This window comes from Pleurodeles waltl, chromosome 10 (genome assembly GCF_031143425.1).
Source record: "Pleurodeles waltl isolate 20211129_DDA chromosome 10, aPleWal1.hap1.20221129, whole genome shotgun sequence".
Classification (NCBI taxonomy): domain Eukaryota; kingdom Metazoa; phylum Chordata; class Amphibia; order Caudata; family Salamandridae; genus Pleurodeles; species Pleurodeles waltl.
In genome coordinates this window covers 229,839,456-229,983,634 of record NC_090449.1, presented here as the reverse complement: position 1 = coordinate 229,983,634, position 144,179 = coordinate 229,839,456, and the positions used below count along the sequence as shown (strand labels likewise).

At 47.0% G+C, this 144,179-nt stretch overlaps 1 protein-coding gene across 1 annotated transcript; it reads left to right on the top strand.

Moving 5' to 3' along the window:
• The first annotated feature begins 62,847 nt into the window (after positions 1 to 62,847).
• NOTUM (notum, palmitoleoyl-protein carboxylesterase) lies at positions 62,848 to 125,676 on the top strand. Its single transcript, XM_069210230.1, has 13 exons — positions 62,848 to 63,018; positions 64,096 to 64,388; positions 65,026 to 65,340; positions 65,431 to 65,483; positions 66,098 to 66,193; positions 66,297 to 66,357; positions 67,205 to 67,263; positions 67,346 to 67,448; positions 71,882 to 72,073; positions 99,941 to 100,041; positions 100,834 to 100,981; positions 119,580 to 119,627; positions 123,450 to 125,676. The coding sequence occupies exons 3-13, from the start codon at positions 65,051 to 65,053 to the stop codon at positions 123,727 to 123,729; spliced, it is 1,431 nt and encodes a 476-aa protein (XP_069066331.1). The 5' UTR covers positions 62,848 to 63,018; positions 64,096 to 64,388; positions 65,026 to 65,050; the 3' UTR covers positions 123,730 to 125,676.
• Positions 125,677 to 144,179: the final 18,503 nt, after the last annotated feature.

The window sequence follows — 144,179 nt, the reverse complement described above, 5'->3', positions numbered from 1 at the left end:
AGTACAGTGTGCCCTCCCTACCATTGTGACTTGTGATACAGGTGTCCGTGTGTCTTCACTGGGGGTGAGATGATAGTTCCATGCACAGTTAAAATTGACAGTGTTGTTAACATGTTCATATCAATGTACCCTGGACATCCCATACCTTTAGACTTAGGCAATGGATTAATGTAAAGGTCATTGGGACACTTACATTTTGCAAGGTGACATTTGGGCAACCCACTCCACACGTTGTGATCTTTGACTTCTTAACATTAGACTGTACAGTAATTTCCGATGTGTGACAGGTTCAATGGTGACCTAAGAAACATGGCTAGCGATGTCACGACCTCAGTGTGTTCCTGTTCACATGTTGCTGTTGTGGTGTATGTGTTGTGTGTCTTAGAGGGTTGCTGTGCAGTGTGTATATAAGTAGGTTTTTGTACTTACCAACAAGTAGTCCATTGCCATACCATCCATCCTGGAAGTGCTCATTGATGGTGCAGTGACAGAAGATGTATGAGTCATGTACACTCCCAGGATATTTAGCCACGATGTTGGTGATCAATCCCTGGTGATCGACTATGGCCTGCACGTTGATGGAATGTGTGTGCTTCCTGTTGCGGTAGAGGTGTTCAGTTGCAGCAGGTGGCACAAGGCGTACATGTGTGCAGTCGATTGCACCAAGGACGTGTGGGAAGCCACTGATGAGGTAGAACCCCTGTTTTGTTTCCTGCTGCTTCTGCAGTGTGTTAGGGAAGCAGATGTGGCGGGTGTCAGTCGAATTATGGCATCCAGGACTTTGGGCAAAAAGGCAGAGAATGATGGTTGTGATATTCCGCTAACCAGGGCACCAGTTGTTTGGAAAGAGCCACTTGCCAGCATATGAAGTACGGCAAGCAGCTTTGTTTCTGTTGGGATGGTGCGAGGTGTCACCAAAATGGGGGCCAACTGCTGTTCAGTTTGCGCAGCAGCTGCTGAGTGGCCTGCCAGTTCAACCGGTACCTCTGGATGATGTCCTGTTCCCTGAGGCCCTGAAGGGTGGTTCTTGGGTGGAATATCCTCTCCTGCCTTCTGCGCTGCCTTTGGGGTTCCTGCTGGTGTTGTGGTAGCTGCTGTTGTTGCTGCTGGGCTCTACATCTGCGTGCACGCTGGATTAGGATCACCTCCATGGCTCCCTGTTGCTGCTCTGCTGCTCTGCTATGTGTGTTCTGATTAAATACAGGTGTGTTTGCCCCATTTTAACGCCTGCCCTGACCCAGGCGTTAAATTTTGACGCAAATTGGGCTGTGCGTCATTTTCTGGCTCCGCCTCCCGGCTGTCCGTCATTTTTGCCTGAAAGCATAAATACGACGCACGGCCCTTTAAGCCATTTTTTGGACGGGAACGCCTACCTTGCATATGATTAACGCAAGGAGGGTTGCCGCATCCACAAAATGACGCACACGGCGGAATTTTGTCGTCCGCGGGCTCGGGCGTCAAAGTTTAAATACGGGGCAACGTTTGCGCTGATTGACGCACAATCGGCGCAGACGGAGAATAAATATGCCCCAAAATGTTTTAACCATTGTTGGAATAACTTCCCTAAGCTATAGATGGTAACTACCCCGAATGTTGAGACTGTCGGGCTCTGGTATGCTTGCTTGAAAACCCATGGAGGAGTTTAAAAAACATACATGACAACCATTAGTGTTGACTGGCCGCACTAACCAACCCTCTGGACCTGAAATTATATGTACCATTCTCAATCATGTTGTTTAGTTGTTATTCTATAAAATTTGCAAAACGTTCCCAATTGTCAAGATATGCAACAGAGAGAATGCTAGGTGTGTTCATGTCTTTAATTTTTGTTGACCCATGCAAGTTGATTGTTGCACTGTTTTGTTTAGAAAAATAATTTGCCTAAGGATGAGACAGGCTCTAAATAAGGCATCAATGCCCTGGACTTGCCAGTGTCATGTTCCCCCAAATGGATTTCAAATCAATGTTTTATTTCCAATATTCAGAACCCTGTAGGGACAATTGGGAAACTAATGAGAATAAAGCAATTTCACTGGGGTCAGTATGTTTTTCTTCGCTGGGAAGGTAATATTATGCTGGGTATTTTTTTGGTACTAGAGCGCCACTGCACAAATCAGTGATGGCAGCCATAATGTTATCATCTACGTTCATCCACCCTCATATGAGAAAGAGTATTCACAGTCACTACAGTAGTCTGGATCACTGCTTTTGGGAGTTATTTCATCTAGTGAATTCCCTGCAACGTGTATTCCAACACGTTGGTGACTCAATGTATGAATTACATGAATCCGTGGAAAGTAATCCATAAGATGCGCCACTTTTCCCCAAAGCACTTCAAGCTTGATAGCGTGTCCGTTAGAGTCTGAATCCATTTAGACACCAATAATGTAGATTTTTCTTGTACGACGTGAGAGAGTAATATGGATCACACTCTATCAGTGTGGGGAATTCAGGATCTCTATTTTCCAGAGCCAAAATCAAGGCTTTCAATTCAGCCAGCTGAGCTGTACAATCCCCTAAGGGTTGCATAAATGTTTTCTTTGGCTGGAATTCACAATTTTTCATGACAATGCGGACTCCTGTGCAAGCAGATGAGTATTGTTGCTTGGTTGCCTACCGCAGACTTAGCTGAACCTTCAGTATGGATTATGTAATCAAGAGGCAAACTGTCACTGGGCGTAGAGTATTCTTTTTCACAGTGAAAAAACTTTTGTGTTTGCAAAGTGGGGTCAAATGTATAATCAATATCAATAGTTGTTAAGGAGGTGGCCTTCCGTACCCATCTTGAATGTAAGGCTTTCATGTTAGGAACAGTTGCCTTTGCGACAGCCTCTAAGGCTGGAATGGGGGTTACAACAATTATATGTTTCCTCTGAGCCTACAGTCTTTCCTTTATAACAGCTGTCTGGACTGCAGTTAAGACTTTTTCAGTCGATGCAAAACGAATTTCAGCATTGAAATATAAATGCGATTTATAAATCATCTTCACTGTATCAGCCTCATTGAAATTGATATATGCATAGCCAATGGAACCTGATTTTATTTGGATCATTAAATTAGTAAGTAAGTGTCTAAATGCAAGCATGTTCATTTCCAGTGATCTAAGAATTTGTTTGTGTTCTGTTGTCCAATGTGTACTGGAGAATTCAGGATTAATTTAATCGTGCAATGGTTCAACCCGTTGTGCATAATCTGGGATGTATGTTATACGAAAGTTCAGAAAACCTAAGGGTGATTGTAACTTTTTTATGGTAGAACAAGGCTTTTGCCTTCATTAGACAACTCGTATACCAAACATAGGACACTGAGAAAAGCTATTTTTGAAATTTAAATTTGTAGCCATATTCAACAAGTCCCAAAACAATGCGCTTTAGTCTGGCTAAGTGTGTATTAATGTCATTGTCCGTGAGCTATATGTCATCAACGTAAGACAATGCTTTTGAGTCAATTTCTTGTAAACTTGACATTACTCAGTGTTATGAAGAAGAAAGCTCATGATGAATTTGTTGAGAGGAAGATTTATTAGTCTTAATCACACAACCTCTGATTCCACTCTGAAGTGACAGTTGATCTTCACATTCTCTCTCTCTCTCAACATTCTAACCAACCACTACCATAATGGGAAACAGGGTAAACAGGGAGAAGGGCAAAACCATTCACCCGACATTCTATGATTACATGTTTATACATATAGTTGTGTGACTGATAATAGCATAACTACTGTGTCACTAAATGTAACATTACAACACTCAGTAACAATCCTTGAGGAAGACAACAGAACCGTCTCTGGGACCCTAAAGCAGTGAACGCCACAGATCTCTCCTTTTAGCTGCTACGTTTTGACAGAAGAGACCATTGAAACCGACCAATGTTGCTTTGTATTTTTACGGACAATGTTATTCATTAAAGCTGCACTATGTGAATTTTGAATTGCAAAAGTGTGTATATGACTATTTAAATGTCTATAGTCTAAGACTATACGATAGGAATGATGTGGTTTCATTATAGGAAAAATAGGATTATTCATGGGCGATATTCAGGCTCAATCATGCCTTGGTACTCTAATTGGACACAATTTCTGTTCACAGCAGCTTAGGCTTCATGTTTAATTGGGTATGTGGGTGCACTTTTGGGCTAGTGCGTACAGGTATTATATGGTGGGGGAACTCCTGTTCAAACCTAAACAGTTTCAGTATAATGTCGGGAGTTCAAGAGCCCATTCTTCAGCATGCACTTGTTAAACTGTTTCAGGTAAAAAAAATTGAGAAGAAAGGTATTTTTACATCTTCTCCTTGTGGGACTTTCCTAACAAAAGCAGCTGACAAATCTACCTCAGCCAGCAAACTTTCATAAGTAGCTGTTAAATTTCCCCCCAAAATTACTTTAATAGTGTGCTACATGTTGCGCGCAATTTGAATGTTCAAATCATAAAGTCTGTTTGGAGGACTAACCCTCTGATCCGGTGTTTTACTAGTTGCTCTCGAAACCAGAAGCTCTTGAAGATTCTGGTGAACTATTGCAACCTCTGCTGCTCTGTCTAGCAGTGTCAATGCCCTCCTCTTGTTTTGAAGGAGTGTTCTGAATATGTGTGACATATTTAGCTAAAATACCTTCAACCTTTTTCTTTTTAAACTGGGGTTTTTGTGGTGAAAGTTTCTCTTCCTTTTTTATGATGCTGTTAGATGAGAGTTGTGAATCTGTTTTCGATTTCACATACTCTTTGTGCCTGCATTTCGGACTCCCCTCTCTCTAAGCGTTTGTTGGGTAAGTCCTGAAAGGAACGAGAAGGATTTGTATCAGTGTACTGATACCTATTAGGCTGCTTTAACGTTTCACGGTTACATAATAATACAATCTGTCAGTGGGCTCTGTTTGCGAAAATCCAGCCTGTGTTTTTGCTTTATCCTTATTTATTTGTTTGTCCCAGCATTGTTTAGAAGACTCAGGTGCCTGCTTGGTTTTATCTGGTTGTGGCTTATTAGGCCTGGCTCCCAAATTATCTCGACCTATAGATGTACAGGTGTTTGCAATAATTTTTGGTAATTCACGCCCCTGATCCACAACAGGAACCTGCACAAGGCATTGCCATACTGCCAGTGTTGCTGCCTCCCCTTTAATATTACTTAGTATAACTGAGGGTACTGTGGCAATGTTGGCAATGAATTTCATCCCTAAATCCAGGGCAGGGGCCGCTCCATATTAATTCTGAATCTGCTTTAGCACTTCAGGCAAAACAGCAGTAGGCAGTGTATTGCATGTTATGGTATGTATGGCAGCAAAGACGGTACACCAGGTGGCACAATCTTCTATTGGGGAAACCTACCAAGTGGAAGACACATTGTGAGAATTCTTTGTTTGTTTTAGGTTCATGTATCAGGAAACACTGCTTCAAGCTAGTTAGTTTTTCATGCAATCCAAAATGGAATATCCCCCGCCTTGCCTGAACCTTACCCATAATTGCATTATTAGTCACAGGACTAATTGCAGGCACAGCTAACCGTGGCTGCACAGCTGGAACAGCCCTTGCTGGGGCAGTTGTAATTGTACGCATCACAAACTGTGTTAAACATTTATAAAGTCTAACCAGACCTGTGTACAGGGTACGGAGTTCACCAACAGGTTAGAACTGGCCAGGTTTCCCCATCAGTGCCGAGGGGACCTAGTCGTACATTTTGAAGTGGATGTAAGATGGCACCATGTACCCAGTTTTGATGTTCCTGAAAAGGTAATGCCACTCCTAATTGATAAGGCCTGTATTGATTGGGTATTGCAGTCTCAGTGTATGTATGAAATGCTTGTGTTGTGCTGTTTGTTGCCGGAAAGGGGACCCAACAGTAAAAGACTTCGCATTTATATGCTTTGTGTGCCTCTACCATGAAGGTAACATCTCCCCCATAAGAGGGAGTTCCTCGGACACAAAATGTGCTATAACAACATGTCTGCAATTAACAGGAAAATTAATTGCATTCACAGTGGTGCAACAAATGCCCCTGCAGCCCTCGCGGTGCAGGGTAGCCAGTGCTCCAGGGGGCTCCTTCAGCACAGTACATTGTGCACAGGCAGCAGGCCCCTGACTGGGTCCAGGGGGAAGGGGGCCCCTTCAAGGAACTAAGCAGGGGGGGCCCTCAAAATTCACTACACCACTGTGCATTTGCCATTGTAGATCATGGAATTCAGAGAGAAAAAACACTATGATGGGTTGTTTTCTATTTAGACGTGCAAGCTTGAACAACCGACAGACATAAATAGGTTCTTCCTATTAAGCTGAGGAGGATAGATTCATTTTGCCATGGACGTCTTCTTGTAAAGGTGAAACAGAAAACCTTGGGCACATGGAAGAACTACTCAATAGACCATATAAATAAGTACCTGACCTAGAACCTTAGTGACGCCATGTTATACGGTTCTGACTAATTAAGTAGGACTATCTATATGGTCAATAGAAACTTTAGGATGTAGGGACTCTGTCCATCTATATCATCAGGAAATGTTGACACAATTCCTAGCTAGCTCACAGTGCCCCATCTGAATCCCTACCCTTACCAGAATTCCAGCTGGTATTGGCAACCTTGAACATGACAACTCTGACTCCCAAGGAAGTTGTGGAAACAGATCTACCTTTTCGTTAGTACTTTGCATGCCAAAGTAAGATGCAAAAGAAATATGAGAATGTATTTTTAAACATTTATTGAAACAATCATATTCTTGTACAGAAAGCGTGAGTTGTAATTATTAGGCAGATGAGGCAGAGCATGGTTACCATGATTGTGAGAATGGTAAAAAAGATACAAATTCAACCATGATAATGTTACTGTGTTGTTACACTCATTATTGTTACTTCCTACCCATTGAGAGCATAGAGGCAATACCCTCTGCCAGATTGGTTGGGATAGCCTAACTCCCAATATCGGGGTAAGATCGGTCTGATATAGTGCAGGCTAACATCCCTTGCAGGATGGAAGAGTCAGAGTCAGCAAGGCTGCATCTCAGTCACAGTGCACAGAGTTCTAGGATGATCCCAGCAGAAGTGCTCCTCTGTCAATTGTACAAATAGGCAGTTTATGTATTGAAAGCAATGGTCATATCATACCTTTTCAGAGGTGCAGAGCTCATGTAATGATATGTCTATAATCTAGGAGCTGTTTCCAATTACCAATCATGATACCAGGACATTGCATTCTGTGTACCTAGCCTTAGACAGAGAGTACAGATTACATGGCAACTGTGTATACTAGGAATTAGCTGCACATACAGGAAATATATTTATACTTTTTTAGTGCCGCATTTGTGTAATTTTTAAACACAAAAGCGGCACAAACTTGCAAAATACAATTGTATTTTGTAAGTTTGCACTGTTTTTGTGTCATAAAGCAGCGCTAATGCGGCACTAAAAAAGTATAAATGTGGGCCACAGTGTTTTCCTAGCACATTGTTGTGAAAGTGTGAAAGCATGTAAAAGGTTACCATTAAGACAGATGCCGAGCTACAATGTGCAATCTAAAATGGAGATGCTGCACACGCCCTATCGTTCTTCACCATAGAGCTTCACTGTTTGGACAATGTTACCAGACCAATCTCATACTGAAACAATCAGGATGTTTTTTTCTGAAGTATAACATGTGACAAAGAAGATCACTGGGCAGGCATTGTCTAGAATTTTCACTTTACTCCATTAAGTACTTGTGTCTTGAAGGTATTGGGTTGTGGTAAATGAAACTGCTTTGTGTGTGGAAAATTGGACTCAGTTATAGTATTTGGACAAGAGAGTATGCCAAAAAGAAGAGGAACAGAGTATAATTTATGTCTACCAAATCTTGAAATAACATGCATGCTGAAAAGGGGTTAAAAGTGGAATACCACCTTACCTCTAATTTCATCACTTTATAAATGTCAGCATCTCCTCCTAATAATTATTCATTTTGAGGGCCAATGATATTGCTCACCTCACAGGTGTAAAAATTGAAACTGACTTGAAAGCAACGTTTACATCTTTAATAAGTTTATTTCATGACACCCATTTTCTGTATTTGAATATTTGTCAAAGGATACAATGGAAGCACTCTGTACAATATGCTGCAAAGTATGGAAAACCCTGCAGACATTTCAACAAAATGGTGTCTGCATTCTTAAAAGATCACAACATGTCCTCCATGTATTACTTCAACATTTTGTTTTCAGAAACTTCCCTTTCTCGTGATAATGGTGTCCATTTCACTACAGCTGGCAATAACATCTTCATTAACAACATGTGTCAATCCCTACTACATCATGTATAAATTCCCAATCATTTGTTATAGTAAAAGGCTCTTTTAAGAGCCAACCTAACAGGAGCATTCATATATTTCAATAAGTATGTTTAAAAAAAATAAAAACTAATCAGTGATGTAGTACTCGCTATAGTCCCACATGGCCATATTGTGGTACTCCATAAATGTAAAATGATGATGAAAGTGACTAGTATTGTACACAGCTACTCCAGGGAGCGACCTGGTGCTTATAACATTACTACATCTCCAACCTTTTAAATGTACATAAGGCAACTATAGCAACTTCAGTCTCATCAAAATTAAAAAGTAAAAGAATTTTAACCCTATATTTTACTATGTATTGTGCTGGACCCGTCATCTCTTGGAATGGTTTCCCCTATCTTTTTGCTTATGACCTCCTGGTTTTGATTCTGAGCTGAATTTTGGTTTTGCTGGCCTTAGGACTCTGGGCACTTCATTACTGCTGACCAGTGCTAAAGTGCAAGTGCTCTCAGTCTAAATTGTATTGTGTTTGGATTCTCAATGATTGGCATATTTGATTTTCTAAGTAAATATCTAGTATAGTGCACCAGGTGTGCCCAGGGCATGTAATCCAAATGCTACTAGTGGGCCTTCAGCACTGATTGTGCCACCCACATGAGTAGCCCTGCAAATAAGTCTCAGCGCTGCCATTGCAGTGCCTGTGTGTGCAGTTTTAAACTGCCATTTCGATCTAGCAAGTGCACCCACTTGCCAAACCCAAACCTTCCCTTTTTTGTACCTGAAAGTCACTCCTCAGGTAGGTCCAAGACAGCCCTGTGGGCAGGGTGTAGTATATTTAAAAGGTAGGACGTGTACTGGTGTGTTTTACATGTCATGATAATGAACTACTGCTAAATTTGTTTTTCATTATTACAAGGACTATCTCTCCCATAGGGTAACATGAGGATTGCCTTGAAATATCTTTTAAGTGCAATTTCCCATTGTAGATAGAGATACCGAGTTTGGGGTCTCTGAACTCACAATTTAAAAATACATCTTTTGGTGAAGTTGGTTTTTGAATTGTAATTTTGAAAATGCCACTTGTGGAAAGTAGGCATTTTCTTGCTTAACCAATTTGTGCCTCTTCCTGTCTGCTAAATGCATGTCTGAGTCAGGATGACAATTGAGCTGTTTGTGCATTCACTCTAAACAGTTACACAAAGGGAGCTGAGGTATGCCTTGCATATCCTGATGGCCCATCACTAGGCTGATGGGTCTTCCTGAGCTAGAGTGGTCCGAGAAGCTGACACTTGCACCTGAATAGGGCGGTGTTTGTCCTTCTACAAACAGTCTCCAACCCCTGGAGTGTGTCTGGGGCCAAGGCAAAGAAAGGCAGAATATTGTGAGCATGGGTTATCTAAGCTGTGTGACTTCCTTATCCTGACAAGAGTTAAATTTCCCTACTTGGACAGGGTGCAAAACACTGCCAACTAGAGACCTAATTTCAATGATATTGTAAAATACACCACTAAAAGTGATGTATAAAACAACATGGCTGCCATATGTTTTTCGAGAACTCCTTGTTAGCAAATCAGACTATCCCTTATCATCTCTATGTACCGAGGTTGTACCACAGTCCTACCATGTCCTCAGATGTAGCTAAAACAGTATCCAAAGGAATCATCTACACCACCTAATATGCAATACTGACAAATGCCAGATGGTTTTTGCTCTATGGGAAATGCAAAAGTCTATGAAAAATGCTTTGGATTTGAATCCCATTTTGCCCCCTCTTCTTCTTTGAACTCCATGGACCAAACGCTGAAAAACTTTCAGTCTTCCAAAAATGACACAGGCTCAGCAGATCTGCAGTTTCATGGACATTCGGCAAAAGAGTACAAAGTTATTAAGGGACAAAAATCAAAGAAATCCCTATCTCTATTCAACCTAACTATAATTGCAGAGTGGCTACCTCGACTCTGTACTATATCTTTACCTCTATCTATCTATTTATCTATCTATCTATCTATCTATCTATCTATCTATCTATCTATCTATCTATCTATCTATCTATCTATCTATCACCTCTATCTATCTATCTATCTATCTATAAAATATAAATATATCTAAACACATTTAAGATGCAAAAGAAAAATATAAAATGTACATGTCAATAGTTCAAAAACACTTGAAATCTATATTACTGTACAATGATATTTAAGGTTTAGCTATTTAAATCTTCAATATTATTGAATACAATAAAAAAAGTATTACCAATGCTCTCACTTATCTCAATATGAGGATACTATCAATACTCTGTCTTCGATATTTAGTACCATTAATATTGTGACTTAAATATTTATGGGGAGCACCATTTACGGTCCTTTTTAACATAGTGTTGGGCTAAGTCCACAGGGAATATAACATTAAGGCCCTCATTACAACTCTGGCGGTCGGTGATAAAGCAGCGGTGATACCGCCAACAGGCCGGCGGTACAAAAAAAGGAATTATGACCACAGCAGAAACTGCTCAGACAGACAGCCACTTTGACACACCGACCGTCACGGCGGTAGCAACAAGCACCACAGCGGTAACCGCAAACAGCCAGGCGGAAGACAGTGTACTGCCCACTGTATTATGACAAGCCTATCCGCCACCTTTTCTGGGGCGGTATCAACGACATCAAAAGCATGGCAGAAACAGAACATAGAAGTCAAAGGACTCACCTCTGGAGACTCAGGGAACATCCACGATGCCATGGAGCCCGAGTTGCACATCTTCCTGATGCTCGTCTACCTTTTCCTGCATCATGAGCAGCAAAGCCGGCGAAGACGACCACGGTGAGTACTGCCGCCTGGCACACATGGGAGGGGGGAGGATAAAGATAGTGGCACACACACGCAAAACCCCTAACACCAAACACATAAACAGAAGCACAAACATTACATATTTACCCCGTACCCCTAAAGAATAATGCAAGGACAAAATGATTGGAAGAAAGTGAGTGAAATACAATAAAATAACATGAATAAGTGCATTAAATTACAAACGTATATACATATTTACAAGTGGAGGGACACTGCCCAGTCTTCAATGTCCGTGGGCCACAGGGCAACATCACATAGGCCAAGGCCCCACCTCACTCCTGCAACAACACAGAGGGAACACTGCAGTGGCATCAGGTCGAAAATACACTGGCACCTCAGGGGGACGGGGAATGGGAGGGCACCTCAGCCAGAAGATGGTACAACACCACTGGTCCTGGAGGGGGCTACATGCCCTGTGAAATGTCCTGGGGAGTGCAAGGCCACAATCTCTCAAGTGAGTGGCTTACCCACTGCTTGGTCCTGGGGAGTGCAAGGCCACAGTCTCTCAAGTGGGTGGTTTGCCTACTGCTTGGTCCTAGGGAGTGCAAGGGCACAGTAGCTCAAGTGGATAGTTTCCCCACTGCTTGGTCCTGGGGAGTGCAAGGCCACAGTCTCTCTTAGTTGGTGGTGGTTCACATCATACCCTGCCCAACATGGGACCTACCCTGCAATGTCTGGCCTGGCCTAGGGGCACCAACAGGTCGACATGCCCTACCCGGAGACCACCCCACCACGCGCATGTAGTATATTGGGAAACTGTACTAATCCTCTTGTGCTGCTGTTATGCCCTCAAGCCCCCATCCAGCTCTGGATAGGCCACTGCAAGTATGCGGGCCATCAGGGGGGTCAGGGTTTGACAGGCACCCCTTCCTCTTTGGGAGGCCATCCCCAGCTGGGCCTCCGCCGTCTTCCTTGCCCAGCATCTCAGGTCCTGCCACCGTTTGCGACAGTGGGTGCTCCGCCTGCCATAGACCCCCAGGGTCCACACATCCTTGGCGATGGCACGCCATATCCCTTTTTCTGATGAGTGCTGACCTGCAGAAATATACACATAGCAAAATGTATCAGTCAGACCGTCCAGCCTGTTACACGCATGTCCCACCATAGCCCTCCCATCCCCTTATGCACAGAGATTGCCCACCATACATGCAGCACGCAGCCCAGGGCTCTTCCTCAACCCCCCACCCTACACGAGGACCTCACACAGAGTACTCCATGCATTCAGGCCCCATGCATTGTGCTCACAGTGTACTCACCTGTTGGTCTGGTGGCCCATACAGCATTCGGTACTGGGGTAGGACCCCATCCACCAGTCTCTCCAACTCCGCAGCAGTGAAGGCAGGGCCGTTTCCCCAGTCACACGAGCCATGGTTGGTTCCAGACACAGGTTATAGCAGCACTTGCAGTGTAGGTCCTCTCCTGTTGAAGGTCAGGTAGCAAGTGGGTAAACAGATAGAAAATGATGGTCCCATCCAATGATCCCTGTAAGGCGCACGCTCGAGCGCGCGCGCACCTTTCCTTCCCCCATCGCGCAGGCCCCTTCGGCAAGCGCGCACGTTAATAAATAAGCGTTTTAGAGCGATATACGTGCTCCCCTAAGTCAGATAATGCTCATATTTTAATCTGGATTGAAGTGAATGAAAACAGCGTTTAAATGCCGCGGGGAGTGTTTTAAACATCATTTGGCGTACTTTAGCATACAAGCGAGCAAGTGATATTTATGTTGAAAATTAATGGTTAATGAGCTAGGAAATGCTTTAGAACAGTAGGAAATGTGCTGTTATCAACTTTTCCATCATTGTCATACTTCATAGTTGTTTATATGCATTATCACTTTCTCAGCTCAAATAAGCCTTTTAGAGCGATAGTCGTGCTCTCCTATTGCAGAAAATGCTCATATTTGAATCTGGATTGAAGTCAATGAAAACAGCGTTTAAAGGCCGCGGGCAATGTTCCTCTGTTTTCTCTAACTGGGGTGTAGGTGGCACTTAACAGGTCATGTCCTTGGGGTGTGCAACCAGGTCACAAAACTGCCTTGATGCCCTATTGCATGGAGCAATGATATCCCTTTTTTGCTTTAGTGGTATGGAGAGGCTAATGCCAAAGATCTTGGCTAGTTATGCGCTGCGCGCGCGTGAATGGTCAATTTCTTGGCGCACGTATCCTTGGCTGCAGCGCACAGAGACCGCACACTGCTGCACACAGTGGAAAAAAATTAGAGGGAACATTGGTCCCATCTGCGGCGGTGCGTACCGTCACCGCTGGCGTACATCACTATTGGCCATTGTACTCCAAAAGGCCCAATGCTAACCAATTAGGAGTTGCACCGCAGTTTTCAAACGCCTCCGCAACGGTGCACAACGTCAGCGGAATTACTTCATTTCCACCTGTCCCTCCATACAGGACAGGTGGATGCCATTTCAGAGTGGGGGCAGGCCATCGCACCTAACTGAGTCACAGTACACATAGGCACCATTTGGGCCTATACATCAATATTGTGTTACAGTCACAACATGCAATGCAGTGTAGTGTTTGGAAATATGGAATACTGACCAGCTAGTCACTGTTTGCCCCCTAGATTGCAACCGCTGAGGATGAATAGGAGATGGAGACATCCCCCATGTACAGGCCCCTGGTGGACTTGGCAACAATGGAGGACAGACACATTATCCTCATCTATGGCCTTGACAGGGCCACAATCACAGAGCTGTGTGCCCAATTGGGGCCTAACCTGATATCTGCTATGCGTCAGCCCACTGGGACCCCCCCCCCTCTTGTGCTATTCCTATCTGTTCTCCATTTCCTGGCAACTGACTCCTTCCAAGTGACAGTGGGCTTGGCAGCAGGAATGTCTCAGCCAATGTTCTCAATAGTGCTGACCAGAGTATTGTTGGCCCTGATTAAACACATGCACAGCTACATCGTTTTCCCCCAGGTGGAGGATTTGGCCACAGTGAAAGCTGATTTCCATGCTATGGGACATATCCCCAACATAAATGGAGTGATTGATAGTACACATATTGCATTTGTTCCCCCCCCGGAGAAATGAACAGGTGTTCAGAAATCGAAAGAGCTTTCACTCCATGAATGTGCAGATAGTGTGCCTGACGGACCAGTACACTCCCACGTCAATGCATAGTATCCTGGGTCTGTGCATGATGCCTTTATCCTGAGGAATAGCAGCATCCCATTCGTGATGGCTCAACTCCAGAGGCACCGGGTGTGGCTTATAGGTGAGCCCTGGTTCCCACCCATTAGATGTTGGTGTATGGGTATGGTGTGGGCCCTAAGGGTTAGTGTGTGTCTAATGAAATGTTCAGGTGACTGTGGTTACCCCAACCTCTCATGGCTATGACCCCTGTGAGGAATCCCATGATAAAGGCAGAGGAATGTTACAATGAGGCACATGGGCAAACACAAAGAATAATAGAAAGGACATTCGGCCTCCTGAAGGCCAGGTTTCATTGCCTCTATCTAACAGGTGGATCCCTGTCCTACTCACCCAAGAAGGTGTTCCAGATCATTGTGCATGCTGTATGTTGCACAACCTTGCCTAACAATGCCAGGTGCCTTTTCTGCAGGAGGATGAGGCTGGAGATGGGCATGTGGCAGCAGTGGACCCTGTGGACAGTGAAGATGAGGAGGCAGAGGATGAGGACAACAGAAGTGCTATTATAAGTCAGTACTTCCAATGACACACAGGTAAGACACTGTAATTACTCTTTACATAGACAGTTTTGTATTTGACATTGTCACTGGCAGGCTGATTTTCCCACTTTTATGGCCACTTACTGTACCCTTTGGCATCTCAATTTTCAGATATTTGTGTCCCATTATCGCTCCTGGTGAGTTGACTGCAGCCAACTACAGGTCATTCCTATGTATACAATACTGTACAGTTATATTGAAGTGTTTAAAGCTTGCTAAACGAATACATGGTTAAATGATTTGACAGACTCCAAACTTTTATTTATTTAAATGGTGTTTATTTACATGCTAATGATTAGAGGGGGACGTACAATGGGCTGGGTGATGATGAAGGAAAGTCCAGGAAAGAGTCCAGTCTATTTGTATCACAGGTGCATTGTCTAAGGGGGCATAGGTTGTGGAGCAATGGCAGTCCAAGGTGAGCAGGGTGAGAGAGTGGGACACAAGGGTGACATTCAGGAGAGTCTTATTTCCTGGCAGGGTGTTGGCAACGTTCTCTGGCTTCTGCCTGGATCGCAGGACCGTTTGCTTGGTGGTTCTCCTTCTGCAGGGGGTGGGGTGCTGGTGGCCTGTTGTTCGTGTGGCGGGGCCTCCTGTCCACTAGTGGCAGCGGAGATGGAAGGCTGTTCATCGTTTTTGCTTGTGTCAGGGGCCCGGTGGTGTGCCACTGCCTCCCTCATGGTGTTGACCATGTCTGCCAGCACCCCTGCAATGGTGACCAGGGTGGTGTGGATGTCCTTCAAGTCCTCCCTCATCCCCAGGTACTGTCCCTCCTGCAGCCGCTGGGTCTCCTGCAACTTGTCCAGTATCTGGCCCATCATCTCCTGGGAATAGTGATATGCTCCTAGGATGTTGGTGAGTGCCTCCTGGAGAGATGGTTCCCTGGGCCTGTCCTCCCCCTGACACACAGCAGTCCTCCCAGCTTCCCTGTTGTCCTGTGCCTCTGTCCGCTGAACTGTGTGCCCACCACCACTGACCCCAGGTCCCTGATTGTCCTGTGATTGTGGGGTTGCCTGGGGTCCCTGTAGTGGTGGACACACTGCTGATTGACGTGTCCTGGGGACAGAGGTATGGGCCTGCTGGGTAGGTACTGTGGTGGTGTTTCCTGAGAGGGAAGGCTCTGTGGTGGTATGGGACTGTGCCTAGGTAATCGACTGTCCGGACATCCCTGATGGGCCAGGTTGGTCATCCAGATCCAGGCGTCCGGAGCTGCTGTCATCAATGTGGGCCTCTTCTGGGGGTGGACTGGAAGTTGCTGGCTCCTCCTCTCCATTGACGTTGGGTGGGGGACCTGTGGGGATGTAAATGCAGTGTTATTGTTTCTGTGTGTGCCATCTTGTGCATGGATGTGTTGCCCTGTATGGTTGTTATTGCCCTGGTAGCTTTGCCTTGTGTGAGTATTGATTTTGTGGGCTAGGTGGTTTTCTTTAATGTGCATGCTTTAGAGATGGGTGTCCATGCAGGTCTGTGATGGGGGTCCGTGCAGGACTTTGTATTGGGAGGGGTGGGTTGTGATGGTGCGGTGTGTGTGAGGTGGTGAAGTGACGGAAGTGAGGGTAAGGGTAGGGGTATGTGATGGCATGCAGGTAGGTGGGGTGATAGTCATAGAGATTTTACTTACCAGAGTCCAATCCTCCTCCTACTCCTGCCAGGCCCTCAGGATGCATGATTGCCAAGACTTGCTCCTCCCATGTTGTTAGTTGTGGGGGAGCAGGTGGGGGTCCACCGCCAGTCCTCTGTAAGCTATTTGATGTCTTGCTGCTGTGGAACGCACCTTCCCCCATAGGTCGTTCCACCTGTTCCTGATGTCATCCCTTGTTCTGAGGTGCTGTCCCACGGCGTTGACTCTGTCCACGATTCTCTGCCATAGCTCCATCTTCCTTGCAATGGACGTCTGCTGCACCTGTGATCTGAATAGCTGTGGCTCTACCCTGATGATTTCCTCCACCATCACCCTTAGCTCCTCCTCAGAGAACCTGGGGTGTCGTTGCGGTGCCATGGGTGCATTGTGGGTGGTGGGGTGAGGGTATGTGGGGTGCTGTGTTGGGGTGTGTGATGTAAAGTGTGTGGTTGGTGTATAGGTGATGGTGGTGTGTGTCTGTGGTCTTGTCTGTGGTTTTGCTATCTCTCTTGTCGCACTTGTTTGTATTGATAAAGGGTTGTGGGTATTTTGTGTGTGTGTGTTTTATAGTGGTGTGTGGGTGTGGTTGTGGTGTGTGTATGTGTGTCAGGTGTGTGTGTATTCAAATTGTCCAATGTGGTGTTGTTTTGTATGGGTGCGTGTATTTTGAGCGCAGCAGTATGTACCGCCAATAGCTTAGCGTCATTGATTGTCCGCCGCAGTGATTCGTGAGTCATAATGCTGTGGGCGTAGTTCTGTTGGGGTAACGGGGTGGGTTTTGGTACTGCCAGTTTATCACTGACCTTTGGGCTGGCGGACTTGTGTGTGGCTGTATAGTGACGGATAGCTATGTGTGGGCCATATTATGGGTGGCGGTAATCCGTTGCGGCGGCGGTATGTTGACGGCAGTCAGCATGGTGGTAAGTGGGATTTACCGCCAATGTCATACTGACGGCCTATATCTACTTCAAGAGGAATTGCTTTAATATCTGAATGGTAAAAGAGTGAAGGGATAGAATATTGAGCCTTAAAGGTCATACTGATTGAGCTTGTCCAAAATCTAATGAGAATCATAAGAGGTCTAAAAAAAGATAATCAAGATACAAAAAAAAGATGATATAATAGTTTTGTGAAACACACAAAAGGTGTTGGGAGGTATGCTTGCCACTAGCAATCGCATGGGGTAGCATTCTAACCCATCATTCTTTTGCCCACCATCCCACCTCAGTTTGGATCCAGCCGTTAGTAAGTCAATCTTAACCCTGCTCCAATGGGAACAGTCCAGCCTGAAAATGCCAGGCTAGTGCCCCCCAACCCGGAACACAAGCAACCAGGACTGGTTTGAACCTGATTGGGGCTTCACAGTCGGATGCCTCATGATTCCAGTGGCACAGTAAGCACAGCACACGTCTGAGCATACTCTTGCCACATGGGGTGGTACCTCAAACAAACAAAGAGAAACCGTTTCCCACACAAGCGTTACCACGCCTGCTTGAACGACTGCCTTTTTCTTTGCCTTAACCATGCATGTGCCAGACTGCGCAGAAGTGTGGTTAAGTTACAGAAAAAGGCAGAGTGGATCGGGAAAGGTCGCGGTGAGGTAAGTGGGGCTCGGGCATGGTTTGGGGTAGTTTTTAGGTTCGAGCCTGCGTTGCATGCGCTCGCGCATGCGAATTGCAGCAAGAAGCTTTAGTTATTAGAAAAGGGCTCGGAGCCCTGTCGACGTCACGTCAGTGTGTTTCATTGGTTCGTGGGCTTGCCTAGTAAAATCTACTTGCTTTCATTAGTGGAAGGCATGCACACGTCATGCCTTTTCCGGGGGTTAGCCCTCCTCGAGCGCAGCGACCAAGTACAGAAAACAAGCGAGGCTCGCTGTTTTCTGTTGGATCGTTGACTACTTTTTCTCCATTTTCCTAGCGCGATTTCGCTTTGCAGAAGTCGAGCGCTTTACACAGTTAATTTCACTGTTCGGGTTACGTACATAAAAGCACTTTTGCCGATAGATGAAAAGTCGGGTTAGGAGTTTACAACGCAATCAGCTCTATCATGGGCAAACGCGAGACCCGTTGCATTGCAAATGCTTGTTATAGATGGGGTCGATTAAGGACTTGGGGTGGGTGGGGTGTTAAGGGGTCTGGCTTTTTTTTTAGGGGTGGGGTGGGAGGTTTAGGTATTTCTTTTTTCAGGGTTTAGGGTGGGGAGTCGTGCTATTTTCTTTTTAGGGGTGGGGTAGGGGTTTTTGGGCATTTATTTATTTTTAGGACTTAGGGTGGGGGCAGGGTACTATATTTTTTAGGGGTCGGGGAAAGTTTAAGGAAGGGCGAGAGCAGAGAAGAAAGAAGAGGTGAAATGATCAGGGGAGGATGTTGTCGGATAAGTGGGGTTGGGGCAGGGCTGGTGGGTAGAGTTTAGCAGTAGGGGTAGATTTAGGGTTTATGGTGGGTGGGGGTGTCGGGCTACTTTAATTTTTAGGAGCAGGGGTGGGGGGTTGGGGTAGTTTTTTAGGGCTCAGAGCACGTGGGGGTCAGGGTAATTTTATTTTAGGGGTGGGGGTCGGGATAGTTTTTTTTAGGATTTAGTGTGGGTGGGGGCAGGGTAGTTTACTTATTAGGGGGAAGGTTTTAGGGCTCAGGGTCGGTAGGGGGTGTCGGGGTAGTTTAGTTTGCAGGGTTGTGGGGGTCAGGGTCATTTTTTTCAGGGCTCAGGGTGGGTGAGGGGCTCAGGATAGTTTACTTATTAGTGGGGGAAGGTTTTAGGGCTCATGGTGGGTGGAGGATGTCGGGAAATTTAGTTTTTAGGGGCAGGGGTGGTGGTCAGGGTAGTTTTTTTTAGAGCTCAGGGCGGGTCTGGGTAATTTTCTTTTTAGGGGCAGGGCTGAGGGGGTCAGGATAGGTTTTTTAGAATTTAGTGTAGGTGGGGGGGTCGGTGTAGTTTACTTATTAGGGGGAAGATTTTAGGTCTCAGGGTGGGGGGTGCCAGGATACTATGGCCCTCATTCTGACCCTGGCGGTCGGCGGAGAGACGGCGGTCGGACCGCGAACAGACCGGCGGTATTAAAAATGGCATTCTGACCGCGGCGGTCCCCGCCGCGACCGACCGCCACTTCTCCACTCCGACCGCCATGGCGGTCATGACCGCGGGGCTGGAGTTTGCGCACTCCGGCCCGGCGGTCGTCCCAAGACCGCCAAGGGTATTATGACCCTGCCTACCGCCGCGGTTTCTTGCGGGCGGGAACCGCCGTGCGAACCATGGCGGTAAGCACTATCGGGGCCAGGGAATTCCTTCCCTGGCACTGATAGGGGTCTCCCCCACCCCCCACTACCCACCCGAATCCTCCCCCACACCCTCCACCCCCCTGCCACCCCCCAGAGGTGGTACGAACCCCCTCCCCACCCCCACCCCGACATGCACATACATGCACCCCGACATGCACACACCCCCAACATGCACATATACACACCCCCTACACACACATACACAACGGGGACACATACCCGCACACATACATGCAGACATGCGCACCTGCCGAACAGCACACATTACCCATAGACACAACAGCACCCCCCTGCCTGCATACACGCACTCACACACCCCCTCTACACACTCACACGCACACCCCCATGCACGCCCACATCACACAACACCCCCCCACCCCCTCCCCTCACGGACGGTCAACTTACCTTGTGCGTTGGTCCTCCGGGAGGCGACGGGAGCCATGGGGAGGTGACCGCCAACAGAAGACCGCCAACAGAAGACCGCCACACAGAAATGTGGGTCGTAATTCTGTGGGCGGTGTTCTGCTGGCGTGGCGGTGGAGGTTGACCAGTCTCCACTTTCCCGCCGACCGCCAGTGTGGCTGCTGGCGGTTTTCCGGCGGAACGCTCCCAGCGGTCAGAATGCGCACAGCGGCATACCGCCGTGGTCGGCGGTCTTCACCGCGGCGGTAACTCGGCGGTCTTGCGAAAAGACCGCCAAGGTCAGAATGAGGGCCTATATTTTTATGGGGTGGGGTGGGGTGGGAGGGTTGGGTTGTCGGGTAGTTTTTTTAGGATTCAGGGCAGGTGGTGGGTATGGGTACGTTAGTTTTTAGAGACGGGTGAGGTATTGGGATTGTTATTTTTTTTTTAGGGCTCATAAGGGTAGTTTAGGTATTAGAGGTGAGGGTAGTTTTAGGGCTCAGGGTGGGTGAGGGGGTGCATGAAAGAACCATGCATGCCATTTCGATACATGCCTTTACTAGGCATGCTTTTACAACAAAATTTGTTGTAAAGGCGTGCGTGGTAAAGGCATGCGTGGAAACAATGCAGTCGTGGTTCCGACTGCATTGCTAAGGCATGCACTGTTCCGGCATGCATGGTTCCATTATACAACCACTCACAAAAGATGAAGGGGGGAATGTTTGTATTAAGTCTAATCAGTGGCAGTTGCTCTGTGTTAGACTTGGCATTCTTAGTGTGGCTTCCGCCTGACTTTTTGCCTTCAGGCCTCCTGTTTCTGCTGACTTTGTTTCACTTGCCTTAGGATTCTGCACACTTTACCACTGCTGACATGCTAAAGTACCTGTGCTTTTTCATTAAAATGTGGTAAAATTGGCTAATCCCCAATTGACATATTTAATTTACTTATAATTCCCTTGTGGAGTGCACTACATGTGTCCAGGGCCTGGGCTTGAAGCACTGATTGTGCCACCCACATAAGTATCCCTTTAAACATGTCTCGGGCCTGCCACTGCAGAGCCTGTGTGTGCAGTTTTAAACAGGCATGCCGACCTGGCAAAGTAAACCATTTGCCAGGCCCAAACCTTTCTTTTTAAAACATTAATTCACCCCTAAAGTAGGCCCTTGACAGCCCAAGGATAGGGTGCAGTATATTTAAAAAGTTGGACATGTACTTCTAGATTTTACATGTCCTAGTAGTGAAAAACTCTTAAATTTGTTTTTCAGTACTTCAAGGCCTATCTCTCCCATAGGATAACATTGGAGTTACATTATGACACCTTATAAGCGTAATTTTCAAATGGGATGGGATGGCCCCCAAGTTTGGTGTCCCTGGAATAACAATTTAAAATCCTGACTTATGGTGAAGCCGGAATGTAAATTGCAAACCTGAAAATGACACTTTTAGAAAGTTGCCATTTTCTTACTTTAGCCATTTGGTTCCTACTGTCTGCCTGTGACCACCTATCTGGTGTAGGAGGACAGATGAGCTTTGCGTATTTCTCCGAGACAGCCACAGACAATGGGAGCTTAGGTGTGACCTGATGGGCCTTGATGGGCCATCCTGGGCAGGATGGGAAGGAGGAGCTGGTAACAGCCTCACTTGCACCTGAATAGGCTGTGTATTGTCCACACACAAAGGGCTGCATAACCCCCTGTAGTGGGTCTGGAGCTAGGGCAGGAAGAGCAGGGACTTGGTGCATTTCACAGGCTTCTCTTTGAAGTCTCCCCACTTCAAAGGCACAGCTGGGTGTGAGTACTGACCTCTGACACCACCACTTCAGTACACTTCTGGACCTGTGGACATTTTGCCAGGAAGAAGGACTACTGTGCTGCTGAAGGACTGCCACTCTGCTGGACTGCTGTTTGCTGTACTCATTCTTTGCTGTGCTGACCTGCTGCCTACTGCCCTCCTTCCTGGGAGTGAGAAGGACTTGATTTGCATCTCTCCACACCCAGAACACATAGTAACTCACAAGGGCTACCTGGCAGGCCTCCACATCTGAAAGGATTTAAGAAACTTCCAACCACCCTGCTCCTGCACATGAACTCTGACATCTATGAATCTGCCCTGTCAAGTGGTGCCACCCCAGTCCTGGATGCTTGGAAGGGGGCCTCAGATGTTTGCTCCAGGGGACTATATGCATCCCTTGCTGCAGGAGCAGAACTTACGCAACACCACTGTTGTGAGGAACAGAACTGATGCATCACAGCTACTGTGTGGATCGGAACCAACGCAACAAGACTTGCATCTCTGCTGCACCCTGCATTCTGGGACCAAAGCATCAACTTCGGAACCACCATTGCTCAGTGCTTTCCCTTGTGCAAAGCTCCTTGCATCTTTCATCGACAGCAGCCTCAACTACGACTCCAAACCTCCACATCGCCGCTACTGCATGGATCGGAATGAACATATCACCTGGACTGCACCATGTATCACAAGCCCTTTCTACAGGATCCTCAATGTCGATGCATCAGGATCTCGCACTGCAGCCTTGCCGCATTTTGGAACTGACTCATTGCCCTGGCTGTTTGACACATCTTTGCTTCGGAACCACACAATGCTCCACAACCAAGTTTTAGAGTACTTTGGTTCAGCAGGCCTAACTGGGTCCCTGTAGCCAGCCTGTACTCCATTGCGGTCTGCCTGAACTTTTCACTTTGTGCCCATCTACTGCGACCAGATATCCCAGATTGGCCCTCTCTTCTGTGAGCTATTTTATATTTTTTTTCCTAAAAAAATCATAACTCAAGTTCTCCTTATTAAATTTTTGTCATTTTCATCTTCTTTCATTTATTAAATATTGTTCTATTTTTATAACCTGATGTGGATCCTTTTTGTGTGGTGTTTTCATTGTTTTATTATTTGAAGTGTTGCACAAATTCTCTATCCACTGCCTCTAAGTTAAGCCTGGCTGCTCTGCGCCAAGCTACCAAAGGGCAAGCAAAGATTAATTTAGGGTTTTCCTGACCCTTACCCAGACTAGGATTGTGGTTGCTGTTTGATCAAGGCTCAGAACCCAGCCAACAAACAGCCCAATTTCTCACACTCAGGTTAGGTTTCCAGCCCAACATTTTTTTGCCCATCATGCCACCTAAGTTTGGACCCAGCCATATGCAAATCAGTTTCAATCTTGCTCCAATGATAACAGTTCATCTCAAGCTGCCAGACGAGGACCTTCTGAACCAGAGCACAATCAACCCAAGACCGGTTTCTCCTTTATTGTGGATCAGGCTTGTGTAGCTTGGTTCCAGTGGTACCGTGAGCATGGGACCTATGCCCTGGCATACCCTTGCTACCTATGGGGGTACATCCAACACACAAAAGGTAATGGGAGGAATGCTAGCAGTAGCTCTAACCAATGGCAGTCACTTGGATAGCATTCCAACCCATTGTTTATTTGCCCACCATGCCACCCAAGTATGGACCCAGCCATAAGCAAATCCATCTCAATCCTGTTCTAATGTGGACAGTCTAGCATCAACCACCTGGCCATGTCTTCTGTAAACCAGAACACAAGCAATCAAAAAGCAGTTTCACCCTAATTGAGGTTCATCAGTCAAATGCAGCTTGGTTTCAGTGGCACAGTGAACATGGGACCCACATCTGGGCATACCTTTACCACCCCAGGCAACTTAGGAGATAATAAATTGAATACAAATAAATATCATATCTAAGAAATTGCTATGTTTAGGTTTTCTTGGGAAAGGACTTACAGAAATAATACCAAACTATAATGTGTCGATCTTTTTAAATATGAAGAAGTTTGAAATAGTATTATAATTAATGTCCCATTACATTGTACCATCTTTTTTTATCACAAGCTTTTTATTTATCTCATTTTATTGGCATTTGTACATACTTATTTTTACCTGTAAAAATATAAACTTGCAACTAGTACAAATGTGTCTAATGTACAGTCATACTTGGATGTTTGAATAGTTTCTGTCTGGCAAGTATCCAAGTGGCAGTATACAACTCAAAACTACAAACTGAAAAGCACTGAAAACATTAACATTCAAGTACTAACACATGTGAAGGTTTGCAACTATATATGCTTTAATGGGATACCTGCTTTTTGCTCCTTTCATTGCCAATATGTCAATATGCAAGGGTATTAACCTAGCAGTAATGGTAGGAGGGCTTGAATGTTCATGGATGGTGACTCTTTCAGGGCAGTGCGAACATAAGACATGAGTGAATGAAGAGTATACCATGGCATGCTGCTGCAGCCACGGCATTGTCCTGCACGGTGACATTTTAACTCTACTTAATGGAAAAAGCCTGACCTATGGATGTGCGTGGGACTGCAGCTGCAGGGTGTAGTGTCTTAGGATTATGTGCACTAGGACCACATGGCCCATCCAGACTCAATGAAAGTATTAACTAATCTTCTGGAAAGTATTCATTGTGCATGCTCCTGAGCTGGGGTTATGTGAGAACTGGTGATGAGTAGGGGATCTGTGCCCTGAAGAAACAAGACTGCCATCCCTGCAAGGAAGCTGCAAACTGTTTGTGCCTGCCACGTGTGCCCCAGGCTGGTGCAAAAAAGCCTGCAGTTGGCGTATGTGGAGTGGAAGCTCCACTCCAGCCCATACGAGACCTTGCGGAAAAGTTGAAGGCCTAACAGAGGAGCGCAGTTGGAAAAACACACCAGGACTTGCTGGCCAGACTGAGAAAATATAGTGCAGCATTACAACATTGAGCCATCCTTCATACAAAGAGAACCCTAAAGGCAGTAACAACCAGGTACAACATAAAAGGCAGCGACAACCAGATATAACGATAGAAGACAGCGACAGCCAGGTATGAGTAGTGAACTTTACTTACCAGCCTCACAACCTCAAAATCAGGCAAGTTGACTCGAGAGCGAGCACAGGAGTTGCACTTGCAAGGTTGTTGGTTGCCATAGAAACCACTGAAACCACTGAAGCCACCTTCAGAACTGTGAATTTTTTCAGTTGGCTGTCACAGAAGCGTGGAGCATGGTGCTTCTGCATTCTTGAAACCTCTGCTGCCTTTCGACATAGCCAATAGGCTAAATATTGTACGTTTAGTGAATTTTATGATGAAGAAGCCATGCACCTCAGAGTCATTGATGGTTGTTTGTCGAACTTGTTCAGAAGACGCATGTTGACAGAGACACTCTCATAAGACGGATGGCTGCCAGAGCCAAGGGACAAGTAGATCACAAGCAGCCAAAATGGAAACGGGAACAACAAAAAGTGAATTGGCGCTGGTCATAAAGAGTAAATACAAGCACTGAGTAGATGCCCATAAGTCGACATCTTCAAAGAAAGAAAGACTGTATTTCCGATGTGGATTTCCATTTTCACATGAATGCAAATGTCCAGCCATCAGACAGATAGGCAAAGGTTGTGGAAAGGAGAACCACTTCATAACGGCTTGCAAAGAAAAAGAGAAACCAAGTGTATCACAGCGAGATGAAGAGATGGCACCAGAAGGTTGCAGAAGCACTCTTGCCACACCAACATAGATAAAACGCAACTTCAACTGTGACAGGTGGAAACTAAATGAATTTTATTGTCATCAAGTTCTTTCTACAAGAGTTACTCAATGTCATCATTAAGTCACAGTGAAGAGGATGAATGTGCAATGATCATGTCTAAAAAAGAGCGACATGCACAGGAGGCCTTGACACATGTACAAAGGACAAATGAATGACGAAAACAAGTGAGTTAACAAAACAAAAGAAACTTATAGACATTGCCGAAAAATCAAACTAAAGGTTAACGACTATCCCATAAACTTTGTAACTGACATCAGTGCTTCGATCAACATCATACCAGTTGAACAATTTAACAGTCTGTCACCTGTACCACCATTCAAAGCATCTAATAAAACGGTGAACACATGGTCTACCTCCGGAATCAAGGATCATTCACAGCAACCTTGCGGTATAAAAAGATAGCAGTGCAGGTCCCAATCTACGTTCTTAAAGGTACCCTATCCAGTGCATGCCTACTTAGTTTTGTAGCTGCTGCTGATATGGGTCTGACATATGTCAATTACAACCTACATGAGCATTCCAAAATTGTGAGTCATTTCCCATCACTATTTCATGGCCTAGGAAGGCTCAAGACAACTAAGGTGCAACTTCACATTAAAGAGGACATCTTTCCTGTTGCACAGCGACACAGCAGAATAGCATTTCATCTATAAGCAGCGGTTCAGAAGGAACTAGAAGCTCTGCAAAAATACATTAATGAGTGCTCTACTGGTCGCACACAGTGGTTTTCAACCATAGTGCTAGTGCTGAAAAAGGACAGTTGAAATGTAGTGCGCATCCGTGTGGATCTGTGCTAAGCCAACAAAGCAGTATAGAGAGAAAGACGTTCTGGCTCCGCACATTACGGATCTGATCGTGCAGCTGAATGAAGCTAAAATCTTCTCCTGTCTTGACCTGAACAAGGGATATCAACTCGAACTGGAAGGTACAAACCAGTTTTTCGACTCATGTTGGCTTGTTCAGATACAAAAGATTGAACTTTGGAGTGTCATCTGCTGCAGAAATATTCCAAGATGTTGTACGTAGAATTATTCAACATGTTACACATGCTTTCAATTACAGTGACAATATTCTGGTGTTTGGAACAACACTGAAGGAGCATGATAAGGCTCTAAAACAAGCATGTCAGTTACTTTCAGATATCAGTCTCAAATTAAATGCCAAAAAGTGTGAATTTCACAAACCAAACTCAAGTTCTTTGGACACCTATTTTTCAATGGAGGAATAACTCCTGATCCTGCTAAAGTGAGAGCACTGTCAGTCACCAGTCCCCCATAAGAGTTACTGTGTTACGGTCCTTCTTGGGCATAGCCAGTTATTGTCCAAGGTACATTTGTGACTTTGTTTTCCGCATAGAGAGTGCCCCACTATGAGACCTGACAAAAAAGAAATACCCAGTTCTGATGGTCCTCTGAATGTGACCACAAAAGAATAAAGCATGCAATTGAAAATACGACTGAGGTGGCTTACTTTGATCCTGTACTTCACACTGAGATTACTGTAGATGCGAGCCCAGTGGGGCTGGGAGCAATCCTTGCTCAGCACAATAGAAATCCAAAGGCTCAGAGACACATTGTGGCAAACGTCAGCCAAAGCTTGTCTGACACAGAACATGCTTATTCATACCTGGAATTACGAGAGACTGGCTGTGGTGTGGGCCTGTGAACATTTTCATGTATCCCTATATGGAAAGCATTTCACGATTGTCACTGACTACCAAGCGCTGCTCACCATATTCTGAAATCCGAAGGTCGAGATGCTTCTTTGCATTGAAAGGTGGGTATTGCACTTACAAGAGTATGACTATACAAGTGTGCATAAGCCAGGCAAGAACTCGAGCCCTGCAGATTCTTTATCACAAGTACCCCTACTGCGGCACAGCTCAACGTCGAAAACCGATGAGAAATACATTACCTTCATTGTAAAGTCTAGCATGCCACAGCTCTGTCCATTGAACAGATTGTTGGTGCTACAAATGCCAATAGGGACATGCTTGCCATTAAAAACATTATTTCAGCACAATCATGGAGACATTGTGTTTGACATCTAAGTGATGATGTTGAAGTTAAAAATTATCAAAATGTACAAGATGAACTGTCTGTCACTAAAAAAGGCATCATACTAAGAGGGTCCAGGAGTGTCGTACCAGAGCGTCTGAAACAGCAAATTATTGACCTCATTCATGAAGGACATCACAGCATTGTAGCCACCAAAAGGGCCTTGAGAGATTGAATGTGGTTCTGTCACTTGGATGAGAGAGTTGAGATGGAAGTAAAGGATTATCATTTATGCAACTGCCTGTCTCCTGAAGTGACCCAGCATCCACTATCCCTGTCTGATCTTCCTGCACATGCATGGGATAGAGTAGCCATAGACTTTTTTTAGGCCTCTGGCCAACAGACATCATCTCATGGTGGTCATTGACGAGCATTCCCGTTTTCCTCTGGTGGAAGACATGTCATCAACAACCCACAACAAAGGGATTGAGTGGCTTGACGACATATTTGCAGTGTGGGGCAGAACAGACACTCTCAAGTCTGACAATGGTCCATGTTCAACAGCAAGGAATTTAATGAGTTTCTAACAGGACGGAATTTCAAGCATCAGAAAAGTACACTCTTGCGGCCTCAGGCCAACAGTGTTGTGGAAACTTTTATGGGACCCTGAAATGAGTGATCCACTGTGCATCAATAGAGGGAATTGAGTTAACTCTGGCATTATTTCAAGCCCTCTGTGCTTATCGGTCGACCCCAAACTCGACCATTAGTGAGAGTTTTGCCACCCTGAAGTTTGGGATAGGTACACGAACCAAATTACCACAGTGGACCATTGAAAGAACCCAGTATTATGAAGAAGTGTGTGCTACTGACACTGCTCGGAAACGTCAGATGAAGATGTATGCTAATCAACGTCATTGAATTCTAGAGATTGTCTTTGACAAGGGTGACTGAGTTCTAGCCAAACAAAACCAAAAGCGTAAGACAGATTCTCCGTTTGATGTTGAACCTTTGAAAGATGTGAAGCAAAAGGGACACATGATAATGGCGCAACTTCCCACTTCCCGGGAAATCCATCACAAGCGACTCATCACATTTCAGACACCTGTCCTGCCGATCATTGGTCCCTGTAGCCCGAGATGAGGCTGCTCCACCTGAAAGCCCAGATCATACATTAGACCCTGTACCCTCAGGGTCCACCCCAGTGCAACTAAACTGCCTTATATCACACAGTTTGGCTGACTTGTGCAAGAACCTTGACAGCTGATGTAAATGAGGATAAGAAATGTAATGCTGCTATGGCTGAGCAGAGAACACTGGAGGTGTGCATAGAAAACATTAGAAGCATAGCAGGTTATAACACTATTGTTTATGTCTTTTTATTTAACAAAGGGGGGATGTAGGGGGAGATTTATGAAAAGTACCACTGCACCTAGTGGAATTCTAAGAAATACTTGGTCCTGTGCTCTAATCTCTTTGGTAATTAAGTACTGCTTTGACCAAATGTGAACAAACCCAGATAAGTTGAGTTATGTTTCTAGAAACTTGCTACTAGTGGCTCAAGAATTTAGGGGCAGATTTATGAAAGGTGGTGCTGCACTTAGTGCAGCGCCACTTTTCTTGCGCCCCTGAGCGCCCCCCTAATGCCACCATGTGTGCGCTGTATTTAATATACGGTGCACCATGGCGATAGCTAGGGAGCTAGCATCAAAACTTTTGATGCTAATTCGGAGCTTTGCAGGCTAGCTTAAAAAATGTTGACGCTACTCCTGCAAAGCACCAAGAGGCCCATTGAAAACCAAAGGGAGCCTCCTTTTAATGCCTGCTCTGACCAGATGTTATAAGTGCCAAAAAAATGACGCAAATAAATCTTTTAAAAATTTCTTTGCGCCATTTTTTCACCCCCCCCAAACGAGCGAACGACCCCTATGCATACATTATGCCTGCCATGCATAATGCATGCATTGCACCACTTTGTAAATGCAGCAGGGCTATTTTGGCCTCGTTGGGCCACATTAGCATTAAATAATTATGCTAATGTGGCACAAGGAGGTGCTAGGTTTTTTTTAATCTGCCCCATAGTGTCTAATGACTGTGCAAACTCGGACCCCACAGCCCTGGGCAGACTCAATGAAAGTATTACTGTTAGACTTGGCATCGTTGGTGTGTTGTCCCCTAACTTTTTGCCTCTGCTTCCCAGGTTGTTTCCGTGTGCTGGACTTTGTTTTTGCTGTTTTGTTTACTCTGAACACTTTACGACTGCTGACTAGTGCTAAAGTGTAAGTGTTCCTGGTATAAATTATATGTGTAAATAAATTGTCTTATCCATAATTGCCATATTTGATTTACTAGTAGGTCCCTAGTAAAGTGCACTAGAGGTGCCCAGGGCCTGTAAATCAAATGCTACTAGTGGGCCTGCAGCACTGGCTGTGCCACCCACACTAGTAGCTCTGTAAACAAGACTCAGACCTGCCACTGCATTGTCTGTGTGTGCAGTTTTAAACTGCCAATTTGACTTGGCAAGTGTACCCACTTGCCAGACCTAAATCTTCCCTTTTTCTACTTGTAAGGCACCCCTAAAGTAGGCCCTAGGTAGCCCCATGGAGAGGGTGCAGTGTATGTTAAAGGTGGGACATGTACTGATGTAGGTTAACATGGAGGCTGCCTTTAAATAACTTTGAAGTGCAGTTTCCCTTTGAGAACAGATAGAAAGGTGGAGTTTAGGGTCCCTGAACTCACAATTTAAAAATACATATTTTAGTGAAGTTGGCTTTTAGATTCTTAGTTGGAAAATGCCACTTTTAGAAAGTATGCATTTTCTTGCTTAAACCATTCTGTGACTCTGCCTGTTTGTGGATTGCCTGTCTGGGTCAGTTTGACAGTTGGGCTGTTTGTAAATCTCCTGTAGACAGTGACACAAAGAAAGCTGGGGTGTAGCCTGCATATCCTGATGAGCCATCTGTGCTAGGAGGGGAGGGAGAAGTGGTCACTCACAACTGAAAGGGCTGTGTCTGCCCTCACACAATGCAGTATCCGACGCCCTGGTGTGTGTCTGGGACTTGGCCTGGGCAAGGCAGGATCTTCTGAACAAGAGAGACTTCCCTTTGGAGTAGGTCTACTTCAAATGCAGAAAGGGGTATAAGCATTGGACCCAAACCCCCTGAAAATTAGATTAATTCTGGGACCAAGAGGAACCTTTGCCAAGGAGAAGAGTTGGAGAGCTGGGGGAGAAGAACTGCCCCTTTGCTTGTGACTGTGCTTAGGTGGATTGGCCTGCAGTAGCTGCTTCTGCCTGAAAGAGGACAAAGACTGACTTTTGTGTGACTTCCCGCTGGTGAAGAATCTGGTAGGGTTTGAACTGGGCTTGCCTCCTGTTGTTGAAGTCTCAGGGACATCAAAGACTTCTCTCTGCCAGCATCTAGACTCTCTGCTGAGACTCCTGCCTTGCCAAGTGGTCCCTAACCTGTCTCTGGGCCCTTCAGAGGTGAAGCTGGTGGAAAAGTACAGAAATCAATGCACAGACCGTCGTGCGAGGAAACTTTTGATGACTAATAAACGACATGCCGCGGGTCTCGCGGCTAAAATCGATGCTTCTCCTGTTTCCCAGCTGGGAGATCAACGCATCGTGGCTGGACAAACAAAGTGCAACACCCGCTAGCGGCTGTTGATAATGACACAAGCCTCTCACAGCACGGTTTCCTGGACCGTGCAACCAGATTTCGAACGCATCATCGCTGGGTGTGAAAGATCAACGCAAAGCCAGCCCGGAACCGAGGTGCCCATCTGGGATTCGAAGCATCGCTCTCTTGCGGAAGTGAGAAAATGACACACGCCGACCCGACCGAAGAAGTAACGACGCACGGTTTAGGTTGTGAGTGAGAAATCGACGCATCGCTGGCCTTTTTTGAGGCACGCTCACCCGTGCGGCTTTATTTTTAACACTAACCAGGTACTTTGTGTAACAACAGCATTTTCACTGTTTTCTAAGGATCAGGGGCCAGATGTAGCAAGGTACGATTTTGCAAATCGGAAATTGCGAGTCAGTGTGATTCGCAATTTCCGATTCGCAAAATCGTATGCAGAATGGTGTCTCAGACACCTTCTGCGAATGGCAAGGGGGTCATAAAGACCCACCTCATTAATATTAATGAGGTGGGTGGCAATTTGCGACCCCCTTGCGATTCCCTGCACTCACAGGGATGGTGGCCTGCTGGAGACAGCAGACCTCCATGTCTGTGACTGCTTTTTTAATAAAGCAGTTTTTTTTTTGTATTGCAGCCCGTTTTCCTTAAAGGAAAACGAGTTGCAATACAAAAGAAAAAATGAAACCATTTGGTTTTGTTTTTTCAGCTCTGAAAAAATATTTATGGTGACATTCACCAAGGGGTCCCCTGGGAACCCCTTCCCTTTTGCGAATGAGTTAGCACCCACTTGACATGGGTGCTAACTGCGAATTGCTTTGCGACCGCGTTCGCGGTCACAAAGCAATTCTGCATTTCGATGCGACTCGCAAATAGGAAGGGAACACCCCTTCCTATTTGCGAGTCGCGTTCCCATTTTGCGAGTCCGTACCGACTCGCAAAATGGGAATGTGCATCGCGATGCGTGTTTTGCATGGCGCAAACTGCAAATTTCGCAGTTTGTGCCATGCAAAACACTTTCTACATCTGGCCCTAAGAGTCTTAGGCCCTCATTACAACCCTGGCGGTCGGTGATAAAGCAGCGGTAACACCGCCAACAAGATGGCGGTATAAAAAAATGGAATTATGAACACGGCGGTAACCGCTCACACAGACAGCCACTTTAACACACTGACTGCCACGGTGGTAGCAACAAGCACCGCGGCGGTAACCGCCAACAGCCTGGCGGAAGACAATGCACCGCCGACTCTATTATGACAAGCCTATCTGCCGCCTTTCCTGGGGCGTTACCAACGACATCAAAAGCATGGTGGAAACAGAACACAGAAGGGAAATGACTCACCTCTGGACACTCAGGGAAGAACCACACCGTCATGGAGCCCGAATTGCAGGTGTTCCCCATGCTGGTCTACCTCCTCCTACACCATGAATACCAATGCCGGCGAAGACAACCACGGTGAGTACTGCCACCTAGCCCATAAGGGAGGGGGGTGGAAAAAGAGAGTGACACACACACATGCAACACGCAACACCCCCACCCCCACCCCCAACACCATACACACAACCAGATGCAGTGACATTACATATTTACCCCCTACCCCTCAGGAATAATGCAAGGACAAAAGGAAGTGATTAAAGTGAATGTAATAAGATAAAATACTAGAAATGCGTCCTCAAAAATCAAAACAGTATATACATATATACAAATGGAGGGCCACAGGGCCATATCACATAGGCCAAGGCCCCACTTGACTCCTGCATCAACACGGAGAGAACACTGCATGGGCATCAGTTCGAAAATACACAGGCACCTCAGGGGGAAGGGAAATGGGAGCGGCATCTCAGCCGGAAGATGGTACAACACCACTGGTCCTGGAGGGGGCAACATGCCCTGTGCGATGTCCTGGGGAGTGCAAAGCCACAGTCTCTCAAGTGGGTGGTTTGCCCACTGCTTGGTCCTGGGGAATGCAAAGCCACAGTCTATCAAGTGGGTGGTTTGCCCACTGCTTGGTCCTGGGAAGTACAATGCCACAGTCTCTCAAATAGGTGGTTTGCCCACTGCTTGGTCCTGGGGAGTGCAAGGCCACAGTCTCTCAAGTGGATGCCTTCTTCCACTGGTTCTGGAGGGGTTTTGTGCCCAGTGTGCTTCATCCTGGCAAGGAGGTGGTGAGTGGATGCCTTCTTCCACTGGTTCTGGAGGGGCCTTTGTGCCCAGTGTGCTTCATCCTGGCAAGTAGGGGGTAAGTGGATGCCTTCTCCCACTGGTTCTGGGGGGGGGGGGGAGGTTGTGCCCTGTGATGCAGATCTTGGGGAGTGCAAAGTCACACTCTCTCACCTGGGTGTCACACCCACATGATTTGCAGGGTACAGGAAGCATTACAATCCATGGAGTCAGGAATATACACTGCCCATCAGCGGCGATGGCTGCTCAATGGTGGAAGTGGCGGTGCTGTTGTTGGGGCTGGCAGTGGTGGGGGGAGGCTCCAGCCCTTCCCCTGCAGCCTTGGACGGCTACCCACTGGGGCTGCTGCTTCCGGCAGCGGTGCTAGTGGCGGTGCAGGTGGCGGTGTAGGTGGCGGTGCTTGTGGTGGTGCTGGCACTGCTGGGGTGAGGCTCCAGCCCTTGCCCTGCAGCCTCAGACGGCTGCCCACTGGGGTTGCTGCTGCTGGTGGCAGTGCTGGTGGCAGTGCTGGCAGTGGTGGGGAGCGGCTCCAGCCCTTCCTCTGCAGCCTCGGACGGCTGCCCATTGGGGCTGCTGCTGCTGGCAGTGGTGCTGGTGGCGGTGCAGGTGGTGATGCAGGCGGAGGTGCTGGCAGTGGTGGAGGGAGGCTCCAGGCCTTCCCCTGCAGCCTCGGATGGCTGAACCGCCATGGTTGGTGGTGGGGGCTCAGAATCAGTCCCAGCACCAGGCCTCCTGTCCTTCCTGCCTGCAGGTGCAGGCCCATTGCCCCTGCCCTTGTAAGCTGGTGGTGCCTCCTTGCCCTTACCCTTGCCATCTGGTGGTGCTTCCTTGCCCTTGCCATCTGGTGGTGCCTTTTCCTTGCCAGGTGGTGGTGCCTCCTTGCCTTTTCCCTTGCCAGCTGGTGGTGCATCCTTGCCTTTCCCCTTGGCAGCTGGTGCAGGCACACTGCCAGTGCTGATGGGTGATTTCTTGGAGCCTCTCACACCTGTAGCTGCCGACATTACTGTGGCGGTGGACTGGGAGGCTGAGGTGCTAGCCTGGGTTCTGACCACCCTGGCCTGATGTAACGGACGGCGGGGTAGGGGTAGAAAAGAGGTCAACGGCGGAGAGGAAAAGCTTCTTAGGGACACTAGGGCAGGAGGAGTGTGAAGATTCGGGGGTGGAGGAAGAGGGAGTGGTTATTGGAGGTGTCTGTCTGCTGTGTTTAGGTGCAGGTGCATGGGCTGGATGCTGTTGTGAGGTGGATGGCTGTTGGGTGTCTGAGTGCTTGTGTTTGAGTACTTTGGGAGGAGGGGGCACACACACAGTGGGAGGAGACACAGGGGACATGTGCATGGATGTGGGGGTGGTGATTGCCAGTGAGTGGGTGTGTAGTGATAGGCGTGATGCTGATGGAGGAAGTTGATGAGGAGGTAGTGCATGCAGGTATGAGTAGAGACGCTATTGGGAGGGAGGTGGATGAGGAGGGGGACACAGTGGAGGCAGTGGATGTTGGTGAGTCTGCATCTGGATGGTGTTTATGTGAGTGCCTGGTGGATGATGTGTGGTGCTTGTGTTTACCTGAGCCACTCCTGTGTGTTGTCTTGGGTGCATGCTGGTCTGAATGTGTGCTTGGGATAGGTTGGGGTTCATGGGAAGGGGACTGGGACTGGGCCGAGGAAGTTGGAGGGGGGAGGCTAGAGACAGGAACAATGGCTGCCATCAGGGAGGAGGCCAGAGCATGGATTGATCTCTGTTGGGCCACGTGGCCAGAGTAAATGCCCTCCAGGAATGCATTTGTTTGTTGCAAATGGCCTGCCAGCCCCTATATGGCATTCACTATGGTTGACTGCCCAACAGAGATGGAACACAGGAGGTCAATAGCCTCCTCTCTCAGGGCAGCAGGGCTAACTGGGGCAGGGCCTGAGTGCCTGGGGCGAAGGAGATGCCCACCCTCTTGGGTGAGCGGGCACTGGAAACTTGCTGAGGGGCTGCTGGGAGGGTGGTGCTGGTACAGGGGTGGTGGCTGTAGCTGTAGTTGGGGTGGGCACAGATGTGTCTGCCACCACTAGGGAGCTTCCATCGGAGGAGGTATCATTGTCAGAACTGTCCCCTCCTGTCTCCCCTCGCCCTCCGTCCTACTGGTGCCCTCACGGTCGGTGAATTTGGCCTCATGGGCCCTGTGGGATGCAGCTCCTTTAGTCGCCATTGCCTCTGCTCCTCCGCCAGATGATGCTAATGCACAGAAGGACAGGGTGACAAGACAAAAAAGTGGGAAGAGACAGAGGATACACTTGGTCAATGGCAGCAACAACACCACCATTGGCGTACATGACACACACACACACAGGGAACCTCCCTACGCACTAGGCAATGCACTCCCAGTCACAATGCTAGTCACCAGGCCATGGACAGGAATCCCTAACGCCAATTGCAGCATACCTGAGACCCACAGACCCCTGCCCAGTAGTGGATGCATACTAGCTTGGTTGGAGGTATTTTACATCAGGACCCTGTCCAACATGAAACTACTGTGCAATGTCAGGCCCACATCCCCCACCTGAAGACCACGCACAAGTAGTAAAATGTGAAACAGTACTCACCCCCTTGTGACTGCTGTGATGCCCTCAAGCACCCATCCAGCTCCGGATAGGCCACTGCAAGTATGCGGAACATCAGGGGGGGTCAGGGATCGACAAGCACCCCTTCCACGTTGGGAGGCCATCCCCAGCTGGGCCTCCGCCGACTTCCTTGACCAGCGTCTCAGGTCCTCCCACCGTTTGCGACAGTGGGTGCTCCGCCTGCCATAGACCCCCAGGGTCCGCACATCCTTGGCGATGGCACGCCATATACCCTTTTTCTGATGTGAGCTGACCTGCAGGAAAAGAAACATAGTAAAAAGGTATCAGTCATACCGTCCGACCTGTTACCTTCATGGCCCACAATATCCTTCCCATCCCCTTATGCACAGACATTGCACACCATACATGCAGCCCACTGCCAAGGACCCTTCAAACACCCCCTTACATGAGGCCCTCACATACAGCACTCAATGCATTCATGCCCCATGCATCATGTTCACAGTGTACTCACCTGTTGGTCTGGAGGCCCATACAGCATTCAGTACTGGGATAGGACCCCATCTACCAGTCTCTCCAACTCCGCAGCAGTGAAGACAGGGGCCCTTTCCCCAGTGACACGAGCCATGGTCGGCTCCGGACACAGGTCACAGCAGCACTTGCAGTGTAGGTCCTCTCCTGTTGAAGGTCAGGTAGCAAGTGAGTGAACAGATAGAAAATGGCAGTCACATCCGCTGCGGTGCGTACCGTCACCATCGGCGTACATCACCATTGGCCACTGTAACCCATAGGGCCCAATGACAACCAATGAGGAGTTACACTGCGGTACGCGACAGCCTCCCGCAACGGCGCATAACATCAGCGGCATTTCCTCATTTCCACCTGTCCATCCACACAGAACAGGCAGACGCCATTTCAGGAGGGCAGGCCCTGGCACCTAACTGCGTCACAGCACACAAATTCACTATTTGAATATATCCCACCAAAATAATGTTACAATCACATTATGCATTGAAATGTAGTGGTTCAGTCAAAACTTGCAATGCACTGTACATTTTGGAAATGCTGATTACTGACAAGATGCTCATCATTTTGTCCCCTAGATTGCAACCGCTGCAGATGAATAAGAGATGGAGACATCCCCCCGTGTACAGGGCACTGGTGGACTTGGCAACAATGGAGGACAGGCACATTATCCTCACCCACAGACTTGACAGGACCACAATCCAAGAGCTGTGTGCCCAATTAGAGCCAGACCTAATCTCTGCTATCCGCCACCCCACTGGGATCCCCCTCTTGTGCAAGTGCTATCTGTGCTCCATTTCTTGGCAACTGGTTCTTTCCAAGTGACAGTGGGATTGGCAGCAGGAATGTCACAGCCAATGTTCTCAATAGTGCTAACAAGAGTGTTGTTGGCCCTGATGAAACACATGCACAGCTACATTGTTTTCCCCCAGTGGAGGATTTGGCCACAGTGAAAGCTGACTTCTATGCAATGGGACATATCCCTGACATCATTGGAGCAAATGATGGTACACATATTGCCTTTGTCACCCCCCCCGGAGAAATTAACAGGTGTTCAAAAATAGAAAGAGCTTTCACTTGATGAAAGTGCAGAAAGTGTGCCTGGCGGACCAGTACATCACCCATGTCAATGCAAAGTATCCCAGCTCTGTGCATGATACCTTTATCCTGAGGAATAGCAGTATCCCATATGTGATGGCTCAAGTCCAGAGGCACCGGGTGTGGCTTACAGGTGAGCCCATGGTTCCCACCCAATATATATATTTATGTATGGGTATGGGGTTGGCCCTAAGGGTTAGTGTTTGGCTAACAGGTATACCTTGATATTTGCAGGTGACTCTGGTTACCCTGACCTCTCATGGCTACTGACCCCAGTGAGGAATCCCAGGACAAGGGCAGAGGAACGTTACAATGAGGCACATGGGCGAACAAGAAGAATTATAGAGCGAACATTCGGCCTCCTGAAGGCCAGGTTTGGTGCCTCCATCTAACAGGTGGTTCCCTGTGCTACTCATCCAATAAGGTGTGCCAGATCATCGTGGCATGTTGCATGTTGCACAACCTTGCCTTACATCGCCAGGTGCCTTTTCTGCAGGAGGATGAGGCTGGAGATGGGCGTGTGGCAAAGGTGGAGCCTGTGGACACAGACAAAGAGGAGGCAGAGAATGAGGACGTGGACAATTGAACATCAATCAAACGACATACTTCCAGTGACACACAGGTAAGACACTGTAACTTCACCTTCCATTGACAGTTTTGTATTGGATATTGTCATTGGCTGGCTGATATTCCCACTACTATGGCCACTTACTGTACCCTTTGGCTTGTCTATTTACACATATATGTGCCCCACTCAGGCTCCTGGTGTGTTGACTGCAGCAAACTACCGGTTACACCTATGTATACATTACTGTACAGTTGAATTGCAATATTTACAGATTGTTAAACAAATACATATTTCAATCAATTGACAGACTCAATACTTGTATTTTTTACAAGGGTGTTTATTTATGTGCTAGTAAGTGGATGGGGTATTGCTGTAGGCTAGGGTGGTGGTGGAGGAGTATCCAGGGGAAATTTCCATTCTATTTGTATCAGAGGTGCACTGTCCCAGGGGGCATAGGAAGTGGAGCAATGGCAGTTCAAGGTGGACAGGGTGATATAGTGGGACACAAGGGTGACATTCAGGAGAGTCTTATTTCCTCGTGGGGGTCTTAGCAATTTTCTCTGGCTTCTGCCTGGATCGCAGGGACCGTTTGCGTGGTGGTTCTCCTTCTGCAGGGGGAGGGGTGCTGATGGCCTGTTGTGTCCTGTGGCCGGGCCTCCTGTCCACTAGCATCAGTGGAGGTGGAGGGCTGTTCATTGGTGTGGCTAGTGTCAGGGGCCCGGTGGTGTGCTACTCCCTCCCTCATGGGGTTGGCCATTTCTGCCAGCACCCCTGCAAAGGTGACCAGGGTGGTGTGGATGTACCTCAGGTCCTCCCTGATCCCCAGGTACTGTCCCTCCTGCAGCCGCTGGGTCTCCTGCAACTTGTCCAGTATCTGGCCCATCGTCCCCTGGGAATGGTGGTATGCTCCCAAAATGTTGGTGAGTGCCTCGTCGAGAGTCGGTTCCCTGGGCCTGTCCTCCCCCTGTCGCACAGCAGTCCTCCCAGCTTCCCTGTTGTCCTGTGCCTCTGTCCCCTGAACCGTGTGGCCACTGCCACTGACCCCAGGTCCCTGATCGTCCTGTGTTTGTGGGTTTGCCTGGGGTCCCTGTAGTGGTGGACACACTGCTGATTGATGTGTCCTAGGGACAGAGGTATGGGCCAGCTGGGTGGGTGCTGTGGTGGTGTTTCCTGAGGGGGCAGGCTCTGTGGTGGTATGGGACTGTGCCTGGGTAACCAACTGTCCCGGGTCCCTGATGGGCCAGGTTGGTTATCCTGATACAGGTGTGCAGAGCTGCTGTCATCACTGTGAGCCTCTTCTGGGGGTGTACTGGATGTTCCTGGCACCTCCTCTCCGGTGACATTGTGTGGGGGACCTGTGGGGATGTAAATGCAGTGTTATTGTTTCTGCATGTGACATCTTGTGCATGGGTGTGTTTCCCTGTATGGTTGTGATTGCCCTGGCAGCTTAGGCTTGTGAGAGTGGTGATTTGGTTGGATAGGTGATTGTCTCAGTGTGCATGCTTTGGTGATGTGTGTCCATGCAGGTCTGTGATGGGTGTCCAGGCATTGGTGTTGCATGCAGAGCTTGGTAGTGGGACGGGTGGGTTGTGATGGTGGGGTGTATGTGAGGTGGTGGAGTGATGGGGTTGAGGGTAGGGGTGGGGGATTGTGATGGCATGCAGGTGGGGGGGTGATAGTAAAAGAGATTTGACTTACCAGAGTCCAGTCCTCCTGCTACTCCTGCCAGGCCCTCAGGATGCAGTAGTGCCAAAACTTGTTGCTCCAATGTTGTTAGTTGGTGAGGAGGAGGTGGGGGTCCACTGACAGTCCTCTGTACTGCTATCTGGTGTCTTGCTACCACGGAACGTACCTTCCCCGTAGGTCGTTCCACCTCTTCATGATGTCATCCCTTGTTCTGGGGTGCTGTCCCATGGCGTTGACCCTGTCCACTATCCTCTGCCATAGTTCCATCTTCCTAGCAATGGATGTCTGCTGCACCTGTGATCCAAGTAGCTGTACCTCTACCCGGATGATCACTCCACCATGACCCTTAGCTCCTCCTTTGAGAACCTGGGGTGTCTTTGTGGTCCCATGGGTGTAGTGTGAGTGGTGTGTGTGAGGGTGTCTGGGGTGATGTGTTGGGGTGTGTGCTGTGAGGTGCGTGGATGGTGTATGGTTGATGGTGTTCTGTGGCTCTGGTTCTGTGGGTGCTCTTGAAGTGTCTCTCCCTCAGTTATCAATTTTCTGTAGTTGTAAAGGGTTGTGGGTAATGTGTGTGTGTGTTTTATAGTGGTGTGGGTTTGTGGGTGTGGTGTGTGTATGTGTGTCAGGTGTGTCCAGTGTAGTGTTGTTTTGTTAGGTTGTGTGTATTTTGAGCACGGCGGTATGTACCACCAATGGTTTAGCACCACTGAATGTCCGCCGCTGTGATTCGTGGGTCATAATGCTGTGGGCGTAGTTCTGTTAGGGTAACGGTGCGGGTTTTTCTACCGCCGTTTTATCACTGACCTTTGGGCTGCCGGACTTGTGTGTGTGTGTCTGTAGAGTGACGGATTGCTATGTGTGTCTCATAATATGGGTAGCTGTAAACCGCTGCGGCGGCGGTATGTTGGCGGCTGTCGGAATGGCGGTAAGCGGGACTTACCACCAATGTCATAATGAGGGCCTTATTCTTTTTAAGATTCACATCTTTACTTGTGTATGTTGGATTTTTGTTGTTCTGGTCTTTTACCTATTTTTCTAAACTGATGTGGTGTCCATTTTGTAGTGTTCTCACTTTATTACTGTGTGTGTTGGTAGAAATACTTTACACATTGCTTCTGAAGTTAAGCCTGCCTGCTCGAGCCAAACTGCCAAGGGTGTGAGCGGGGGTTAACTGAGGATGATTCTCCTTTACCCTGACTAGAGTGAGGGTCCTTGCTTGGACAGGGGGCAACCTGACTGTCAACCAAAGACCCAATTTTTTACAATTATGTAATTATTCGGGGAGGATAAGGTATGGCTATTAACATAATGAGAAGTTAGTTGATTGTTGTATGCTAAAAATAAAAACGTTAGCTACCAGCTCCATGTGAGGAGTGTTCCTGTGCATGCTTCCGGCTGAGGAGGGCGTAACACAAGGCATGGAGGAATTCCATTCTTCAGTCACACTGGTGCCTCGCTGCTTACCTACGATCAGGGCAGGCAGAGAACAAAAATCATTATCTTCTGTATCGAAGAGAGTGGCTGGTCTGTCACTCACCCAGATGATGTTTGAACTCCCACACCCTCAAATGAGATCCAGGTCTAGTCTCGTTTAACGAAAACCTTTTCTGGTTTCACCGAATCTCTCATTGTCAGCTCCAGGGGTCAGTCAGTTAAATGCCTGGGTAGCTATCTTTCATTTTATATTCGCCACGCAGACTGACAAGGGCACACGGGCCAACTGTCTTGACGAAATAACGTAAAAAAACATTTTCTGTTGGAAAACTCACCTCACAAATATTGAACTCGAATATGGTGATGAGACAATTGCAGAATATGTTAGATGTATTCACAAAAGAGGTTCACTTAGAATTTGTAGTAAAGCCTTTAAGAAATGGCAGGTTTATAATAAATCCTGCAGACGATTACCTCAGAGAGCCTGGGACTTCAGAGAGGACGCAGCCTGTGGCTTCATCCACTGCAGTATCACTGAATCTCCTCAGTGTACCCACAACATCACAGAACACTCTTGAGGCGTCATGCACTGTGAACTCACAGAATCTCCTTGGTGATACAAAGACGTCAGAAAACACAATGCCTGAGACTCCAGGCACTCTTTTGTGACTGAATGTCCTCAATGTTCCATAGACATAACAGAACGCTCCCCCCCACCCCGAGCCCTCACGCGCAGTGAGGTCACTGAATCACCGGGAGGGACTTTTGCACATCCTTATTGCGTAGGTTTTCTATTTATTGTCAGATATTTTAGAGCGGTTCTTAAAAAACGCAAGCTCATCGACACAGAAAGGCTTTGGATTTCAGGAAATAAAGGAGTAAGGAGCAGGTAATTACATTTTAATAGGGTAGATATGTTAAGGAAGACACATCATTGCCACTGACATTGAATCTAGCAATCAATTCAGAATAATGCCAATTTGCTAAATTACTATTTCTTTTATTAATTGTTATGCTCACACGTTTTGAAACGTTTTAATGGTTCTATTGTGACTGTTATGTCCCTGTGGTATCTGATGCTTCTGTGGTTTGCCTGATGAACCCTATTATAAAGACTACTGTTCTTGATTGTTTGGCCTGGTTTACTAAAGCTTGCACTGGTGCAAAGTGAAGCAGATCGATGCAGAGCCACACAAATTCTCACAAGTATATTTTCTACCCAGCAATGAGCACTGAAAAGTGCCTTTTTCTCAATCACAACCCCTTTCTACTCCCATGCTTTGCTTTATGTCAAGGTCGTGTTATAGTGCCCATAGCTTTTTACGCAAAGCCTAATCTACCAAAAGAGCCAGACCGGCCTGCAGTGCTAAGCACACATCCAGTGCATGGGATCCTCCTGTGTACGCCTAAGCATTGACATATGGACTGGAAGGGCATGTTTTCAGTACAAATCCTATGCTACGCTGAGCACACACACCTCTGCAGCATGGTGAGAGGCTGTGTCGTGCAATGCTGCCTTGTTTGAGGTCTAGCAAAGGGGATGCACGAGCAGCAGGTCAGTCCTAGTTGCACGATGCAGTGCAGCAAATGTGTTTGCTGCACTGAGTGAAAAATATACTGTTGAAATGCCCAAAGTGATGCCAAGGACCTTGCATCTCATCTTGAGCACTGTGATTCCACCTCAATACCATCAAGTGGGCTACTCTTTCCTTTCAAGATTCAGTCAAGCGATGTGCCAGCCTGCCATCTATGCTGTTATAAGCATCTGGTCATCCTAATATAAAATGAAACTCTTAGTACCTCATATTTACTAATTACCTCGTGGCAATTCATGTCATGGACGGCGATTTATAGAGAAATAAAGCTTTATTTTGTATACCTTGAGTCTCAAGCTATTTTTGCAATTTATCAAATGTATTTAGCTGGATTGTACTGGTGACTTTAGCGTGTTTGTTCAGGCACAAAGAAAACGAAAAAAAACTTTGTAGAAGATTCTAACAAACTGCTATCCAGATGCCTGCAATGCAGTAATCCACTGAGATTTCTGTCACTGCATTTAGATTTCTTGCAGCACTTTTAATTTTGACAAGTTGTCAGACAGGTATACATAAACCAATTATTAGTCCACTGCACAAATAAGACAACACAAGAAAACTGTCCTTTGAAGCAATCTATTAGTAAATTGCTAAAGATGTTGAGCAACCCATGCAATATATTAGTAAGTTAAAAAGGACAGACACTGTAAATTTATAAACTGTATAAAAATAAATTTGTTGTCAGGATTACATTTTCTAGCTCTAGGAGGATTAAGGGTGGCCAAGACCATTGTTTTAGGTAGGGGTATTGCTGCTATGCCAATAATAATAAGACAAGTTCTACAATAAAAAACGATTGTCTCCCATGTCCATACATTGTAGGAGCATTAACTACGCAGGCTGTCCATTTATTTGTTTTCAAGAACCCTTGCTGGGCAAAGCACACTCTCCGGTGCCCCAGCACAACATCTTGGAGTCCTGGTGGACTCCGACCTATCCTTCTCCAAATCCATCAACAAAGTATATTTAAAGGTTTCCAACTACTCAGTATAAGTAGGATCTTTTTTCCTTTCATCCCAAAATATGCAAGAAAAGATCTGATCCTGGCCCTGGTGCTCGTGCTGTATAGGATGGACTATTGTAACTCTCTCCTAGTGGAATTACCAAAATATCTGGTACACAGAGTTAAGGTGTCAGATTGATTCTAGACCTCAATTTCAAATGAGCTTAGGAAAATACATTGGATCACGGTACATAAAAGATGTTTATTTAAAATCTTGTGCCTCTGCCATAAGTACACCTATAATGGGGGGCAGTGATCATACATGGCTTATCTGTTTGCATGATAACTGCTGGCCTGTCCACTCATATAACAATTCACTTTACACAGGAACATTAGAATTTAACAAACAATGTATTAAAGGGGCATGTGACACTTTATTGAAAATTGATGGCAGGTTTTACGGTGGGCAAAATAGAGCTCCAAGAATGCTGGCCACTGCTGGTGGTGGTGGTGGTGCTGCGGTGGTGGGGGGAAGCTCCAGCCCATCCCCTGCAGCCTCGGACGGCTGCCCACTGCTGATGGTGGTTGTGGGGGGAAGCTCCTGCCCATCCCCTGCAGCCTCGGACGGCTGCCCACTGCTGCTGGTGGTGCTGCTGCTGGTGGTTGTGGGGGGAAGCTCCTGCCCATCCCCTGCAGCCTCCGACGGCTGCCCACTGCTGGTAGTGGTGGTGCTGATGCTGCTGGTGGTGTTTGTGGGGGGAAGCTCCTGCCCATCCCCTGCAGCCTCCGACGGCTGAACAACCATGGTTGTTGTTGGGGGCTCCGACTGAGTTCCAGCACCAGGCCCCTTGTCCTTCCTGCCTGCTAGTGCAGGCCCCTTGCCCTTCCTGGCAGCAGCTGGGGATGGCTCCTTGCTCTTCTTGGAAGCACTTGGGGCAGGCTTCTTGCCCTTCCTGGCAGCAGCTGGGGATGGCACCTTGCCCTTCAAGCGAGCACTTGGGGACGGCTCCTTGCTCTTCCTAGCAGCAGCTGGGGATGGCACCTTGCCCCTCAGGGCAGCATCTGGGAAGGGCTCCTTGCCCTTTCGGGCAGCACTTGGGGCAGGCACCCTTTCCTTGAGGCTGTCTGGTGCCCTGGATCCTTTACCACCACGAGTGGGTGTGGACACTACTGGACCCGTGGACTGGGTGGCTGAGGTGTTTGCCTGGGTTTTTGCCACTCTGGCCCGACGTGAAGGACGGGGGTAGGGGTAGGGAAGAGGTCAATGGTGAAGAGGAAAAGCTGCTTAGGGACTTTGGGGCGGGAAGAGGGAGAAGGTTTGGGAGTGGAGGAAGAGGGAGTGGTTATGGGAGGTATCTGTCTGCTGTGTTTGGGTGCAGGTGCCTGGGCTGAATGCTGTTCTGAGGTGGATGGCTGTTGGGTGTCTGAGTGCTTGCATTTGTGTACCAATGGTGGGGGGACAGACACAGTGGGAGAGGACACAGGGGACATGTGCCTGGCTGTCATGGTGGTATCTGCAAGTAAGGTGTGTGTTCTGATAGGTGTGCTGGTGATGGCGGTAGTGGATAAGTGTTGGATCTGGCCTTTTTCGCAGGGTCATCCCCAACCTTTTTGCCTCCTTCCTTCTATTTTTCCTGACCTGTTTTTGTTGGCTTTTGAACTCTGAGCACTTTACCACTGCTAACCAGTGCTAAAGTGCATATTCTCTCTGTGTAAATGGTACTGTTGATTGGTTTATCCATTATTGGCATATTTGATTTACTAGTAAGTCCCTAGTAAAGTGCACTAGAGGTGCTCAGGGCCTGTAAATCAAATGCTACTAGTGGGCTTGCAGCACTGATTGTGCCACCCACATAAGTAGCACTGTAATTATATCTCAGACCTGCCTAACCCTTCCATTTTCCTACATGTAAGACACCCCTAAGGTAGGCCCTAGGTAGCCCCATGGGCAGGGTGCAGTGTATGGTTAAGGTAGGGCAAATAATAATGTGTTTTATATGTCCTGACAGTGAAATACTACCAAATTCGGTTTTCACTGTTGCAAGGCCTATCTCTCTCATAGGTTAACCTGGGGGCTGCCTATAAACATGATTAAAGTGTATATTCCCTTTGGGAGCAGATAGACATGTGGAGTTTGGGACCTCTGAACTCACAATTTGAAAATACATCTTTTAGTAAAGTTGGTTTTAAGATTGTGTGTTTGAAAATGCCACTTTTAGAAAGTGGGCATTTTCTTGCTTGAACCATTTTTGTGACTCTGCCTGTTTGTGGATTCCCTGTCTGGGTTAGTTTGACAGTTGGGCTGTTTGCACCTCTCTCCAGACAGTTACACAAAGGGGGCTGGAGTGTAGCCTGCATATTCCAATGAGCCATCTGTGCTAGGAGGGAGGGGATGAGTGGTCACTCACACCTGAAAGGGCTGTGCCTGCCCTCGCACAATACAGACTCCAACCCCCTGGTGTGTGTCTGAGGCCTTGCCTGGGCAAGGCACGATTTCACAATCAAGTGAGACTTTCATTTGAAGTAAGCCTACTTCAAAGGCCAAAAAGGGTATAAGAAGAGGACCCAAAACCACAGACTTCAGACACTTCTTGGGGTAGACACTATACCTCACAGACACTTCTGGACAAGAAACCTGCTGGTAAAGAATCCCTGAACCAGACCTGCCAAGAGGAACTTCCTGGCTGCCCAAAGGACTCACTGCGACTACTTTTCTGACAAGGACTGCTGCCTTTCTGTTGCCCTGCTGCCTTGCTGCTCTCTGGCTGCTCTCTGGCTGTGCTGAGAAGTGTTCTCCAAGCGCTTGGATAGAGCTTTCCTCCTGTTTCCTGAAGTCTCAAAACCAAAAAGACTTCACTCTTGCAACTGGACTCCTTGTGCGCCGAAAATTCGATGCACAGCCTGCTAAAAACTATACACAGCCTGCTCCACGGAGAGAAATTCACCGCACACCGAACCGGTACGACGCAGCACAACTTCGCAAGGAGAAGATCGATGCAGCGCCGGAAAACGATGCACAGCCTTTCCTTGCATGGAAAATAATGACGCAAGTCTGTGTGCGAAGTGGTGAAACCGACGCACACCTCTCCATCTTCCACGCATTGCTTCCTCTGCTGTCCCTTTCGGAGATTTTGCACGCGAACCAGGAACTTGGTGCTTGCAAGAGACCTTTATCATTTTTAAGAGACACTTACTTGTTTTTAAAACACTTAAGACACTTTATCCCTCATTACAACCCTGGCGGTCAGTGTTAAAGCGGCGGTATACCGCCAACAGGCAGGCGGTAAAAAAAATGGGATCACGACCATGGAGTAAACCGCCCACACAGACAGCCACTTTAACACTCCATCCGCCATGGCGGTAGCAACAAACACAGCGGCGGTCACCGGCAACAGCCAGGCGGAAGACAATGTACAGCCCACCACATCACAACCCGCCAATCCACCAGCTTTTCCGGTGCGGAACTAACGCCATCAAAAGCACAGCGGAAACAGTGTGTGGAAGGGAAACCACTCACCTCTCAATATTCAATGAAGAACCCGGACGCCATGGAGCCCGAGTTACATGTCCTACCCATGCTGGTCTACCTCTTCATCTACCAGGAATACCAAAGGCGGCGACGACGACCACTGTGAGTACTGATCCTAGTACACAGGGGAGGGGGTAAGAGAGTGACACACACACTCAACACCCCCACCCCCAACACCACACACACAAACACAAGCAGCAACATTACATTTACACCTCGTAACCCCCTGGAAGAACGCAAGGACAAAAGGAATAGAGTCAAATCAGTGATATATTAGAAATATGCAGATATACGTAACGATTATAAAAACAGTATTTACAAAAATATACAATATGTACATAAGGCCATCCATTGTCCTTTCCAAATGTCTGTGGGCCACTAGGCCAAAAATCATGGGCCAAGCACACACTTGACTTCTGCCTCAATATGGAGAGAACACTGCTGGGGCATCAGGTCGAAAACACACAGGCACCTCAGGGGGATGGGGAAGGGGAGAGCACCTCAGAAGATGGTACTACGCCACTGCTCCTTGAGGGGGCTCCATGCCCACAGCGGTGTCCTCGGGAGTGCAAGACCACAGTCTCTCAAGTGGGTGGTCTGCCCACTGCTTGGTCCTGGGGAGTGCAAAGCCAGAGTCTCTCAAGTGGGTGGTCTGTCCACTGCTTGGTCCTGGGGAGTGCAAAGCCACAGTCTCTCTAGTGGATGGCTTTTCCACTGGTTCTGGAGGGGGCTTTGTGCCCAGTGTGCTTCATCCTGCCAAGGATAGGATGAGTGGATGCATATCTCCACTGGTTCTGGAGGGAGCTTTGTGCCCAGTGTGCTTCATCCTGCCAAGGATAGGGTGAGTGGATGCCTTTCTCCACTGGTTCTGGAGGGGGCTTTGTTCAGTGTCCTTCATCCTGCCAAGAATAGGGTGAGTGGATGCATATCTCCACTGGTTCTGGAGGGGGCTTTGTGCCCAGTGTCCTTCATCCTGCCAAGAAGGGGCTGAGTGGATGCTTATCTCCACTGGTTCTGGAGAGGGTCTTGTGCCCAGTGATGCAGCACTTGGTGTGTGGTAGTTCACATTCCCTCACCTGGGTGTCTGAGGCACGAGATTTACAGGGAGCAGGTTGCATGATAGTCCATGGAGGCAGTGATAGACTCCATCCTGCGGAGCCTAGGGCTGCAAATTGGTGTTAGTGCCGGTGCTGGTGCTGCCAGTGGTGGCGGTAGGCTCCACCCCTTCTCCTGCAGCCTCGGATGGCTGCCCACTGGGGATGCTGCTGCTGACAATAGTGGTGCCAACGGCAGTGAAGGTGGCGGTCCTTGCGGCGGTCCCTGCGGTGGGGCAGCTGGCGGTCCTGCCCTCAGTGCAGGTGGTGAAGCTGGCGGTTCTGCTGGTGGGCACCAGGCCTTCACCTGCAGCCTCCGACGGCTGAAGTGCCTTGCCTTGGGTTTTCTGCACCTTCCTCACCCTGGCAGATGCTGTTGTGACCTTGGCTCTGGCAGCTGGAGTTTTTGAGGAGGCCTTGCTGTGTGGGTCGTGCTCCTTGCCCTTGCTGCATGCTGTCCCGTTCTTCACCTTGGCAGGTGGCGGAATGGTTTGGTCCTTTGCAGGGGTTGGTGGCACACTGGCTGGCCTGACGGGTGCCCCCTTTGAGCCTCTGGGAGTTGCAGGTACCACAGCGGATGCCGACTTGGTGGCTGAGGTGCTGGCTTGGGTCCTGGACACCCTGGCCCGAGGGGAAGGACTGGGGTGGAGGGGTAGGGAACAGGTCAATGTTTGCCAGGAAAATCTTTTTAGACACACTGAGATAGGAAGAGGGAGAGGGTTTGGGAGTGGAGGAAGAGGAAGAGGGAGTGGTTGTAGGAGGTGTCTGTCTGCTGAGTTTGGGTGAAGGTGCATGTGCTGGATGCTGTTGTGAGGTGGAAGGCTGTTTTGTGGGTGGGTGCTTGCGTTTGTGTACTGTGGGAGGAGGGGTCACAGACACACTGGGAGAGGACACAGGGGATGTGTGCATGGATGTGGGGGTGGTGAATGCCAGTGAGGGGTGAGTAGTGATGGGCGTGCTGGTGATAGAGGTAGTGGATGAGGATGTAGTGCATGCAGGTGTGAGTGAAGACGATACTGGGAGGGAGGTGGATGATGAGGAGGGGGTCACAGTGGAGGCAGTGGATGTTGGTGTGTCTGCATGGGTATGGTGTTTGTGTGAGTGCCTGGGGGATGATGTGTGGTGCTTGTGTTTGCCTGAGCCACTTCTGGGTGTTGATTGTGTGAATGCTGGTCTGAAGGTGTGCTTGGGATAGGCTGGGGTTGAGGGGATTGGGACTAGGTAGAGGAAGTTGGAGGGGGGAGGCTAGACACAGGGACAAGGGCTGCCATCAGGGAGTTGGCCAGAGCCTGAAATGCTCTCTGTTGGGCCGCCACGCAAGAGTGGATGCCCTCCAGGTATGCATTTGTTTGTTGCAAATGCGTCTCGACACCCTGGATGGCATTCGGTATGGTTGACTGCCCAACAGTGTGGGATCTCAGGAGGTCAATAGCCTTCTCACTGAGGGCAGCAAGGCTGACTGGGGCAGGGCCTGAGGTGCCTGGGGCGAAGGAGATGCCCAGCCTCCTGGGTGAGCGGGCACAGGAAACACGCTGAGGGGCTGCTGGGAGGGCGGTGCTGGTAGGGGGAGTGGTGGCTGTATCTGTTGTGGGGGTGGGCACAGAGGTGTCCACCACCACCAGGGAGCTTCCATTCGAGTAGGAGTCGCTGTCAGTGGTCTCCCCTCCTGTCCCCATTGTGGTGCTCCCCTCGCCCTCCGTCCCACTGGTGCCCTCACCGTCAGTGGATTCGCCTCTAGGCCCATGTGGGATGCAGCTCCCTCCGTCACCGGTGCCTCTGCTCCTCCGCCAGATGATGCTAATGCACATAAGGACAGGGTGACAAAACAAAAAGGGGGGGAAGAAACAGAAGATACACTTGGTCAATGTCAGCAACACCACTACCGTTGGCGGACACAACACACAGGGAGCAGCCCTATGCACTAGGCCATGCCCAACCAGTTACTAAGATAGTCACCAGCCCATGGGTACAATGCTTAACACCATCAGCTGGACACCAGAAACCCACAGAACCCTGCCCAGTAGTAGATGCCCACTAACACTATTGGGGTGGGAGTGCTTCAGAGCCTGACCAACAAGGGACCTACCCTGCCATCTTCTCCCTGGCCTAGGGGCACCCATAGCCCACATCCCCCACCCAGGTAACTCTTCACATGCGCAAAGTCAGGAGTCAGATTCTGTACTCACCCCCTTGTGGCTGCTGTGATGCCTTCAAGCGCCCATCCAACTCTGGATAGGCCACCTCCAGGATGTGGAACATCAGGGGGGTCATGGTGCGACGGGCACCCCTTCCTCGTTGGAAGGCCAGCCCCAGCTGGGCCTCATTCGTCTTCTTTGCCCAGTGGCGCAGGTCTTCCCACCTCTTGCGGCAGTTGGTGCTGTGCATGTCAAAGACCCCAGGGTCCGCACCTCCTTGGCGATGGCACGCTAAATACCCTTTTTCTGGTGGGCGCTGACCTGCAGGGAAAAGACAGCAGAAAAGGGAATTAGTCAACCGTCCGGACCGTCAGACTCATGGCCCACCAGATCCCTCCCATCCCCTGATGCACATACATGGACCACCTTATATGCTGCACTCTGGCCAGGACGCCTCTGCCCCCCCCCACATGTTGCTTACATACACAGCACGACATACTGACCCCCCGCCAGAGAAATGAACAAGTTTTCAGCAATAGAAAAAGCTATCACTCCATGAATGTGCAGATGGTGTGTTTGCTGGACCAGTACATCTCCCATGTGAATGCCAAATATCCTGGCTCTGTGCATGTCGCCTTTATCTTGAGGAATAGCAGCATCCCATATGTGATGGGCCAACTCCAGAGGCACCGGGTGTGGCTAATAGGTGAGCCTAAGGTCCCCACACACTATGAATAGGTGTCTGTGTATGGGGTTGTCCCTAAGCGTTAGTGTGTGTCTAACAGATGTCCCTCAATATTTGCAGGTGACTCTGGGTACCCCAACCTCTCATGGCTACTGACCCCAGTGCGGAATGTCAGGGCAAGGGCAGAGGAACGGTACAATGAGGCATATGGGCATACAAGGAGGATTATTGAAAGGACCTTTGGCCTCCTGAAGGCTAGGTTCCCGTGCCTCCATCTGACAGGTGGCTCCCTGTACTCCTCACCCAAGAAGGTGTGCCAGATCATCGCTGCATGTTGCATATTGCACACCCTGGCCTTGAGACGCCAGGCGCCTTTTCTGCAGGAGGATGTGCCTGGAGATGGTCTTGTGGCAGCAGTGGAGCCTGTGGACAGTGAGGAAGAGGAGGCAGAGGAAGAAGATGTTGAAAACAGAAGCAATATAATTCAGCAGTACTTCCAGTGACACACAGGTAAGACACTGTAAGTTCACTGTACATTTCAGTTATCTGTTGGACATTGTACTAGGCAGCCTCTTACCCTATGTCTATGGCCACTGACTGTACCCTTTGGCATCTCTATTTTCAGATCTCTGTGTCCCACTCTGGCTCCTGCTCTGTGTACTGCTGCCCACCAACGGTCATTCCTGGGAATGGTGGTATGCTCCCAGGAAGTTGGAGAGTGCCTCGTGGAGAGTGGGTTCCTGGGCCTGTCCTCGCCCTGTCGCACAGCAGTCCTCCCAGCTTCCCTATTGTCCTGTGCCTCTGTCCCCTGAACCGTGTGCCCCCTGCCACTGACCCCAGGTCCCTGGTCGTCCTGTGTTTGTGGGGTTGCCTGGGGTCCCTGTAGTGGTGGACACACTGCTGACTGACGTGTCCTGGGGACAGAGGGATGGGCTCGCTGGGTGGGTGCTGTGCTGGTGTTTCCTGAGGGTGGAGGCTCTGTGGTGGGTTGGGACTGTGGCAGGGGAACCGACTGTCCAGAGGTCCCTGATGGGCCAGGTGGGTCATCCTGATCCAGGCGTTCGGAGCTGCTGTCGTCACTGTGGGCCTCTTCAGGTGGGGGACTGGATGTAGCTGGCACCTCCTCTCCGGTGACGTTGAGTATGGGTCCTGTGGGGATGCAAATGCAGTGTTAATGTATCTGCCTGTACCATCTTGTGCATGTGTTTGTTTCCCTGTATGGTTGTGATTTCCCTGTCAGCCTGGCCTTGTGTGAGTGGTGATTTTGTGGGCTGGGTGAGTCTCTCTATTGGGCATGCTGTGGTGATGGGTGTCCATGCAGGTCTGTGTTGGAGGTGCATGCTTTGGTGTTGCATGCACGACTTGGTATTGGGATGGGTGGGTTGTGATAGTGGGGTATATGTGAGGTGTTGAGTGATGGGTTGAGGGTAGGGGTAGGAGTTTGTGATGGCATGCAGGTAGGGTGGTGGGGATAAAGTAGTAAAGATTTGACTTACCAGAGTCCAGTCCTCCTGCTACTCCTGCGAAGCCCTCAGGATGCATAATTGCCAAGACTTGCTCCTCCCATGTGCTTAGTTGTGGGGGAGGAGGTGGAGGTCCACCGCCAGTCCTCTGTACTGCTAATTGGTGTCTTGCAACCACAGAACGCACCTTCCCCCCCTAGGTCGTTCCAACTCTTCCTGATGTTATCCCTGGTTCTTGGGTACTGTCCCACGGCATTGACCCTTTCCTCGATTCTCCACCATAGCTCCATCTTCCTAGCAATGGATGTCTGCTGTGATCAGAATAGCTGTGGCTCTACCCGGATGATTTCCTCCACCATGACCCTTAGCTCCTCCTCTGAAAACCTGAGGTGTTTTTGGGGTGCCATGGATGTGGTGTGAGTGATATGTGTGAGGATGAGTGGGGTGATGTGTGGGGTGATGTGCTGGGGTGTATGCTGTGATGTGCGTGGATGGTGTATGGGTGATGGTGTTCTGTGCCTCTGATTGAGCGGGTGCTCCTGGCTTGTGTCTCTCTGTTGGCAATCTTTTTTTCGTTGAAAGGGTTGTGGGTAATGTGGGTGTGTGTTTTATAGTGGTGTGAGGGTGTGGTGTGTGTATGTGTGTCAGGTGTGTGTACTTTGAATTGTCCAATGTGGTGATGTTTTGTAAATATGTGTGTATTTTTAGTGTGGCGGTGTGTACCGCCAATGGTTTACCGCAATTGAAAGACCGCTGCGGTGATTCATGGGTCGTGATACTGTGGGCTTTTTCCTGTCGGCGTAACGGTCTGGGTTTGGCTATCACCAGTTTATCACTGACCTTTGGGCTGGCGGACTTGTGTGGGTGTCTGTGTTGTGGCGGAATTCTCAGTGTGGGTCATGATACCCATAGCGGAAGACTGCCGCCGGCATGGTATGTTGGCGGCCGTCTGCACGGCGGTAGGCGGCATTTACCGCCACAGTTGTACTGAGGGCCTTTATATCACTTTTTCAGTAATATCTCTACATTTACTTATTGCATCTTTGATCGTTTTGACCTGCAAATTTCCAGATAAATATTATACATTTTTCTAAATACTGTGTGGTGTACTTTTGTGGTGCTATATTGTGTTATTGTATGATTTATTGCACAAATACTTTACACATTGCCTTCTAAGTTAAGCCTATATTATTACACATTGCCTTCTGAGTTAAGCCTGACTGCTCAGTGCCAAGCTACTAGAGGGTGAGCACAGGATAATTTGGATTGTGTGTGACTTACCCTGACTAGACTGAGGGTCCTTGCTTGGACAGGGGGTAACCTGACTGCCAAAGACCCCATTTCTAACAATGAGGATGTAGTGCATGCAGGTGTGAGAGTAGACGCAACTGGGAGGGAGGTGGAGGAGGAGGGGGCCGCAGTGGATGTTGGTATGTCTGCATCTGGATGGTGTTTGTGTGAGTGCCTCTGGGATAAAGTGTGGTGCTTGTGTTTGCCTGTGACATTCTTGTGTGTTGTCCTCTGTGAATGCTCGTCTGCCTGTATGCTTGGGATAGGTTGGGGTTGAGGGGAATGGGATTGGGAAGAGGAAGTTGGAGGGTGGAAACAGGACAATGGCTGCCATCAGAGAGGGGGCCAGAGCCTGGATTGATCTCTGTTGGGCCACCAAGCCAGTGTGAATGCCCCCCAGAAAGGCATTGGTCTGTTGCATTTGGGCTGGAAGCCCCTGGATGCCATACCCAATGGTTGACTGCCCAACAGAGATGGATCACAGGAGGTCAATAGCCTCCTCACTCAGGGCAGCAGGGCTCACTGGGGGACGGCCTGAGGTGCCTGGGGCGAAGGAGATGCCCACCCTCCTGGGTAAGTGGGCACAGGCAACTCGATGAGGGGCTACTGGGAAGGCGGTGCTGGTATGGGGTTGGCGGCTGTACTTTTAGTTGGGGTGGTCACAGAAGTGTCCGCCACCACCAGGGAGCTTCTATTGAGGAGGTATATGTCCGAACTGTCCCCTCCAGACCCCGCCATGGTGCTCCCCTCGCCCTCCGTCCCACTGGTGCCCTCATCGTCGGTGCACTTTGCCTCCTGGGTCCTGTGGGATGCAGCTCCCTCCGTCGCCGGTGCGTCTGCTCCTCCGCCAGATGATGCTAATGCACATAAGGACAGGATGACAAAACAAAAAGGGGGGGAGAAACAAAGGATACACTGGGTCAATGGCTGCACCAACACCACCGTTGGCGTACATACCACCCTCACACACAGGGAACAGGCCTACGCACTGTAAAATTCACTACCAGTAACAATGCTAGCCACCAGGGCATGGGGAGGGACACATACCCCCAACTGCAGCATCCCTGGGACCCACACAGCCCTGCCCAGTAGTGGATGCCTACAAGCTAGGTAGGAGGAATATCAGAACCCTGCCCATCATGGGACCTACTCTGCAATGTCAGGCCTGGCCTAGGGGCACCCACAGACACACATCCCCCAGCCAGATACCACCCTACCATGCGTAAGTTATAGTGATGGGCACTGTACTCACCCCCCTGTGGCTGCTGTGATGCCCTCAAGTGCCCATCAAGCTCCGGATAGTCCACCATCAGTGTGCGTGCCATCAAGGGGGTCAGGGTTCGCCGGGCACCCTTTCCTCGTTGGGAGACCATCCCCAGCTGGGCCTCCACGGCCTTCCATGCCCAGCGTCTCAGGTCCTCCCACCGTTTCCGACAGTGGGTGCTCCGCCTGCAGTAGACACCCAGGGTCCGCACATCCTTGGATTGGCATGCCATATACCCTTCTTTTGATGCAGAGAAATACACACAGGGAAAGGTATTAGTCAGACCGTCCTGCCTGTTACACTTATGGCCCATCATATCCCTTCACATCGCCAATTGCAAACACAGGGCCCATCTCACAAGCTGCACGCCGCCCAGGGGACATCCACCAACCCCCCCCTACACGAGGCCTTCACACACACCACTCCATGCATTAATGCCCCATGCATTTTGCTCACAGTGTACTCACCTGTTGGTCTGGAGGCCCATACAGCAGTCCATACTGGTGTAGGACCCCATCCACCAGCCTCTCCAACTCTGCCGAGGTGAAGGCAGGGGCCCTTTCCCCAGTCACACGTGCCATGGTAGGTTCCAGACAAAGGTCACAGCAGCACATGCAGTGTAGGTCTTCTCCTGTTGTAGGTCAGACAGCAAGTGAGAGAACAGATAGAAAATGGCAGTGACGTCCGCGGCGGTGCATACCGTCACCGCCGGCGTACATCACCATTGGCCACTGTACCCCTTAGGGGCCAATATTAATCATTGAGGCATTGCACGGCGGTTCCCGACCTCCTCCCACAATGGCGCACAACATCAGCGGAATTACCTCACTTCCACCTGCCCCTCCACACAGGACAGGTGGACACCATTTTAGGGGGGGCAGGTCCTGGATTATAACTGCGTCACAGTTCACAATTGCACATACAGGACAAATCCCACTTATACATTTCAAAGTAACATCATGCATTGTACTGTTGTGGCTACAATGTTCAATTTGTGGCCGGCTCCTCACTCTTTTGCCCCATAGATTGCTACTGCTGCGGATGAATAGGAGATGGAGACATACCCCGGTGTACAGACCTCTGGTGGACTTGGCAACAATGGAGGACAGGCACATTATCCTCACCTACAGACTTGATAGGGCCACAATGCAAGAGTTATGTGCCCACTTGGAGCCAGACCTGATCTCAGTTATCCGTCAGCCCATTGGGATCCTCCCTCTTGTGCAAGTCCTATCTGTGTGCTCCATTTCCTGGCAACTGGTTATTTCCAAGTGACAGTGGGCTTGGCAGCAGGAATGTCACAGTCAATGTTCTCAGTAGGACTGACCAGAGTGTTGTCTGCCCTGATTAAACACATGTGCAGCTATATTGTATTCCCTCAGGTGGAGGATTTGGCCACAGTGAAAGCTGACTTCTGTGCAATGGGACATATCCCCAACATCATTGGGGCAATTGATGGAACACATATTGCATTTGTCTCCCCCCCCCCCCCCGGCAAAATGAACAGGTATACAGAAATCTAAAGAGTTTTCATTCCATGATTGTCCAGATGGTGTGCCTGGTGGACCACTACATCTCCCATGCCAATGCTAAGTATCCTGGGTTTGTGCATGATGCCTTTATCCTGAGGAATAGCAGCATCCCAAATGTGATGGCCCACCTACAGAGGCACAGGGTGTGGCTAATAGGTGAGCCCTGGTTCCCACCCAGTGGATGTTGGTGTGTGGGTATGGTGTAGGCCATGTGGGATAGTGTGTGGCTAAATGTTGTTCCTCCATATTTGCAGGTGACTCAGGTTACCCCAACCTATCATGGCTACTGACCCCTGTGAGGAATCCCAGGACAAGGGCAGAAGAATGTTACAATGAGGCACATGGGCGTACAAGAAGGATAATAGAACGTACCTTTGGTCTCCTGAAGGCGAGGTTTTGGTGCCTCCATCTAACAGGTGAATGAATCCCTGTTCTACTCACCCAAGAAGGTCTGCCAGATAATCGTGGCATGCTGTATGTTGCACAACCTTGCCCTGAGACGCAATGTGCCTTTTCTTCAAGAGGAGGAGGCTGGAGATGGCCGTGTGGCAGCAGTGGACCCTGTGGACAGTGAGGATGAGGAAGCATAGGATGTGGATGCGGACAACAGAACTGCAGTGATCAGACAATACTTCCAATGACACACAGGTAGGATTACACACAGGGATAATTACCTTATCTTTCATTGACATTTTCTTGTTTATCTTTGTCACTGGCATGCTGTTATTTTCCACTTCTATGCCCACTCACTGTACCCTTTGGTAACTCATTTTGCAGATGTTGGTGCCCCACTATCGCTCCTGGTGTGATCACTGCAGCCAACTACAGCTCTTTCCAATGTAAACATTACTGTACATTTTAAATGCAATGTTTGAACCTGGTCAAACGAATACATACTTAAATCATTTGGCATACTCCATACTTGTATTTTTTCAAAGGGTGTTTATTTAAGTGCTAAGAAGTAGAGGGGCAAGTGCATTGGGCTGGGTTGATGATGGAGGAAAGTCCAGGGTATAGTTCCAGTCCATTGGTAGCACAGGTGCATAGTCCAAGGTGACATAGGACAGGGAGTAATGGCAGTTCAAGGTGGACAGGGTGACAGAGTGGGACATAAGGGTGACAATCAGGAGAGTCTCATTTCCTGGCGGGGGTCTTGGCAATAGTCTCTGGTTTCTGCCTGAATCGCAAGGAACATTTGCAGGGTGGTTCTCCTTCTGCAGGGGGAGGGGTGCTGGTGGCCTGTTGGTCCTGTGGTGGGGCCTCCAGTCCTCTAGCAGAGGTGGAAAGCAGTTCAGATGTCTGGCTAGTGGCAGGGGCCCACTGTTGTGAGGCTGCCTCCCTCATAGTGTTGGCCATGTCTACCAGCACCCCTGCAATGGAGACCAGGGTGGTGTTAATGGCCTGCAAGTCCTCCCTGATCCCCTGGTACTGTCCCTCCAGCAGCTGCCTGTTCTCCTGTACGTTGGCCAGGATCTTGCTCAGCGTATCCTGGGAATGTTGGTATGTGCGTGCCTCCTGGAGAGTCGGTTCCCTGGGCCTGTCCTCCCCCTGGCGCACAGCAGTCCTCCCAATTTCCCTGTTGTCCTCTGCCTCTGTCCCCTGAACCATGTGCCCACTGACACTGCCCCCAGGACCCTGATTGTCTTGGGGGCGAGGTGTGCCCTGGGGTCCCTGTAGAGGTGGACACACTGCTGATTGACGTGTTCTGGGGACAGAGTTATGGGTACGCTGGGTGGCTGCTGTGGTGGTGTTTCCTGAGGGGGAAAGCTCCGTGGTGGTGTGTGACTGTGGCTGGGTAACCAACTGTCCAGAGGTCCCTGATGGGCCAGGTTGGTCATCCAGATCTAGGCGACCAGAGTCGCTTTCATCACTGTGGGCCTCTTCTGTGGGAGGACTGGATAGTGCTGGCACCTCTTCTCCGCTGACATTGGCTGGGGTACCTGTGGGGATGTGAATGCAGTGTTATTGTTTCTCTGTGTGACATATTGTGCATCAGTGGGTTGCCCTCTTTGGTGGTATTCGTCCTGGCAGCTTTCACTTGGTAGGATAGCTGATAGCTGATAGCTTGTGGGATAGCTGATTCTCTCTAGTGTGCATGCTTTAGTGATAGGTGTCCATCCAGGGCTGTGAGTGGTGTCCATGCATTGGTGGTGCATGCAGGGCTTGGCATTGGAATGAGTGATATGTGATGGTAGGGTGTGTGGGAGGTGGTGGAGTGATGGGAGTGAGGGTGAGGGTGAGGATAAGTGATGGCATGCAGGTAGGAGGGTAGTAGTAGTATAGAGTTGACTTACCAGAGTCCAGTCCTTCTGCTACTCCTGCCAGGCCCTCAGAATGCATGATTGCCAAGACTTGTTCCTCCCATGTTGTTAGTTGTGGGAAGGAGGTGGGGGTCCACCGCCAGTCCTCTGTACAGCGAGTTGGTGTCTTGCTGCAATGGAACGTACTTTCCCCCGCAGGTCATTCCACCTCTTCCTGATGTCATCCCTGGTTCTTGGGTGCTGTCCCACAGCGTTGACCCTGTCCATGATCCTCCGCCATAGCTCCATGTTCCTAGCAATGGATATCTGCTGCACCTGTGCTCCAAATAGCTGTGGCTCTACCCGGATGATTAGCTCCACCATGACCCTTAGCTCCTCCTCTGAGACTCGGGGGTGTCTCTGTGGTGCCATGGGTGTTGTGTGAGTAATGTGGGTGAGGGTGTGTAGGGTGATGTGTTGGGATGTGTGATGTAAGGTGCGTGGGTGGTGTATAGGTGATGGTGGTGTGTGGCTCTGGTCTTGTCTGTGGTCATGGTGTCTGTCTCGTGCCAATGATTTGTATTCATAAAGGGATATGGGTAGTGTGGGTGGGTGTTTTATAGTGGTGTGGGTGTGTGGGTGTGGTGTGTTTATGTGTGTCAGGTGTGTGTAGTTTGATTTGTCCAGTGTGGTGCTGTTTTGTTTGAGTGTGTGTATTTTGAGCGTGGCGGTATGTACTGCCAATGGTTTACCGCAGTTGAATGTCCGCCATGGTGATTCATGGGTCATAATGTGGTGGGCGTTGTTCTGTTGGCATAACGGTGTGAGTTTGGATACCGCCAGTTTATCACTGACCTTTGGTGTGGCGGATTTGTGTCTGTGGCTGAATAGTGACGGATTGGTGTGTGTGTGTCATAACATGGTGAGCGGATGTCTGCGGCGGCGGTGGTATGTTGGCGGCAGTCAGCGTGGCGGTAAGCGGGATTTTCCACCAATGTCATAATGAGGGCCTAAGTTTTACACTAGGAGGAATTTGTGACATGTGGTTGGCTAGTCCTATAAATGGTAAATTTGAAGATATTTTCCTTGCTATGAGGTCCCAGCCTGTCACAGAAAGCAATGTGAATAAGTATCATTATTCCAAAATTATATAACAGTATATATAAAACAGGCTTCTGCGAAATGATTTAGTGTTTAGGATAAAAGTACATAGTTTAACAATACGTAATCAGACTGCACATAGTAACAACATTTTTATGTGTCCATTAAAAAGCTACTTTGCAGAACTCATCTGGTAAAACCCTAATATTACCTCTCAAACAGAATACATCTTTGTTACCATAAAGCTTCAAGCAACTGCCTCAATTATTCCCAATACTGGCTTCCAAGAAGCCTTAACATGTGGTGATTAACCAACTGCAGATATTTACATTTCTTTCAGGTAGCAAATTTCCTGGTTAGAAGGCCTGTTCTTCTCAAGCTCTCTGTCCCTCCCTAAACTTCACAGCACTGGTGACCTGCCCCCATCCCCCTTCACTTTCAGTCAGAGGCGCTCAAGGTCCGCGTTAATGGTTCAGAGATGTAATTTTTTTAACATCAAGTACTGGAAAAAGCAATAATGCCCCATCTTTGGGATCTATTGGCTTTGCCAATGGCATTTACCCATGTTGCACAGCATCCATGATGCTGTGCAGGAAGGCTAAAAAAAAACAAAAAAAGCCTTTGACTTGGTCATTTTGTAGGACCACGCACTGCACATAAATAATCTGAAATGGATTGGTAACTAAAAAGAAAATGTAGGAAATGTTTTTGTTTTGAACTGGATGGCAAAGCAACATGGAAGCAAACACATAAGGATGGAAGCAATAAGGGTTGCGGGTGAGGTTGAAAGCAACATCAGGGAGTGAATGGGGAAAGCAACACAGAGGGTGCAAGTGGGGGAAAGCAGACAACAGAGAGAAAGAGAGAGAGAGAGAGCAAAATGAAGGACTGGGTGAAACAAACAAATGAAAGAGCAACATGAGGTGAAGTGGGGTAGAAGCATATGGCTGAGAAAACAAGAGGGAAGAAGTGCATGAGGACAAGTGGAGCATAGAGGGTGTGGAGAGAAGCACATGAGCGACAGAGAGCAACATGGAGTGCAGGGGCAGAGAAGTACATGAAGGAGATAGCTGGGAAAACAGGTGCATTCCCATGGAGTTTTTAACCCAGAAAAAAAGGAGTGCTTGAAAATCAAGTAGTGGAACCATAGAAGGCAGCCGATCAAAAGAGATGGTAAAGATGGTTGGTAAATGAGAGAGACAAATACAAGAATGACAAGTTGGGATACAAATACTAAGCAGATAAATGAGAGTGACAGGAGAGCCAGCCAATGGTAAACTACAGGGAGGCTCCAGGCCCCTGTATGTTCTTGGCAAGCTCCCAATATGTCTTTCGCAACCGACTAAACAAACAAGAGAACTGTTTTTGTAAAATTAAAAATCATGGGCACATTAGTCCAAATTGATCCTGGCCACGTAGACCCCTATTTACATGCAGACATTCCTTGTTAGCATTAGAGCATGTCACCCTTTCTGAGCAGGGCCCAAGCAACAGAGAGGGAAGATGTGTGTTTTTTCTTCCTTTTGATTACACAAAGGAGTAGACAGCCTGCTTTGGGGCGCAGGCTTAAGAGTGATTGTCCAGTGGCATGGGAAGAGGAGACAGCCTGCATGTATTATTGGTGCTGCAGGTTCAGTGGCACTGTGAACTAAAGGTATAAGGGGCTAACTAAACCCCAATTATAACTGTTTTGCTATCCTTCTTAGCTTGGATTAGGGCCTGGTGCACCTTTGCTGTGCCAATGTTGCTTTAAGCATCAGATAAACAGCCAAAGGGAAGTGGAAAACTGAATCCAAAGAGACACTTTAGCCTGGGCTTCGGAGAGCTAATGCGGAGGGAGACGGGGCAAGATGGGGACCCAGGTTTTTAAGAAATGGCAGAAGAGACGGCTACTTGCAAGAGAGTTTTGCAAGAGAGTTGCTAACAGCTATCCTTACTGAAGTAGGTGCTGTGGCACTGGGGCCAATGGATGTAAGGGGCCCACTGCATCACAATTATGACTGTCTTACTTTACAAAATGGTCTTGGGTCTCATATTCCTTGTTAGCATTAGGGCCGAGGGCGAACCTGCTGTACAAAGAAGAGTAACATGTAGGAAATATATTTTTTTCTGAAAGGGATAGAGAGCTTGTTTCAAGATTGGAGTGATGGCCCGGTATGGGGGTGCACGGGTTAAGAGCTGAAGATGAAGAGGAGATAGCCTGCTACTCTATAATTAGTGCAGTAGCTGCAGTGGGGCTCAGGAGTGTGAGTGGCCAACAACTTACCATTTATGGGGAACAGTGTTTGTTCATCAATTTCTGTTTTTATTTGATGGATTTCTAAGCCTCACCTTAAGGATGGATTATGAACTACAGAAAAAGTACCCCTGAAATGATCCAAGAAGGGGCAAGTAAGAGGACAAGGGCACATGAAAAATCTCTTTAAATCTGACATGAGGTGTAGATTCACCCTTAGGGCATCTTGGCTGGTGAGTAACGGAAGCCCGCCCCCTGGTGCTCCTTCGCAGGAATGTTTAGGGCGCTCGCGCCAGCTTAACCTCTGAGCCCTGCAGCCACAGGGAGCGCCGCCGTGAAAGCTGATGTCTTGCCTCTCATTGATGAGTTACAGGAGAGAAGGGCCACGCCGTCCCCTTTACAGATCGATGAGTCATCCTACAGCTATCCCACAACTATGCACGTCAGTCTCAAACGGCCAGTGTTTTCTTCCTCAGAGTGCAACTCCTCTCCCGTCATGGTCATTCCTCGCAGGCTCCGGTAGGGACAGGTTGCACCTCCACAGGCAAAGGTAAACGGACGAAACCACCTTCTGCTTTCCCTCTTTGGGAGGAAAGAAATATTCATTTATCATTTCAGCTAGTGGTGATGTGGGCACATTTAATTGTGCAAGGATGTGATTTCATTCTGGAAATCTCGTGGTGTTAAATATTGTAGAAACGTTGGTGAGAGGTTATTTTAATTATTATTTGGACCGTTTGTTCGGTTATCTACGCGTTCTATTGACTCAGTCTTTCTTATCCAAGTGTTGCATAAAATGATGTATGTACATATATATGCCCTGCTTATATTTTTTATGCAACGAAAGTCTACTGTTGACTGCATTACTCGCAGTCAGGGTAACTAGAATTAAGTAACTTTGTGGTCACGATTTACTGGGTTGACCGCACTCGCCACACACTCCATCATCCACTGCGTGATTTGTAGATTAAAAAAATAAAATGTTTTTAGTTCAGATGGACCAAAGTTAGAAAACAAGCACTTCAAGTGGTACCGAGTGGTGAGAGACCCTTTGCAAAGGTTTACACAGGTAACTTAGTTAGTTTCTGATGCCTGTATTTAACTGGTACTAATGAGGTAAAACGTTTGATCAAACAGTATTAATGTGTGTTAAAATGACAAAATAGTGAATGGAATAATAATACCACAGATATGCTACATTATGCGGCTTAATTTGACCTTTCTTGACGAATAATATAGTCAACTCTACTGCATAATTTGGTTCTCCTCATGCTTAGAATGTGGACCCATGAAAATAAACAGATTTCTTGAAGATGTGCCCTGTGGACACCCACGGTCACAATGTGTTCACAGTTACATGTGCTGACTGTGTTGTTTAGCGCTACGGAATGTGGAAACCTTAACAGATGTCTATGTTGTGCCAATTGTTATTTCTGGTGATCTCATGTCTGGAAACAAGAATTTATTTGCACAATGCAAGCGCAGAACATATTGTTAGAAGGAAAGGGACAGTCAACCACACCGGATCAAGAGGTAGACAGTCAAGGCATGCAGGTCATGAGACGAAAGAGCTGCACGCAAGGTTTGAATCACTCTCAGAGCTGTGTGTGGTATCTTTTCCTTCCAGGCCCTGTCCTCAGCCCAACCTTGGCCGAAGCTCACAGGAATCCAAGGTGGAAGCAATGTGTTCCAGATGAAGGCAATATAAGGTCCACTTGGCATCTGCGGTTTGAGCAGAAGTGCAATCACTGGCTTTGGAGTGGGTCTTGCTGCTGTGGTTAGTCTTGTGTCAAGGGGCACCGGAGGCCAGCCTTCCACCTGACATTACTGCCACCTCCACATCCAGCTTCATTTCTGATATCACTGCTGCCCCCCCCCCCCTCCAAATCACTCTCGACAGCCAAGAAATACTGCTTAAAGGTAAATCTCAAGATCAGAATATTTCGAGTTTCTTTTAATTTTTTTATAAAATCTTCCATTTATTGACATTTCAAATAATACAGCAGTCCTTCGGCAATTTATGTGCGTTTAATAAATGCGAGTGTACATTTGCGTTTGTATTAACAGGTTTACAGCAAGTGCAAAGTTATTTTGCGTTCATTGTTTTACTGTTCAATTAAAGTAGTCATTTATAAAAATGTCAGTATTATTGTATGCCATGTTACGGGTCATTGATGCTGGTCCCTCTGCGGAGTAAAAGGTGTTGGTGTCCTCTCAGGATATCAGAATTATTTCAAGGTTCGTTTAACGATGTAATTGTTTTTATGCATGTTGCCTGTTCTTCAGAAAACACAATTGTTCTTTGAATTTTGCTGATGCGTATTTTTGGTACTATTTGACTGAAGACGTTTGATCACTCAACTGAAAAAAACAAGTAAGCAAGGGAGGGTTTTATCCATTTGTTTGATGTAGCAATGAAATGGTGCAGCACAAAGGATGTTCTGTGGGCACAGAGGAAGATTTGGTGAATTAAATATGGAAAAATGCTGCAGAATCATTTTTTCACTCCAGGTTAGTGGTAATGGATTGGCTAAATGATGTGGTCTGTTTTCATAAGGAGGCAGGGCCTGTGTATAGTGGCGATGAAGATCTTGTGGCCCTTTTTGTTTGTGATGGCGCTGGAAGGGGCGATGTCGCAGAACAAGCGCAACGTCAAGCAGACTACGAGGCCTCCCGACCGCAAAGACACCGAGCATGCAAGCAACGCCAAGGAGGTCGTGCCCGCAGCCCCCCCCCAAGTGGACAGTGCCATGGCTCCTCAGCAGGCGAGCCCAGTCCTTTCTCAGCAGCCAATCCAACGGCCGGCTGATAACATGAAGCTTTTGTTTCTAAAAAACACCTTGGTGACCTGCAACGATGGGACAGCAGCTGGGTAAGAGTATAACATTGCTGTCGCTCTAGGCGGTTTAAGGTGATTTATTTCATAACATATGTTCATCTCACTCCTAATCACCATTTGCAGGTTCTATTTACGCGAAACCAAGTGGAGCAAACGCTGGCTCATATTCTTAGAAGGTAGTGTGTACTGATAGGCTAAGTAAATTGTATGCTTTTACATGCTTTGTGTCCTTAATCGCATGCTTTTGGGCGATTTGTTGTGCACTACTTTATACACTAAATTGTCTGCTATCGACTGAGTGACTGTGTACCACAGTGCATGCTGTTGTGTGATGTGTTGTGTACTGATTTGTTTACTGGTTTGGAAGCTGTTGGGCGATTTGTTGTGTACTGATTTATTTACTGATTTGCATGCGGTTGGGTGATTTGTTGTGTACTGATCTGCATGCTGTTCTTCATTCTTGTGAGTGCTTTATGTTGTACTGAAATGTATGCTTAATTCCATTCTATTGGGCGATTTGTTGTGCACTGATTTATGCGCCAGATTGCATGCCGTTGACTGATCGTGCACTATTTTGCATGGTCATTTTCATGCTGTAGGATGAGGAAAACATCAGAGCAGGGGCAGTAGCCATTAAGGGCTGCAGTGATTCAACAAACGACAGATTGTGGGGCAGCACCCCAAGAAACGTTCCGTTTGTTGTATCATTTTGTGGAAAACGAGGTCTGCTTGGTAGATGGACTTACTTTCTTGCACATTGTTCTGAACAGAGGTTCTTGTTTCTGCCCAGGTGGATTGTTTTGCTTTAGCAAAGACACGTGTGACATGAGATACAAAAGCAGTCGTAAGCTTATGAGCTCTTCTGAGTGGAGTCAAACAAGAAAAGGTGATTTTCCCTTATTTTTACACGCCCTTTATAAAGATTTGAACCAAGACGTGTGTTTTTTGTTAGGCGTGTGTTGAGTGCAGTGTCTGTGTTTCACCGGCAGGTTCAGGTATTTTGTCAGCTCAACAGGAGGAAAATCCTTATTGGTGGAACGCAAACGTAGTGTGAGTATTGAAGTCATTATGTCCTGGTTGTTAAAAATTCGCGTGCATATGCGCTATTTTCTCTGTCACAAATAATGCAAACATTGAACGGACGCAGCAAAGCTCCTCTCAGTGTATAAGAAACATAGGCAAAGCCAGTAGGGCTGGTTTGGATTTTGAGTTCAGATTAAAATATTTAAAACGTCTGCTCCACTGGGGAAAACAACAAAGAACGATTTCTTTCTATACAGATGGATTAGCATTCAAGTGTACTTTTGTGATGCTAAATAGTCCTTCGAGCACTGCAATGTAAGCACTTCATAGGCAAAGTCATACACCAAGTAGCCAATAGCAAGAAGTGAGACAGCAGTACTCCCTGGGTGGACCAACGCACTTTCTAAGTGGATTTAAGAGTTAGTAACAATAGATCACCACGCAACTGAGCTGTCAAGCAACAACTAAAAATCGAGCCAAAGAGGGAAGGTGGTTGGGGTAGAGAGTGTGGGAATTAAGGGGCTTGTCCCATACAAAACGGGCTACAAATAAAAATAAAAAAAACACCTTCGCCTCCAAAGATTACATATTTTTGATTATGATAAAATTATTGAGATCAAATGCATGATACTTATTTGAAGCGGTATTCCAGTTTGAATCCATAATGGGATGCAAGGAATGTTAGCCATGGAATTCATGGCATATGGTGTGTGAGAGTGGATCTTTCACCTGCACCCACAAATCATATAAAAAAGGTGTACTTTTTTTCCAAACTGAGAGCGGGCTTCGTATAATGATAGGTATTTGAGGCATTCTGCTGCTGTACTCACAAATTTCCCTTTCCTCTTCGCCCATACCAACTGGTCATGTGCAGGTATGTTCCCTACTGCTCAAGTGATATGTGGAGTGGGACGCTGGCCAAATCTGGCCAAGGTATGTATCCTGCACAACTGCACAATTACATGACATTCGTCTTCTGTTAAAAGCCTGCAGAAATACTTTTTTTTTCTTCTAGCTGAATATGCCTTCATGGGCTCCCTTATAATCCAGGAGGTCATCAAAGATCTGGCTCCAAAAGGAATCAAACATGCCAAGATTGTGATGCTGGCCGGCATAAGGTAAGCGTTGCAGTGAGTTGTGTTATTGAGGTCACATCCGAAATGATCCCACCTGTCGGCCATTGCTGACCACTTAGATTTCTATTCAAGTGGTAGGCACCATTACACCCTTGGCAGAAGAGTCCAAAATAGGTCCAGGAGGTCTGGTGCCATTCCAGATTTGTATTCTACAAATTTGAGATGAATGTACACATAATTAATCTACATTAAAATCAGTAGCATGGTTTTGGGATAACCTTAATATCTGGCATTGGTATGACTCCACAGGGCTAACAATGGGAACCCCGTCTCTAGGTTGTTTTAGGTCAAATACATTAAAAACTTTTTTAAGGGGCTTTGCCCAAATCACTTCTGGAGAGCCTCATGCTTCTTGAATCTACCATCTGTGCTTTTCTTTTCCCTGTAACACTTGCGCTACCTTTCCATGTTATGACAAGTTTTTCTTTGTTAATATTATTTTTTCTCCATAACAGTCTTAATAGTTATATTTTTTGTGTTGTTTTTCTATTTCTGTTTAGAAGTATTTCAATATATTTCAACAGGAAATGCTTGGTTAGCAGTAGTACATATTTTTTATGTACTAAGGTCGACTTTCTCAGGATAACATTTATTGTATTTGCTTTTAGATGCGGGTCCCAATGTATTTTATTGGGTAATAATCAGCCAAAGTGATTATCTGTGTGACGGATATCACCTGTGTATAACTTATCCCTAGCAATCTCCTTGAGGAACTGAAAAGCTGCCACCAATTAGAAGAGTGGCATTCTAAAAAGAAGATATGACCAATTAGTTAACTAAATACTATGATTATTTCAAATTGAACCAGAATTCATCTCCTGTTATCAGGGCAATCACCTCAATCCAGGTCATTATGGACATGGTCCTAAGTCCTGAAGTTCTCACTAGCATCATACTTTTCCGGTTTGTTGAGCTAATTAGTTGAGTGGATATAAACAAGACAACAACATTCAACAAACATTTGCAATGCAATGGGTCTCGCATTTGCTCGACTTAGAGCTATTAGCATTGTAGAGTCCTAATCAGACTCTAATTGCCACATAAAATGAAAATGATAAGCAATACAGTTTTACATAAGCGAGCCGATTTAAAGTGCCACGCCATGAGCGTGAAGGAGCACACAAAATGAAACAGAAGTTCGCTCACAGTCAAACGTATCAGCAACTGTGCAGCGAGATAGCCCTGCGTAGGAAATGAAAATAAAAAGTAGTCCAGAAACCATGGTGGAAACATGGAGCCTCGTATGTTTTCAGTAGTTGGCCGGTGCGCTTGAGGAGGGCTAAACACCAGAAAAGGCATGACGTATGCATGCCTTTCACAAATAAAATCAAGTGATTTTTAAAAGGCAAGCCCACAAACCAACAAAACTGATGGGCGTGCAGTGGACGTTGTTCAAAGCCCATAGAGAGATTACAGCAGGCTAGAGCACTTGCACACTCAACCCTAAAAAGCATGCAGTTATCACATGAAAGACCAGAACTGGAAATAGTGTTGTAATGTTCTGGAGCTAGGTGGTGCCCTAATTATTGCACCATACAACATTGTCACTTTAGAAAATTATCACAAGACAACTTGCACCTTTGCTAACTGCCCATGTGCAAGTTGTCTACCCCGTGCTATGTGCCCACAAGGTTTTGGCAGGTAAACGCTGGTGAGAATCTTGTGGCGTAGAGTGTGAAATTCCAAATTGTGCCCCTTGGAACCTGAACGGATGTTCCAGTGTGTACATATCCGAACATCCATGAGAGTGCTAGAATTTTGGGGTAGAATTTTGGGGTATTTGTCAACATAAACTCTCTCCGGATTTAAAAAGCTTGGATCCTGTTCGAAAATAGTGCTCAGTAAACAATTTTTACATTGGAAGAAAGCACGTGTGCAATTAGAATTTTGGAAAATACTGCCCAACTTTAGAGTTTGCATCTGAAATGGAAGTACCACAACGTTTGTAATCAGGCTTCTTATCTGGGGATTTGTAAATGTAAACAGATCTGTGTTCAAAACCATTATTTGTTCTGCATTTTAGGTGGGTTAGGATCCACAAGTCCATAAAAATAAAATGTTGCTGGAGCCTGGGCCCCAAGGGCCAGTAAAAGTTGTCTCCCATGTTTAAGTCTTATTGTTTATCAGGATGCTTCTAGGAGCATAGCCCTATGTTATGCACAATTGAGGTTTAGTAATCCTTTCGTCTTTAGTCATGCTAATGAAGATGTGTGTATTGCACATGGCAAGGGTGCGAGTTATAGTAACCTTAGAGTGCAATTTACAGTTAATCGAAAGAGCTCTAAATATAAGTGCTGAATTTCTGTGGTTTGTACATGTAAATTCAGAACCTAACTATAACGTTCCTGTAACCTTTGTTTTTTTTCAGTGAATATATATATATATTTATATATTATATATCTATTTATCTATATATATGTATATATATGTATTCAGAGTGTGTAGACGTGGAATTAGTAATAGTAAGTCTTCCTTTATTCTGAGTCAATGGGGAGTTACAACTCGCGCTTTACTATTGAGTAAATGAGTCGACTGACATTAATGGTCCATTTCAAAGCTTGATACAACTGCGTTTATGTGGGAGGCTGGATCACTCTGTTCTTTTTAGCAAAATTAGGTAATTAAAAGACAATCTTGGCCACTACATTTTTTTGCATATCCTTAAGCCCCCAGCTTTGGTGGCAGAGCTTATCAGTGGGCAGCTCTCGATTATAAAGGGAAGTAACTGTTTGCTAAATAACTATGGCTCGAGTCACATACGTTCGTTCTTTTACGTCAATTGTACTCTCGTAGACAAAATACGTATCTCTGGGCAGAAATTCCCTCAGTCACAGAACTAGGAACAGTAAACATCCCCCCCAACAGATCAAAAATACTATTGCAAGCAACCTGCAAGTTTTGCATAGTTCTCATTGGAGTGAATCTCCAACAAAAATTAGAGAACAATCATAAACATTTTTCGGCATCCATAAACTTTGTGAAAGTAATTGTGCACACTCTATGACCAGGAACAGGAGTAAATCAGTACAAAAAATGGGCGACAAGACTACATTAGACAGGGCTCTAGGAGCATTGTTTTCACCACTGCCAAAAGTGTTTTCCCCATGAGAACCGAGAGTTAGAAAAAAGGGCTTTTCCACTTATTTGCCTTGCATAATGCAGCAGATTGCCCATCTTGCTGGGAAGCCAGTGGGGAATGCATAGTGGACCATCGCACTCCCAGAAAAGTGTACTTTGTGTAGTGCTCCATGGCATAATCATCGGTACGCTTTGAATGCTGGAGTACATTCATCTTTGTAAACGTCGTATGTCAGAATATAGGGGGTTATTCTAACTTTGGAGGAGGTGTTAATCCGTCCCAAAAGTGACGGAAAAGTGACGGATTTACCACCAGCCGTATTACGAGTCCATTATATCCTATGGAACTCGTAATACGGCTGGTGGTATATCCGTCACTTTACCGTCACTTTTGGGACGGATTAACACTCCTCCAAAGTTAGAATAACCCCCATAGTGTACAAAAATAGCGGCCTGCTGGAATATCGACTACCAGAATATCGTTAAGGTAAATGTACGCTGCTAAAAAAAACCTTAACTATTTTAACTCAACATCTATGCAGCTTGAGACATATTTATCATCAAAGTACAAATATTTGGAGTTAAGTATAGCCCCCCTCTACTTTCTCTTACGTACTTACATTCACTTTATTCTGATACTCGATATTTAAATCTCAATATTTTGGTGAAAACCCTTTGCAAACATTAGCTGGAAGAGCGGTACATATATCCAGTTTCTGTAAACCGAGCCCCATATTTTAGCAGTTTCTTTAATGTGGATAAATCTATGTGTTTTTGATTTGGTAACAGTTGACTTCCAGAAGGTGGTAGCTTGCACAGAAAGGAGTCAGGTCCTATGTAGTTTTTTCTACTACAAGGAGTGGATCTGCAAGGACGGCTGCAATTTTGGTAGAACAATTAAAAAATATAAAATTATATTTTCGGTTATCATGCAGAGACATTGACACATTACTTCAATTTTAAGCCCCTTTGATTCTCTGTTTTACAGTTGATGTAAACATTGGCTTGATACAAATATGTGCCCAGATATAAGTACTAAGGCCCATATTTATACTTTTTTTAGCGCCGCATTTACTCCACTTTTTGACGCAAAAGCTAAAAAGTATAAATATGGGCTTAAATATTATGCAGTGTTTTCAGGGTAGAAATAAGAGCAATGGGTATTTTTTGAGGTTGCCTTGAATTTGTTGTTGCCTCTGAGGGACCAATAACCAGCTACAGAGCAAGAGTTGTGTTTTTTCCATATGGTTCTTCATATTTCCCAAGTACACTACTAGCCTACACCGAGAGTGACAAGTGGGGACCACACCCTAATCAGGTTATTGTCTCCTCTGCAGTGCTGGTGGATTTGGGGTGCTGCTGAACATCGACAGAGTTGCTGCGGCCTTGGAGGAGATTGTGGCAGAGTCTGTGCAGGTGCGCGGCGTGGTGGACTCTGGATGGTTCCTAGACTTGAAACCCCTCAACCCGTCTCAGTGTGTCGATGCCTTGTACTGCTCCCCAATAGAAACCATCAAGAAAGGTCTCAGGTACACTTCAAGGTCCTTTAAAATGTGATCATGCACAGTTTTTGAATGTTTGTTGGGAGGAAATGCGAAGTGGGAAGGACCCACAATCCTTGAAAATCAGCACCCATACACTCGAAAGACAAATCATTGAAGGTTAAGTAAAAGCCTGTGTGATAAAAGTGCAAAAAGCGTTTCTGCTGCCAAATTATGTCTGGAAAGGAGACAGTGGTGCCAGATTGTGCTAAAAATTCCAAAGCAGGGAGAAAAGAGAGAAACAGAAAATAGAATAACAAAAAAGTAACAGGAGGAGAGAAGAAAGGTGGTGGGTGGTTTTAGGGTTTCCCAGTCTGAACAAGCATTAGCAAATAGGCCTCACTTATTCGAGAGCTAATGGCTTGGTCAATGATTTTATTTAGTTATGTTGTAGAACAGCGTGGTTGCTGTGCACTGGTGTGTAGCATGGAAGAAAGAAAGAAAGAAAGAAAGAAAGAAAGAAAGAAAGAAAGAAAGAAAGAAAGAAAGAAAGAAAGAAAGAAAGAAAGAAGAGGTATGACGCAGACAAAACTGTCTGCGTCATTTAAAAAAAATTTTTTTTAACTTTCATCTATGCTGCACAAGCTGCACTGCTGTACTTCATGGCTCAAAGTACATAATCACATTGAAAAAGCCAAATAGCTCTTGTGTATGCAAGAAAGAGCTATTCAGCTTTGTAATTTTTTAGGGTCGAGTCTGAGAGTGCATGTGCTAGCGCATGCGTCTCGCTTGGGAGACTCCGTTGTGTTCAGTCAAGGGCTTGGAGCCCACCTGTCGCTCACCATTTGTTGGTTTGTGTGGCACTCTTCTTTACAGGCTCGTAATTCATCAAGGCACGCCTGCCGTCATTTCTGTTTCTCTGTGTGGAGCAGGGATCAAGCACTAATTGATTCAACTTAGTTAGTGCTTGTTCGCTGCTCCCGACGTGATAAAGGTACAATTTGTTCTTTTTAACTTCTACTGCCCCACAAACAAAAGGCTTGTGACTGGCAAAAACATGGCCAGCAGGACAAATAAAATTGCATAGTTTGACTTTTTAAAGCTAACTTTTTTTATTTTACCAAGCTGTCTTTTTACAGTTTCCATGCATGTTTTCTTGTGTTTTTGCTCATGGGCGCTGTTGTTGAAAGATAACAATTAACTTGTTCTAAATATGCGAGACCTTTTGCATTGAAAATTCTTGTTTGTTGTGGTAGGAGCAGTGCAGGTGGGACCGGGCAAAGAATAACGGGTGGAAGGGACAACTAGAACTCTTACTGGGGTTCTGTACAGTCAGTGCTCAGCGTCAATTGTTTAAAGCCGATGCTGAGAATAGTATCTCTTTGCAAAGCAATCTCACTTGGCAGCCAATGAAAAAGATGTCTCAGAGATGTTCAGCAAAATAAAAGGAGTGAGAGGCCACTGGGGGAAGTGTTTGGTCCCTGAGCACAGTCGAGCATCAAGGGGCAATGCCTGCAAGTGCTGTGACCACTGTGGGATTTGTCGAGGGCCCATAAACAGTGTCTCGCCACCAAGGAGCAAAGTAGAGGGGCATAGGTCTAACAGGAGATGGTTGGGGCCCCTGGAACTTCTTGAAACATTCTTTCCGTCTTCTCACCACTAACCCAAATCTAAAGTGTGCTGGTTAACCCGGGGTAGTGTGGGCTGCCTCTTGATTGAGGGCTATTGAGCACTGGTTGCATGCACGGGACTCCTCTGGTCAATGACAGGGAATACGCCCTTCTCTCTCCCCTTTCCACTGACCCAGCCCTGTCTGTTGACCCAGTGCAGCTTGTTGGAATCCAGTTGACAGGTCCGGCTGGACCAGCTCTAAGCATCAGGTGACGGATGTCACCAGAGGGCCATTCTAACATTGTCTGTTACAGGTGAGGACACTGTGCTAAGTAGGGGTACTAGGACCGACAATGTCATCCCCACAGTAATTATTCTAGGCAAAGGCGCCGACCTAATGGGCACAGGGGGCAGACTATGCCAATCCAACCCGAGCTATTATAGGGACTGTTACAATCCAATCCTAGATATTATAGGCCCTGTACCAATCAAACCCTAGGTATTATAGTAATTATAGATGAAGGCACAGACCCAATGGGCAGGGCGACGGACTGTACCAATCCAACTCGAGCAATTATAGGGACTGTTACAATCCAACCCTGGGTATTATAGGGCCTATACAAACCCAGCCCTAGGTATTATAGTTATTGTTGGTGAAGGCGCAGACCCAATGGACACAGGGGAGCAGATTGTACCAATCGAACCCTAAATATTATAGTTATTATAGATGAAGGCACGGAGCTATGTAGGGGGCACTGGTGGTAGACTGGCCAATTCACAATAGCTATAATAGGGAAAGACACAGAGCAAAATAGGGACACTGGGTTCATGATGTGCCCATCTACCATTAGCTATTATATGTATGGATAAATAGCCCCGAGTATTTTGTACAAACAGTGGTAACAATGGATGTTAATGGAATGGATCTCGGAGACCAAGAGGAGCACTGAGTTAGAAGGACAGGAAGGTCCTCTGTTGCACCCCTCCCCCACCCTGTTTCATTCCTCTCCCCACTCTGCATCGCCCCAGCTCTGCAAAGTTTTTGCTGTTCTGAGCAATTCGAAGGCCGAAGGAAGAAGGTGCTATTTACAAGCCGGAACCAGTTCCCAAAATGGCTGAGACAACCAGGCGAGCCAAGCACGGGGAATAGAATGTTACTCGGCACTTCCAATGCATCATTTCGAGAACTTCTTTGCCTCACTTTATGTTGCTTTATCTTGTGTAGGGGCTCGTCATCGTCTCCCTCTTCTGACACCTCTGCCAAGGCAACCATGGGCATTCACAACATTCACCCGTACCATGTTAAGGCGCCACTGAAGGTTACCATTTCCATTACAAGAAGATTTATGGATTTCTGTAGCTACAAACTATAAATGACTTCATTCAAAATAATCCGTTTGACACCTGGGGACCTCCCAAAAATGATATACTGATTAAATCTATATTACATATTCCTTTATTATGAATTAATTAATTTAACAATAAATATACATGTATAAATAAACTAATCAAGCAGATCCAGCATTCATCTTTCATAATTAAAACTTGGAAGAGTGAGTCACCATTGATATGTGGGGTACATATTTTTGTATCTCTCTGGACCCTTACATTATAGCCTCATTTCTAGGTACACAACGAGCCAGAATCAAATATTTAGCCAAATCACCTTAGGTCTTCATCAGGATGGAGAATATTGTGGCTACAGACATGTTACAACATCTAGGGCCTGATTCTAACTTTGGAGGACGGTGTTAAACCGTCCCAAAAGTGGCGGATATACCACCTACCGTATTACGAGTCCATTATATCCTATGGAACTCGTAATACGGTAGGTGGTATATCCGCCACTTTTGGGACGGTTTAACACCGTCCTCCAAAGTTAGAATCAGGCCCCTAGTGAGGATGTATGGCTCTCTTTTATGCTTTTTATCACCCAAGATTTATAATTAATTATTCCTGTAATGCTACTTCACCACAGGTCATTAACAAGCATTTGCAATGCAATGGGTCTTGCGTTTGCTTGAGTTAGAGCTATTTGCATTGTAAATTCCTAACTGGACTTTTCTTGCCACATAAATTGAAAATGAAAAGTAAAACAGTTGGTGAAGGAGAGACACAAAAGGAAAAAGAAGTTCGCTTGCAGTCAAACATATGGGCAAATGTGCAATTATCCATGTAACAGTATCCATGTAACAGGGTCGATGGCCAAGGCTGTAACAAAATCGCCCCAAGGCGGGACAAACTTAAAGCATCAAATGATTTTTCGAAGGCAAACCCACGAACTAGTGAAAGTGATGGGAGTGAAGTGGGCATGGTTAAAAGCCCACAGAGATACTAGCCAGTCGGAAAAGCAGCGCTTGCTCGCTGCTATGCGCAGCCTAAAAAGGGCACTCCTTACTAGGGTGATTTGATACGAATTCCTAGTCATTTCAACAAGATTTGGGGTAAGTGATATAATCAGAACAGAGATAGCTAAATATGTTCAGGAGACTTAACGGTGGCTGGCACCATGTGTCTCTCTGCCCTCCACCAAAAATTACGGTGTAGGTGTAACATGTAAAGATACAAGTATATAGGAAAACCTCCACTCTATAAACTAACCATTGCTCGTGAAAAACTGCACTTCTGCTTCACGAAATTACACCCAAGTATGTATAACCGCTTTCCTGGGACCATTTTCTCACAAGGAATTTCCTGCCTCCCTGCACCCCAACCAAAATACACGTGTATCTCTACAGCCCCGCACCTACGCTGTGCTTTCATCCCCGTATCGAAGAAACACTTCAAAATGGCTGTTTGTTTCTTCCTGCTATAAAACATTTTTAATATGTCCCTTTGATAGGGACTTCTTAAACAGAGGAGGCAGTAAGACGAGTTCCTGTTGAAAACGGCGAATGACGATTGTAGCTTGAGATGGGTGCTCGATAAATAGGTACTGTTAGATATGATTAAAAAAAAAGTGATGGCATGGGGTGGATTACCTAATTGTGACCGTGAAAAATGTATTCTATAACTTTTGTTTGTTGCCTATCTAACACCCTAAAACCACAATGTTAAAAATTGTGATTTAAAAAACAACACCACAACATATGATTCTTTGAAACAGATGAAGTATGAAGCAGCTTAGCTAAATTGCTGTTTGTATTATTTACTGACGAGTCGGTTTCCTGCGCAATGAAGCCTTGCTCCCCTCAGTAACCCTATGCACGGTGCGAGGGAAGGGGCGGGTGTTTGTACCATCAGGGCTTCACTGGCCTGAAGTGCATTCCAGTAGTGTATGAAGGGCTGGGCTGACAGGGCAAGCGCGTGGGCCGGTTTCTGGCTGTTTGTGAGTCTGTTTTATGGCCCGCTGGGCTGGTTTTACCACCAACATTGCCTGCCTCAAGCACAAGCGCATGCAGTATCCCATGCCTTGCAAAACACACATTTTACAAGTTTAAAACTACCCTGATTTGCGAACATGCACCGCTCCTTTAGCTATCCGATTCGCTAATGGAGGCTACTTTTAATCTGGTGCAAGGCCTATTTTCTCTCCCATTCCCACCCTGCGTACTAGGGTTACCCTGTATCAGTGAAAATATTCTCGTCTAAACATTTCACAAATGCCAAACCTGCACTCTTCCTATAGGCTTGCTAAGTGCCCACAGAGGGAGTTGAGTACCTTGGGAGAAAAGTGCCCCTCTCTCCAAGGCTGACTGCACAAAGGGTCCAAGGGGGTTTCATGGTTGCACCATAGCATCCCTAGAAGCTGACATGAGTGCTTCTCTTGAGAAACGTTGCCCCCCCCCCCTCCCTCCCGGGAAACATTGTAGGTCTGCTGAGAAGTACCAGTAACCTCCCACAGAAAGCAATGTAGGTCTGCTGGGAAGGACATGTACTCTCCCTATTGAAAGCATTGTAATTCTGCTAAGAAGTGCATTTACTCGTCACTGAATACGTGGTGGGTTTGCTGAGAAGTGCGGGTGGTCTTCAGGGGAAACCATCCATTGCAGATAAGCTGAGAAGTGCCTGTGCACTGAAAGCGTTGTAGGGCTTCTGATAAGTACAGGTACTTTCTAACTAAAAGCATTCTATTTTTTCTGAAAAGTGCCTCTACTTTCCCTTCGTGGGTTTGCTTAGAGGTGCCTGTAACCTCCCACTGAAAATAGCGTAGGTCTGATGGGACGCACAAGTACTATCCCTGCTCAAAATATTGCAGGACTTTTGAGAAGTGCAGCTACTCCCCCATGGAAAGCATCGTATTTCTGCTGAGGGGTGCCTGTAATCTTTCATTAAAATCGTTGTAGATCTGCCAGTGGTTAATGTGTAAATAAAAAGGTGCCACTGCCCAAAGCTCTCTTTTGAAACACGTGGCTGCTGCATTTAAATGTGTGAACATTGAATGTTGAGGCAGTGTATTCCTAAAGCCACCTCGGGCCTCTTTAATCCATCTACACTTCCTGCCCCTTCAGCTCACTCCTGCAGCTTTCTCAAATCTCCCTTGGTGATGCTTTTCTGTTTTTCTCTTCCTCCGTCTTTCCCATTTGTGACTTTTGCTGGCAGTAAATGCCTGATGCAGAAAACTAAGTGCCGACCCTCAAAAGTAAGTGCTGTTGCCCGGCACTGAAAACCACAGGCACAAATTAAGCACTGAGGTCTGCAAAGAAATACAGGCAACCTCCCACTGAAAGCATCGTAGGTCCGCTGAGAAGTGCCTGTAGTCTCCTTAATGAAAGCATTGCAAGTCTCTTGAGAATTGCCGGTATTCTACCACCGAAAGCATCATATTCCTGCTGAAGAGTGCCTGAAGAGTGCCTGTAATCTCTTACTGAAAGCGTTGTAAGTAGGAGTGGGCAATAAATTCCGCTGTGCCAGTGGCGTTGGCAGAATTGTAGCCACTAATGTGGAGCTCCAGCTAAATTCCACCCACTGCCACGTAGCTGACTTTTTTGGTCACATGTAGGGTGCCAGTGGTAAGTTGGCAAGCGTGAGTGAGAATTGGCGTCCCCTAGCTTGATTTTTGGGTGCTCAGCAACATTTCCTCACCTTGAACAGCCGTGGGTTGTCGCGACCGTTTGCGGATAGAAAGCTGCCACTTGAGTAGAAAATCTACTTGTTAGGCAGCAAAATTAACTTGAGCTGCAGCGGCCTCTGGCGTGCCACGTGGTGCCATTTGTGATGATTTTTCAGCACAAAATGAGTTCCCAGCATGAAAAATCTGAGCAAGCAGCTTGGTGTGCTGATTTCTGCCAATTTGTGTAACTCTGCAGAATCTTGTGGAGGTTTCATGTAACTCCATGTAATTCCTCTGAGTGAAATTCCGTAAGTTCCGTCCACCCACAGGTGTAAGTCTGCTGAGAAGTGCAGTTACCCTTTCACTGAAAGCATCATATTTCTGCTGAGAAGTGCCTGTAATCTCCAACTGAAAATGTTTCAGGCCTGCTTAGGAGTGGCGGTACTCTCCCACTCTAAATTGCGCCTCTCATCTGACAGTGCAATTACTACCCTCCCACTGAAAGTATTTCTCATCTTGTTAAAGGGAGCAGAGACTCTTCCACTGTTTGAGTTATACCCTATTAGAGAGCACTGGTAATGTCTCCAGAAAACTAAATGAGTGTGGAGGACTGACTGTACGACTCATTTATACAACTGGGTCTCTCAGGCAGCTCCAGCTCTATGGCCCCAGCACCCTCCCATACGCTACCAGCCTCTTCAACCTTTCCCTCTAAGGAAGATAACCTTAATCTTTGCACAGTGTTCTAACATTTACATGTATTTATTTACATAAGAACTATTTGCACCAATGTTAGATATGGGCTTTCTGGTTAGCCAGGCTATGTACCTAAGTTGGGCAGAACTCACCATTCTAGCCAGGGCAAGTAAGTTACCCACCGAAGATAACCATAGCGCACCCCAGTAGCTGGTGCAGAGCAGTCAGGCTTATCCTTAGATGTCATGTGTAAAGTCTTTACGCAACACACTCACACCAGTGACACAATAAATACACAACAAAAGAGACTCCACGCAGTCTTATAAATATATATTTCTATAATATACAAATAGGACCAAAACAACATTAATCCTAAGCACTGTGGAACATGTGTAATCACTGAAATGTCCTTATTATCCTCACATTAGGAGAACCCAAAAATCAAACATCAGAAATATGGTGCAAGATGTGATCATTACAATGATGCTCTGTATTCTAATTAGGCACAGATCAGGATACTACACATCAGACGACACTTTCATTATACATTTAGTACAGGCAGTACATGGCAATAGGTGATCAAAACAAGTGACAGGAATTAGGGCAAAACGACATGGTTCTCATAGTTTAAGCTTGCAATGCCAAGAATACCAATCACCTCAATACACTTAGGGCGTAGCACACCGGAGCTCATATTTGGCGTGTTATGGTAATCAGGACTTTCCCTGGTCAGGATGATGTTCCCTAGAGATATGGATGAATCGGGTGCACGGGAACACCTACTATATGATATATATTGTTGTCTGTAGAGGTGACAGGATCGGGACCTCCATCAAGGGTTTACCCAATCCCACCACCTACATGGCAGCCAGGTGCCCCTAGAAGGTATTCCCCAACATGAGGAGAGGCACACACTGAGTATTTATGAGAGGGGCCTCGCTGGGTACCCCGCATGGATTAGCAATGGCCTGCGGGCGTGCGTGGCAACAGCTGGTCGAGGCGGCCGCCCAGCATTGTTCAGGCCCACATTGCAGCGCGTCCGGGATCCTCCAGGGTCTCCCAAATGGCTCTTAGGAATGCCCACCACTAGAGCCACTCATGAGCATACGCAGGATGGGTTTCCCTGCAGGAACTGTCTAGTAGGCAGTGCGTCCCGGGCCCTCCGGGGCTTCTTGGGCTACTACTGGTGTCAGCACCTAGCGGGATGCAGGAGGGCTGGACGGGCCATCTCTGACTTTCGAAGGCTTGGGTAGCGAGAATGGTGCAGTGCCCTTTATGTGCTGATGAGAGGGTAACAACAGGCGCTAGTCCTCCTGGGCAGATGCTCACCATACACCTGGCAACTCATTGCCCCCCCTCCATCCAAACAGATCTATGTCGCATTATCTGGGGAGCCTGGAACACCGCTCATTAAGCTTTGCTTTTCACCCGAGGGATCAGCTCTGTGTTGATCCTAGAGCCATAAGTAGCACTCACCATGCACTTCAGCAATAATGATGAGAGTGCTCCTCCTGCACTAGGGAAGGACTACTTCCAGGAGGGTTGCCCCAATGAACAAGGAGAAGGGGGTGTGTCACAAGTTCCTGGGAGAACACTTAGAGGGGACACCAGAGATGCAGTAGGCAGGCCAGCACAAGAGGAGGCAGGTAAATCGAGTGGTGTTTCCTCCTGGCAGCACTACAGTGCCTTGCAAAGCCCACGTGATGGTGAAGCGGCCAGTAAGGCAACAAATAGAAAAACAATCCATTGGGTCCTTTATGCCACACAGCCAGTATTGGGTGGCAGGCAACAACAGAAGAGCAGTCCAGCTGAGTCCTTGGTGCAGTGCAGCATTCCTTCTGACAGAAGGTCAGTCCCAGTTTCAAAAAGTGCTCTAAAATCATAAGGTCAGAGCCCCTATACTTTTAATCCAAAATGTCTTTGTTCAGAGAGTGACTTCAAAGGAACCTTTTCAAGTGTAACACAACCCCTTTCAACTCAGCCCTGGCTCCAGACATCAGTGGGGGGTATACCAACCCATTGCGTGAGACAGGGGCACAGCCTATACAAATGTAAGTGCACCCCGCTTCCCTCTCTCACAACCCAGGAAGACTATCAGTATGCAGATGCACCCAGCCCCTCCGATGTTGTGGCTGTCTGGAAAGTATGCACAAAGAGTAGCTGTCACTCTGCTGTAGATGTGGATTATAGTCAGGTTGCAAAGCACACAGATTTAGAAGCACAGGGAAATGTCCATCTTCTAAAAGTGCAAAAACAAGAGATGATGGATGGAATGCAGAACAAATCAAACATTCACCCCCAGTCACAGATCTGGGTTTAATCCATCAGTTTTTTTGCTTGCCATGCCATTCCTGTTTGAACCAAGGCATATGCAAATCAGTCTTGACCCTGTTCCCATTGGGAACAGTTGAGCCCGAACTGCCAGGCCAGGTCCTCCATAGATCAGAAATAAGCCTTCTGGGACGGATGTCAGGGTATCACCCTTCATCAGCCAGGCTAGCTTGAATCTGGTGGCATAGGAAGCACGGGACCCACATCTGGGCATACCCTTCCCACTTGGGGCAACAGACACAAACAAAAAGATGATGAACAGAATCCATCAGTGTTTTTGCTTGTCATGTCATTCCAGTTTGAAGCCAGGCATATGCAAATTAGTCTTGACCCTGTTCCCATGGGAACAGTCCAGTATCAGAGTATCACCCTTCATCATCCAGGCTAGCTTGAATCTGGTGGCAAAGGAAGCACAGGACCCATGGCTGGGCATACCCTTCCCACTTGGGGAGACAAATGCAAAAACAGCAGATGATGGTCGGAATGCAGGACAAATCAAACATTCCTCCCCAGTCACAGATCTGGGTTTAGTCCATCAGGTTTTTTGCTTGCCATGCCATTCCAGTTTGAACCCAGGCATATGCAAATCAGCCTTGACCCCGTTCTCCATGGAAACAGTCCAGCCTACACTGCCAGGCCAGGTCCTCCCTGGACGAGAAACTAGCATCCTGGGAGTTCTCATGAGGAACATGGTCAAGACTGATTTGCATATGGCTGGGTCCAAACTGGAGAGGCGTGGTGAGCAAAAAAAAAATATTAAACCCAGATCTTTGTGACTGGGGGTGAATGTTAGCATTGTTCAGTATTGCGTACATCATCTGTTCTATTTGCATTTGTCATCCCAAGTGGGAAGGGTATGCCCAGATGTGGGTCCAGTGCTCACTGCGCAGCTGTATTCAAGCTAGTCTAGCTGATGAAGGGTGACACCCTGAAAGAGGTCCTAGGATGCTTGTTTCTTGTCCAGGGAGGACCTGGCTTAGAAGTTTGGGCTGGACTGTTCCAGTGAGGAACAGGGTCAAGACTGATTTGTATATGACTGGGTACAAACTGGGGTCGCTCAGTGAGCAAAAAAAGATGGATCAAACCCAGATCTTTGTGACTGGGGGGAATGTTTACATTGTTCAACATTCCGTCCATCATCTGTTCTTTTTGCATTTGTTGCCCCAAGTGGGAGGGGTATGCCCAGATGTGGGTCCTGTGCTCACTGCGCCACTGGATTCAAGCTAGCCTAGCTGATGAAGGGTGACACAGTGAAACTGGTCCTAGGATGCTTGTTTGTGGGCCAGGGAGGACCTGGATTAGCAGTTTAGGCTGGACTGTTCCCATGAAGAACAGGGCCAAGACTGATTTGCATATGCCTGAGTTTAAACTGGGGTGGCATGGTGAGCAAAAAAATGATGGATTAAACCCAGATCTGTGTGACTGGGGGTGAATGTTTGCATTGTTCAGCATTCCGTCCATCATCTGTTCTTTATGCATTTGTTGCCCCAAGTGGGAAGGGAATGCCCAGCCGTGGGTCCCGTGCTCACTGCGCCGCTGGATTCAAGTTTGCCTAGCTGCTGAAGGGTTATACCTTGATACCGGTCCTAGGATGCTTGTTTCTAGTCCAGGGAGGACCTGGCTTAGCAGTTTGGGCTGGACTGTTCCCATGAGGAACAAGGTCAAGACTGATTTGCATATGGCTGAGACCAAACTGGGGTGGCGTGGTGAGTAAAAAAACGATGGATTAAACCCAGATCTTTGTGACTGGGGGTGAATGTTTGCATTGCTCAGCATTCTTTTCATCATCTGTTCTTTTAGCACGTTCTAAAAGTGGCATTTCTAAAATAGTAATTTAAAATCCACCTACACCAGTAAGCACTATTTCTCAATACCTTTCCAAACATTCCAAACATGCCCACGCTACTCCTTCCAGAATAGAAATTACCACTTAAAATATATAGGGGAATTCCTAATACTAAGCTATGATAGGAGCAGCCCTCACAGTAGTGAAAATGAAATAGGCTGTTTGTCACTACTAGGATATGCAAAACAGTACATGTTCTACCTTTTACATACAAAGCACCCTGCCCATAGTGCTACCTATGGCCTACCTTAGGGGGTCTGAAGTGTACTTAAAGAGGAGTTCAGGCCTTGGGAAGTATTTTGAATTGCCAAGTAAATGTGGCAGATAACTGCGCATGACAGGTTTAGAGGGTTACTTCTGTGGGTGACGCAATGAGCGCTGCAGGCCCACTACTAGCATTTAATTTACAGGCTCTTGATGTGGACTGGAGTCAGGTTGCAAAGCACACAGATTTAGAAGCACAGGGAAATGTCCACCTTCTAAAAGTGCAAAAACAAGAGATGATGGACGGAATGCAGAACAAATCAAACATTCACCCCCAGTCACAGATCTGGGTTTAATCCATCAGTATTTTTGCTTGCCATGCCATTCCTGTTTGAACCCAGGCATATGCAAATCAGTCTTGACACTGATCCCATTGGGAACAGTTGAGCCCGAACTACCAGGCCAGGTCCTCCCTATATCAGAAACAAGCCTTCTGGGACGGATGTCAGGGTATCACCCTTCATCAACCAGGCTAGCTTGAATCTGGTGGCATAGGCAGCACGGGACCCACATCTGGGCATACCCTTCCCACTTGGGGCAACAAATGCAAAAAAAAAGATGATGAACAGAATCCATCAGTGTTTTTGCTTGTCATGTCATTCCAGTTTGAAGCCAGGCATATGCCAATTAGTCTTGACCCTGTTCCCATGGGAACAGTCCAGTTTCAGAGTATCACCCTTCATCAGCCAGGCTAGCTTGAATCTGGTGGTATAGGAAGCACGGGACCCATGGCTGGTCATACCCTTCCCATTTGGGGAGACAAATGAAAAAACAGCAGATGATGGTCGGAATGCAGGACAAATCAAACATTCCTCCCAGTCACAGATCTGGGTTTAGTCCATCAGGTTTTTTGCTTGCCATGCCATTCCAGTTTGAACCCAGGCATATGCAAATCAGCCTTGACCGTGTTCTCCATGGAAACAGTCCAGCCTACACTGCCAGGCCAGGTCCTCCCTGGACGAGAAACTAGCATCCTGGGAGTTCTCATGAGGAACATGGTCAAGACTGATTTGCATATGGCTGGGTCCAAACTGGAGAGGCGTGGTGAGCAAAAAAAAAATATTAAACCCAGATCTTTGTGACTGGGGGTGAATGTTAGCATTGTTCAGTATTGCGTCCATCATCTGTTCTATTTGCATTTGTCATCCCAAGTGGGAAGGGTATGCCCAGATGTGGGTCCAGTGCTCACTGCGCAGCTGTATTCAAGCTAGTCTAGCGGATGAAGGGTGACACCCTGAAAGCGGTCCTAGGATGCTTGTTTCTGGTCCAGGGAGGACCTGGCTTAGCAGTTTGGGATGGACTGTTCCAGTGAGGAACAGGGTCAAGACTGATTTGTATATGACTGGGTACAAACTGGGGTGGCTTGGTGAGCAAAAAACGATGGATTAAACCCAGATTTTGGTGACTGGGGGTGAATGTTTACATTGTTCAACATTCCATCCATCATCTGTTCTTTTTGCATTTGCTGCCCCAAGTGGGAGGGGTATGCCCAGATGTGGGTCCTGTGCTCACTGCGCCACTGGATTCAAGCTAGCCTAGCTGATGAAGGGTGACACCGTGAAACTGGTCCTAGGATGCTTGTTTCTAGGCCAGGGAGGATGTGGATTAGCAGTTCAGGCTGGATTGTTCCCATGAGGAACAGGGTCAAGACTGATTTGCATATGCCTGGGTTCAAACTGGGGTAGCATGGTGAGGAAAAAAATGATGGATTAAACCCAGATCTGTGTGACTGGGGATGAATGTTTGCATTGTTCAGCATTCCGTCCATCATCTGTTCTTTTTGCATTTGTTGCCCCAAGTGGTAAGGGTATGCCGAGCCGTGGGTCCAGTGCTCACTGCGCCGCTGGATTCAAGTTTGCCTAGCTGCTGAAGGGTGATACCTTGACACTGGTCCTAGGATGCTTGTGTCTGGTCCAGGGAGGACCTGGCTTAGCAGTTCGGGCTGGACGGTTCCCATGAGGAACAGGGTCAAGGCTGATTTGCATATGGCTGGGTCCAAACTGGGGTGGCATGGTGAGCAAAAAACGATGGATTAAACCCAGATCTTTGTGACTGGGGGTGAAGGCTTGCATTGTTCAGCATTCTTTTCATCATCTGTTCTTTTTGCACTTTCTAAAAGTGGCATTTCTAAAATAGTAATTTAAAATCTACCTACACCAGTGAGCGCTATTTCTCAATAACTTTCCAAACATTCCAAACATGCCCACGCTACTCCTTCCAGAATAGAAATTACCACTTAAAATATATAAGGGAATTCGCAATACTAAGCTATGAGAGGAACAGCCCTCACAGTAGTGAAAATGAAATAGGCTGTTTGACACTACTAGGATATGCAAAACAGAAAAGTACATGTCCTACCTTTTACATACAAAGCACCCTCCCCATAGTGCTACCTATGGCCTACCTTAGGGGGTCTGAAGTGTACTAAAAGAGGAGTTCAGGCCTTGGGAAGTAGTTTGAATTGCCAAGTCAATGTGGCAGATAACTGCTCATGACAGGTTTAGAGGGTTACTTCTGTGAGTGACGCAATGAGCGCTGCAGGCCCACTAGTATTTAATTTACAGGCCCTGGATACATGGTGTACCACGTTACAAGGGACTTACAGGAAAATAAAATATGTCACACAGGTGTAAGCCAATCACACCAAGTTTTAGAGGAGAGAGCACATGCACTTCAGTACTGATTAGCAGTGGTAAAGTGCCCTGAGTCCGAAAGCCAACAAAAAGAGTGTCAGAAAAATCGAAAGTGAAAGACAAAACCTTTGGGGATAACCCTACAGAAAAGGCCATTTCCAACAACCAGAATCAATGTGTAGCAAAACAAAAGCCAGTGAATAGATCACAGAAAGTGCTTAATTTGGAAAACATTAAGTGCTGGGGCCCAAGGTCTTATTCAATGGACCACTGTAGTTGGCACAACCCACATCACTTTTTAAATGCAGGTTTAAGTTCATGTTTTATCATTCTTTTAAAGCTATACTCAAAAGTTCAGTGCTCCGCTAATGTATGTTGCTGAAAATTACAGACAGCACTACCATGGGTGGTTTGTCAGAAATATGTGCCAGTGTTTTCTGAGCACTAGAAAACATCAGCACAAATTAAGCACTGCCCCCAGGCTGCGTCCTGGTTACTGAATCCAGTGGCCGATGAAGACAGGGGATGAATGGGACAATATGATCACTGTGTTTAACATAAAACTTAAATGGCACCACAAAATCATTCTGAACAATATAACTCGTCAGCTCTGAAGAGCGGGCAAAGCTAGCTTTGAAATATTAATTGTTAGAAAATCCACGGAGTCTGTGTTTTACATGGACCCATTATCTACTACAGATATGATTAACTGGATTTTGTAGAGATGGGTGGAACAGCAGTGTTAGGGGCCATATGACACCTAAGTACCTAGGACTCAGTCTGTAAATGGCAATGGCAAGTCAGAAGTCCGCCTTACCCAATAAAACAACAACAGAACAAGCTGCATAGAGCAAAAATGACTACGGAAGAAGCCTCTGGGCACTGCATGGCTACATGTTTCCGAGCTTTGGGCCCCACCTTGCACCTGTGCCCAGACTTGAAGAAATACCCCCCTTTATATCGCAAGGCACATGCTATGCTTTCTGCCACCACCCAGGCGTTGCCTTTTATAGTAACACCTCTTACGTCCAGAGCCTAACTACAGTGCTATTTAAAAATGATTTGTTGACATTTCACGGCAGCGGGCTGACACTGACTCCCTCTCAATGGTGTTTGTTATGCAATTATTGTTGCTTGGTTTTGTTTACACAATGGTGTCCCTGTGGTGCCCTCGCTACCCTTCCCCCTTCCCACCCTGCCGACAGGCATGTTGCCATTTAAATCTGCATCACTGTTCAGTTAGGTGCTGCAGTGCAGGCCGCAAAATGCCCGAAGGCAAGGATGACGCAACACAAAATCGGCATGCCTTTAAAAACACAGGCTAGTTTACTTTGTTTCTGTTAGACTTTTCATCCTTGGCATGGCCTCCCTTAACTTTTCGCCTTTGTTTCCCAGGTTGTTGATGTGTGCTGGGCTCTGTTTTTGCTGTTTCTGTTACTCTGGGCACTTTACCACTGCTAACCAGGGCTAAAGTGCAAGTGCTCCTATACAAAATGTGTATGTAATTGGCTTATCCAAGATTGGCATATTTGATTTACTAGTCCCTAGAAAAGTGCACTAGAGGTGCCCAGGGCCTGTAAATCAAATGCTACTAGTGGGCCTGCAGCACTGGTTGTGCCACCCACATAAGTAGTTCTGTAATCATGTCCCAGACCTGCCACTGCAGTGTCTGTGTGCACAGTTTTAACTGAAAATTCGACTTGGCAAGTGTACCCACTTGCCAGGCCTAAACCTTCCCTTTTTGTACGTGTAAGACACCCCTAAGGGCAGGGTGCAGTGTATAGTTAAGGTAGGACATATAGTAATGTGTTTTATATGTCATGACAGTGAAATGTTGCTAAATTAGTTTTTTCACTGTTGCAAAGCCTGTCCCTCTCATAGGTTAACATGGAGGTTACCTTTAAATCTGATTAAAGTGTGGATTCCCTTTGGGAGCGGATAGACATATGAGTTTGGGGTCTCTGAGTTCACAATGTAATAATACATCTTTTAGTAAAGTTGATTTTTAAGACTGTGTGTTTGAAAATGCCACTTTTAGAAAGTGAGCATTTTCTTGCTTAAACCATTTCTGTGACTCTGCCTGTTTGTGGATTCTCTGTCTGGGTCAGTTTGACAGTTGGGCTGGCTGCACCTCTCACTAGACAGTGACACAAAGGGAGCTGGGGTGTAGTCTGCATTTTCGGATGAGCCATCTGTGCTAGGAGGGAGGGGAGGACTGGTCATTCACACCTGAAAGGACTGTGCTTGCCCTCACACAATGCAGTCTCCAACACCCTGGTGTGTGCCTGGGGCCTGGCCTGGGCAAGGCAGGATTTCACAATCAAGAGAGACTTTCCTTTGAAGTAGGCCTATTTCAAAGGGCAAAATGGGTATAAGAAGGGCATCCAAAACCACAGATTTTAGAACACTTCTGGAAACCAAGAGGAACCTCTGCCTGGAGAAGAGCTGAAGAGCTAACGAAGAAGAGCTGCCCTGCCTGTGACTGTGCTTTGTGGAGCTATCCTGCAGTATCTGCTTCTGCCTGTGCTAGAGGACAAAGACTGGACTTTGTGTTGCCTTCCTTCTTGTGAAGAACTCTCCAAGGGTTTGATTTAGAGTTTGCCCCTTGTTGTTTGAAGTCTCAGGGACAGCAAAGACTTCTCTCTGCCAGCACCTGGAGCCTCTTTAGAGACTCCTACTCTGCCAAGGGGTGCCCATCCAGTTCCTGGGGCCCTGAGAAGAGAAGCTGGCAGCCCAAAAGCGAGAAATCCACGCACAGACAGCCGTGTGGGGAAAAGATCGACGCCTGCACCTGCAAAGCGACCCGAAGATCGACGCCTGGGACTGGAGAAACGACGCACAGCATAATTGACTGAGGCTGATGAGATTGCAACCCGCGCTGTGTGGTTTTCAGCTCATTGTGCGGCTGGATTTCCGACGCAAATACCGCTGGGCGTGTAAAAACGACACAAGGCCTGCCCGGACCCGAGAGTGCTGACCGGATCAACGCATCGCTCACCTGCAGAGAGAAGAAACGAGGCACGTCGACCCAACTAAAGGAGAAACGATACAAGGCCTCACTTGTGAGTGAAATCAGCGCATCGCAAGCCCATTTTAAGACACACTCGCCCATGCAGGGTCATTTTTGACGCATCCACGGTACATTTTCACGCTAATAGCGTTAGCGTTGTGTTTAAAATTACATGAAGACTCTTTTTGCAGTCTTAGTGATAACTTGACTTGTGTATTGTGGATTTTTGTCGTTTTTGTCTTGTTTTGTTTAGATACATTTTCTTAACCTGTGTTGTATAATTTTGTAGTGTTTTCATTAAGTTACTGTGTGTGTAACATAAAGCTCCTAGTAAACCCCCCCCGCAGGATGTATTCAGTTGAATATGTGACAGAACAACTAGGTCCTAAACAACTATAGCCTAAACCACTACTGCTAAACAACTAAAAAGTCTCTACAACTAAGTACTGAACAACTACTGTCTAAACAACTATTGTGTCTGAATAACAATTGCCTGAACAACTAATATATATATATATTCTAAACAACTAATAAACCACAAAAACCAAAAGGAAAACCTTACCTTAAAATTAGTTGTTCAGGCAATTGTTATTCAGGCACAATTGTTGTTTAGATAGTAGTTTTTCAGTACTTAGTTGTAGAGACTTTTTAGTTGTTTAGCAGTAGTGGTTCAGGCAAGTAGTGGTTTAGACCTAGTTGTTCAGGATGTTTCCCATTCAGTTACATGCTGGCTTTGGGAAACCAGACTGCCCGCTTCAGGAGTCTCGCCCAGGAGAACCTGGAAGCAAGCGAGGAGGACATGAAACGCTGGTATGACCAGAATGCCACTCTGGTCGAGTTTCGACCTGGACAAAAAGTGTGGGTGATGGCACCAGTGGAGCCTAGGGCGCTCCAGGACAAGTGGACTGGGCCATTTGAGGTGGTGGAGCGCAAAAGAGAAGTCACCTACCTGGTGGACTTGCAGTCTCCAAGGAACCCTTTAAGGGTCCTGCATGTCAACCGCCTCAAGCCACAATTTGAGCGGACTGAACTGTCCATGCTGCTTGCAACAGATGATGGTGTGGAGGAAGAGAGTGAGTCTCTTCCTGACCTCCTGTCTGCAGGAGAAAAAGATGGTTCTGTGGAGAGAGTGATCCTCTCCCTGACCTAAGAGCAGCAGAGTGACTGTTGCCACGTGTTGGGACTGTTCGCCTCACTGTTTTCCCTGATCCCAGGAGTCACACACTTGTGCACACATGATGTAGACACTGGGGGCAGTCCACCCATTAAACAGAAGGTTTACAGGGCGACTGACAGGGTCAGGGCTTGCATTAAGCATGAAGTATCCAAAATGTTAACCCTAGGGGTTATTGAGCACTCCAGCAGTCCTTGGGCCAGCCCAGTGGTATTGGTCCCAAAGGCTGCTGAACCTGATAGAACTCACGTTCTATGTGGACTACCGGGGACTCAATGCAGTCAGCAAGACTGACGCACACCCCATCTCCCGAGCTGATGAGCTCACTGACCGGTTGGGAGCTGCCAAGTACCTCAGTACGTTTGACTTAACATCTGGGTACTGGAAGATTGCTTTGACTGAGGGGGCCAAGGAGAGGTCACCATTTTCTACCCCAGATGGACACTTTCAATTTAAAGTGATGCCATTTGGGATGAGGAATGCCCCTGCCACCTTTCAGAAGTTGGTCAACCACATGTTGCCTGGGCTGGATGAGTTCAGTGCTGCCTACATAGATGACATTGCTGTGTTTAATTCCACATGGGAGGAACTCCTGCAACACCTCTAGAGAGTGTTAGAGCCCTGCAGAAGGCAGGCATCACTATTAAGGCAAGCAAGTGCCAAATAGAGCAGGGTTCTGTGGTGTACTTGGGACACCGGGTGGGGGGTGGCACTCCCTACAGCAAAAGATTGATACCATTCTGGCTTGGGAGCCTCCCAAGACCCAGACTGAAGTGAGAGACTTCTTAGGTCTCACAGGATACTACTAGAGATTTGTTAAGGGATATGGTACCATTGTTACCCCCTTGACTGAGTTGACTTCTAAGAAGCAACTCAGGAAAGTGATCTGGACAGAGGCTTGCCAGAATGCTTTTGATGCCCTGAAGGCTGCCATGTGCACAGCACCTGTGCTGAAGGCACATGACTACTCCAAGGAGTTTGTTGTGCAAACAGATGCCTCAGAGCATGGTATTGGAGCAGTACTCTCACAGCTTAATGAAGAGGGCCTAGATCAACCCATAGCCTTCATTAGCAGGAGGTTACTTCCCAGGGAACAGAGGTGGAGTGCCATAGAACGTGAAGCGTTTGCTGTGGTCTGGGCGCTGAAGAAGCTAAGACCCTACTTGTTTGGGAATCACTTCCGGGTCCAGACCTACCACAGGCCCCTCAGATGGTTAATGCAGATGAGGGGTCAGAATCCAAAACTGTTGAGGAGGTCCATTTCCCTACAGGGGATGGACATTGCGTTGGAACACCGTCCTGGTACTGAAAATGCCAATTCTGATGGTCTGTCCAGGTTCTTCCGTTTTAGTGATGAGAACTCCCATGAAGTTGGGTAGTTGCTCCCCACTTTCATCTGGGGGGGACATGTGTTAGACTTTTTATCCTAGGTGTGGTCTCCCTTAACTTTTTGCCTCTGTTTCCCAGATTGTTGATGTGTGCTGGACTCTGTTTTTGTTACTCTGGGCACTTTACCACTGCTAACCAGTGCTAAAGTGCAAGTGCTCCTGTACAAAATGTGTATGTAATTGGCTTATCCATGATTGGCATATTTGATTTACTGTTAAGTCCCTAGTAAAGTGCACTAGAGGTGCCCAGGGCCTGTAAATCAAATGCTACTAGTGGGCCTAGATCACTGGTTGTGCCACCCACATAAGTAGCTCTGTAATCGTGTCTCAGACCTGCCTCTGCAGTGTCTGTGTGTGCAGTTTTAACTGTACATTCAACTTGGCAAGTGTACCCACTTGCCAGGCCTAAACCTTCCCTTTTCTTACATGTAAGACACCCCTAAGGTAGGCCCTAGGTAGCCCCAAGGGCAGGGTGCAGTGTATGGTTAAGGTAGGACATATAGGCCCTCATTCTGACCTTGGCGGGCGGCGGAGGCCGCCCGCCAAAGTCCCGCCGTCAGGTTACCGTTCCGCGGTCGAAAGACCGCGGCGGTAATTCTGACTTTCCCGCTGGGCTGGCGGGCGGTCGCCTTCAGACCGCCAGCCAGCCCAGCGGGAAAGAGGCTTCCACGATGAAGCCGGCTCGTAATCGAGCCGGCGGAGTGGAAGCTGTGCGACGGGTGCAGTTGCACCCGTCGCGTATTTCACTGTCTGCGCAGCAGACAGTGAAATACATGTAGGGGCCCTCTTACGGGGGCCCCTGCAATGCCCATGCCAGTGGCATGGGCACTGCAGGGGCCCCCAGGGGCCCCGCGACCCCCCCTACCGCCATCCGGATCTCGGCGGTCCGACCGCCGGGATCTGGATGGCGGTAGGGGGGGTCGGAATCCCCACGGCGGAGTAGCAAGCTGCGCCGCCGCGGAGGATTCAATGGGGCCGCGGTACACTGGCGGGACCCCGCCAGTGGTGCCGGTCCGACCGCGGCTTTACCGCCGCGGTCGGAATCCCCATTGGAGCACCGCCGGCCTGTCGGCGGTGCTCCCGCGGTCCTCCGCCCTGGCGGTCAAAGACCGCCAGGGTCAGAATGACCACCATAGTAATGTGTTCTATATGTCCTGACAGTGAAATATTGCTAAATTAGTTTTTCACTGTTGCAAGGCCTGTCCCTCTCATAGTTTAACATGGGGGGCTACTTTTAAATCTGATTAAAGTGTAGATTCCCTTTGGGAGTGGGTAGACGTGGAGTTTGGGGTCTCTGAGCTCACAATTTAAAAATACATATTTTAATAAAGTTGATTTTAAGATTGTGTGTTGAAAATGCCACTTTTAGAAAGTAGGCATTTTCTTGCTTAAACCATTTCTGTGACTCTGCCTGTTTGTGGATTCCCTGTATGGGTCAGTTTGACTGCTGGGCTGGTTGCACCTGTCACTAGACAGTGACACAAAGGGAGCTCGGTGTAGTCTGCATTTCCCGATGAGCCATCTGTGCTAGGAGGGAGGGGAGGAGTGGTCACTCACACCTGAAAGGGCTGTGCCTGCCCTCACACAATGCAGTCTCCAACACCCCGGTGTGTGCCTGGGGCCTGGCCTGGGCAAGGCAGGATTTCACAATCAAGAGAGACTTTCCTTTGAAGTAGGCCTACTTCAAAGGGCAAAATGGGTATAAGAAGGGCACCCAAAACCACAGATTTTAAAACACTTCTGGAAACCAAGAGGAACCTCTGCCTGGAGAAGAGCTGAAGAGCTGACGAAGAAGAGCTGCCATACCTGTGACTGTGCTTTGTGGAGCTATCCTGCAGATGCTGCTTCTGCCTGTGCTAGAGGACAAAGACTGGACTTTGTGTTGCCTTCCTTCTTGTGAAGAACTCGCCAAAGGCTTGATTTAGAGTTTGCCTCCGGTTGTTTGAAGTCTCAGGGAGAGCAAAGGCTTCTCTCTGCCAGCACCTGGAGCCTCTGGAGAGACTCCTACTCTGCTAAGGGGTGCCCATCCAGTTCCTGGGGCCCTGAGAAGAGAAGCTGGCAGCCCAAGAGTGACAAACCCATGCACAGACCGCCGTGCAGGGAAAAGATCGACGTGACTTCAATCTGCGGCTGAAAAATTGACACGCCGCCGGCTTCGCAGCTGAAAATCGATGCCCGCCTGCAACACGACCCGAAGATCGATGCCCGGGACTGGAGAAACAACGCACAGCACCTCTGATGGAGGCTGGTGAGATCGCAACCCGCGCTGCTTGGTTTTTGGATCATCGTGCGGCTGGATTTCTGATGCAAGCACCGCTGGGCGTGTAAAAATGACGCAAGGCCTGCCTGGACCCGAGAGTGCTGACCAGATCGACGCATCTCTTTCCTGCAGAGAGAAAAAATGACGCACGCCAACCCGACAAAAGGAGAAACAACGCAAGGTCTCGCTCATGAGTGAAATCGATGCATCGCAAGCCCTCTTTGACGCACACGCCCGTGCAGGTTTTTTTTTTACGCACCCAAGGTACATTTTAACACTAACAGTGTTAGCGTTGTGTTTAAAATTACATGAAGTCTCTTTTTGCATTCTTAGTGATAACTTCACTTGTGTATTATGGATTTTTGTCGTTTTGGTCTTGTTTTGTTTAGATACATATTCTCTATTCTTCTAAACCTGTGTTGTGTCATTTTGTAATGTTTTCATTAAGTTACTGTGTGTGTTGGTACAAATACTTTACACCTAGCACTCTGAAGTTAAGCCTGCTGCTCGTGCAAAGCTACCAAGAGGGTGAGCGGGGTTAGCTGAGGGTGATTCACTTTTACCCTGACTATAGTGAGGGTCCTTGCTTGGACAGGGGGTAACCTGACTGCTAACCAAAGACCCCATTTCTAACAGTTTCTACACTTCTCAACATAGCTTCAATGGCCCAATATGTTCCACTTTACATAGAGGGCAGCCTGTAGGGCAGCAGCCCCCACCATTAGGAAGGGACACATGTTTGCTGCTACCATACTTATAAGGTGGAGGGAAGGGGTGTTTGATGTTTTCAGTATCCTAAGGTAAAGCACACACAATTAAAACGAATTCCACCCATACATGACTTCAATTATTTAATTGGAATCTTGCTTGTGAACTTCATTGGAAAACACAGGCAAGCACAAACAGAAGCTACATACTGCTTAAGCAAACACAACGATGCAGAACATTGACACAGACTATTTCTGAAAGGAACAATTACAGGCAAGCAATGACAGGGAGGGGGACAAGCAGTAATGCAGAAGGGGGCAGGTAAGCAAGCAACAACAATGAAACAGGAAGAAGAAAGAAAAGTACTTTTGAGAGACAGATGTTGCTGTTTTAGTTATGTTACAGGTTGGACTTGTTTTTTTGTTTTTCAATAAAGTTTGGGAGGAACGTAGTGTCCTGCAGGACACAGTCTAGTATTTTACTACACAGCCACTCCTTGAGGGCTGTACCTTAAACTCACCCCACACCCATCCAGCACAGGGTTCTGCAAATAAAGTGCACTTGCACAGGCCAGTTCTGCAACAATACACACCGTGTCTTTGTCATCATTTACTAAGTATGTGGGCCCAGGGCCCACGACACAACAATTACCTCAGTGCGAGCAGTGGAAGGACACTGATTAAAAAGAAGCAATCAGTACATGGTCCATGCTCCATGAAAGGGAGAACAGATGAAGAGAAAGAAAGTGGAACTGGTGCTCTCTGACCAATCAGGAACAGCAAATAAGAGTGACAATGAAGCCAAAGATTTGGTAAGCAATGGGCAGGCTGCAAGGCCCATTTAGTTAACAAAATGTATTGCAAGCAACAGCGCATGCACTGTCTCAGGCAAGATGTAAAAAGCAGAGAAAATGAGGCATGAAAACAAACAGTGGGGGGCAGATTTATGGAAACGGTATGGGGCAGAAAGGGGCGCTGTGTGCAGCGCCACTTTCCCTGTGCCCCTTAGCTCCCCCTACCGCCTCCATGGCGCAGGGTAGGATGCAATCAATAGTGCTGTTTCTCATGACACTGTTGATGTACTCTGCAGGAGTAGTGCCAAAATATTGGCGCTACTCCTGCATAGTACATAGGGCTCCATTCTAAAGAATCGAAACCCTCTTTTAACACCTGCTCTTGAGCAGGCGTTAAAAGTGCCGTGAAAAATGGCACAAGGAAATCTCATAGATTTCCTTACGCCATTTTTCTGGCTACCCTAATGGGGGAACACCCCCTTTGCATACATTATGCCTGCTGCAGGCATAATGTAGCCCAAAGGGTTGCAGGGTGGTGCAATGCATGCAATGCGCCACCCTGTAAATACGGCGCAGAGATTTCGGCCTCGTTGGGCCACATTAATGTTAAAAATAATTACGTTAATGTGGCACAAGGTGGCTCTAGGGCATTATAAATATGCCCCTCAGTGTACAAATGGATGCCTGCTCCAACCCACTATAGAATCAGTCACAGTAAATTTAGCGATTGAAAACAGCTGTGTAGGTAACCAATAATTTACTAACAGATGCACGTTCGTACCACACTGGCTCCCAGAAGCCTTTGATGATGGGTTTTCTCACATCCTGTGGGCAGACTGGGGAGCAAAGAGCTTAACAGAAAAAGAAGAAAGACTTCCATGTACAAAGCAAGGGTCTTTGAGAGGTCACTCTGGGAGGAGAGGTCTGTCAGGAAGGCATCATGCTTTGTAAAAAATGGAACAAGGAAAAGGCAACTAGGCATGATGAGGATTAGCAAGTAATCCAAATATTTTGTCTGCAGCACTGACTATCTCTACACCATTTCTGAAGCCAAGGAGTGATTTCTTAGTAGCAAGAAACCTTCTGATATCTTGAGGTTGTTTTTGTGTTATGCAGTGAAGATCGAAGAAAGCAGGCAAATTTATCAACATTTTTTTCAAACTAAGAAAACGCTTTGAAGCCAGTAACATGTGGAACGTATTGTTCCTTTTAATTGGCATGGGATATATCAATCTTGATTAAAGTAAATACACAGGAGTGATAAAGTGAGTACAGAATAGGAACGCTGTAGCCAGAATTACAGTACGTGCTGTTGAAAAAATGCATATCTCATAAAAATCTACTTGTAGGTAGAGATGTGAATGTTGTAATATTAGACATGCATTGCTCTAAGCAAGCATAGCAGTTGCATCTGATCTTCTTTCTAGTAGTGGGTTTCGGCCACAGGGTTCACCTACAAGCACATTTTGGAAAAAGATGGGCAGCAGTTTTACTTATGGGGACTGCCACTGTATCCTCGGGCGTTTCTTCTCTGGAGCAACAAATCCAGCCAACATTTTAGCAGCCCTTCTCGTAATCTCATGCCACCTCTGTGCCTTAATCTGGCCCAGCAAAAATCTTTCTTACAGACATTTATCACGGTTTCAAGGAGAAGTGGGTATGCAAAGCCTTACTATGAAATGACACATTTATAGCTGTCTATGTAAAAACTGAAAATACCATTGGTACGTTAAATGACACTGGAAATTCAAATATACTTTTTGGCACTTTAAAAATACACTTCTTTAGATAATGCCATAATTATCATTGTTTGATTGGAATGTACATGGAAATACTGGGGTCATCTCTTGAAAATGTGCCTACCCTATGTTCCTTCCTTGCATTGATGATAGGTTGCAGTGCAATTTAAAAGAATAAGTGGCAGGGACTGGAATTTTGCTCATAAACCCCCTGTCGGCTCTATTAAATGTCAAGATGACAAAGACGAAGGATGCTTAGTCTTGATTCCACCTCATGATTCTTTAATCCACCACAAGGCACTCTCTACCTCTTTATTTCACTTCTGTAGGTTCTTTGTCATCCCTGCCTCTCTCTTTATTATGTTATGCAGTTTTGTAGAGTGCACTGTTTCCCGGAAGGGTATCTTGGCACTGAGCAGGTGTGAGTCTAGCCACAACTAGGACCTACTAGGACTCCCCTAAAAGCCAGGTCTTCAGCTTCATGATCAATTCAAGAAGTGAGCAGGAGTCTCTTATATGTAGTGACAGGTCATTCCATGCTTTAGGAGCGATGTTGGAGAAGGCTCGACTGCCAGATCTGGTTTTCTGTATGAGTGGGATGTGGACAAGTTAGAGTCCGGATGGATAGAGGTGCCTAGAAGGTTTGTCAAAGCAGATGCAATTGTTGTGGTATGCTGAACAATTGGTATGTAGTGCCTTGAAAGCGTGGGTGAGGAGTTTGAATTGTGCTTGTTTGTGACTGGGAAACTAACTGTCGGAGATCCTTCAAGTGTGGTGTGATGTGAGTGTGGTGTGGGAGGTCGAGGGTGATTCTGGATACCAAATTCTGAATGGTCTGCTGCCTTCTGGCAATTTCTTGTTGTTCCCGGTATAGAAGGTGTTCCTGTAGTCCAGCTTGCTTGCGATCAGGGCATGCATGACAGTTTCTTGGGTGCTAATTGGCCACCATTTGAAAATCTTCCTCCGCAACTTCAAGGTATGAAAATATGAGGCGGTGAAGGCATTCACTTGGCCAGTCATGTCAAGTTTGCTGTTGATCCCAAGGTTCCTGGCATAGGTGGTGGGTGCTGTCGGTCCTAGCTCTGTTGCCCACCAGGTGGAGTCCCACAGTCGTGTGCTCTCCCTGAAGATCCCAATTTCGGTCTTGTCGGTGTTCAGCATTAGATAGTTGGCCTTCATCGAGGGGGGATTTCAGTCATGCAGTCACTGTTTTTCAGTGGATCTTTTTCTCCTACTTCCCCCCTTTTTTCTTTTTCTATCTCTTGCTTGGGTCAAATTCTGATGAGAAAAAGTGACTGACTGTTTCATAAATGAGTGCTGGAGGGCCCCACCTGCAACCACTGGCTCAAATTAAACAATGTTTAAAATCCTTTTATAGAAAGATGTGAGAAGGTGGCATGTAGGTTTTCACAGGCTGTCCTATTGAAGTTAAATGATATCCTAAAAAAGGCGAAATCCAGTGAATGATGTTGCATGAGGTCTTAAAACCCAGGCAGGCAACAACAAGTAAAGGGGCTTTTTGCATTTCTTGCTGCTGGTGATTTGTGGAGTTGAAGGAGTGGTTAAAGCCAACTGGATGTCTTATTTGTCCACTGGCTATTGCCTTTAAACCTGGTGGCAACCTGCACAATATCTTAAGAAACTCAGGGCCTGATTTAAGAAAAGTGGCACTACACCCAGTGCATTGCCACATTTTCTAGTGCCCCTTAATACCACCCTAATGCCACCATGTGTGCACCGTATCTAGGATAATGCGCACCATGGCAGTAGTTAGGGGAATTAACATTAACATTTATGACGCAAGTTCGGAGCTTTGCAGGATTAACATTAAAAAATGTTGACGCTAATTCTGCAGAGCCCACTGAGGCCTAATGTAAACAATGGTGTGCCTCCTTTTAGTGCCTGTTCTGAGCATGCATTAAAAGTGCCGAAAAAAAATGAAGCAAAGAAATCTCTCGGATTTCTTTGCACCATTTGTACGCCCCCCACCCTAACTGGGGAACACCCCCTTTGCATACATTATGCCTGGCACAGGCATAATGTAGCGCAAAGGATTACAAAGTGGGGTAAGGCATGCATTGCCCCCTTTGTAAATTTGGCGAGGTGATTTTGGCTTTGTTGGTCCACATAAGCATAAAAAAGGATGCTAATGTGGCACAGGGAGGCGCTAGGGGCTCTTAAATCTGTACCCAACTCTGTATTTAAGTCTTCCAAATTACTCCATGTCACCAAGAATAAACCAGTGCTATAAGATAGCCTAGGTTAGATATATTTGTTTTATTGATGGTATGATGAACACTACTACCGCAATGCCTTAGGTTGTTAACAAAGTCGAGGACTGAAGCAATTGCTCCCTGTGATAGTGTGCCTTCTGGTAACTTTCCTAGTAGGCCACGTGGTTTGATCACCCTGTGATAACTCTTACTCTTCTCGTGCATTTTTTCACCTACATGTAACTTTTCTTATCAGACTATGGAGCGGAATACTTCCCGACACATGCAGGCAGCAGTTCAAGAAAAATAATGAGTGGCAGTGCTTAATGGGTGACAAGCTGCACCCCTTCTTGAAAAGTAAGTTCGATTTGAGTGAAAGATACTTTTCCCTAGTTGTATGAAAGTTGTGTAGTATGCAGGAAAGAAATTTCCAAAGCAAATGGCTCTATAGAGGAAAATACCCCCTGCAATGGCTGTCTGAGTAATCCATTACTGAAGATTCATGGTAAAGTTCTGTATTGAAAAGGCATACATACTATATTCTAAGTGTGCAAAAATGACTCAGTATTTTCGTACTGGATTTCCTTAATCCATTTTAATCTCATATCTCCGTCAACTGTTGTCCCTTATGTGGTTCAGGACAGTTACCAGAATGCAATAGGGTGTTCAATAAGAATAGTGCTTGATATGTAAAAGAATAAGTGCTGGGGCCCAAAGTGTTGCTTGGAAGCCCGCAGCCGGTGCAATTCAATATTGGGGGTGCCGAATACCAAGGCTGTTTAATGTTGATTCCACCTCATGCCTCCTTAATCCGTCACAGACACTCCCTGCCTCTTTATATCGCTCTTGGAGGTTCTCTTCCATCCCTGCTTTCTTCCTTTGTCATGGATTTCCTATATTTCACTTCCTCTTTCCTTAATTCTTTCTTATTTTCTCTCTTACTCAAAGTTTTATGATGAAAAATTATTATATCTTACCAAAACTAGTACCAATGACCACTAGCAGCTGAGCAAATCTAGCCCTGCTGCTAAGTCACTTTCTCTCTGGTACCACACATTCTTGTACTGGCTCTGTCAACATCATTAAGTAGGTTTGTGTAGGGCCCTGAAGCCTCAGTGATGCACTATGGTGTCTCTTGCTTTCTTTCAGCCCCCATATTTGTAGTTCAGTGGCTCTTTGACGAGGAGCAATTGAAACTTGAAAACATTCACTTTGGATTTCAGTCTCTGTCCGAGCGGCTGTGGAACAGCATGCAAACCCTGGGACGAGAAATTAAAAACTCCCTAGGTGACCTCCCGTAAGTACCAATGTTCTATCCTGATACATGATTGCTATTTTGAAGTCAACCTTACACCGCATGATGTAGCTTTCTTTTTTGTTCCTTTATAGGTCAAACCTAAAGACAGATTTAGGTTTCTTGTCAGTCTCATGTTTTCCAAACAAATCACACAAAAATGCATAAATTTATAACATGGATGTATAGGGGCTTCCAACCAACACTCTTTCAACATTGGTCTATTGACATGTCACTTAAATTATACTCTCTCCCACGTGAGTAGAAGGTATAGATAAACAGACCAGCCCACTCCAGCCACTGAATGCTTTTACTTTGACTTTGACTGCATTTTCCCCTTGCACATATACATATACGCCTAAAAGATAGTCCCCAAGAATAAACACTTGTACTTACCAATCACTGATAATCCCTATCTATAATAGGGTTTCATCGACTATTCCCATAACTCTCAAAAACGTATTGTAAACTACAATGTTGATTCCTCACTATAAACCAGCTTTGGTATATGCATATATCCTACAGGAAATGAGCACAACTGTCTACAGTAGCTTGAGTAGATGTCTAAGTAGACGTTTCATCCCCTCAGGTTTGTGGTTGACATTTCAAGTACTTGTATCTGCCTTGAGGGAGAGCTCCTGGAACTACTTGTGGAACTGCAGCTTTTCAAAGGAACACTTGACCATTGAAGGAAAGTATTCACCCTCCCAAAATGGGGACTCACCAGAGAAGCATACTCCATATTCCTTCCTGATGGCACAAAAGGGGAGTCCTGACTGGAGACCATCTCAACACATGGGTGGAGGTGGGCCTCCTCTTCAATTTTAAAGAGATTTTCAGAGCTGTGCCCCAGCAATCCCCATTCATCTGGGAAAGAAGGAGAAAGAACAACAGAGTATAGGTTGCTTTTAGTCTCAGCATCCATGAGTTGTTCACTAGGGTTTATTAGGGGGCATCTCAGTTCCACACATGCATGTAAGGTCTAGCAGCACCCCCATGTAAGAGACTGCAGCACCTCTGAAGCAACGCTGCAGGTGGGTGAAGAGGACACTTAATAGATATCCTTGAGACCTTCATGAGACCATCCCACTAAATCTTGGAAAACCGCTTCTGCCCTTCACCTTTTTAGTGCCTATAAAATGAGGCCTTAAGTGAAAGAATCTCTGCTTTAAAACTATATCCAATGGATTCTTGAACCAAAACGCTTTCTCCAGTGGAAGAGGGAAGCTGGGAACCCCACTTGTTAGGTTCACACAGAAAATAATAGTGAGTATTTAGTTATGATAACATATCCACAACAGACAACAGCCCTCATCAGCCCAGAAGTTCTGTGATGAAACCAGCAAAACGTCACTATCTTTGTGTATATGACATATGTATAATTATGCCATGCCGGTGAAAAAAATGTGGTCAACTACATGTTATTTAGAGCAATTCTGTTAGCTCAAAATTCCATATTATAACACAGTAGAGTAAATCTAACATGAGAAAAGCACAGCTTACTGTCTCACAGATTGCATTTTGGAGTGACTTGGCACAGTGAAACAAATCTGCTAAAATCTGGAGTTCACTTCAATGTGATTTTACCTCACTGCACTATTTTAGCACCTTCTCCCTTTTATTGTGTTCAATTACTTTATTTACACAATAAAATGTGAAAAAACAGAATGATGTAAACCTTATATTCAGATATCCAAATGGTAACATGCCATCTCATATTATTATTGAGGGAGGAAATGGGGTATCAATTCAAGGCTTCATCTCCTGTGAGCAGTAGCTCCTCCCCACATTCAGCAAGGGCACTAGATAGCATAGTTAACGCTACACATCTGCCGTCTACCTATATACTACATATATACAAAATAAGGCTATTTAAGTCCAACTACAGAGGGTGAAGAAAGTGGCTGTAATGTATGCCTGGTGTGACTGGACAAAGGGGCGTCAGTACTGGAACTGTTGCTCTGTTACAGGCATTAACGCAGAAATGTGTCACAGCAGTATTAAGGAAGATGTACTTGATCCAATAGTAAAAAGTCCAGCCTTCGCAATGCATTTTAAACTCATGAAAATTCAGTCTATTACGGTATTATGATGGACCCCCAAAAATTGTATATTGATTAAAACAAGTTGTGAAGTTGGATGCCTGGTAAAAGAACACTACTATAAGCATGTTTTCTGTACCATCGGCATAGTGTTACTACCTGCAAACATGAAGTATGGTCTGTAACATAAGTATACATATATACACAAGCGCATATCGTAATTACCATTCAACAACTCTCTTGTTGTCTCACTAAAATACATGCCCATCTAATGGGACTCACTAAGGGACTAATTTAGAGTTTGGTGGAGGGGGTTACTCTGTCACAAACGTGACAGATATCCCGTCCGCTGATTTACAATACTGTTATAGCCCATGGAGATCGTAATATAGTGGATGGGTTATTCTTCACCTTTGTGATGGAGTAACCCGTCCGCCAAATTCTAAATCAGGCTTCCAGTTCTTTATCCATCATTTAAATCTCTAAAACATCTATAATATTTACAAATGTATAAAGAGGTATCAGGGTGTGTGATTTATCAGTTGAGCTATAACATTGCAAAGCACTCACAGAGCCCATGCACTCATTGCAAAAATAACAAAGTGCGAAATGCCAGCATAACTTGATTAACACTCCCACTCATTATCCGTAAAAACACATTTAATTAACTAAATAGACATTTCACCACACATCAGTAGATTACTGCAAGAAAGTGAAGTATCAGTTAAGGAGGGGTAACTATCCGCCTCAAATAATAATCACAATCCTTGTTAGGATGAACCATTCAAGATACTAAATTAACTTGAGCTCAATCTCCTTGTAGCTATGGCACAGGCTTAACTTAGAAGCAAGGTGAAAAGTATGTAGTACCAAAACAGTAATAGAGCCAAAACACAACATAAGAAAAATCCCACAACAATTTAGAAAACTAGAGTATATTTTAATAAATAAAATGATACCAAACAACAAATATTCAATAAGGAGAACCAGAGATAGGAATGTTTATACAAAAATAGAGCTGAAACAGTTACTCGCCAGCAGCTGGCAATTGGCTGGGATACACCAGGGCCTAGGTGCAATTTGAAACCAACATCACTGGATCATTGGTCAGCACAGAAACCAGGCTTGACCCAGATGGATGTGTTCCCTTTTGGCTTAGCCTATCAAATAAAAATAAAAAATCTTTAGCTGGGCAAGGCAGCAGGCTATGAAAGAGATCTCAAAAAGGTCAGCTAGCCTACAGACAAGGTCCTGCTGAAACACTCACTTTTGGGGGGACAGCTCTGAGTGTGGTGAGAAATTCAAAATTGGTGCCTAAGAAAGGTCCCTCACAGGCCGGAAACATTTGGCACCTTGGGCCGTTGGATATTTTCAAGTTTACACTTAGTCACTTTTTGGAGCTCAGATTCCTTCAGAGGGGCAAGGCTTCAGGCTGTCACCAAAAAGGGCTCCATAAGGCTTGATTGTTCTCTGTGAGAAACTGCTGAATTGGATTTACTGCTGCAGAAAAGCTCTGAGACAGGGAAACCTGGATCTTCAGTCCAGCGACAAAGCACCTTCGGCAGATTGGCTAGGCAAGTTGGTCCCGTTTTTCAGAAGTCTTTCGAACCAAAATGTTTCTAATTCCTAGGATGGTCAGAGGAGAACATTTTGACACAGTCCAGGGTTCCCTAACCTCAGGAACAGCAGTTGTAGGTCAAGACTCACTCTAGCAGAAGCCAAAAGCAGAACGCAGGGCACGTCCAGTTGGAAATGGCCAACTGGATATTTTCAGGAAAGGTCTCTTGTATTTTAGTGTCCCTGTTGCATGAATAGGAGAACCCACTCTTTGTCCTGGGTACAAGAGGACTCTAGTCTCAGGCACCTGGTTCAGGCCTCGCAACACAAAAGGATGATGGACAGAGTGCTGAACAATGCAAACACTCACCCCCAATCACAGATCTGGGTTTAATCCATCGCTCTTTTGCTCACCGTGCCAACCCAGGATGGACCCAGCCAAATGCAAATCAGTCTTGACCCTGTTCCTCATGGGAACAACCCAGCCCGAACTGCCAAGCCAGGTCCTCACTGGACCGGAAACAAGCATCCTGGGACCGGTTTCAGGGTTTCACCCTTCATCAGCCAGGCTAGCTTGAATCCAGTGGCACAGTGAGCAAGGGACCCACGTCTGGGCATACCCTTCCCACTTAGGGCAAGATTAGCAACACAAAAGGATGATGGACGGAGTGCTGAACAATGCAAACACTCACCCCCAGTCACAGATCTGGGTTTAATCCATCGTTCTTTAGCTCACCATGCCACCCCAGGTTGGACCCAGCCAAATGCAAATCAGTTTGACCCTGTTCCTCATGGGAACAGTCCAGCCCGAACTGCCAAGCCAGGTCCTCACTGGACGGGAAACAAGCATCCTGGGACCGGTTTCAGGGTTTCCCCCTTCATCAGCCAGGCTATCTTGAATCCAGTGGCACAGTGAGCAAGGGACCCACGTCTGGGCATACCTTTCCCACTTAGGGCAAGTTTAGCAACACGAAAGGATGATGGACGGAGTGCTAACCAATGCAAACACTCACCCCCAGTCACAGATCTGGGTTTAATCCATAATTCTTTTGATCACCGTGCCACCCCAGGTTGGACCCAGCCAAATGCAAATCAGGCTTGACCCTGTTCCTCATGGGAACAGTCCAGCCCGAACTGCCAAGCCAGGTCCTCACTGGACCGGAAACAAGCATCCTGGAACCGGTTTCAGGGTTTTACCCTTGATCAGCCAGGCTAGCTTGAATCCAGTGGCACAGTGAGTAAGGGACCTACGTCTGGGCATACCCTTCTCACTTAGGGCAAGTTTAGCAACACAAAAGGATGATGGACGGAGTGCTAACCAATGCAAACACTCACCCCCAGTCACAGATCTGGGTTTAATCCATAATTCTTTTGATCACCGTGCCACCCCAGGTTGGACCCAGCCAAATGCAAATCAGGCTTGACCCTGTTCCTCATGGGAACAGTCCAGCCCGAACTGCCAAGCCAGGTCCTCACTGGACCGGAAACAAGCATCCTGGAACCGGTTTCAGGGTTTTACCCTTGATCAGCCAGGCTAGCTTGAATCCAGTGGCACAGTGAGTAAGGGACCTACGTCTGGGCATACCCTTCTCACTTAGGGCAAGTTTAGCAACACAAAAGGATGATGGACGGAGTGCTGAACAATGCAAACACTCACCCCCAGTCACAGATCTGGGTTTAATCCATCGTTCTTTTGTTCACCGTGCCACTCCAGGTTGGACCCAGCCAAATGCAAATCAGTCTTGACCCTGTTCCTCATGGGAACAGTCCAGCCCGAACTACCAAGCCAGGTCCTCACTGGACCGGAAACAAGCATCCTGGGACCGGTTTCAGGGTTTCACCCTTCATCAGCCAGGCTAGCTTGAATCCAGTAGCACAGTGAGCAAGGGACCCATGTCTGGGCGTACCCTTCCCACTTAGGGCAAGTTTAGCAACACAAAAGTATGATGGACGGCGTGCTGAACAATGCAATCACTCACCCCCAGTCACAGATCTGGGTTTAATCCATCGTTCTTTTGCTCACCGTGCCACCCCAGGTTGGACCCAGCCAAATGCAAATCAGTCTTGACCCTGTTCCTCATGGGAACAGTCCAGCCCGAACTGCCAAGCCAGGTCCTCACTGGACTGGAAACAAGCATCCTGGGACCGGTTTCAGGGTTTCACCCTTCATCAACCAGGCTAGCTTGAATCCAGTGGCACAGTGAGCAAGAGACCCACGACTGGGCATACCCTTCCCACTTAGGGCAAGTTTAGCAACACAAAGGATGATGGACGGAGTGCTGAACAATGCAAACACTCACCCCCAGTCACAGATCTGGGTTTAATCCATCGTTCTTTTGCTCACCGTGCCACCGCAGGTTGGACCCAGCCAAATGCAAATCAGTCTTGACCCTGTTCCTCATGGGAACAGTCCAGCCCGAACTGCCAAGCCAGGTCCTCATTGGACCGGAAACAAGCATCCTGGGACCAGTTTCAGGGTTTCACCCTTCATCAGCCAGGCTAGCTTGAATCCAGTGGCACAGTGAGCAAGGGACCCACGTCTGGGCATACCCTTCCCACTTAGGGCAAGTTTAGCAACACAAAAGGATGATGGATGGAGTGCTGAACAATCCAAACACTCACTCTCCCAGTCACAGATCTGGGTTTAATCCATCGTTCTTTTGCTCACCGTGCCACCGCAGGTTGGACCCAGCCAAATGCAAATCAGTCTTGACCCTGTTCCTCATGGGAACAGTCCAGCCCGAACTGCCAAGCCAGGTCCTCACTGGACCGGAAACAAGCATCCTGGGACTGGTTTCAGGGTTTCACCCTTCATCAGCCAGTCTAGCTTGAATCCAGTAGCACAGTGAGCAAGGGACCCACGTCTGGGCATACCCTTCCCACTTAGGGCAAGATTAGCAACACAAAAGGATGATGGACGGAGTGCTGAACAATGCAAACACTCACCCCCAGTCACAGATCTGGGCTTAATCCATCGTTCTTTTGCTCACCGTGCCACCCCAGGTTGGACCCAGCCAAATGCAAATCAGTTTTGACCCTGTTCCTCATGGGAACAGTCCAGCCCGAACTGCCAAGGCAGGTCCTCACTGGACGGGAAACAAGCATCCTGGGACCGGTTTCAGGGTTTCACCCTTCATTAGCCAGGCTATCTTGAATCCAGTGGCACAGTGAGCAAGGGACCCACGTCTGGGCATACCCTTCCCACTTAGGGCAAGTTTAGCAACACAAAAGGATGATGGACGGAGTGCTGAACAATGCAACCACTCACCCCCAGTCACAGATCTGGGTTTAATCCATCGTTCTTTTGCTCACCGTGCCACCGCAGGTTGGACCCAGCCAAATGCAAATCAGTCTTGACCCTGTTCCTCATGGGAACAGTCCAGCCCGAACTGCCAAGCCAGGTCCTCACTGGACCGGAAACAAGCATCCTGGGACTGGTTTCAGGGTTTCACCCTTCATCAGCCAGTCTAGCTTGAATCCAGTGGCACAGTGAGCAAGGGACCCACGTCTGGGCATACCCTTCCCACTTAGGGCAAGATTAGCAACACAAAAGGATGATGGACGGAGTGCTGAACAATGCAAACACTCACCCCCAGTCAAAGATCTGGGTTTAATCCATCGTTCTTTTGCTCACCGTGCCACCCCAGGTTGGACCCAGCCAAATGCAAATCAGTTTTGACCGTGTTCCTCATGGGAACAGTCCAGCCCGAACTGCCAAGCCAGGTCCTCACTGGACGGGAAACAAGCATCCTGGGACCGGTTTCAGGGTTTCACCCTTCATCAGCCAGGCTATCTTGAATCCAGTGGCACAGTGAGCAAGGGACCCACGTCTGGGCATACCTCTCCCACTTAGGGCAAGTTTAGCAACACGAAAGGATGATGGACGAAGTGCTAACCAATGCAAACACTCACCCCCAGTCACAGATCTGGGTTTAATCCATAATTCTTTTGGTCACTGTGCCACCCCAGGTTGGACCCAGCCAAATGCAAATCAGGCTTGACCCTGTTCCTCATGGGAACAGTCCAGCCCGAACTGCCAAGCCAGGTCCTCACTGGACCGGAAACAAGCATCCTGGGACCGGTTTCAGGGTTTTACCCTTGATCAGCCAGGCTAGCTTGAATCCAGTGGCACAGTGAGTAAGGGACCCACGTCTGGGCATACCCTTCTCACTTAGGGCAAGTTTAGCAACACAAAAGGATGATGGACGGAGTGCTGAACAATCCAAACACTCACTCTCCCAGTCACAGATCTGGGATTAATCCATCGTTCTTTTGCTCACCATGCCACCGCAGGTTGGACCCAGCCAAATGCAAATCAGTCTTGACCCTGTTCCTCATGGGAACAGTCCAGCCCGAACTGCCAAGCCAGGTCCTCACTGGACCGGAAACAAGCATCCTGTGACTGGTTTCAGGGTTTCACCCTTCATCAGCCAGTCTAGCTTGAATCCAGTAGCACAGTGAGCAAGGGACCCACGTCTGGGCATACCCTTCCCACTTAGGGCAAGATTAGCAACACAAAAGGATGATGGACGGAGTGCTGAACAATGCAAACACTCACCTCCAGTCACAGATCTGGGTTTAATCCATCGTTCTTTTGCTCACCGTGCCACCCCAGGTTGGACCCAGCCAAATGCAAATCAGTTTTGACCCTGTTCCTCATGGGAACAGTCCAGCCCGAACTGCCAAGGCAGGTCCTCACTGGACGGGAAACAAGCATCCTGGGACCGGTTTCAGGGTTTCACCCTTCATTAGCCAGGCTATCTTGAATCCAGTGGCACAGTGAGCAAGGGACCCACGTCTGGGCATACCCTTCCCACTTAGGGCAAGTTTAGCAACACAAAAGGATGATGGACGGAGTGCTGAACAATGCAACCACTCACCCCCAGTCACAGATCTGGGTTTAATCCATCGTTCTTTTGCTCACCGCGCCACCGCAGGTTGGACCCAGCCAAATGCAAATCAGTCTTGACCCTGTTCCTCATGGGAACAGTCCAGCCCGAACTGCCAAGCCAGGTCCTCACTGGACCGGAAACAAGCATCCTGGGACTGGTTTCAGGGTTTCACCCTTCATCAGCCAGTCTAGCTTGAATCCAGTGGCACAGTGAGCAAGGGACCCACGTCTGGGCATACCCTTCCCACTTAGGGCAAGATTAGCAACACAAAAGGATGATGGACGGAGTGCTGAACAATGCAAACACTCACCCCCAGTCAAAGATCTGGGTTTAATCCATCGTTCTTTTGCTCACCGTGCCACCCCAGGTTGGACCCAGCCAAATGCAAATCAGTTTTGACCGTGTTCCTCATGGGAACAGTCCAGCCCGAACTGCCAAGCCAGGTCCTCACTGGACGGGAAACAAGCATCCTGGGACCGGTTTCAGGGTTTCACCCTTCATCAGCCAGGCTATCTTGAATCCAGTGGCACAGTGAGCAAGGGACCCACGTCTGGGCATACCTTTCCCACTTAGGGCAAGTTTAGCAACACGAAAGGATGATGGACGGAGTGCTAATCAATGCAAACACTCACCCCCAGTCACAGATCTGGGTTTAATCCATAATTATTTTGGTCACTGTGCCACCCCAGGTTGGACCCAGCCAAATGCAAATCAGGCTTGACCCTGTTCCTCATGGGAACAGTCCAGCCCGAACTGCCAAGCCAGGTCCTCACTGGACCGGAAACAAGCATCCTGGGACCGGTTTCAGGGTTTTACCCTTGATCAGCCAGGCTAGCTTGAATCCAGTGGCACAGTGAGTAAGGGACCCACGTCTGGGCATACCCTTCTCGCTTAGGGCAAGTTTAGCAACACAAAAGGATGATGGACGGAGTGCTGAACAATGCAAACACTCACCCCCAGTCACAGATCTGGGTTTAATCCATCGTTCTTTTGTTCACCGTGCCACTCCAGGTTGGACCCAGCCAAATGCAAATCAGTCTTGAACCTGTTCCTCATGGGAACAGTCCAGCCTGAACTACCAAGCCAGGTCCTCACTGGACCGGAAACAAGCATCCTGGGACCGGTTTCAGGGTTTCACCCTTCATCAGCCAGGCTAGCTTAAATCCAGTGGCACAGTGAGCAAGGGAGCCATGTCTGGGCATACCCTTCCCACTTAGGGCAAGTTTAGCAACACAAAAGGATGATGGACGGTGTGCTGAACAATGCAATCACTCACCCCCAGTCACAGATCTGGGTTTAATCCATCGTTCTTTTGCTCACCGTGCCACCCCAGGTTGGACCCAGCCAAATGCAAATCAGTCTTGACCCTGTTCCTCATGGGAACAGTCCAGCCCGAACTGCCAAGCCAGGTCCTCACTGGACTGGAAACAAGCATCCTGGGACCGGTTTCAGGGTTTCAACCTTCATCAACCAGGCTAGCTTGAATCCAGTGGCACAGTGAGCAAGAGACCCACGACTGGGCATACCTTTCCCACTTAGGGCAAGTTTAGCAACACAAAGGATGATGGACGGAGTGCTGAACAATGCAAACACTCACCCCCAGTTACAGATCTGGGTTTAATCCATCGTTCTTTTGCTCACCGTGCCACCCCAGGTTGGACCCAGCCAAATACAAATCAGTCTTGACCCTGTTCCTCATGGGAACAGTCCAGCCCGAACTGCCAAGCCAGGTCCTCATTGGACCGGAAACAAGCATCCTGGGACCAGTTTCAGGGTTTCACCCTTCATCAGCCAGGCTAGCTTGAATCCAGTGGCACAGTGAGCAAGGGACCAACGTCTGGGCATACCCTTCCCACTTAGGGCAAGTTTAGCAACACAAAAGGATGACGGACGGAGTGCTGAACAATGCAAACACTCACCCCCAGTCACAGATCTGGGTTTAATCCATCGTTCTTTTGCTCATCGTGCCACCGCAGGTTGGACCCAGCCAAATTCAAATCAGTCTTGACCCTGTTCCTCATGGGAACAGTCCAGCCCGAACTGCCAAGCCAGGTCCTCATTGGACCGGAAACAAGCATCCTGGGACCAGTTTCAGGGTTTCACCCTTCATCAGCCAGGCTAGCTTGAATCCAGTGGCACAGTGAGCAAGGGACCAACGTCTGGGCATACCCTTCCCACTTAGGGCAAGTTTAGCAACACAAAAGGATGACGGACGGAGTGCTGAACAATGCAAACACTCACCCCCAGTCACAGATCTGGGTTTAATCCATAATTCTTTTGGTCACCGTGCCACCCCAGGTTGGACCCAGCCAAATGCAAATCAGGCTTGACCCTGTTCCTCATGGGAACAGTCCAGCCCGAACTGCCAAGCCAGGTCCTCACTGGACCGGAAACAAGCATCCTGGGACCGGTTTCAGGGTTTTACCCTTGATCAGCCAGGCTAGCTTGAATCCAGTGGCACAGTGAGTAAGGGACCTACGTCTGGGCATACCCTTCTCACTTAGGGCAAGTTTAGCAACACAAAAGGATGATGGACGGAGTGCTGAACAATGCAAACACTCACCCCCAGTCACAGATCTGGGTTTAATCCATCGTTCTTTTGTTCACCGTGCCACTCCAGGTTGGACCCAGCCAAATGCAAATCAGTCTTGACCCTGTTCCTCATGGGAACAGTCCAGCCCGAACTACCAAGCCAGGTCCTCACTGGACCGGAAACAAGCATCCTGGGACCGGTTTCAGGGTTTCACCCTTCATCAGCCAGGCTAGCTTGAATCCAGTAGCACAGTGAGCAAGGGACCCATGTCTGGGCATACCCTTCCCACTTAGGGCAAGTTTAGCAACACAAAAGGATGATGGACAGCGTGCTGAACAATGCAATCACTCACCCCCAGTCACAGATCTGGGTTTAATCCATCGTTCTTTTGCTCACCGTGCCACCCCAGGTTGGACCCAGCCAAATGCAAATCAGTCTTGACCCTGTTCCTCACGGGAACAGTCCAGCCCGACCTGCCAAGCCAGGTCCTCACTGGACTGGAAACAAGCATCCTGGGACCGGTTTCAGGGTTTCACCCTTCATCAACCAGGCTAGCTTGAATCCAGTGGCACAGTGAGCAAGAGACCCACGACTGGGCATACCCTTCCCACTTAGGGCAAGTTTAGCAACACAAAGGATGATGGACGGAGTGCTGAACAATGCAAACACTCACCCCCAGTCACAGATCTGGGTTTAATCCATCGTTCTTTTGCTCACCGTGCCACCGCAGGTTGGACCCAGCCAAATGCAAATCAGTCTTGACCCTGTTCCTCATGGGAACAGTCCAGCCCGAACTGCCAAGCCAGGTCCTCATTGGACCGGAAACAAGCATCCTGGGACCAGTTTCAGGGTTTCACCCTTCATCAGCCAGGCTAGCTTGAATCCAGTGGCACAGTGAGCAAGGGACCCACGTCTGGGCATACCCTTCCCACTTAGGGCAAGTTTAGCAACACAAAAGGATGATGGACGGAGTGCTGAACAATCCAAACACTCACTCTCCCAGTCACAGATCTGGGTTTAATCCATTGTTCTTTTGCTCACCGTGCCACCGCAGGTTGGACCCAGCCAAATGCAAATCAGTCTTGACCCTGTTCCTCATGGGAACAGTCCAGCCCGAACTGCCAAGCCAGGTCCTCACTGGACCGGAAACAAGCATCCTGGGACTGGTTTCAGGGTTTCACCCTTCATCAGCCAGTCTAGCTTGAATCCAGTAGCACAGTGAGCAAGGGACCCACGTCTGGGCATACCCTTCCCACTTAGGGCAAGATTAGCAACACAAAAGGATGATGGACGGAGTGCTGAACAATGCAAACACTCACCCCCAGTCACAGATCTGGGTTTAATCCATCGTTCTTTTGCTCACCGTGCCACCCCAGGTTGGACCCAGCCAAATGCAAATCAGTTTTGACCCTGTTCCTCATGGGAACAGTCCAGCCCGAACTGCCAAGGCAGGTCCTCACTGGACGGGAAACAAGCATCCTGGGACCGGTTTCAGGGTTTCACCCTTCATTAGCCAGGCTATCTTGAATCCAGTGGCACAGTGAGCAAGGGACCCACGTCTGGGCATACCCTTCCCACTTAGGGCAAGTTTAGCAACACAAAAGGATGATGGACGGAGTGCTGAACAATGCAACCACTCACCCCCAGTCACAGATCTGGGTTTAATCCATCGTTCTTTTGCTCACCGTGCCACCGCAGGTTGGACCCAGCCAAATGCAAATCAGTCTTGACCCTGTTCCTCATGGGAACAGTCCAGCCCGAACTGCCAAGCCAGGTCCTCACTGGACCGGAAACAAGCATCCTGGGACTGGTTTCAGGGTTTCACCCTTCATCAGCCAGTCTAGCTTGAATCCAGTGGCACAGTGAGCAAGAGACCCACGTTCAGGCCTCTTCTGATCAACCATAGGTCCACTAGTGTTTTGTGAAGGTGACTGGGAAATGTACATTTATGCCTGACACAAGCCTGTGGGGGGCGGTGACTACCTAACCAATGGGTAAAGGTTTGCATAGGTTACCCTGCCCTGCATCCTAGGGCCAACAACCAAACTTCACTGAATCTCAAGGTCAGTACCCATCATACAGCACTTCACCATGGGGGTGGAAACCAATAACACTCCATTGCATTGTAGAGACAGGAATTCACCACCCTTCAGTATAGGGATTATAACCCACCACAGCATAATTCACGACCTACTTGGGGCACTACCCTACCCCACTACACTGCATGGCAGAGGCATCAATACTTCATTTTGTCTATTAGCGATCGTAGCTCTTTCCCACCCAACTCTACCACTACTTAGAGCACAAACCAACCTACTCTCTTTCATGAAATAGTTCAAAACACATATATTCTGATTACAACTGAATTAAATAGCCATTTATTCAATGTCCTCTGTTGCTTTTTCTACTGTCTTATCAGCTTAAATGTGTTGTTGTGCCTATCTTCATTTGTGTCATCCAGCAGTATGCCTCATTGAAAACTATTGATATTTAAAGTGTATTAACTATTTCTAGGTATAACAGAGCTGTAGTAAAATGAAAGTAAACTTAGCTCAATCACTAGCTCCTGACGAGATCAACTCACCACACAGCACATGAAGGATACTAATCTACCAAATTGCAATTCACCATAAACACACTGTTCTATCCCAGTAGAGACACTACTTTGCTACCATGCATCATAGAGGCACTCTCTAATCACTCTGAACTACATTCTAGGGAAACTACAGCACCATACTGCACCATGCCATATAGTCTTTAACTGACCACCTTGAACCAAACAGCTACACTGCATGGTTTCCTCGCAACACTACTCCTCACAATGCACTTCTAAGCATACTAAATGCCCAACTATACTGTGTTGCATCCCGAGCACAGAAACCCATTGTAATGAATTCTACACTAGTGTGCACTGCCTTTTAGGTTCACTAATACAATACACTCCACCCAATGGAATCTTACCCACCACATTTAAATGCATCCTAGTGACACTAAGCAATCACACTTCATTGTGCTCTCAGGACACTAAACCACTGAGATGCAAGGTATTGTTTGAAAACCAGTCAATCACCCTGCACTTAGTTTTAGTGAGAGTAATCTCAGGTGGGCAAATACTGCATAATATAATTCTAAATCTGGAGCAGTGCTTAATTTGAGCTGATAGTTTTCAGCCCTTAATTGTCAACATCGGCACTTATGACAGCTTGCCATGTGGTGGCATTGTCTGTCTCATTTGCAAATGAATACACCAACTGTTGTGTATTAATTCAATATTCATTAAAAAGGACTAATACCTGCTGGCCAAGCCATTCTTAATTTGCTGAGTGCCTGGAATAGTCTGGTTTGTCACACTTCCAGGAATGTGATGGTTAGTGCTTGTGTAGGTTATGTCACTGCCCGTGCTGGCAGGGGCGATGGGTGGTGCAACCAGCCATGGCCTAGTGATGACAGACTTGGCACTTATTTTTTTGCAAATTAAGCACTGAATTCGCGAGGAGAAACCACTAGCAGGACTTCCTGCAACATACTAGATCTGTGGTGCAGGAAATTCCACTGGTATATATTGCTTCGAATTTAGCATGCCCTTAAGAAATTGCACTTTTTTCTCTAATCACCCAAATCACTGTATCAAAAATACTATGCCTCCCTGAAATGCACTATATCTTAACAATATAAATCTATCATACTTTGACCTAATAACGCACAACACAATGGGGGTCATTATGAGTTTGGCGGCTGACACTTCACCGCCAGTGCGGTGAAGCCTCGGCTGGCCCTATTATGATTTTCCTGCTGTGCCTGCAGGTGGAAACAGTGTTTTCACCCACCGGCCCACCGGGAAGCAGGGCCTTTACATTGACGCCCGCGCCTAAAGGAGCTTGTGCCAATGTGGCAGTGCGGCGGATGCAGCAGCACCCGTCGCGCATTTCACGGCCTTTAATTTGGGCAGTGAAATGCACAACGGGGCTGCGCATGGGGGCCCCTGCAATGCCCATGCCAAATGCCCCAGGGGGGCCCGAGTCATCCATTCCACCAGCCTTTCCCTGGTGGTGTAATCCACCCAGAAAAGGCTGGCAGAATTGGACTCATAATCTGCCGGGCAGCGCAGCTTGCAGCGCTGCCCTGTCGGATTTGAAACACCAAGACCGCCAAGCTGTCTGGTGGCGGCAGCCTGGCGGTGGTGGCGTTTTCCACCATTGCGTCTCCTCCACAGTAATAATATGGCAGACGGACCGCCACTGCTGTGGCGGTCCTCCCGCCACCTTGAGTCTGGCGGTCCATGCACCTCCAGACTCATAATGAGGCCCTATGTCTAATGGACATTGAGCCCTTAGATTACATCATAGATCATCACAGCTGACTGCAACACACTGCAGCCTATGGACACCAGCCCAAAAGGCTGTTTTGCATCCAAGGGGTATTAGTTCATCACACTACAGTGCATCATATGGACCATTGCACTGCACTGCATCTTAGCTAAAACCAGCCCATCCAACTTCATTGCTGTTTATAGAAGCTATCTAAAGCACAATACACTTCATCACAAAAACACCCAGGAACGCACCACAATGACAATCTGAACGACTCCTGCCAGGGACAAGATAACCAAAAGTACTGATACATGATAATATATTATTTGTTCATATATGTATTTGTGTAGGTGTTTTGTAGGGTGCTGCAATGATGCCTGAACAAATATATGAAAACTAAAGGAAATAAAATGTTTTTCTTATATACTTTCACCTATTCCCTTCTACCGAAATGTGAACAGTTTGCTGTGTCCACAAAATAAAACTTGTACAAAACCCAATAGCAGCTCTCGGGGTGCGAAAGGGGTGGCGTGCTGAGGAGTGAATCAACAATAATTTAATTTAAAAAAACAACCTACCTTCACTCACCACCACGCTGCTCCTCTCCTCCGTTACAGGCTGCAGGCACAAACTCCCAGCCTGCCCTGCAGCCAATCCTGACGCTGCTCAGACCAGCGTAAGGATTGGCTGGGACCGCCCAACTGTGTTGCTGGGCTGGAGAGAGCCCATTGTGCATGTGTGTTTGGTTGGCCTGAGACATCCGGCCAAACATACATGAGCAGTAAGGGCACTGCTCCTCACCCCCATGGCCCACCTCAGTTTATTATCGTTTTCTGGAAAAGGTTTTGCACCTGCCGCTGCTGGCAGGAGGGTGACGCTCCTCCATCCTAACAGAGGAGCTACCCCTGACAAAAATGAAAATAGTGCATTCTACAGCATTCACAAGCTCTTACGTGATCAGTCATTTACAAAAACCTGACCTGTTGGCTTTGTCAGTGCGTCTTCTCTGTTATTCTGGCTACTGAAAATTGCACAGACAGGGTGAGGTATTCACAGCAGGGGAACGGAATCACAGTTGGATATCTTACAGTTATGCCTACATATATACACAAGTGAATTGCCTAGTGCCTGCTACAGATTTCAATAGTCTTTAATGTTTAAAACAAGGAATTACAGTGGTGAAATGAAACATTAGGTCAAGGCAACACGTTAAAATACAACTGTGGGGCTCTACTTTTTAATTCCAGCCATAAAAACAGTAATGTATTGTTATCTTTTATTGGAATTTTCTCTCCCTCTTTAATTCACATCATAACAAAGGTATTTAAAAGAAGACGCATCTTTGCTTTTCATCAATGCCCAGCATTTAACGTGGATTATAAAACTAGCGCTTAGAATGTTTCTAAGCGTTTCCAATTTTGGAAATGCAAAGAAAGGATGTGTTTTGCCCAGGATCACACCCCATGGGTAAGTTAAGCAGGGAACCCAAATTTAGACATTCGTTTATCCTGGTTGCACATTCAACAACGTTGTGTCCAGTTCACAAAGATTTTGAGGTGAGCGTGTGCGACTTCCTGTTTTAGTACTAGTTTACTCCTGAATTCCAGGACTAAGCCATCAGCTAGCTCTTGTCTTAGGGCTGGAATTTGGTAGTAAGCAAGAAGTAGTAGAAGAGTAAGTCACACCTACTCACAGCAACGTTTTTATGAATCAGGCCCATAGACACTAAACTACATCTATTCCTTACTGATCAGAAAATACCTTGTTTGCTCGCCTGAGTTATCAAGGCTCATGTGAGCATGATGCTCGGTCACCGAGAACAACTGGTAAATGGGAAGGCTGCTGGAATAAAAGACACTCAAGCGCTGATGTAAGACTAAGAAGGCCGTATTCAGAATGTAGGGGATGCAGGATTTATTCCAAATAGAGGGGGATGTAGCATCAACTCTGTATTGGTTGGCGTAGAAGGCCTCTTCACTCTACACACAATGGTGAAATATCTACCACTTTTTGACAGATGTCCTGTCTTTTTGACAGATGTCCTGCATCCATCAAATTCTAAATAAGACCCGCAGTTTCCACAAATGATGCAAGATACTGCAAATTAAATTTGAAGGCATTATTGGCCTATTTACCTAAAATATTACCTCATAAGTGGGATTTTTATGGTACGTGGGGATAATGTCCAGGTCAGAAAGGTATTAAAGAAAGGAGTGAATTAATTAAAAAAATGTTTTAAAAATTCACTTACCTGCTTCTCCGCTGCAGTGCCGCACCACTCCTCTCCTGCTCTGCAGGCTCAGGTTTCCAGACTGCCCTGCAGCCAATCCTGACGCTGCTCAAAGCAGGGTTTAGATTGGCTGGGAGGCAGACTGGGAGCCTGTGCCTTCTCTTCATCCCGGCTTGCCAAACATACATGCGCACTGAGGGTGAGTGCTATAGTTCTTGTCATCCCTAATGCCCCACCCCTTTTACTACAAAACAATAATAAACCTAGTTTATTATCATTTTGTAGTAAATGTTTTGCTGCTGCAGGGGGAGTTGAGGGGGAACGGGGGAAGACATGCTCCTCCGCCATAGCAGAGGATCCGCGCCTGCGTGTGATGGATAGAGTTCACAAGGACCTCCTGCCTGCCTGTGTTCTTGTGAGCTCAGCGAGTGGTCTGACAAAGAAAGCCGTTGATTAAAACGGCACAATACTGGTCTAATCCTAGGCCATGTATCCCTTTCCTTTCATAGCTTTGCAATGTTGACTGTAAATTCGGAGTTGATCGAAGAAGGGGAAGGGATGTATTTACATGGTTGGGCACCTATTGAAACCTCGCTCTTCCCGTTTGTTCCGCAAATGGTGGAGTCAGGTGGAGATTCCTGCCAGCATGTTTTTTTTTAATGAACAGAAGTCTCCCCCATGTCTTTAACAGGGATTACTGCCTGGTGGTACCACTCATTCCAGAATGATGACCTATATATAATCTTTCAGAGTTGTGCTAATACTGACTACATATTTTTTTTTTTACAAGAAAACTCTAAATATGCAGTTATATAATTTGTGGAGCAGATTTACTATAGTGGGTACAACCCTAATTTTGGAGTAAGAAGCTCCGGTGTGTAAACTCTGCTCACAACTGGGAGTGTGTATGGGTGTGTGTGTGCAGGGGTGAAATTTCCTTGTGAGTCTCGCGCTGCATAAATATCTTGACTGATGGAAATATTTGTTAAACTATGAGCTGTGACACTAACCTCCCTGTCAATCTGTTTTTCTCACAGGGCTGTGTTTGCCCCAGCGTGCTTCTCTCACGTGTTGATTACTAAAAGGTGAGATAAAGCTGCTCCGCACATACCCCCTCCCTGGTGGCGGTGGTTGTCACTTAACATGAGTGAATGCCTGCACATCTCTGAAGTGTTAGGTCATGCATTCATTTCTATGGTGGAACTAAACTCCCGAAGATTGAATTTCAAAACACATCTGTACTGCACTTGTTGGCCCTGAACATTCAGCTCTCCATGTCTCTGGTGTGAGCTGCCCTGCCATCTTGTGCAACTTCCTTGTGGACAAAATACTCTAATATGAAAGCGAGAGAAAATAGCGCACAATAATGTTATGCTACACAAAGGTAGTTTTCTGTTAACAACTTGAAAAAAACACTCTCAGAAATCGTCCTTCACAAGACATATTGGTACAACAATGTGAAAAATGTCATAACATGTCGGATGCAATGGCTTAGTTTTCTTATTTATTTTCAATTATACTGGTGTCCCTTGCTTTAAAACGTGGCATTTCCTGATGATCTGCTAGTCAAATAGATTTAAAATCAAATTATAACTGCAAATCCATAACATATTTTTTTCACAATGCGGCACTCTCTATCAGCTGCTGCCCAGACATCATTGGGCAATTGACCTCTGCTCTGATGGACAGCCTTGAAAAAGTTGCCTTGCACAGCGGCCTTGAGAGAGACGTGTAGGCCATGTTTAAAACCTGTACTCAGTTAAACTGAGTCAGGCGGCTATGTTCAAAATCTGTACTCATCAAGAATGCCTCAGGAACTGTTTCTCACTTTACATTTTTTAATTTCCTCGTGATAACAAACCCATAATTCAAAATTAACTGTGTACTGTAAGCCTGAATGATAACTTTAAGTCAAGCGCTATCAGCGCAACTCTAATCAACAATACTGACTATATTCATCCTAATACAGAATTAGGTATTGCTTGGGCTATTCTAGTTCACATATGAGTCTGATTCTATTTCATTTACACCACCCACCTGTTGGAAGGGCAACGTACAATTATACAGCCCTCACTTGACTTTGTATGGCCCTGGTGGCAAATGGCACATAATGGAGCTACAGGAGTGCATACTAGTACTCCGCCCTCTAAATAACTACTCACAGGGCCAATACTTTCATCAAGCAAGGTAACGTAGCAGCCTTAGGGTGCCACCCATTGTTGGTCCCAAGTTACTATAAAAGACCCACAAAATCAGCTTATTTTCAATATATGGTATGCGCTCTAAGAGGCAAAGCATTACATTGCCTGGAACACTGGAAATCATCACATCTAGGATTTTAGGTGTTCCTACTCATAATATTCACAAGGCTTAATCATAACATTCACCAAAATAATCACTATATAATTGAGACTCCCTAAATGCTAGATGCTTAAAATAAAATATCACTTAATCTAGTTTATAGTACTCTGCTCACCAGATGTGAACTTAGATTCTGTATTTGTAGTTTAGACACACATTTCCTTCTGCCCCTACTGAATACTAATGTAAGGAAGTGGATTATTATTTTTTAGGGGTGGGTAGCTACCCACCTCAAAGAATAATCACAACCCTTGTCAGGGAAAACCCTAAAAAGAACTAAATTAACCTGATCTTAAATCCCCTGGTAGCTATGGCTCACAACAGACATGCCTAACTTAAAGCCAATGTGTAATGTATTTATGCAGTACTAAAACAGTAATAAAGTTGAAATGCAAAACACTAACATTGAGAAAATGATTTAGAAAAATGGAGTAAACTTAATAAGAAAATTACACCAAAATTACAAAAATCCTATAAGGAAATCGGAGCTATAATTTTTTGAAGTTTTGAGCAGGAATAGCACTAAGAAACACAAAGTGGCAATGATTGTCAATGGTCACAGCACTTCAGGGCCTAGGTGCAATTTGAGATTGACCATGTTGAAGTGAGATCCTGCTACACCAACCAGGTTCATCCTGGTCAAAGATTTTACCCACTCTCTGCATTCTATTTGCTTAATTTCAGTGCACCCCAAAAGCTATACGTAAACCTAGTTGACCTGTCAAACGGGCAGTAAAACTTGAATATCAAAAGAAGCTCACTGTGATTGGGGCTGTCTGTCTGAGAAGACAACAGAAAGGCACAGCCCAAGGGTCAACTGAAGTTTGCCTGTGACAGGGGAGGCATCTTTGCAGTGTTTCAGAAGTGTTCATATGAAAATCCCCAGCAGATCTGTTAAGCAGGATGTGACATTGAAGCAGAAATTGACACTTTAATGCCATCAAGGATTCTCCCTATCCATTCAGATTGGCCTATTGTTTTGCTCCTGGGAGCAAGTTCACACCTAATTCATGCCTATTTAAATGTATTGGCTGGCCAAAGTGGGAGAACAATTTGCAGATTTAGGCCCAAATTTAAGAAGTCTTAGCACCAGTTTAGCGCAGCCTGAGCATAATTGTTTTACGCTGAGGTGGCCTTTTCCCTGCACCATATTTATGAAGTTGTGCAATGCATGCATTGCACCACTTTGTAACCCTTTGCACTATATTATGTCTGCGCCAGACATAATGTATGCAAAGGAGTTGTTCCCCTGTTAGGGGGTCCGAATAAATGGCGTAAAGAAATCTAAGAGATTTCTGTGCGTCATTTTTTTCAGCACTTTTAACACCTGCTCAGAGCAGGCATTAAAAAGGGGCACACCAGTTTACAATGGGCCCCTAAGAACTGTTCAGGGTTAGCGCCAAAATGTTGGTGCTAACCCTGAACAGTACATCAATAGCGTAAAAAATTCTGACATAATTGACCCCTACCTGCGCCACTGTGCGCCGTATCTTAGATATGGCGCACACATGGTGGCGGTAGGGGGGCTCTAAAGGGCACAAGGAAAGTAGTGCTGCATTTGGTGCAGCGCCACTTTCCTTAAATATGCCCCTTAGTTTCCAGGGATATAAGGCATGGCAAATGTAACTTTTTTAAAGTAATTTTTTCGTAATGTTTAGAACAAATCCAACTTCACTATTGCACTGAATTTTTAATGACAATTAAAAAGAGTTGTTTAAAAATTTGTCTAGCTGGTCCTATTCCTGAAATCCAGGATTAGTATTTAATATTTAATCTCAGTTTTTTTCCAATGGAAAAACCAAATCTCCTACATTGAAAACAGATTTGAGGGCATTTTCACAGTAAGGGCATTTTTAACATTTGACTTTGACATGTCCTACTTTTAAATATCATGCATCCTGCCATTATGGGTAATGAGGCCTACTTATGGGTGGCATGTAAATATTTAAAAGGAAGGTTTAGTCCTGCCAAAAGAGGTTATTTTAACATGTTGAATTTGCAGTTAAAAGCTGCACAGTCAGGCTAGTGGTGGCAAACCTGCAGTCATGTTTAATTTGTCACTTTATAATATGGCATAATGGGTGCTGCAGTCCAGTTGTGATTTTGAAATTACAGGCCTGTGATACTGTGGTACCATATGCTAGGGAATTATATATCAGTTAAATATGCCAATTAGATGGGTACCAATTTCATCTTGTTTAAAGAGGGAACACAGACACTTTACCACTAGGTGGCATGAGTAAAGTGCATAGAGTTCTAAGGTCAACAAAAGCAGCTGAGGCAAAAATCTGTGGAAATACCACACAAAAGATGGCCATGTCCAACAGTAATTAAATATATTAAATGTATTAATGCTCATCAATATGTTACTATCTAAGATAAAGTAGCATTGTGTTATATTGAATTACACTAGTGTTGCCTGACTAGCTTCTTATATATTCCGCCAGATAGTTTATTACAAATGTTATTGTGAGTAATGTGTCCTGTTTTCTTTGCTATTGAGCTCTTCCATTTACCCTCCGCCTTTCCTTTGTTTTGTTGACCAGCAACTGGCTGCAGATTGTGGTGAAAGGCCATTCTGTGGCTAGAGCTTTGCAATGCTGGGAGAGAAGTCTATCTGAAAACAACAAAACAGTCAAGGCACCTATTCGTGGCTGCTCCTTTCACTTGATCGACAACTGCCAGTGGCCCCAGTGCAACCCAACCTGCCCCCCCCTGCAGGACCCCATCACAGGCAAAGAAATAAGCTTCAGGCAAGTTCTTCAGAAGAAGGACGTCGATTATCCCAGGAAGGGCTCTGAACTGCAAGCGGATAACAGCGGCTAAAAGACAACTGCTGCCATCTCTGTGCATTAAAAATAGCTCTTCCGGTCATGTGAAACTATACGATGTCAAGCAAAGGTCAAAGGGCTTCATTAGAGTTTGGGTAAAGATTGGACGCACTGAAGGGTTATAAGTGCCTTGGTGATCATGTGATTTCCTCTTCTGGTCCTGCGTTGCTTCGCCCCACTGCTGGCTCAAATAAGTGGAACCTATTTTTGATTCCTTTGGAATTTCCATCTTTCAGTGAAAAATCCCCTGTCGAGGCCTGACCATGGTTCTTTAATGAGTGAGTCCATGCCGAAGTCTCAGCCTATTACAGTTATAGGCAAAATTGTGGGCTAGAAATGAATAGGAAATGTTGCAGGTTTCATCTTTACAGGAAAGTGTAGCTATATTTGTAGCATTCATTCTTCCTTTTATGTAGCTCAGAAGCCTACCTATACCCCTTTCACATTGTTTAAGGTAAGCAAAAACTACAATAAAGTTGTCTAATTTGCAATACCCTCACAGCAGGCAGAAAGTAATGTGTAAAAAAACGGAAATACTTTTTGATCTTTTTTTTTAGATATTTAACATAGTTTCTTTAATTATTTACTACTTAAATAGACGATGTAAAAATACACATTTTTCTATCAAAAGTTAAGCAATTCTTCTGATGTAACCAGTAGGTGAATAAATGTATGACACGGTCAATGGCTAGAATATTCCATTATTCAATAGTGTTCAGATTTTTCATGCAAAGACGTAAAATAATTCAGTCTGTGTCCAAAACAACATAACATATTCACACTATTCTAATGTATAATATTAAACTATTGTGAGGAAGCTAGGGTTTAAGAGCATTTTCTCAAATAAATGCAGAGATACAAAGTAGATACTTTGTAGTGATTTTCTCATTTTTAATACATTAATTAAATTTGAAGTATTACGCAGGTGAGACAAAAATTTGAATTGAGAAATGAGGGTGGGCATCTTTCAAAAACGCCTCAAAACTATATGCTCTGTTAAGTATTTAATCACATTGAACACAACAAAGGTGACCGAAAATATAAGCGTGAGAGCTGAAATGTGTATCAGGCTTTGGTGAAGAAGGAACATTTTTTTTTTTTCAAAACTCGTGTACATTGTTACTTTTTATCATCTCATATTAACTATTTAAGATTTCAGACATTGCATCGAAGGCCATTTTCCTTTTGAAAAACACATTTTGCTGTGTACACTGCCAAAAAGCTATTGCTTCTCGTAGAGTCATATGAAATGGCTGAGAGAGCTCCAGTCCTCTGGTCCTGTAGCAATTTGCTACCCGAGTCTCCCTTTGTGTTTCAGCATTTCTTGCCCCATACTTGAAGAGTACCGCACTGTATTGGGCAACGTGGCACTACTTTGGGTAAACTTTTGTTACAAGAGGCTGCCTACAGTTTGCCTGTCTTCTTAGCATCCGGCTGAAGACAGCTTTGGCTGTCACCAGTATTCGCAAGATTAATAATACAGATAGAGCCATTCCGATGTTTGCACCATCACTGACTACGTCATGACTACAGTGAGATTCCATTTCATTATTTGACACCCGGGGCTTTCGGCAGCATCATGTGCCCGCTGTGTATATCAGAGGCATATGTTGAAAGCAAGATGTGTTGTCTCTGATATTGCTTGTTTACAGTCTGTTTATGTTGGTGTTTCCCCATAAAATCTATTAAACTCGTGACAAACTCTGCTGTCTTATTTCCTCCCCTAATCCTAATATGTAAAGTGAGTCCTTGTTTGGATTCAGTATGATTCCTAATCGAAAAACGTCAAAATGTATGCTGGTATTTCGAGGTGATTTATTTATATACATATGTAAGTAGATATTTTGTATATTTATGACTATATGAATTTAGTATGTTGTATAGAGAGGTCTCATTTGGACTTTGTAACCGGGAGCCAGTGATTGTATCAGAGTTACAAATAAAAAAGTATTTTAACCAAGTCAAATTTCAGTTTTTTTTGTTCAAAGCTATGAAGTTATATTAAGTAGCATTTTTAACAACAAAAATTGTGTGTGTTGGCATGTGTAGTGAACTGATGTGAAAGAGTGTTTTTGTGATTAGTGAACCTGATCGAATTTCTAACTGCAAGGAGAGGGACTACATTTCTGGCCTAAATTCTGCAGTGTGGCTGGCGGGTGGCCCATCCTCCGATAATAAGGATTACGGAGGGAGAGGGAGTGTCCTTCGAGAACATTGAGAAACACGGGACAAATAGTGTTTAAGACACCATTTTCTATAAACTGGCAAAAAGTCTTGAGGTGCTGAAATATTTCAATACTTTTGTGGTGTGCCATTAAAGCTTTACCTTCCCTAGGAGTAGTCAGACCAACCCTCATGAAGGAAAGTTTCGAAAAAGTGGTAAATCATTCGATTTATTCAACGAAATATCCTCTAGATGTTGGCTAAAGACTTTAACGGTTCACAGGCAATTAAGAGAATCTGGTTATGTATGTCTATACTTTTTATGTTTACTCAAAAAATATAATGTACATAGAGGTTATGCTCAATGATCATCATCCTTTAGTCTGTTAAACAATAATTCCCATTTTGCTTACACCCACTCCTGCATACAATGGGTCACCCCACTTCAGCAACTAGTTCCTCTCACTGTGAGTGATGATGGTTTGCCTGTGCACAATGTGTCTAGCCATGCATGAAAAATACCCATTTCAGTGCCAGGGCCTATGGCACATTAGTTTTCTTTTTTGTATTCTTATTTTCCAACTTTATATACACTTGTACTGGGCTGCTGGCTTGTCTTCATGCACTCTTTTCTGTCAGCCATCCTGGAATGGTAAAATAAATCTGAAGTATATATCAGAAAACCTTCAAAGGTGCTTACCATTACAGGCACATGCCTAGACACCCATCATTGAGTAGTATTTGCCAGAAGAATGACAATAATACTTTAATTGTTTTTCCAATTGACATAATTCCCAGGTGGTCGTACATGTGTGCACATGCCTGGGCATCCATCTTTGACAATGGTCCTTTCGTGGGAAGTAGATGCCTTAACTTCCTTGGCAAATGCCCAAAAACCATTGTAAAATTGGCTTTGGCAAAGATTAAATCACATTTATTCAAAACACCACTCTACTACAGAATGTGGTATTTAGCATCATATTTCTGAAATAACAGTCCACTAGTATATTTTGTCAATGCTTCGAGTGTTGCTTTGAATGTTGCATATCCCTCAACCGTTGGTTTATGTATATAGCAGTTCCACACTTGTGCACTTTAACTCACTAAGGCCCATATGTATACTTTTTTAGCGCCACATTTGCGTCATTGTTTGACGCAAAAGCGTCGCAAACTTACAAAATACAATTGCATTTTGTAAGTTTGAGCCACTTTTGAGTCAAAAAGCAGCACAAATGCGGCACTAAAAAAGTATAAATATGGGCCTTGGTTATTTCCACTGTGCAGTTCACTTACTCTGGAGCACCTTATCTGTCTATATATAATGTGTTTGTATACATTGTCTTATTCTTGGTTGTGAAATAAATACATTTGATTTAAACTTTGCCAAAGCCAATTGAACAATGGTTTTGTACATTTGCAAAAGAAGTTGAGGACTCTATTTCCCCTAAAGGGACCATTGTCATACTCTATTACTGTCCTTCCCAGGTCCCAAGGTTACAGGGTTACCTCTTGTTTCTAATTGTAGGGAGAATTCAATATGGCACCATCAAGAAGTCACCGTTCACATCTCATCAGAGGACCACAGCTCTGTCTCTTGCTGACATCACTGCCAAGGACTTTCTAACCAAAACTTCAAAGGAGACCCCCTCATGCGTTGGCCACAGTTGTTTGGGCTTCCTCCTTTATTCAGTAGGCCTGGACTGTCACATTCCTGTTACAGTGTGGCAGGTAATTAACAGATACAGAGGCCCAAATTTATACTTGTTTAGCGCCATATTTGCGCCACTTTGTGACGCAAAAACAGCTCCAACTTACAAAATACAATTGTATTTTGTAAGTTGGCGCCGTCTTTGCGTCAAAGAGCGGCGCTAATGCAGCACTAAAAAAGTATAAATATGGGCCAGATTCTGTTCTTCATTCGCTCATCAGAAGGTGAGTGAAGCACTGTTAATTACTCATTTTGTGTGGGAAGGCCTTTGTTCCCACTGCTGGGGAGGAAAGTAATTCACTTCACCCAGCAGCGTAACAAAAGGCCTGGACTCTGATCCTGAGCTCAGCCAGAGAAATATGAAAAATCTGGATACCCCATAAAGTGCGCATGAATGATCTTGGGACCTGCTTATTCAAACTGGTTACCCATGCTTCACTCCAATTTCATACCTTTTAGGGCTTTGTAGGCCTAAGGTATGCAATCTAACCTTTCAGAGTCCCTCTGTGCCATGCAATTTATGTGCAGTTACTGGGCAGAGCACAATGGTAGCCTCACATGTGCAGCCTGCACACATGTGGCACATATGCTCATGTGCAACCAACCACATGCCTATTATTCTAGCTGTGTTGCAGCGATCTTATGTTAAAAAACATACACTGGCAGTAAACATGCACAGTCCATGTACCTTGTGATTACTGAGAGTGAGACACATGTAGTGAGACTCACCCACAGTAAAACATCCACAATTGGGTGATAAGAAAGGCAAAATATCAGGGCATACTAAAGAGGTGGAACCCAACTGCAACACTGCTCCTGATAAGATGATTAAAATCAGCATAAAGATACTTTGAGCTAACAATTACCCTTACATCTAATAAACAGTCACATGTTTCGGCCACAGGTAAGTGACCTTCCTCAGAACTTGCATACCAAGCATCTAGCCACCTTTATTAAAGTGTATTTTGGGTGCTGCATGTGGGACAATGTAGCATATACGAAATACACATAAAATCCTCACTGCTGTAATATTTAATATTCCGATCCATGCGCACATATAAATACTGCTGTTATATTAATATTCAGATTCAGGTATTACCCACAACAATGGCAAATTATGCTTCATAGGAGGATGGGAGGAAACAACTCAATGTAGTCATATATTTGTCAAGGAAAGTTGCCTGACAGTACAAAATTGTGGAGACCCACTCTAGGACCCAGGTCAGTACTTCCGATGTCCCTCCAACCGGTCCATTCTTTTGGGAAGTTAGCTCTTCCAAGGCCATTGCTACAGCACAAAGAGCATGAGGAAGGTCCTTGCATGCCCACAAGCTCAACCCTACAGTTAAAACCGCAGTGAACGTTCTTAACCTGCGTAAAGAACACAAAAAAGCAATGTGGGAAGCATGGAAAGCCTCAGAAGAAAAGGAATGTCTTATGTTACAGGAAACAAGTATTGCCTGATTTTGGAATTATATCAATATACTCAAATCCCCAAACTCAGCCACGGAAAACGGAGTCCCAGAAAGATCCTGGGTGAGACATGTAAGAGCGCTATACTCTGGCCAGCCAGTCTCATCAGATCACGCTGCCAAATGGGGGCCGTCGACCAGTCCACAGGGAGGGAATCAACTGGATCTAACCATGCTGGCACTGCTCTGCAAACTCATCAAGGCAATAAAAAATGACAGAGCGCCAGGACCCAAAGGCTTTCCGGCTGGTCTTTTTAAATATTCCTCAGAGGTCTTGGCAAAGGTGTTAACTCCCCTTTTCAGCCAAGCTTTCCACTCCGCCCAAATTCCAGATGCATGGAGGGGCTCCATCTTGTGCTCTATTTTCTAGAAAGGGGACCGGACAAATCCCTCTAATTACAGTTTGATAGCTTTACTAGATCTAAAGGACACAGCTTACGTTTTTCATTACTTAGACAGCTAGAGACCTGGGTCACGGATAATAAAGCTCTTCCATTCTTTCCGAAAGGGTTCCGAACAGCCACGTCAACTATAGATAATATAACCACATTTGAGTCATCAAGCAGCCCCCAAAAAACAGCTACCTCTTTTCTGCTGCTTTACTGACTACATTGCCACCTTTGATAAGGTAGTCCGTCCCACGCTGAGAAAATTAAACACATTGGGCATTCCCCCAAACTTACTAGGGGCTATTATCTCTTTGTACTCCCAATACATGGGTTAAAGTGAGAACCGAGCCACACATCGTCAGCTCCAAAATTACTACCCACGGCAGCCTGAAGCAGGGCTGCATTCTTGCATCCCTTATTTTTCATTTCTGTGCAGCAGACTTAGGCAAAGCCCTGGAGAGCAGCTTTCTTCCTCCCCCTCGACTAAGCCATTCGAGCCTACATATCCTACAGTACGCAGGCAATATCATAATAATGGACCACACCAAAGTTGCCATACAGCGAGCACTGAGCAGTCTCCATGCTTACAACAAAGAGAACTATCTTACGATCAATCAGGACAAGACTGAAGTCCTGATTTTTGGCTGTCATAAGAACAAGAAACTTCTCACATGGCGCATGGGAACCACGACAATTAAAAAAGCTGCAACATACAACTACCTCAGGGTTTGGCTTACATAGACTTCCAAACCCACGGCAAACATAGCCTCGTTGAAGAAGAAAGTTGTAGCCATTGCTGAGGGTCTCACTTGCCTTAACAAAAAATTAAAAAGTGCCTCTGTAGAACCAATTCTTAAGGTCATGAAAGCATCCATCCTTCCTGCATGACACTATGGCCACAAGGGTTTTCCCGTTGCCTATGCCCACAGTCTAGAGCTTGCACAGTGTTAAGGATATAAAAAAGTATTTCAACTGCACAGACACCTTCAAAGGTCTAGACTCTGCCTGTAATTTGGCCTGCTAAGTCAAGTGTTAACCTGCGAGCCTGATACCCTGAAATATTACATTTGCATACTGAAAGCTCCGGGCAATTCACTTAAGGCCTGCCTGAAAGATACATTTCACAGACCAGGAAACCTGTGGCATCGGCAACTACAAAAAGCAATTAAATCCTTTCAAATTGAAGCACCAGCACTAAAACCTGACACCATCTCCTTTTTGACTTCGAAAAGGCAATCAACAGGCAGCTGCAATTAGCTTCATTTCAGCAGGACACTGCTTCCTTAAAGTGCTCAGGCTTTTTCATTCCTCTGAGCACTTCTTATTTGGTAGGGAAACCTCAACCATACCACCAATGGCCTTTCTGAGAAAATCAACCATTAGTGGATTTGTAGAGCGCGGCTAATCTCCCATAAGGTCACAAGGCGCTGTATGTGGGCATGCTGCTCAGTCGAAGAGCCAGGTCTTGAGGTCCTTACTGAACTGCTTCAGCGATGCGGCCTGCCTGAGCTTGAGAGGTAGTGCGTTCCATGTCCGGGCTGCTAGGTAGGAGAAACATCTTCCTTCTGCTGTGCTTTTCCAGATCTTGGGGATGGCTGCAAGGGCGATCTGGGGGGAATGGAGACGTCTGTTGGGTATGTAGAAGGTGAGGTGGTGGTTGAGGTATGCCAGTCCTATGTTGTGCAGTGCCTTGAAGGTGTGGATCAGGAGTTTGTATGTGATGCGCTTGTTGACTGGGAGCCAGTGTAGTTCTCTGAGGTGGGAGGAGATATGGCTGTGTCGGGGAATGTCCAGGATGAGTCTAGCTGCTGCAGTCACGACTCTTTGTAGTCTTGATTGAAGTTTTTGGGTGATGCTGGCATAGAATGAGTTGCCGTAGTCCAGTTTGGTGGTGATGAGTGCGTGGATGACTGTCTTCCTTGTGTAGGGGGGAATCCATTTGAAAATCTTCTGCAGCAGTCGGAGGGTGTGGAAGCATGACAAAGAGATTGCGTTGACTTGGTGGGTCATCGATAGAGAGGAGTCCAGGATGGTGCCCAGGCTTGAGCAGAGTCCTCAGACAGGGAAAGGATCAGTTGGGTGTTGTCAGAGACCATTAACAGATGAGTGTGCACAGACATTTTGTATATGTGTCTCCTTGGTTTACTAGTAGCTGATTTCAATCGTGCATGGGCCCATCCGGGAAAGGCAGGGGTGTGCAGACTATGCAACTTCAAGCATGAAAAATGGCTGCATCTCCTGTGCTGCTGCCCCACCTTCGATGCCTCCTGGAGGTTCCTGCTAAAAACCAATTTACTTGAAGAAGGGGCTTCAAACTTGTCAGGATGCCTCTTCGCTATGCCACTCCTGATAAAACTTAAGAACCTTATCAAGGTGCGGTAAATACGTCAAGGAACTTAGAGCTCACCTTCAACATTAAACTATTGACCCCCAACCTGTTTCCTTTGCTCAAAAGCTCATAACAGACTACTGTAGTCAGAATCTCTGATATGGGTAATCCGCATGACAAATGGCTCATAGTCCACTCACTGTACTGATGGTCTATTTTATGCTGAAACCCTTTTTGGGACCTTAGAGCGGCCTTTCCACTGCATCAAGCACTTTTGGATTGTCATCCTTACACAAAAAAGACTACTGGTCCACTGGGTGCAGAAACCTGAGATGGGACGGAAAGAGGCTCCTCATCTCTTGGAAGGGGAGGGACTCTTCCAGGTCACAACAGTTGGGTTTCTCCTCCAGGCATTCTTTATCCCGCAGGAGTGGCAGCGTTTCCCTGTCTCAATAGATTAGAGAGACTACTTTAAAAATCAGATTCCTAGATCTCCTCCAAGAAGTAGGGGCAGTCTTTCAGGTAATGTCCGCTCACCCTTGGAAGACTGGCTGTCAGTGACACAAACCCTGGCTCTCAAGATCTTCATTGGCATTATTTGAAACCATTTGAGGATGTTTCTAGTGCTCTATTATAGTTCTTTTCCAGACAGGGAATATTGATTGTTGAAGTGAATGCATGTATGGATACGTGTGTGTTAATGCATGTATGTATGCTTGTGAGTGAATGCGTTTACGTAAGTGTTGGTGAATGAGTGTATGAGGGGAGGGGTGTGCTGTACTGGAATGGGGGTGGGGGTTCTGGTATGGAAGGGGGGTAGAGGGGTATTGGGACTGCAGGGGGGGTTGGTGGAGTTGTCTGCCAGTGACAGGAAAGAAATTTCCTGTCACCGGTAGCCTTTCCGCCAGGGTTTTCGTGGCAGTGCTACCGCCGCGGAAACCCTGGTGGAAAGCTGACTCGTGATACCGCCGGCGGTCTTTAGTGGACTGCCGGGTAGGAGATGCTTATCTCGGCCGGGCTGGGTAGCTGCCCTGGCGGTACAGGTGGGGATGTGGCGGGTTTGCAGAGGCCAACCCGCCACACTCATAATGTGTCGGTCTTCACCGCCGGCCCAACAGCAGTGAGACCACCACCATGGAGGGTCATAATGAGGGCCTATGTATACATGTATGCTGTTAGACCTGACACCCTTAGGGTGGTCACCCCTAACTTTTTACCTGCCTCCCTCCACTTTTTGGACACTGTTTTTGCTGGTTTTTAGACTCTGTCCACTTTACCACTGCTAATCAGTGCTAAAGTGCATAAGCTCTCTCCCTTTAAACATGGTAACATTAGATCATACCCAATTGGACTATTACATTTAATTATAAGTCCCTAGTAGAGTGCACTATGTGTGCCCAGGGCATGTAGATTAAATGCTACTAATGGGCCAGCAGCACTGATTGTGACACCCACTTATGTAGCCCCTTAACCTTATCTCAGGCCTGCCATTGCAAGGCCTGTGTGTGCAGTTTCACTGCCAATTCGACATAGCATTTAAAAGTACTTGCCAAGCCTAAAACTCCCCTTTTTCTACAAATAAGACAACCTTAAGGTCTGCCCTAGGTAACCCATAGGGCAGGGTGCTGTGTAGGCAAAAGGCAGGACATGTACCTATGTAGTTTACATGTCCTGGTAGCGTAAAACTCTTTAATTTGTTTTTACACTGCTATGAGGCCTGCTCCCTTCATAGGCTAACATTGGGGCTGCCCTCATACATTGTTTGAGTGGTAGCTGCTGATCTGAAAGGATCAGGAAGGTCATATTTAGTATAGCCAGAATGGTGATTTAAAATCCTGCTGACTGGTGAAGTTGGATTTAATATTACTATTTTTGGAAATGCCACTTTTAGAAAGTGAGCATTTCTTTGCACTTAAATCTTTCTGTGCCTGACAATCCACGTTTGGCTGGGTTTAGTTGACAGCTCCTTGTGCATTCACTCAGACACACACCAAACACAGGATACTCAGCCTTACTTGCATACATCTGCATTTTGAATGGGTCTGCCTGGGCTGGGAAGGTGGAGGGCCTGCTCTCACGGAAGGGACCGCCACACCCCCTACTGGGACCCTGGTAGACAGGATTGAACTGAAAGGGGACCTGGTGAACTTCTAAGCCATTCTTTGAAGTCTACCCCACTTCAAAGGCACATTTGGGTATATTTGCCCCTTCCAACTCAGACACTTCCTGGAGAAGAACCTGCATCCTGCCAAGAAGAACTGCCTGGCTGCACAAAGGTCTCACCTGACTGCTTTCTGTGAAGGACTGCTGCCCTGCTGTGGCCCTGCTGCCTTGCTGCTCTCTGGCTGAGGTGAAGAAGTGCTCTCCCAGGGCTTGGATAGAGCTTGCCTCCTGTTCCCTGAAGTCTCAGGACCAAAAAGACTTAATCTCTTCAAGAAGGACTCCATGTGCAGCGAAATTCGATGCATAACCTGCCAGAAATTACGCACAACCTGCACCGTGGTGAAAATTTCACCGCACGCCGATCCGGAACGACGCAGCCCGACTTCGCCACGAGAAGATCGATGTAGCGCCGGCATAGCGACCGGGAATTTGTCGCACGGCCCACCGGAACGACGCACAGCCGAACCAGGACGGCGCAGCCCAACTTCCAGAGAGGAATCGACGCAGCACCTGACTTGTGGTAGAAAATTTGACGCAACGCCCACCAAATCTACGCAGCTCCTGTGACTTCGTCCTGCCAGCAGGAAATCCACGCACCTTCCCCGTGGCGTCTGAAAACCTTGCAACCCGAAGAGGATCCACAACCAAGCGCCGGAAATCAACGCACAGCCGTCCCTGCGTGGAAACTACACGACGCATCGCCGTGGGCAGCCCGAGAAATCGACGCACACCCCTTTATTTCCATGCTTCTCCTCCTCTGCGGCTCTTTGCAGAGATTTTCCACGCAAACCAGTACTTTGTGCTTGAAAGAGACTTTGGGCCTGATTACAACTTTGGAGGAGGTGTTAATCCGTCCCAAAAGTGACGGTAAAGTGACGGATATACCACCAGCCGTATTACGAGTCCATTATATCCTATGGAACTCGTAAAACGGCTGGTGGTATATCCGTCACATTTGGGACGGATTAACACCTCCTTCAAAGTTGTAATCAGGCCCTTTGTTTGCTTCTAAGACTTAAGACACTTTATATCACTTTTCAGTGATATTTCTACATTTACTTATTGCATCTTTGATCGTTTTGACCTGCATTTATCCAGATAAATATTATATATTTTTCTAAACACTGTGTGGTGTATTTTTGTGGTGCTATATTGTGTTATTGTATGATTTATTGCACAAATACTTTACACATTGCCTTCTAAGTTAAGCCTGACTACTCAGTGCCAAGCTACCAGAGGGTGTGCACAGGATAATTTGGATTGTGTGTGACTTACCCTGACTAGAGTGAGGGTCCTTGCTTGGACAGGGGGTAACCTGACTGCCAACCAAAGAACCCATTTCTAACATATGCGTATTGGCTGTTTGGAAGCATGTCCATATGTTTTGTGCTTCTGTATGTGTTGTCTGTGTATGCAGGTGTGCCTGCACTAATGTTCTCTAGCAAGTGTAGGTGCAGTACTGTCATTTCACTCTGTAATCATGAATTAAATGACATGGTTACGGCTACTGTGAAAGAGCTTTCCATCCCTAACGTTTTATTATACATCTTTTCAATGATACAGATAATATGAAATGAACATTGTAAGCTGAGAACTGTTGACAGCAGATACAAATCACTATTTGGCATAGTGAACACATGTATAACAATCTTAGTGCATGACATATTTTGTCATTATGGATCCGAATTAACATCGCATCACCCTCATAAGGTAAACCTGGGAAATACATTACTAAAACTTCCCAGGTGCTACTAATTTACATTGTGGGCCAATTCAAAATCAGATTACACCAGTAATGGCTGCTGCAAGGAAAGGATGAGGGGGGGCACTATGCAGAGCGGGGGGCACAGGGGGCAGAGCGCGGAGCGGGGGGGCACAGGGGTGCAAAAAATAGTTAATAAACTTACCTGCCATAGCGGCCTCTCGTCTTCTTTCTCCCTCCCCACCCAATTCTGACGCTTTTCTCACGCTGTTAGCAGCATGAGAGAAGTGCCTGGATTGGCCTGAGCAGGCAGAAATGCAGTTCAGGGAGGGAGTGGGACACTGCGCTTGGTCTCTGCCAGGCTGTGCAACACAGCTAGGTGGAGAGTTCAAAGTGCACATGTCAGTTTGGCCAGCCTTGAATGGCTGGCCAAACTGACATGTGCACTTAGAAGCGCACCAACACTCCTCCACTTGTTGACGTGGAGGATGCTGGTGCCACCTCACCCTACGAATGCGGAAAAATAAAGGGAAAATACATTATTTTTCTGCTTTCAGCAGCGGGGAGACACTCCTCCACCATAGCTGAGGGGATGTCCCTGGATTATACATCTACGTGGAGCTATTTTGTTCCTTCTCTTTTCGCAGTGCTGTTTTGAGGTAGCAACACATAGATTATCTTTCAGAGAAGGCCTTGATCATCGTTGCAATGCCGCACTTCTGGTAACTGTGTTACAGCAACCAGTGATCATAACATTACTTCAACAGCAGATTTAAATAGGTATTAACATCATAAAAGGATGTTTCCATGTTATATCTCTTTCATAGGTGCAAAGGACCTTTGCCCATGGGTGAATTTCCCATGCACTGAAGCAATATTAACACATGTCTTGATGCACGCAGCTCCACTCTGTGCAGTTTTCTACAATTCAAACTCTGAGAACATCAGTGTTTGCATACTGTCTACTTTGATAAAGTGCAATCATTGATTTTTTTATGCCACAAAACAGAAATGGCCACTGCGAAAAGAAATAGAGATGTACAGTAGAAGCTTGCAATCCAAAAAATCATTTTGCTTATACAGGCAAAATACATATGATGAATGTTAAAGTAGCAAAACATCACTAAAGGCTGAAAAACTAAATGGTGCGAAATAACAAATCTGTAACAGATATTGGGCTCTATTTAAAGTTTAGAGCAGTGGTTCCCAACCTTTTGACTTCTGTGCACCCCCCACTGAATTTGTTTTGGAATCCGGGGACCCCCTACTGAGTCATTACTGAAAGCTGCAGACCTGATCTGTTAATATTATTTAATGTTCCTGAGGAGGCTTCACGGACCACCAGAGGTCCCCAGACCACAAGTTGGGAACCACTGGTTTAAAGGATGCAATATTCTTTGAAAACTCGATGGCTATCCTGCCCACTGTATTACAAGTCCCTTGGCTATAATACACCTGTAGAATGGCATAAGGGACAACCGCCTCATTTGTGATGGTGTATCCTGTTTGCTAAACTCCAAATAAGGCCCAAAGTATGGTGCTAAATACCACTGTGCTGCAAATGACCATAACCGGGCCTTCAGACATGGAAATAAGCAGCGCACAGTGATCTTAGGCCCATATTTATACTTTTTAGCGCCACATTTGCGACTCTTTTTGACGCAAAAATGGCGCAAACTTACAAAATACAATTGTATTTTGTACGTTTGCGGTGTTTTTGCGTCAAAAAAATTACGCAAATGCGGCGCTAAAAAAGTAGAAATATGGGCCTTACTGTTTCTGTTCGCAATATACTTGCTGTTGCGCCGCGGTTGCAAGCACGGGCCGCGGCGGTGCAACATTCAGAAACCACGGCGGCCCGCGGGTGGGCCGCGGGGGAAGTCGCGGCTTGCTTTAAGGGTCGCGGCACTCGCCGCTCCCCTTGTCTCCGGCCGCGGATTCCTGGGAGGCCGCGGCAGGACTAGAGAAGCCGAATCGGGTCATGGTCCCTGCCGCACTTGCCGCGCTTGCCGCGTTTAGCGCGCTAACATTAAATTAAACACATTGGGATTCCTGGTATCCCTCCTTACACCACTTACCGGCCACACAAGCAAAAGCCGGATATCTGCACATGATTCTCTTTTATGCATGTCTTTTCCTCTCCCAGCATGCTGCTCACTTCCTCTCTTCCCAGGATGCATTGTTTCTCTTTGTTTAGATGCATGTTCTTTATCCTTAGTTATAACCTCTTCCCCAATCCAAGATGGTGGTGTTTCTACTTCCTGTTTTCTACTTCCTGTCTAGGGGTATATAAGGGGAATTCAGCTTCTTTCTCATTGCGTTGCAACACTCCTTTGGTGGTAGTCACGCTCCGGATGGTTTTCTCTCGTGGAGCCAGTTATTCTTGACCTGTCTTTCGTCTCCAGTATTCCTGTACTCTCGGATCTCCAGTTCTAACGTCCTTGTGTCCTCCTTCTGTTTCAGGGCGTTCCTGTTGGAGGTTTTTTACCCTTTTGGGGTTTTTCCTCTGGGACTCCTTCTGGAGGGCACGGACTGTAGTGGCTTACTATTGTCAAACAGCACCGTGGCTACCGGAAGGGGTCGCCCCTACCTCGGCCAGAGCAGAACCTGCCGGGACCGGGGTCGTTCTCCAACTCTCATCAACTTCGACGGTAAGCCCAGTGTAAACCGTGACAGATTGCAACGCCCAAAAATCCAGTTGCAGTCCGGAACCATGGATAATCCAGTGGTGAATACAGAACCCACCAGCCAGACCCTGCTCATGACTATACAACAACAGGCTCAAGAACTCCAACAGATACGTAATGAAAACACCGTCTATCGACAAGCCTTTGCATCCAGGACCACTGATGTTCCTTCGGTATCTGCCACTACACCTCGTTTCTCCGGGGAGCCTAACAAATTGAGAGAATTCCTGGATGCCTTGACGGTTTATTTCGCATTTCGCCCCTCACAATTTGTGAAAGACAAGACCAAGGTGGGGTATTTGATTAGCGCCCTATTCGGGCCAGCCTTGGCGTGGGCCACTCCTTTAGTGACAAGAGATGACCCCTGCCTGTCTAATTATTCCAACTTTGTCACTACCTTTAAACAGATTTTTGAGCGCCCTGGACTCGAGTCTTCAGCAGAAGAAGCTCTCTGCGACATCCAACAAGGAAATCAAGATGTACTACAATACATCACCCGTTTCAGACAATTGGCAGCAGAAACGTCCTGGGTGGAACGTACCTTGGTGACTCTGTTCCGCAGGGGTCTCAGAGAGGACATTAAGGATGAACTGGTGCACTCTGCTAGAATAGAGAACCCTAAAGGGTTGATGGATCAGACCCTGACAATAGAATATTGGTTGAATGATCGAAGAATGGAGAAAAAGAAGAGTCGTTTGGCATCACACTCAGTGACGTCTCGCACCTTCCCTCATCGTACCGAAGAAGTCCGTTCTGAACCTAAGGGGGCTACAGAGGAAGAGCCGATGCAAATCGATACGGCTCGAGGACCTTTATCAGCTAGTGAACGAGAACGCAGACGAAGGAAGGGACTTTGTCTGTATTGTGGTGCAGCTGGTCACCTAATTCGCACCTGCCCCGTTCGTCCAGCCAAGCCTTTGGGAAACGCCAACTCCCGTCCTAAGTGAGAAGGGTGAGGACGGGATATTGTGAAATACCTTCCATTTGTTCTTCCAGGGAGGAAGGGACTGCTCTTTTCCTTTTACCCGTTATCCTCCACTTAACAGATGGCCGGGAAGAAAGAACTCTGGCCCTATTGGACTGCGGAGCCAGTGGTATCTACTTAGATGAAGCATGGGCAAAAGAACGACAGATAGCACAAATACCTAAGGAAGTACCAGAACAGGTCCACACGGTGGATGGATCACTCTTGGCCTCAGGACCCGTACAGAATACCACCCCTACTTTCTGTCTCCAATTTGGGAAAAACCAAGAAAATCTTTCGTTTGATTTAATTTCATCACCACATCACGTCATGATCCTGGGAATCCCATGGCTCACACGGCACAACCCTTACATCAACTGGGAACAAGAACTATTTCTTTATCCTCTCACTTCTGCCAACACCACTGCTACCTAGCAGGTGATTATTGGTCCCCAAAAGGTCTTTTAGCAGCACCCTCTAAGGTGGGATGTTCTATTAACGTCCTACAGGGAGTACCCAGTCATTATCAAGAATATGCTGATGTATTCCAGAAGCCAGAAAAACCTGAACTGCCACCCATAGAGAATACGATTGCGCCATACCCTTAGAACCAGATACAGTGGTTCCTTTTGGGCGAATGTACTCTCTAACAGAACCTGAGAAGCAGATTCTAAAGGAATACCTTGACGAGAACATACAGAGCGGATTGATTGCTCCCTCCTCTTCACCTGCAGGGGCTCCTCTCTTCTTTTGCCTAAGAAGACGAAAGATTTGCGTCCCTGTATTGATTTCAGAGGATTAAACAAGATCACTATTAAGGATCGGTGCCCGTTACCCCTTATTAAGGACATCCTGGAAGCGGTCAGAGGGGCAAAGAGATTCACCAAGCTGGATCTCAGGGGAGCATACCATCTTTTAAGGATCAAAGAAGGGGATGAGTGGAAGACCGCCTTTAGAACACCTTTCGGTCACTACGAATATCGAGTAATGCCATTCGGACTCACCAATGCCCCTTCCATTTTTCAAAGGTTCATGGACTCTATTTTCTACGACCTTCTACAACAAACAGTGGTTGTTTATCTCGACAACATTTTAATATTTTCTGTCCACCCAGAGCAACACTCTAAACATGTTCTCCAAGTTCTGGAAAGACTCAGACAACACCATTTATTTTGCAAACCCGTGAAAGTGCGAGTTTGATCAGACAGAGGTAAAATATTTGGGATATTGCATCAACCAAACTGGGGTCACCATGGATTCAGACAAGGTGCAAGCTATATTGGATTGGCCATCTCCCTCTTCCATCAAAGAGACTCAGGGGGTCATTCCAACCCTGGCAGTCGGTGATAAAGCGGCGGCCAATCCGCCAACAGGCAGGCGGTAAAAAAAAATGAATTCTGACCCTGGCGGGAACCGCCAACACAGACCGCCACTTTAACACTCCGACCGCCACGGCGGGACAAACAAACAGCGCGGCGGTCACCGCCAACAGGCAGGCGGCAGACAATGTACCGCCCACCCTATCACAACTCACCAATCCGCCACCTTTTCCGGGGCGGGAGCACCGCTGATAAAAACACGGCGGAAACAGACTACGAACGGGAAAACGCTCACCTCTACACACTCCACGAGGACGGAGGGCAGCATGGAACCCGAATTGAACATCCTACCTGCTCTCGTCTACCTGCTCATCTACCACGAGTACGAACTCCGGCGCAGACGACAACGGTGAGTACCGCACCTACGACACAGGGGAGGGGGGAGAAGGAAGGGTTACGGGCACACACATACGCAATACACCCACCCCCCAACTATCTACACACCAATGTAGAGCACCAAGTCAAAGTGACACCACCCAAACCCCCCGGAATAATGAAAAGATATAATTAAAGTGAGAAACTAAATTTATGTATAAAAGAGGTTCATTGAAGTCATGGTAAAATAGGAAAATGAATAAAAAAAAATCAAGTTAAAACATTGCGTAACCAATAAATAGAAGTCCTGCACAGTCACTGAAATTTCAACTGTCCGTGGGCCAAAGTGTATCAACACATGGGCAAAGCCCACACAGGAGACCTGAGTCCGTTGGAGAGAACACTGCAGGGGCATCAGATGATAAAACTACAGGCACCTCAGGGGGAAGGGAAGGGGGGGCACCACAGCCACATGAGTCCACGACGCCAGATCCACGAAGGGGCCACCATGCCCGCTGTGCCATCCTGGGGAGTGCAAAGCCACAGTCTCTCAAGTCTCTACAGTGGGTGGCTTGCCCACTGCCATATCCTGGGCAGTGCAAAGCCACAGTCTCTCAAGTCTCTACAGTGGGTGGCTTGCCCACTGCCATATCCTGGGCAGTGCAAAGCCACAGTCTCTGAAGTCTCTACAGTGGGTAGCTTGCCCACTGCCATATCCTGGGGAGTGCAAAGCCACAGTCTATCAAGTGGATAACAGTCTCCACAGGCAATGGAGTAGGCAGGGTGGCCCGAGTGCAGCGTGAACAGTAGCTCGACACAGAACCGGCACTGTCATTGGGCCAGCGGTGCTTGAGACTGCGGGGCCCAGCGGAGCGGTGCTTGACAGGAAGGGCCCGGCGGAGCGGTGCTTGACAGGAAGGGCCCAGCGGAGCGGTGCTTGACAGGAAGGGCCCGGCGGAGCGGTGCTTGACATGAAGGGCCCAGCGGAGTGGTGCTTGAGATGAAGGGCCCAGCGGAGCGGTGCTTGACAGGAAGGGCCCAGCGGAGCGGTGCTTGAGATGAAGGGCCCAGCGGAGCGGTGCTTGACAGGAAGGGCCCAGCGGAGCGGTGCTTGAGACGGCGGGGCCCGGCGGAGCGGTGCTTGACAGGAAGGGCCCGGCGGAGCGGTGCTTGAGACGGCGGGGCCCAGCGGAGCGGTGCTTGAGACGGCGGGGCCCAGCGGAGCGGTGCTTGACAGGAAGGGCCCAGCGGAGCGGTGATTGAGACGGCGGGGCCCGGCGGAGCGGTGCTTGACAGGAAGGGCTCGGCGGAGCGGTGCTTGAGACGGCGGGGCCCAGCGGAGCGGTGCTTGAGACGGCGGGGCCCAGCGGAGCGGTGCTTGACAGGAAGGGCCCAGCGGAGCGGTGCTTGAGATGAAGGGCCCAGCGGAGCGGTGCTTGACAGGAAGGGCCCAGCGGAGCGGTGCTTGACAGGAAGGGCCCAGCGGAGCGGTGCTTGACAGGAAGGGCCCAGCGGAGCGGTGCTTGACAGGAAGGGCCCAGCGGAGCGGTGCTTGAGATGAAGGGCCCAGCGGAGCGGTGCTTGACAGGAAGGGCCTGGCGGAGCGGTGCTTGACAGGAAGGGCCCAGCGGAGCGGTGCTTGAGATGAAGGGCCCAGCGGAGCGGAGCCTGTCTTGGCGGGGCCCTGTTCAGCGGTGCCTTTCTGCACGGCGGGGCCCTGTTCAGCGGTGCCTTTCTGGACGGCGGGGCCCTGTTCAGCGGTGCCTTTCCGGACAGCGGGGCCCTGTTCAGCGGTGCCTTTCTGGACGGCGGGGCCCTGTTCAGCGGTGCCTTTCTGCACGGCGGGGCCCTCTTCAGCGGTGCTTGTCCTGTAATTCAAGGGAGTCAGACCTGGCCAGGATTCCCTGCTCAGTCACCCTCCGACCGTGCAGTTGCTGGACCCTTCGGTGACGGTGTCCTGGGCCCTTGGGTGTCCTCCCTCACACCCGGGATGGGGCTTGTGGGGCCCTCCTGGTCCGCGCTCCTGCTGGCTGACTTCTCCGCCCTGCTGCCCTTGCCCTCCTTCGATGTGGCTCTCTGGGCCTTGCCTCCCCTGGATGTTGTGGCAGGTGAAGTGGCAGAACTTTGGTCCTTGGGGGCAGCCGTGTCAGTCTTCTCGCGGCGGCCCCTTACTTTACGGGTCCTCTTTCCAGGGGGGGGGCTGGCTGTCCCCTTGCTGCTGACCAATGTATCACTGCTGGCAAAGGGGGACTCCAAAATCCATGCACTACGGTGACACTTGAAGCCGGGCTGGTGGTGGCTGAGGTGCTCTTGGGACTCTTAGCAGATGGAGGGGGTGGGTCAGGTGAGGGAAAGAGGTCAAGATTGGAGAGGTAAACTTTTTTAGGACCAAGGTAAAGGGTAGGTGTAGTGGTTATGGGAGTGGAGGAAGAGGAGGTGGTTGTAGGAGAGTCAGGTGTGCTGTCCTTGGGTGAAGGTGCATGGGCTGGAGGCTGTCGTGAGGTGGTTGGCTGTTGGGTGGGTGGCTGCCTGCGTTTGTGTGTCTTGGAAGAGGGGGTGACAGACACAGTGGGAGAGGACACAGGGGACGTGTAAATGGCAGTGGGGGTGGTGACTGCACGTGTGCGGACTGTACTGGAGGGTGTGCTGGTGATGGAAGTACTGGCTGTTGGTGGTGTGCATGCAGGTGTGAGTGGAGACGTCACAGGGAGGGAGGAGGGAGACGAGGAGGTGGGGGACACAGAGGTGGTAGTGGCTGTTGGCATGTCTGCATCTGGGTGTTGCTTGGGTGAATGTTTGTGTGATCTGTGGTGCTTATGTCTGGATGAGCTGCCCTTGGGTGTTGAGGTGTGTGCAGGCTGGTCTGATGGTGTGGATGGGATAGGCTGAGGAACAGGAGACAGAGACAGGGTGGAGGCAGTTAGAAGAGGGAGGCTGGAAACAGGGACAATGGCTGCCATCAATGCTGAGGCCAGAGAATTGAACGATCGTTGATGGGCAGCCTGACCCGAATGAATGTCCTCCAGGTATGCATTGCTACGATGCACCTCCCTCTCTACCCCCTGGATGGCATTCAAAAGGGTAGACTGCCCAACAATGATGGTCTGTAGGAGGTCAATGACCTCCTCACTGAGGGCAGCAGGGGTAACAGGGGCAGGGCCTGAGGTGCCTGGG

What these genes read in the sequence shown, in the direction of transcription:
- NOTUM (XM_069210230.1), top strand. Translation starts at nt 65,051, where the DNA reads ATGAAGATCTTGTGGCCCTTTTTGTTTGTGATGGCGCTGGAAGGGGCG. An exon ending in GTGATGCTGGCCGGCATAAG is followed by an intron (nt 67,449 to 71,881) that starts GTAAGCGTTGCA and finishes TCTCCTCTGCAG; the next exon opens with TGCTGGTGGATTTGGGGTGC. An exon ending in AACTCCCTAGGTGACCTCCC is followed by an intron (nt 100,982 to 119,579) that starts GTAAGTACCAAT and finishes TTTTTCTCACAG; the next exon opens with GGCTGTGTTTGCCCCAGCGT.